Source organism: Conger conger, chromosome 3, assembly GCF_963514075.1.
Source record: "Conger conger chromosome 3, fConCon1.1, whole genome shotgun sequence".
NCBI lineage: Eukaryota > Metazoa > Chordata > Actinopteri > Anguilliformes > Congridae > Conger > Conger conger.
In genome coordinates, this window is record NC_083762.1 from 22647672 (window position 1) to 22774235 (window position 126564).

General features: G+C 41.8%; 6 protein-coding genes across 13 annotated transcripts; 3 read left to right on the forward strand and 3 right to left on the reverse strand.

Annotated features, from left to right (window-relative positions):
* Window positions 1-3105: 3105 nt before the first annotated feature.
* On the forward strand, window positions 3106-10584 carry LOC133123231 (ras-related GTP-binding protein A). Of its 2 annotated transcripts, none has more exons than XM_061233571.1 (10): window positions 3106-3251; window positions 4334-4471; window positions 5805-5904; window positions 6480-6546; window positions 7531-7753; window positions 7914-8009; window positions 8492-8614; window positions 8984-9069; window positions 9652-9773; window positions 10004-10584. In XM_061233571.1, the coding sequence occupies exons 2-10, from the start codon at window positions 4445-4447 to the stop codon at window positions 10105-10107; spliced, it is 948 nt and encodes a 315-aa protein (XP_061089555.1). In that variant the 5' UTR covers window positions 3106-3251; window positions 4334-4444; the 3' UTR covers window positions 10108-10584. The 2 variants fall into 2 exon arrangements, with proteins under 2 accessions (XP_061089555.1, XP_061089556.1); XM_061233572.1 differs by lacking the exon at window positions 3106-3251 and adding an exon at window positions 3367-3522.
* A 23360-nt stretch (window positions 10585-33944) lies between these two features.
* On the forward strand, window positions 33945-50344 carry LOC133124863 (endothelin receptor type B-like). Of its 2 annotated transcripts, XR_009708351.1 has the most exons (9): window positions 33945-34162; window positions 41442-41898; window positions 43759-43871; window positions 44534-44738; window positions 46157-46306; window positions 47700-47833; window positions 48286-48394; window positions 48886-49227; window positions 49444-50344. XR_009708351.1 is itself a non-coding variant. In XM_061236401.1 (8 exons), exons 2-8 carry the CDS (start codon window positions 41494-41496, stop codon window positions 49033-49035), a joined length of 1266 nt encoding a protein of 421 aa, XP_061092385.1. In that variant the 5' UTR covers window positions 33945-34162; window positions 41442-41493; the 3' UTR covers window positions 49036-50344. The 2 variants fall into 2 exon arrangements, 1 of the variants encoding a protein (XP_061092385.1); XM_061236401.1 differs by having other exon boundaries at window positions 48886-50344.
* Window positions 50345-51295: 951 nt separating this feature from the next.
* Window positions 51296-58353, reverse strand: polr1d (RNA polymerase I and III subunit D). The gene is made up of 5 exons (XM_061235676.1): window positions 58251-58353; window positions 57145-57242; window positions 56603-56679; window positions 52971-53053; window positions 51296-51890 (listed from the first exon to the last, which is right to left on the reverse strand). The coding sequence occupies exons 1-5, from the start codon at window positions 58335-58337 to the stop codon at window positions 51843-51845; spliced, it is 393 nt and encodes a 130-aa protein (XP_061091660.1). The 5' UTR covers window positions 58338-58353; the 3' UTR covers window positions 51296-51842.
* Window positions 58354-58736: 383 nt separating this feature from the next.
* Window positions 58737-63304, forward strand: LOC133124302 (vesicle-associated membrane protein 7-like). 3 transcript variants are annotated; one of them, XR_009708304.1, is made up of 8 exons: window positions 58737-58873; window positions 59406-59653; window positions 59987-60044; window positions 60443-60580; window positions 61248-61338; window positions 61450-61609; window positions 61725-61817; window positions 61954-62002. XR_009708304.1 is itself a non-coding variant. In XM_061235387.1 (8 exons), the coding sequence occupies exons 2-8, from the start codon at window positions 59508-59510 to the stop codon at window positions 62017-62019; spliced, it is 660 nt and encodes a 219-aa protein (XP_061091371.1). In that variant the 5' UTR covers window positions 58750-58873; window positions 59477-59507; the 3' UTR covers window positions 62020-63304. The 3 variants fall into 3 exon arrangements, 2 of the variants coding, with proteins under 2 accessions (XP_061091371.1, XP_061091369.1); XM_061235387.1 differs by having other exon boundaries at window positions 58750-58873; window positions 59477-59653; window positions 61542-61609; window positions 61954-63304; XM_061235385.1 differs by having other exon boundaries at window positions 58752-58873; window positions 61542-61609; window positions 61954-63304.
* A 4116-nt stretch (window positions 63305-67420) lies between these two features.
* On the reverse strand, window positions 67421-71641 carry LOC133124857 (cyclic nucleotide-gated cation channel-like). The gene is made up of 6 exons (XM_061236392.1): window positions 71535-71641; window positions 71344-71454; window positions 70950-71126; window positions 70398-70505; window positions 69694-69800; window positions 67421-68847 (listed from the first exon to the last, which is right to left on the reverse strand). The coding sequence occupies exons 1-6, from the start codon at window positions 71639-71641 to the stop codon at window positions 67421-67423; spliced, it is 2037 nt and encodes a 678-aa protein (XP_061092376.1).
* Window positions 71642-75989: 4348 nt separating this feature from the next.
* Window positions 75990-109525, reverse strand: LOC133123772 (plastin-3). 4 transcript variants are annotated; one of them, XM_061234300.1, is made up of 17 exons: window positions 95892-96049; window positions 92243-92350; window positions 90820-90983; window positions 87831-87960; window positions 87457-87589; window positions 86863-86944; window positions 86590-86755; window positions 85112-85254; window positions 84071-84097; window positions 83682-83777; window positions 80436-80631; window positions 79512-79590; window positions 79248-79365; window positions 78509-78642; window positions 77989-78112; window positions 77500-77621; window positions 75990-77325 (listed from the first exon to the last, which is right to left on the reverse strand). In XM_061234300.1, exons 2-17 carry the CDS (start codon window positions 92301-92303, stop codon window positions 77193-77195), a joined length of 1908 nt encoding a protein of 635 aa, XP_061090284.1. In that variant the 5' UTR covers window positions 92304-92350; window positions 95892-96049; the 3' UTR covers window positions 75990-77192. The 4 variants fall into 4 exon arrangements, with proteins under 4 accessions (XP_061090284.1, XP_061090282.1, XP_061090281.1 ...); XM_061234298.1 differs by lacking the exons at window positions 84071-84097; window positions 95892-96049 and adding an exon at window positions 109393-109525; XM_061234297.1 differs by lacking the exon at window positions 84071-84097.
* Window positions 109526-126564: the final 17039 nt, after the last annotated feature.

Below are 126564 nucleotides of genomic sequence, written 5' to 3' on the forward strand. Positions count from 1 at the left end.
TCCCCTCGTATTCATGCAGACAAGGTGGATACCCATGTTGATTATGTCTTTATTATGTTGTTTACTTCATCAAGAGAGCGATGTCTGTCCAGTGGACTACCACTCTTCACGTCAGAAAATGCGCTAAACATTACTGCCCACATTTCAGGACATCTGTTTTGTGAAACATTTGTGCGTTCTGTGTTCTATAATTGGGAGTCACATTTCAAGCGGTTCTTTAAATGTTCAATCCATGGGCCAGATGTAGCCTCACTTGCCATAATGTTGTGCACCAGCCTCCTTTTAACATGACAGATGTGGCCTCTTTATTCTGACCTGAGGACAGCACGTCGTTGCTTTTGGGGAGCAGAGTTGGATTGAGATAAAGGTAGACGTGTGTGAGCGTTGTATTAGTAAAAGACCAAAATTGTGGACCATGTGAATTGTGTAAGTACTGCTCCCATACTGTTGGGTCTCGGTATGTCGGTTTGTGAGGGTTTAAGCACAGTATGAATCTGCCTGGACGAACACTCTGCCATCAAGAAGGGCTGTGTCAGAGCCCTTAATGGGCGGAGCTCTGTGCTGTCAATCACTGATGATTGGCATGGAAACCATTGAAGGCTTTGCCGTCCTGAGCAGCCGGGGACGCTCAGAAGTGCTGTAGGATCAGTGTGCTTTCAGCTCCTTCTCCTCTCCCACCACTGTCTGTAGACTGCGGAGCCTACTACATCACCGCCTTCCTCGCTTTTTTAAGACAAATATACATTCCAAAAAACGGTGTACTTTATCAGCATTAATTATTGCTTTGTGTTTCCTTTATGTTTTTATCTTTATTGTCGTTTTATTGTTTTGTTTTTCATACTCATGTTAATGATAAACTGCCATGTATTATGTTATTACTAAATTGTAACAATCATAGATAATATATTTAATATGGCAAATAAATTATAGTCCTTATTTAGAAGCTTTGCCTGTGGTCTGAGTTGTGTTTTCAGAATTCTTTCATGCAATGTGGATGTGATGTGATGCAGGGTCTTATATCACCGGGGGCGAGAGGCATACATTACATTATTTTATTGAGTTATTTGGTTGCCACTTTTATCCAAAGTGGCTTACAGTTGATTAGACTTATCAGGAGCAATGTGGGTTTAAGGGCCTTACTCAAGGGCTCAACGTCTGTACGGATTTGATCGTGGCTGCACTGGGGATTGAATGCCAAAGCATTTTACCCAAAGACATTGCGGTGCTCTGCAAGTCACACAGGGTGCAGAGGTCTGTGTTGGACAGGAGTTTCTCCAGCAGTGCTACTGGGCAATCTCCTCGAGTCATGCAAGGAACATACGGGGGAGGAACGGGGCTGTGTAAAGTGGGGTTCAGAGGACCGGGTGCATGGAGGCTCTGAAATGGGAAAGGAGTTCAGCAACCAAGTTGCAAGAGGAACAGGATACCCTCCATATGGAACAACCGCTATGAGAGGGCAAAGGTTGCTACCACTGATCCTCAACAGGAAATTACTTGTGGGTCATCGTTTCACAGATCACGCTTAAAAAATAATTTAACTATAGGGTTGCTAAACATTCTACACCAGTTTCACCCTTAAATGTATGGTTGTCTTGTAAGGGGAGAAAGTTCTGATTCATTACAGGGTCAGCAAGGTTTGATGAAAAGACATTGCTCGTCAATACAGGACTATTGCTCCCATCATTGTGCTGCCTCTGCGCAATTCTGCCACTTCAGTGGAATGCTCCCAGAACTGTTGAGGTGAAATAGTACTGTATAGATCATGGGTTTTCCACAAACAGTGTTTAGTGTCTTTAGATAGCTCGTGTTGTGGGTAATAGTTTGGTGTCATTGGTGGTGTGGTACACTGGTTGCTGAATAAAGAAGGAATAAACCACAGGTAATGCAAGTTACCTGAGAGTCAGCGTCCAGGTTAACCAGATTTGTTGGACATGCAGAAGCAGGGCCATTGTTGTTACTGCCGGCTTGTGACTCTTTATTTGATGATTTGTTGTTTTTCCTGTAAACCCTGGGTGTATAGAGGGAAACGTGGAATGGTTTGTGGAGACTCGCTAATACGACCTCCTGTGCATCATTTGCATATAGCCATTCATATCACACCTTGTAATTCTTGTAACACATTGTCATTCTATTTCTGCAATTCACATTGTTGAATAAATTGTATTAATGTGAACCTGCATCCTCTTGACTCGCCCCACTGCACACTCAGCAGTTTAAAGTCCTAACAGACATAGACAACCTAGGATATCTGCACCCCATAGTCACTTGCCTATACACTAGTGCCGTCACGAGATACATACTAAGTGTATCATTGTAGGCTATACAGGCTACAGGCACGTCTATACAAATAGATAGTGATCATATAGAGCCAACCTATTGGTGGACATTTGCAGTTCCTTTTGTTGAACTGTTAGAACAGAGGAGCAGTTGAGCTTATCTTTTGGAGTCAGATAAACAAGAACAAAATTATATTAACCCTGTTCCAGTAGCATTAACGATTTGTTCTGGGTTTTCAGAGCTTATAATGCCTCATCCATGTCTGTATCTGTCCAACTGAAAGATGCATTTCAGCATTCAGAAATTCCACCCAAACTCTTAAAAACCATGTATGCACTGGGCTTCTGTACTGCTGTCTAATTCACCTGAAAGTGATGCATATGACCACATCATCCCACTCCGCTCCCATCCCCTCTGTGAGAGAAGATTTGCATGGCTCTACCTCCAGCATGTCAAAAAGGCTAATGTTGGAAGAAATAAAGCCTGGAGACTCCGGTAATGGCCTGTAGTAGACCCGAGGACACCCTGCCAGTGTGGGGTAGCACTTCTGGCCCTCCACATGGAACAGGAGGCTCCACAGGGCCAGTTTCAGCAGCCTGGTGCTAGCACAGGTAACCAAGCTGCAGGCATGCTGAATGGTATAAAGAATAGTTTTACCAGCTTTGCTATGTAGAATGGAAAATAACTATTAAATACTCGAATATCAATAAAGGAGGAAAGATAAGCGTCAATATTTTTTATTGAAATCTTGCATGCTCATATATTTGTATAAAAACAAATACAATGCACCACAGGATGAATCTGCGAATCTTTTCAGCATGTGATCGGATATTTCCGAAACACTGGTGGACTCTCGTGTGACGACACTAATCACGTGAAAATGAGTGTAGCGATTCCTGTTTTGGGCCTGACTTGGCTTCCTGGAATATGACTGAACACGTCAAACAATTGGATTGAACCGGACAAAAATAATAGTATGCAGCTTCTGTTTTGAGTTTTGAATATATATGTGCGTGACAGAAACTTATCATTAACGTGCTTTAAAAAAAAAAAAAAAAACTGCTTGTGTTCACGTGCTAGGATGTTTTTTTTTTGCTACTTAGCTAACGTTAGCTACATTAGCTTCTTACTTTCAACAGCTGACTTAGCTAACGCGACTGGGTTTTTAGTGATATTAGCTTAGCTGCTTGTTTGGCTAGCAAGACGTTTACAGGAAAGGCAAAGCAGGTGTCGCGGTGTAATGCGGTGAATATTGTAGCTAAATCTTTTGAATATTTTTGCTGTATAAAGTTGCGAAGTGTCCTGGTTGTCTGTCTGTTAGTATTATCGTTAGTTACTTAGCGAGTATATTCAAAACAATACCTAGCTATATAAAGTAGTGTAGCTCTAGCTAGCTATCTTTATTGTCACGAATAAAATGCCACATTTTCGTGCCTAGCGTTTATTAAAAGTTAGCTAGCCAGCTAGACTGTATCTTTCGTGGCAAAATAGCAGCGACAAAGCTGCCACGACAGTAGCTGTATAAGTTAGCTACCTAGCTACAAAATTAGTCCCGAGTCACGATCGTCTGGAGCCGAATGACAGTTTACAAATAAGTTAAGTTTACGTTAACGTTTGCTACCTATCCCGTCTGCTGCTTAAGGCTGTAGACTGCAATTCCGCAAGGAGAGTTTTTAGCTAGGTTGGCTTGGTAAAGACTAGATCTTGACAGCGTATCAAATGAACATTCCCCAACTAGAAATGCAGTGGTAAATCCGTGCAGTTGTCTCGTGTTCCACTTACCAAGGGGATCTTTACTGATTCACTGTCTTCTTTAACGTTTAAAGACATAATTATCGTACTTTTGCGTTACCATTAGCTAGTTAGGCTGATATGTGTGTTTTATTTCGAACCTCCTTACTCATGTAGGCAGTGCTCAGGCACACATTTGCAGTTATTTCTAAATGGACTGTTCTGAAATATTTTCTCCATGCGTGAACTAAATTATTATGTGAGTCTGTGGATTTGAAATCTGTTTGACTTATTGGCTTTGTAAATCTTTTTTCTTTTTTTCTAGGACGAATATTGATCATCGAGGATAGAGAGACAAGGCTATCAAGGAGCATAGGAGAGAATTGGTGCGCTCTCGGGAACGAGATAGTGTGATTTCAGTGGCTGGCAGGGGGCGATGTCGAGCACAGCCATGAAGAAAAAGGTAAGAAAAAAAATTGCATGTTTCTTGCAAGCTGTAAAATGCACATTGAGTGAACCACTAAGTAGTCCCAGTTGCTAAAATCATGATTTTATTTTCTTTTGGCAGCTGTGTGCAGTAATACACACTCAGCTCTTCGAGATTTTAGCCAGAAATGCAAGTCTATCTAGTTTCTGGCTTGAGAAATACTTTATTAGAGGGAGAGCAACAAAGCCAACAGGGCTCACTCAAAAACCAGTCAACATTGAAACGACTTTTCCTCGACAGCGACAGCTATCGGAAAAATCGTTGACACAAAAGTGAAAATGGGAGGTGAGTGGGCTGGGTTGAGGAGTAAGGGGACTTTGATTGTGAACACAGGACCATTCTATAAAATAATCTGCCTAGTATGCCTTTAAAGTACAGTAAATAAGATCAGACCCTCAAGAGAAATAATTTCGTTAATTAAAGTTACTTGAAAAAAGTACTTAAAACAGTTTAAAAAATGTTAGCAGCTCATGCAATGTTAACAATAATACAAATAACATGACTTGGGAAATGTAACTGAAACTTGTGTTGTGAATGAAAATTCCATTAGCAGTTATGTGCAGGGATTGTGAAGCATGTTCCTAAAGGCAGTTTCTGAGCGGCCCACTATAATCCGCTGGTGGACTTCGAAGAATGCCTCGTGATAACTGACGCGCTGTTCCTGTCACAGTGCTGCTATGTACACTTCCCTTCTGGTATAATTCCAGAAGGCTAGCTCATCGCTCCCGTCATCCATGTCTGCTAGGTCAATGCTCCCGTTCCGATACGTCTACTACAGGCTGAATGCTTTCAGTCAACTGGCCTGCTATTCAAGAAGACCGCATTTATGGCCGCATAAATTATCGCAATATTATAGATGTAGCCTACACATTTTTTATCTTCTCTCATCATCACCCAGCTCTAATTAAGCCTGAGGTTTGCACTCCTAATGTTTTCACTGTGAATGAAAACAATTTTGTTGTGGGCTCTCCAGCAGAGGGCGCCATTGCTTCTTGTTAAAAACAAAATTGTTATTGTGCAGTCTCACTCTGCTTGGCTGCTGTTGGCTGCAGCGGGTGCAGTGATGTCTCAACTGGTGTTGGCTTCAGCGGGTGCAGTGATGTCTGAGCCTGGTGTTAGGTGCAGTGATGTCTGTCCTGGTGTTAGCTGCAGCGAGTGCAGTGATGTCTGTCCTGGTGTTAGCTGCAGCGAGTGCAGTGATGTCTGTCCTGGTGTTAGCTGCAGCGAGTGCAGTGATGTCTGTCCTGGTGTTAGCTGCAGCGAGTGCAGTGATGTCTGTCCTGGTGTTGGTGTGTGTCTGCCATTTCAGGTGCTGCTGATGGGAAAGAGTGGATCTGGGAAGACCAGCATGAGGTCAATCATCTTCGCCAATTATATCGCCCGAGACACGCGCCGACTGGGGGCCACCAGTAAGCACAGGCCGAAATGCAAAATAAATCACTTCAACAAAATAAAAATATATCATTTGTTATTTAGTTGACGCTTTTATCCAAAGCAATCCAAGTAATCAAACATTTGAAAGGACTTGGCATGTTGCTGTAGTTTGAGCCCGGAGGATAGCACGTGAGAGTGGTACACTCTTATTTCCAATGCCATCCTCAATGGAAGATAAATTACACATAATGTAGCAGACTAACTGTACATCATATTAAAAACACACAAGAAATTAGAAGCAGTATGGGCGGAACTCAACATTAAGCAAACATACAAAAATTGACCAGACATGCAAGCAGTATGGCCAGCAAAGAAGAAGAGAGATTTCTGATGATAGTTTCTCACTGATGCATAGGCGGAACCAGCCATCTATTCCTCTTAATGGAAAAAAACAAAACATTTATCAAACACTCTGTTAGAGGAAGCTGTGGTGGACTCCTAGCGCTTACACAGAGTGTCGTGACCATTTTAAATGTGGGTGCTGTTTCTGCCCAAGAAGCCCTCTGAAACCACTAAAATGGATGTCTCCCTCCCTCTCTCTTGTTTACAGTCGATGTGGAACACTCGCATGTCCGTTTCCTGGGTAACCTGGTCTTGAACCTTTGGGACTGTGGAGGGTGAGTGTGCCGCTCTGTCACCCGGGTGCCTCTCCCCTCTCTCTCTCTCTATCCCTGCTCCCCTCCCCTCTGCTGTTCGGCTGCTGGGATTCCTGAAGCAGCCTAACCCCAGTATTGGGTTTCAGTCTTGGAGGAGTCTTTTCTGCTGTTGTCCTTGAAAAGACATTAAAGGGCTTCGGCTGGAAGCCATTGCTCATCAGTCAGACACGAGAGTCCTGATGTGCACTCAGAGGCGAGAACGCTTGTGAGGCTGCAGAAAAGGGTTGTGGACGTGGTATTGTATGGCCGCAGGGGGTTTGTATGACCATTTTTATCCAGTCTGCTGTTTGTGCCTCTCCAATAACCACGGTGCTACTGCAGTAGCGTGGAAAGATCACCGCATACGAAGGTGCAATCCTCTGGTGAGCTCCCCCGTGAGCCAGGGACACATTCTGCGCACAATGCCCCACACAGTACTACAGGATATTAATCACAAAAAACAAAAAGTTTGAATTTTTTACAGCTATATATCTGCTTCTACACTTTTATCCAGAATGATGTACAGTAGGCCTTGATTGGAAGTGCCACCCAGCGCAAACATACTATCACGCGCACTATAATACAGTGCTAAATAAAGGAGCAGTGTGACTTGCAAATGGCAAGCTGCAAGCCTTTCTATGAACGGTGTGAATGCAGATGGGAATGTAGTCTCCAAGGACAGCTGTCATTCAGTTGCAATACAGACTGCCCTAACTAGCCATGCATCATTTACCCTGTGAAAGTAGCAGCAGAAAGTAGTTTTCTTGCAAACGTCGCACATAAAAATATGTTTGCATGAAAATGTATCAAAGACTGTTTTATCAGCCAATAGCCACTTAGCATGGATTTTTAAGATTGTTCCCAGAAAGCTGCATACGTCAGGTCCCCTGAATGCTTCTATATTTAAAGACTGGTGTATAAGGACCTCAAACCCTGCTGCTTACGATGTGCTGTATCCTCCCACAGACAGGACACCTTCATGGAGAACTACTTCACCAGCCAGCGGGACAACATCTTCCGCAACGTGGAGGTGCTGATCTACGTGTTCGACGTGGAGAGCCGCGAGCTGGAGAAGGACATGCACTACTACCAGTCCTGCCTGGAGGCCATTCTGCAGAACTCCCCCGATGCCAAGGTCTTCTGCCTGGTGCACAAGATGGACCTGGTGCAGGAGGACCAGAGAGACGTGGTGAGAATGGGCTCACACACGTACACACATTCCCATTGTGAAAATAAAAAAAATGTGTGTATGCAATCACCATAGGCACTCCATAGTTCCCATATGTAGAAGTACTATACTCCAGGCTACCACTGAAGTTTGTGGGTTTCATGGTTTGAAATGTCTCCAGATCTTTAAGGAGCGTGAAGAGGACCTGAAGAGGCTCTCCCGCCCTCTCGCCTGCATCTGCTTCAGGACCTCTATATGGGACGAGACGCTGTACAAGGTGTGTGTGTGTGTGTGTGTGTGTGTGTGTGTGTGTGTGTGTTTGTGTGTGTGTGTGTGTGTGTGTGTGTGTGTGTGTGTGTGTTCTAGAATATTCAAGAATCCCTATTTTTTGGGACTCTGTTCATTGATAGTTGTTATTTAACCCATACTTGTAAAGAGGGCAGTGACAAAGCAGGCAGGGATTCTGCTTACTCTGCATTGTTGCCTGCCTGGTGTGGGTGCAGTACTAGAGAAAGATTTGTGGACATAATTGCTACTATTTAAAACATACGCATCTGAGGCAGCCATTGGCATCACTAGTAAGGGCTGCTCCACTGTGTTACATCCTGTGTTGAGAACTGGCTCTTAATGTGTTGATAATTAGCTCTTTTGTCACACTGCTGCCCTTATGAACTTGTTTCCCTGCACTTGCTGATTGCTCTAGGTAAGAGAGCCAGTTGAACGGGTGTAATGTAATAGCTGGTCCCTCTCTCTGTGCAGGCCTGGTCCAGCATTGTCTACCAGCTCATTCCCAATGTGCAGCAGCTGGAGTCCAATCTGCGCAACTTTGCCCAGATCATTGAGGCTGATGAAGTGCTGCTGTTCGAGAGAGCCACCTTCTTGGTGAGGGGGGGGGGGGGGTCAGGGAGACCAGATGGACGGATGTTCCATGACTCTGTCTTAGAAAAAAAAACAAACATCAACAAAACAGTCCAAATAACCAACTCTTCAAAGGGCTAAAGCCAACAGTGACACAGTACACTAATGCGGCAACCTTCCTGTTCTTCCAGTATGGCGGGGGGTCAGCCAACTCAGTCACAGCCTGTTTTACTGTTCTCTGGACTTCCTCCAAAGACGCTACATCATCTAATAAACTCTTGAGCAATTCTTGTAAATCTGGTGAATGCTAATTTTGTCTCAAGTATTTTCATCTTTTAACTTACTGTTGGCAAAAAACTGATGGTCCGATGATTTGTTCCTGTTGTCTCCCAGGTGATCTCTCACTACCAGTGCAGGGAGCAGCGAGACGCACACAGATTCGAGAAGATCAGCAACATCATCAAACAGTTCAAGCTGAGCTGCAGGTGAGAACAGGCTCGTGTACTGCACAATGTCCAGCTCAGTCCGTAAATATTTGGACAGTGGCACAACTTCTGGCTCTGTACTCCCAGCACATTGGATTTGAAAGGAAATAATGAACATGAGGTTAGAGTTCAGCCTGTCACCTTTCATTTGAGCTTATTTACAGACCCTTATTTACTACATCCATTACATTACATTATTACATTATTGGCATTTGGGAGACGCTCTTATCCAGAGCGACGTACAGACTAAGCAGGAGACAATCCTCCCCTGCAATGCGGGGTTAAGGGCCTTGCTCAAGGGCCCAACAGCTGTGCGGATCTTATTGTGGCTACACTGGGATTCGAACCACCGACTTTGCGACCTTGCGTGTCCCAGTCATTTACCTTAACCACTACACTACAGGCCGCCCCTACATCCATATCAGGTTATCTGTGTAGGAATTTTGGCCCTACTCAAATACATATGGTTATATAGTTCAGTGAGGGTGTATTTGTTGGCAGTGTTCAGGCACACGTTGTGTTCATTCATTTGCCCTCCCCTCTCCTCACTGGCCCACCTGACCTGTCCGTCTGAACCTGCAGTAAACTGGCCGCCTCCTTCCAGAGCATGGAGGTGCGAAACTCCAACTTCGCCGCTTTCATCGACGTCTTCACCTCCAACACCTACGTCATGGTGATCATGTCAGACCCATCCATACGTGAGTATAGCTTATGCCTTCATGTGCGAGTTTGAATCTGGGTGCGTGTTAGAAATGAATCTTGTCCATAGTAAACATGCATTCCTCTCAAATACATATGATGTGTTCATCCAAATGGAGGTGTACTTATGTGAAGTGAAGGTTTTGAAATAATGACACAGTGTGAGAGATTTTTGGGGCCCTTTCAGTAACCCCTGCCCCCCCTACTCCCTTCTCTTTTTTCCCCCTAGCCTCTGCGGCTACGCTCATCAACATCCGCAACGCCCGCAAGCACTTTGAGAAGCTGGAGCGTGTCGACGGACCCAAGCACAGCCTGCACATGCGCATGCACTAGAAGCGCTGTCCTGTCCCATCAGGCACTGGGCTCCCGCTGGTCACGCCGTCACACACGCACACAACCAATCAGCAGTGGGCGTCCAGCTGGCCCGGCCTGCAGCCTCACAGTAGAAGGAGGAGCTTTCAAAAATATGTGAAGTCGCCATTCGTCGTTGCCTCACTCTGTCGCACTGTATTCCTTTTTCTGTGTAAGGAAAACTGTCTTTTACTTCTTAGTAAACATGGGTTGGAGGTGTTGGACTGGTGTGAGAGATTTGTCAGATTTCTTGTTACATGAAATGCTGTGAAGGGCTGGGAGCATTTTATTTGGCACGACACAGTCTCCATGTACTGTGCACATAAGCACTGGACAAAATGTCTGTTTTTGTCTTGAATAAATGTATTTCATTGTGAACGCTGTAAATATACATCACTATTTGGCAGTAATTAAAAGCCATTTTATCTATGGGGAAAAAAATAAAAGTCTGTCTGGTTATGTAGTGTACGTTTATTGACAGAATCGAGAGGGGAGGGGAAAAAAACTGATAATCTCAATGCAGACACCCTCTTCTCTTTAAAGTGTCCTACTCACAACTTTTTCAGACGCAAAATGATATTTTAATATATGAAATTTGTTGCCATATTCGCATACTGCTATTTTGGCTTTTTGTCACCGGTTTCTTGTGGTGTCTCCTGAACATGAACGTTTATCAGAGAGCAGGCTGTCTTCATAGTGATAGAAAAAGAGGCTTCACTACCAGTATGGTATGGTTCCCTCAAATGTTTTCTACTGCATGCCTTAGGCCTCATTATAGTTCATCTTGGATTGTGAAATAAATCCGCAAACGAGGGGAAAAAGTGTTTGGCTGAGGTGTTATATTTTTGTACTGTTCTGCCTGACTGTGTTTCTCAAGGAATTTAAGGGCAGAAGCCTGGCTCCAATACCGGATGGATAACAACTCCGCACTGCTCTACTTTGTAGACCTTTCCAGTAGTATCTATTAGCATTGATAATGATCATTTTATTATGCATTCTGGATGGAACAGGGAAACTCCTTTGATGGAGAAGCTAGCATAGCTGATTACTTTGGCATCTGATCCTGAACATCTGTGTTTGATTCTGAGAAAAGACAGCCAATGGCTGAGACTATTTATTCTAATGCAGCAAATACGCTTATGCGGTTATATGACTTTGAGGCCATTGTCACAGGTCCCTCTCTGGGCAAGAAGGGGTGCACTGGGCTTGGACTAATCAATTACTGTGTGATGGTCAGTGTTTGGAACATTGAAGTGGTCACGCTTTGTTTCTGAGTTTTATTTTAAAGCTCTCCATACTTACTTTATAATTTTTCCCATGTAGATCACACCAGTAATTACGATTGGCACAATTTATTGGAGGTCAGGGGGGTATGTGGTGGCTCCAGCTGAAATTCTTCCCAGGACCGTTCTTTTCCAAACAAACTACTGGGTCGGCTCTGGATGATCCAAACCCTGCCGCAGTCTGGCATAGCTCCAGGTTAAAGGGCACCGGGATGGAAGTTCTTGCTTGCTCAGTTCATGAGGTGGAAGATAAAACATAGTTTCTGTTGGATTTAAAATGCCAATTTGCCTTTATCAGAACAGGATGAATGATTTTAAGACCTTACTGGCCTCCTATGCAAACAGCAATGGGACCGACCTGTTTACCACCTGGTTATATGGATCTACCCATAAATCTTGTCCTGGTTATACCTTTATTGGTGGCTTCTGGGGCTCCAATCTGCTCTGAAGAAGGCAGATATAAATTTTGGTCTTAATCTCCTTCCACCCCATGTAATTATGTTCCCTTAATAAAGACATGGGTCCACTCCCAACTACTCTGTCCTCATCTTATTCTTTCTCTCATTGTCTTTGACAGTCTTGGGGTGGTGACACTGGTTTGCTTATGTCAATCTTATCTCAAATCTCTATTCCCACTTCATCCCGTTCATCTCTTCCCACTTTTTAGTTTCATGCTGTAATTGCCACAGAACAGTGCTGTCACATATCACACATCAATGTGACTTTAATGGCTTCTTTCTGAGGCACTATGTTGATTTTTCAGATCCACATAGAGAATGACTACATCCAGAGGGTTTATCTCTGCTCTTCACTCGTTTTGTCTCACGCTGCCGGTCAGTGTTGTATTTACCTGCTGTTCATGAGGAACTGTTCCACGCCTACACTCACAGTGACCCTTTGAGCATGTTTGCAATTTTGAGTCGTCCCCCTTCCCGCGTGTCAACTCCCACTGTTTCCATCCATCTCACCCCATGCTCCTTGTCTCCTTCCATGTGCCCTCCTCACTGGTTCTGTCATTCCTCCCCTCTCGACTTCTCCCCCTACATACCAGCTCTACTCTTCACTCCACTTTTCCATCTCTCCACCCCCCCCTCCCTAGTTTCAGCTTGTGGATATACACTGCATGCCTACATTGGTTACCACTGCTGATCTACACCGTCGAGCCAAAACATTATGAACATTCACAGATGAAGCGAATAACGTTGATTATCTCATAACAACAGCGCTCTTTGACGAGGGCCGGTCGGACTATCTCTTAAACTGCGAGACTTGTGGGGTGCTGCCCATCAGCAGTGTTGAGTACCAGCGGTCTGAGGAGGGGCAATCCACGAACCGGCGACAGGGTGTTGGGTGCCCAAGGCTCATTGATGGGCGAGGGCAATGGAGGCTATCCCGTCTAGGCCAAACAGACAGAAGGGGCTACTGTGGCAAAAGTGGCAGAAACTTTTCATGATGGTTATGGGAGGAATGTGTCACAACACAGTGTATCGCTCCGAATGTGTATGGCCACGCAAACGTCAGAACTGAACCTTGGAGCACTGGTCGCCTGGTCCGACGAGTCCTGTTTTATTTTTTTATGGACGGCTGGGTATGTGTTCGCCATTTACCTGGGGAAGAGATGGCACCAGGATGCACTGTTGGAAGAAGATAAGCCAGCGGAGAGAGTGTGATGCTTTACGCAGTGTTCTGCTGGGAAACCCTGGGTCCAGGAATTCATGTGGACATCAGTTTGACGCGTGCCACCAACCTAAACACTTGTTCATGGCAATGGTATTCCCAGAGGGAATAGTTTGAGGAACATGACGAACAGTTAAAGGTTCCAAATTCCCCAGATGTCAATCTGATCAAGCATCTGTGGGATGTGCTAGAAAAATAAGTCCAATCAATGGTGGCTCCACCTCGCAACTTGCTAACTTGCTGATGTCTTGGTGTCAGATAGCACAGGGCAGAGGTCTTATAGTGTCCATGCCTCTGTGGGTTGTGGAGAACCAACAGCATATTCGTCATATGGTCATAATGTTTTGGCTCATCGGTGTATATATTTTCTTATCAGAGAAGTAGGAAAAAATGGAACTCACAGAATGATTGCAAGGGTGTCAAGGACAGAGTCTTTAGCATTGGGGACAATTTACAGAGGCTATTGACATGGGGGTCCTCTCCTATCTCAAAGCACACAATCTGGAATGTCTTCTAAGAAAGATGAAGAGCACACGGAGCGTTTGTTTAGCTTCATTTAATCACTCCCTGTGACAACGGGGAGGAGGATGAGGGCGTCTCGTGTGTGGCCTGTTGGATAGGGTCCCAGGAACCATATGTAGCTCACATACCACAGGACCTCGTAGCTAATTGTAGGGAACATCCAAGGGTCTGGTTCTGGTCCAACGCCAATATCGAAGAAGAGCCCAGAAGTACAGTGGTTCATCGACCCGGTTCAGCGGATACTTGGCGCTGTTTATCGCAGCATGAATTCCAGTGTGTTCCTCACTCTTTGTTCCAAGGAGGTCTGAACTACATGCTGTTACAGACAAGATATTGTGTAGTGTTTCTCTTTCCATTGTACACTAGCACTGTGACCTTCTAGTCCTCCTCATTACTGCCTCGTGTTTTTATGTAATTCCCACGTCATTTTCTCTCTCCTTGACCAGCAAGTGATGAGCAGCCACTTGCGTTTCCGTATACTCTAGCACTAACATATCCATAAATGAAACGTGAATTAAACGTGTCACACATGGTGAAGCTTGTATCATGGCAGCTTGTATTTGCATTATTAATGTGTTGAATTATGGTGTTGGTGAAGGGGAATTATTTTTAATTAACATTTTAAGGTATAATTGTGAAGGACACAATTCTCAAGGGAACTGTTTGTGTATTTGTTGTGTTTATTGTGGATCAAAAGCACATTAAATCCACATACACTAGTTTACACAGAAACCCTCAGTTTGCTTTAACAGTGATTTTTCTTTAAAATATTTATTTTTTAATTGAATAATATAATGGAAATGAAATTTGTTTTTCAGTTCTGGATTTGGTGCCATGCAGTGTCTGTTTGGGAATTTATGTTTCTGCACTACAACAGAGATCTGTGTTTGGTTACTTTTCTGAGGAGGAAGGGTTGGGGGAAATGAGAAACATGAGGCTGAGCTGGTTTCTCAGCATGTGGCTTTCTGCCGCTGTTAAAGAAAAGGACTTTAAACAATGTAAAAATGGATCTAATTAATGATTTGCCACTCCAATTGCTAACCAATATTTTTTTCACTACAGCAATTTTTGTATTTGTTGACAGAGGTATTGTTCAGAAGTTTTTATGTGAACTTTATATTAATTAACTCAAGTTAACTTTCCATGCATGTGTTAGTTCTGTACCCCATTTTAATAAATGCAAACACTTCTGATATTTGCAGAATGCATAAAGTGCTTTATTTGGACTCAAAAGCAGGGAAATGATAAATGAAAGTAATTACACACATTCTGAACATTTTATTATTTTCTGTGAGGTTCACTATGATAGATGGGTGAATTAGTGATTGATAATATGTTAATAAAAGGATGTTAACAGATTGTGATCAGCTGAATAAAATAACAATGCTTTTTGGCTGGGTCTGACACGAATCCATGGCAAATTTGCACTTTCTCCTAATCTGCTTCAAAAGATTTAATTAAGTATTAGTGATCTCAGCCTGCATAAGGCGCAGTTTTTGCTGATATGATCTCAAATGAGAACGTTGAGTACATGATACTGAATTTATTAGTTAGAAAAATGTGTTGTTCAATAGTAACCTTTAAAGACATGACACTATTTTGGAATTACTGGGTCCAACTGAACTATTTTATATTAACTCTTGTTATATTTTAACCTTTAGCTATTGGGACTGGAGTTAATGGCTTGGGTTAAATATGAAATATATAATCATAAATGTTTCAAAATGATGGCTAATTTTACATTTATTTAGATAACATTATGACTAGAAAATTTTCCCAAGCAGCTTCAGAACATTTACTCAGTGAGCATTTTATTAGGTATTTATTCAACTTATTTTTTTGAATTATTAAGTCTTCTGCTGCTGTAACCTATCCACTTAGAGGTTTGACACATTGTGTGTTCAGAGATGCTCTTCTGCATACCACTGTTGTAATGCGTGGTTATTTGCGTTACTGTCACCTTCCTGTCAGCTTTGACCAGTCTGGCCCTTCTCCTCTGACCTCTCATTAACTATGTATTTCTGCCTGCAGAACTGCTGCTCACTGGATGTTTTTTTGTTTCTGAGATACTCAAACCACCCTGTCTGGCACTCCATGGTCAAAAGTCACTTAGATCACATTTCATCCACATTCTGACATTCGGTCTGAAACAGCTGAACCCCTTGACCACATCTGCATGCCTTTATGCATTTAGTTTCTGCCACATGATTGGCTGATTAAATGATTTGCATTAACAAGCTGGTGTGTATACAGGTCTACCTAATAAATTGCTCACTGAGTGTGTATTCATTGAACATGAACCTTTCTCAATAAATTGAGAATTAATTAAGCTTTTTTTAATCATTTCAACTGGAACAACAAAAATAAAACAATAGTGTTCTGAAGAAATTATCTTCCTGCAATGCTGACAAGGGGAACACAAGTGATATATGCGGAAATGTGCCTTTGGGGAACAATCACTTGATAGCTTTCCGGGAACAGTTTGAGAATCGATACTTGCTGGTGGGGTTATTTCGTTCCTTGTGTAAATGCTTTGTCAGGCACAGCATGTGATCCGGGCTCATTTCACACTGTAGGTTAGAGCAGGAATGCAGGGGCCAGAGTACTAGCCCTTCCCATTGTATCTAGAGGCCCTGCGGTGAATGTGACAAACGCCTGACAGTCCCTCCATCAATAGGAAAGACAAATGTGATAGGCTTCTGAGGGCAAGCATCTAATCAGCTTCGATGCTTTGGCATAGGCCTACCGGATCCCCCGGGGGGGGGTACGAAAGAGATACAAAGGCCTGTATCCTTCCAAAAGGAAAGAGGACAGCTTTAACAATGTGCGCTATTCACACTGCTGGAGGAGGGATGCTGTGCCAGAAAATGTAGACTTCTGGCATGCTGGTAAGACAAACTGCTGGATGGACACACAGGCTTCTTCTCAGTCTTCAGTCATAAGAAAAAAGGCCTGACTTTTACAATTTACTTTTATCACTGTGGAAATGAATGTCAGATCAGACGGTGGCCTGGAATTGGTTCAAGAGATTGGGAAAGAGCGCAGGTCTACTTCTGGGAATTGGCCTGGACTGTCCAAAGAGCAACTTTTCCATATTATTCTTGCTAGTTGCATTGTCTATTCTGCCTGTGAAGCATCTTGAACACGGTCCTAGCTCTCGGGGGAGATGGAACAAAACGTCTGGAGGATTTTGTCCGATGGAGTCTGCGGCTCAATGATCAGTCATGGGGTGGAGTGTGTTCTTCCAGTGGAGCGGGCTGGTAGTAAATCTTTGCCGCATCAGCCCATCTATTACCCTACTTCAGAGTTTCACAGCAGCTGTCATGTCTCACAGAGAGCTTGGCCACCATTTTAATATCTCCCCTCACGATCCAAAAGAGATATTTATCATTATTCAAGACATGAAAAACATAAAATGATACAATATGTTTTTACAATACAATAGGTTTCTCCTATGTGAACTGTTTCATTTGTAGTGGGCTTTCTTTCGCCAATGGTATGTGCCAATCTGACCACATGTGGGGAGGCAGTGGCCAGATAAAGAGGTTTCAGGTAGGAATGTTGTAACAAGGGAAAGGAAAGGATTATTAGGAACTCAGGCAGTGTGGGGGCGGGTGTGATCTGAGAAGAATCTATTAAATTATTAATAATACAATTCAGCCACAGTATGAATGCACACATATAAGATTACTGCTCAACATTTTGGATGTGAGAATTCTGTGACTGATTTTACTGGGCATTCTCTGAAACCTACAGCAGAGGACGCCAAAGCGTCTCTAGTTTAGGCACTGCCGCACACACGCACATACACATACACACACACACACACACACACACACACGCACACATGCACACACAGACACACACACCAATGTGACACATTGGGTGGGGTTGGGGTAACTCATGACCGATTACCCAGTCTGCACCCTTGTGCTTGGGTTTTGTTTTATCAGCGTGCGAGTATTTCTGGCTCTTTGAACAGTTTGTGGTGACGCAGATCAGCCGAAGAGAGAAAGGGCCAATAGTTTTCTGACCGTCCCATGTGGAGATGCTATCCTGTGTTCATGGCTCTGCAAATCACATTAGGCATCTCACTATTTTTTAATGGAATCATAATTTACGGAAGAGGTTCTGTGTGAGTGTGTGTGTGTGTGAGAGAGAGAGAGAGAGAGAGAGAGAGAGAGAGAGAGAGAGAGAGAGAGAGAGAGAAAGAGAGAGAGAGAGAGAAAGAGAGAGAGAGAGTATGAGACAGCTATCTTTCTGCAGCTTCTGAAAAGGAGCCTTTTTCAAATAAAGAGTCTAACCTAGGCTTAGCTGTTCCTTGTTGCGAGATGAAGTTGCGAGATGAAGTTTGGTTGAAAAAAAGGTGTGTGTTTTCCTCTGCACATTTCCGGTTATTGTTCTGTAGTGTTTGGGTACCCTTCAGTACCCTTCTAATGAAACGTTTTAGTGACATCATCAAGTGTATGATCATATTGAGAGAAACCACAACAAGCTGAAGAAATCAAACAGAAAAAGGTTATTCCCTTTTACATCCTCCTTGTTAATTCACCCAGTCTATGCATTGACATGAAAGATTATCTGGCTTCAGTCTATGTTTGCACATTTTAAAAAATATCTTTAAAAGAACAAGATCAGTTTGTCAAGGAGAAATAATATACTGTCAGTCATTTTTATAAAATATCCTGATATATCCCAAAATATCCTGGTGAACCAGATATTTTTCCCTTGTGAGAACAAAAGAAGCTTTCTGTACTTCATAAATAGGAATAATTATTTGAATACCGACAATGCCATACCATAGTTAATTTGTTTTGTATATGCGGAAAACAAGTACCATCTCTGTGTCCTCCAACTAGATACTGATATTGCAAACTTCTGCTGAGAAAAGGGATTGTTTATAGAGGGTAATATGGGGGTGCAGGTGGCACTGGACCAATTCAGGAACAGGTCATTTTCAGCTCCCATGTCAGCACCAAATAATCATATTATTCCTGTACCCCACCTAGTTTATCTTACTGGAGTCAACGGAGGCCTGTTCCACAAAGCAGCTGGATAACTGCGCAGACAGGATCTGGGTATTACTCAATGCAGTCCTGGTGTCCCACAGGGCTTGGTGCTTGGCCCTCTCCTCTTCTCTCTTTACCCTAAACCAGGTAGGCATCACTCCTTGTCCTGGGTAGATTTGCCCATGATTTAATGCATATTTAATGCATCAATAGCTATCAATGGCAGTGCAGTGTCTCCATCTCGGTCCACTAAGAAACAAGATGTATCTCCAGATAGCCAGTTGGGCTTCTCTGGATATAATCATCCAGCCCATGCTCTCCTCACACAAAAGGCAGCTCACGACTAGTCCAAGCCCTTGTAATTTATTGTTTGGATTATTGAATTGCTGCAATAGCTGGCTGACCAACCAGTATGACCCCACTGGAAAACAGATTCACAGATTTTTAACAAATCTGGAACCCTGAGACTGCACATGTGAACCTTCTTTCTCTCATTGTATTTGTACCACTGACCCTCACAGATGTTCAGGGGAGAGAATCTTTCCAATTCCATATAAAATGGTGTCTGCAATAACAGGCACCTTGCTAGAAACAACAGCCCTTCATTGCCTTCTTTAGTGACTCACAGGCCTCATACTTGTATGCTCCAGGCCTCTAAAGAGAGGGAGATGCCATGTGCCCATTTCCAGGTGCAGGTTCTTCTTTGACATTGTGGTGGACCAGCGATCATGTCACTTACATCACCAATTGAGCAAGAGCAGACAAGTTATTAAAACAAGTGAGAATTGAGCCACAGGGGTCATGCTGCAGGAGCACTGAGGCGAGGATAGTCGATGTTATTGTAAACAGAGGTCCGATCCAGCAGTCTGTTTGGACAAGGGTGGGGAAAGACAGCTTCCCCATGCAAGCAGTCACCCTGCAGTGCTGCCACTCTCAGTCACATCGGCAAGAATTTGAAAAACAATAGACGAGAGATCTCAGGTTTCACCTTTACCAACATTCCTCATCCATCCACCAAACTAACATTTTATTCTGTACCCTACTCAGGAATCCCATCATATTCCTTTCAACTGAATTTTCATAGCCTGCATTTAGAAGTCAAACATCCTTGTTATTTTGATTCCCTCTGAGAAAATGTCAATTTTCAAGTGACAATTTGTAAATAGCACAGAAGTAAAATAAAGATTGATTCATATAGATATAATTGAATACTATTTATGCATCAAGGGTAAAGAGAGACTTGTGGTAAAATGCACTCTGAAGCAGATGAGGTCTCTCACACTGTGGCCTGTGTATGTCTTCAAAATTATCTCCTGTTTTTAATGGGTCAAAAGGTCCGCAATAAATTCAAGGGAGCCCTGCGTACACTCCACTCACATGCTCCTCAACCTGCCGACTGCAATGCATAGCATGGCAACTTCAGCCTTTTTGAGTGTGTAGTCCAAAACCGCTATGCCTTCAGGGCTAAGCTTGATGAGGTACTCTGAGCATAGACAGCTCTTAATAATGATTAACCAGTCATTAAGCAACTCAGTCTTCAGGCAACAAAAGCCTTTTATTTAACATCCATGCAAGAGATTTAGCCCCAAAATGATTTTGCACCGATTTTTCATATATACCGAATCCTGGATAAGTGCCACCCCACAATGACATTCTGCAATTGCAAGAAGAAATATAATAGATATAAAATATTTATACATAATCTGCGGGCAAATTTAATTAATTGAGCGGCAAGACGCAAAAACCATTTGTACGCACAGGTTTAAGTGCCTCAGTTTTGGTTGGGGAATTAGAACATACTGTTAACTTCAACCACTAGGGGCAGATGTTCAGATTTTGGAACACATAAGCCATATGTTATGTATTACATGCATTTCTCTGATCTTGTCCATTCTCATGACTTTTGAGGTCACATAAATTAACAAATACAGTGCCACCACAATCAGAGCAAACATAAACTGAAGCCAGATAATCTTTAATGTCAATGCATAAACTGTGTGAATTAACAAGGAGGATGTCAAAGGGAATAACCTTTTTCTGTTTGATTTCTCACCTTGTTGTGGTTTCTCTCAATATGATCATACACATGATGATGTCACTAAAGTGGTCAGAATATTCGGTCACCGGTCATAAAATTACTGTGAGACCAGGCTGGTAGACCATAGCTTACCTTTTCCAATGCCTTTTACAGGGTGTAGTTTGTTTCTGGGTATTTTGTATCTTGTAATTTAAATTTTGTTAGTAACTGAAGTTTTACATATCAAAATAAGTAAGTGAATGACAAACTACCAAGAAACAAAAGCTTGAACTAGCATATTGTTAAAGACAGTGAGCTTCATTATTTTTTGTTGCCTCTTCCTCTTTTGTTTCCTCTTTAGAGAAGCCTGGGTTTGTATTAAAGTTTCTGGATCCAAAAGGTCTCTGAGGCCTGTTCAGAAAGAGGCTCACATGGTTCCTGTTATGTACGGCTGTCCGTGCCTGTTTGCCTGTCCTGGAGTAAATGGTGATTCACCGCACCTGTGCCGGGAACTTTAAAAAGAGAACCACGAGACGTCGTGGGTGGCTGGTCCCCACCTTCACGCCATGCTGCCTAAATTTTTTTTTTTGTGTTTGTTTAATAAATTGCAATTCATTGGGAGCTAACTTTGTGTCTCCGTACCTTTCTTATTACTTGGCCGTTTTGGGGCATAATACTTCCATTCAGAGGCTTTAAGCAGTTGTATTAAAGACTGGCATCCAATGCCAAGCAACCCCCATGCAATTACCCAATGAGCAACTTGTGCCAGCAGACAGGCCCATATCATCAACAAGAGAGGTAATACTAATCATATTCTTATTTGCGTCAGCACAAAATATTGAGTTACCAATTATACAAAAAAAATCAATTTGAAGCAATTTTCTCCAATTTGTGGAGTCAATCCTCAACTACCATCTCATTGATAGAGGAATTGTACAATATTTTTTGAGCAGCTGGGTCACTACATAGAGAACAAGGAAAAAGACACAGTTTTTCTGCAACACTGTATACAACAAGTACCGTAGCATTGACAAATTGCATGTGCTTGAGAATTAATGCCTTTGTGTGGAATAAAGGCCCCAGCCTCAGTGCTTTCTACTGAAGCCTCGGGTGTAATGGCAGACACAGCAGTTAGAGACCTCCAATTCAAGCAGGCGCCTAATCTCTCCTGGGGGTGATAAGTGATGTTCATCCTTGGGGTTGGGGGATGTGATGCTTGGAAGTCCAGCTGAGAACCATGCAAATTTGGAGAGAATCAAGCAGAGTGAGTGATGATTAACTCCTGATGTGAGCGTGATGGCATGTGGTGCCCCCTTCATACTTTTCCCATGCCCTGGGTGATGGATGAGCCGAATCTCATGTCTTTTGGGACAATAGTAAGTAACAATGTTTCTTGTTCATGGGTCGATATTGAAATATATTGTGGTCTTCACAGGTTGTATAACAGTTAATTTGGCTTGCGGGTCATTCCGTGAAAAATCTAATCATGTGTGGGAGTTGACCACTCCAATTTTGCTCAAAAAGAACATCCAAAACATTAGCCTCATTGGATTTCTCATTCTAGAGATATTGGCTCTTAAAGAAGGAGATACCCAAAAAGTTATACATATCTTTAAAATTACACTTTTTGGTCATTTGCTGGCCAGATCCTTTGGCATTGTATACTTTTTTAAATAAATGATCTAGTTGACTTAACTTTCTTTGTGACTGTTCTTAACCAGGATATTTACTAGTATTCAGGATATTTACTAGTATTTAAAGTCTGGATACCATACACCAAGTGGCGCTGCCATCAAAGTATGTTTTTTTCTGAATTAATCTTCTCTTTGAAATGATTTAAACATACCAAGACATAGCAGTAGCAAAGCAAAATGTTGCCATCAATCCAACACAACGCTGTGTTACAAAATTGAAGGATCAAATTGAACAAAAAGAAGTGCAAATTTGGAAAGACAGAAGTCAGATTCCTGGGCCACAAGCTATCTTTTAATAAAGTGCAGCCAGACCCAGACATGCTGCCCACTGTTCAGAGCATGCAGCAACCCACCAACATGTGAGCGGTTTCTGGGGATGGTGAACCAACTGGGCAGGTTCATACCAGACTTGCCCGAGAAAATTAAGCTATTGCGTGATTTTCTCTCACAGAGAAATCTGTGGTTTTCGGGGCACCACAGTTTAAGAAATTTTCATTGCAGAAAGCAGAACTGATCTGAACTCCAAATAAGGCTGCAGCAGATGAATCATCCTTTTGTCTGGGAAGTGTAATCTTGCAAAACTGCAATGCCACATAGAAATTGGTAGCATATGTGTCCAGAGCTTTAACGCCAACATGCTCAAATAGAGAAAGAGACACCCACTCTTTTGTGGGCTAGCAAGAGACTTGGGTATCTCATTGAAACATTTCCTTCTTGACAGACCACATGCTGCTCTTGAACTTGTTGAGCACCAAAAATAACAATTCTGTGGCTACTTCATAAGCACATCAAGGAGTCAGAAGTGTCAACAAAGTGGTGGCTGTTTGTACACAGTTGGTTGTGGCAGTCAGGCAATATGCTGTCTAAAGTAAGGCTTCCACAAATGGAGCTGAACCACTACAACCAACAGATTTTCCATCATATCCTTAGCAGATGGCTGCTACATATCTGATAATTAAAAGGATCAAAAGTACCAACTCACAGTCAACAATTCCTTAAGCAATGTTGACATTGACAAGCTGTTGTCAATATCTTCCACAGCTATCATTGACCATCTTAAAGCAGTGTTTTCATGTCCCACTGATAAATACTGATACCTGATATCTTTAGCACTAACAAGACTAGGGACCTACATGAGTCCAGGACATATATCTGTCCCACCAAGCCAGTTGGGCCTTTAGTTAATGGCAATCCAGGAGTGATCAGGTAGTCCACCCTGATCTCCTTAGTTCAGAAAAATGATACTGGTGTGCTTCGGCAGAATTACTTCTGCTTACACGGACGCAGTTGAGTTGCCACAGAAGAAGAAATAGTTCTTGATTTAAATGTGCATTTTTGATGTTTGTGACTAACTGCGGCATTATATTTGGAAAGAAACGTTGCTGTTCAGTTTTTACAATGTTAATTTCCAATGGATTCATTACCAGAAACAAAAAGATCCGAAAAGGTCCATTATATCGGATGATATAATCTGTGTGTTAACAGTATGGTTATGTATCCAGAGACATTAAATCCCTGGAAACAGAGAGACAACAAGAAAGAAATTTGAACCAGATGTACAATTGGGAAAGCTGAGTTATTGTATGGTAAATGTGTGACTGTGTCATATTGAATGATGCACAAGTCGTCATCTAAGGAAATTGCTGGGGGAGGCTTGGGGTGCTTGTTCAAAAATTGTCCAAAGATATTACACAAATCAAATGGTAGGCAACAGTCTACAGGCTGTTCCGAGACTGTCTGTTCAGTACATCAACAAGCTGTCAAATGCTATCAATCAGACAATCCATGGATGATAGTGGTCATATTTCAATGGCAAGCTGTGCATTTTCCTGACACTCTCATTATAAATGATTGGATGTGCGGTTGTTACACACGGCTGAATTTCACAATTTCTCAATTTCTATTGTGATGATGTGTAAGAAAAAAATCCCTTTGGAATTGTCCAAAAATTTGCAACATTTTTCATTGTACGCATTTAGATGACGTATTGTCATAATTATCATTACCCAAACCACAGTTTTTGGGAATATCTTCTCATTTACCCAATCTCGGCTTTCAAGATGGCTGGATGGCTAGAATGGTTCATGCTTGCTGTTGAACCATTGCCAATTAGAAAAACTGCATTGGAGAAGAGTGTTTTACTGTCACAGAACAACATAGCAGACATCATTCAAGATGATCCTCATGAAGAGGAGGTACTGCCTTCTAAATTTAGAAAAATCATTTCAGTGGTGTCAAAAAAAAAAAACCTTAAATAGATTTATGACCGTGTAATCCTGGTGAGACATGAACTTGCCCAAATCATAATGAGGTAGTAGCTAAAAGCTAAAGAAACATCTGTACTATTACTTTTGCATATGGGGATTTTGTCTGTATTTGGGGGACTGATGCACCTGAACTAAGTCTAGAACTCCTTCGCTCTGCAATAAACACTTGTTACATTCTCCATACGCCACACGTCCTCCCAGAGGAAATTAATCCCACTAAACGACAGGTTCCTGGAATTCATAATTCATAGGACCACAGTGATCTGCATTTTGACTTACAGTTCATTGTTGTGACTTACAGGAGAACCGAACTGCATTCAGGCAGACCTATGCTGAATGCATAGAGATGGGGCCTATGACAAGACAAAAAAGAAAAATACCAAAACCAGAACTAGTACAAAAAGTATGATGAGTAGGTTGCAACATCTGGCTGGGTTTGACTTGAAAGTTTGGAGTTATGTTGAACCAGTAACACTTGTAGTTTACTAACTTCTATTGAGAATTCAATATGTACAGCTCTCTCTGTCAATGTATTTATACATCATGAATTCATGTTAAGAACTACATCAGTTATTGCCAATTCATGACGAAAATGTTCTAAGTCCTGTACCAACTTTGCATACAAATGTGTTGTGTGGGGTTCTTTTGACCCTCTGTAACTGCATAAAATGTAAGAAAATATACAACCATTTTCATTTTTTATCTCAGATTTTTTTATCTCAGATTCAGATGTCAACATTTTTCTTTTGCAATAATTTTGCATTTATGTAAACTCTATTTTGCCCCAAACATAAAAGTGGTCATGAACTGACATTTGAAGGAGCAAAGACCTTCCTTCCTACATTTTCTTTATTTCCCCGTCTTCACTTTTTCTCACCTCACCTCTCAAAAAGGAACGAGGAAAGGAATAAGGAGGTGACAAATAAGCAATTGGAAAAAAACCCAGGAGTCAAGTATTTTCCTCAACCTTACAATTGTGCAGCAGCCAACTTGTAATATTCCAGAATTCCAGTGTATTCAGCTATGGTTTTCAGAAGATCATATTGTGTTTACGGTTTTTATTTCCAGTATTTCCTCCAATGATCCAAAGTGTTGCCTTGAATTTTGCTTCAAAAAACCTTGATTTATAGTCCCTGCTCAGTCCCTGTTTTAGAGAATGAAATGGTTCTTGGAAAGGGCTGAGGTTTACCATGAGAGGAACATCAAGGCCTGGGCAGGGTCCCCATGTTACCATTTTCCTGGAAAAATAAATAATGGGGATATAATTCCTCATGGCCTGCATCTGTAAAAGAGCTCTTTGGTGATGTCCAGAATACAGAAGGTGTATGCATTATTTGTTATTACAAGTAGGTCCAAAATTAGGTAGTCCACCCAAAAGTAAAAACAAACTTTCCCACTTACTCTGAGTGCAATTTATCTGTCTAGATAGTTTTGTTGAGATTTGATGCATGGTCTAGGTATCCACTGCACCCTGATAGAACGGACCTCAACATTCCTCAAAGCACCAAAAGTTCTGCACTGATTCATGATTTCAACCGAAGTATGCCAACTGTTTATATTTGCATAACGTCTCAACCAAAGCACACAAGTTTTTGGGGTGCAGAAAACTGTCTGGATGTAGACAGCAACAGTTTGGTTTTGCAGATTACATAAATCATCTTATTTTCCTCTGCTCTGAATGACGTAATGTTTCAAGTTTAAATGCTCAAGAGTTCTGATGGGTTCAGCAGGAAATGTTCAATATAGCTAACATAAATAATAAATAATAAAATAAAGAAGATGTGCTCCAGGCAAAATTGGCAGTCATGCTTTTTTTTAATGAATCTCACAGTCTGGAATTAAGGGCTAACTAAGAAATGTAGGTCCTTGTAATACCTCTTCTAATGGCTGCAGCAAGCAAAGACCTGCAGATCCATACCAAAACACCAGGACTGTGCTAAAATAGCATCTGTTTTGGATTTGCATTTGACTAAGCTTGCCTGGTGTATTGGAACAAGTGAAATTATCCAAAGAGTGTAAATCCCATCTGCTCCTCCATGCAGGCTCAAATGCACCAGGCAAGATCAATACAGCTCAGAAAAGCATTTGATTCCAAAACAAATGCTATTTGAACCCAGGTCTGCCACCACTCTCCCCTGCCTCTAAACACTGGGCTCTGACCTGTCCATTTCCTCATGCTCTATCCTCAAGGTGCTGTATAGGCCTCTATTCTCTACTCACCATGGTCTGCAATTTGTCTTCATCAGCCAGGCCTATTTGACTGTGTAGGCTTCTAGAGAATGTTTGGAAATATGATATGAAAATACAATGGATTGTTCAACTATTTGATATATTGCCTTAAATAAGACATTAAATAAAAATAAAAATACTGGAGCTGTCAATACTGGATCGTATAATGTGCACTTTTTATTAAATATACAATAAGATTTGAAATTCAAAGCATGCTTCCTAAAAGTATTTTTTTCAATGCACAGACATGCCTTTTGTTCTGGTTTCTTTTGTGCAGCATTTCCCAGGAATACAAAAAGGCTCTGGTGATCTGTAGATTCATTATATCTGACCTTGGAGAGAGGGAGGTCACCAGGCAGGAAACCAAAGACCTAAACCCCCATTCTGAAAATCATGATGCAGCATATGCGTGTCTGCATATATGTGCATGTGTATGTGTACAGTATGGCATTACTCAACTTTTTCCAAGGTGTACACAGTATATTGCCACTGCTCCCCACCCCCCTCCCCCTTTGCGGGGCTTGCAAACAATATTCTTAAGTCAAATAAATTCATACTGGCATCGTAAAGTACGATGAAATGAGCCCTCTGCCTGGTTTGTCTAATAAATCAGCAGGTAACAATTTCTAGGAACACTCAAGCATTTTTATTAGTTCAGAATGCTTTCAGAATGCTTAACGCCTTTTGGCCTGGTTGATGCCATGTGCATCCTGAAAAATATGCAGCCTCCCCAAAAATAAAGAAAAATGTAAAATTGGGAAATTCAGCCTTTGGTGGCCACAGCGACAGCACAGATGGATGACTAGACTGGACCGTGCCAGGTATAATTGTCCTACTTTTATTAATAATTCTGCTTGTTTATCAGTTTGCCTCTTCTCCATTATTTGCGTCATTTACTGTACCTCTACTCTCCTTTTCCCCCTTACTTCTGATATTTCTCACATCCTCAGTTCAGAGGGTGGGAGAGGCAGGACGTGGCCGCCTATCCTGGCTTCTCTTTTATTTCTGCCCCATATTATCTCTGTAATGAAAACAAAGGACCAGTCCTGGTGGCAGTGTGCCCCTTCCAAGTGCTCCTAAACAAACAAGGGAGGGGATGTATGTAGCAGCAGATCCCCTTGCTTGACGTCAGCGCAAACTTGGTGTCCAGTTTCCCAGAGCACACCGAATCACGTGCACAGGACCTGGCCCCTGGGAACATTTCCTTAGAGAGGTCCAGACCAAGCCAACAAGTCATGGTATTTATGGTAAGTCATGGGAGGCCAACAAAGAGGAGGACCATGATACAACAGGCATATTACTGCAGGTTCTACATGCTCTAACCCACCACTGGTTGATATCTTGCAATTTTCCAATTCATCTGTGAGGCTAATGGAGAACTTGAAATGCAGGAACCTCCAGGATAAAATACAGCCATCCATTAACTACAGCAAGAGACTTGCATTCCTCCCTGCAGGTATTTGCCACCTGATTTCACTAATTATTTTACCTGCTTGGTTAAGATAATAAGCTAATTATCTAAATCAGGTAGTGTAGCGCACAGCTGAAGTAAATGCCTGCAGACACTGCAGCCCACAGTATGAGGAGTTGAGTATCGCTGCCCTTGGCACATACACTATATTTACTACATGAAATTGATTTTGTCTGTGATTAAAAGTGTCTGCCAAATGACAAGAATATGAAATATAAGTTGTAACCAAGATACCAAAAATGATATGATTTGAACCAGACATAGTATTTTTCACATCTGCAGCATCTGGAGATTGTGCCCTTTAACCCAGTAAATGTCAGTGAAACATTTTTTGTCTGCGTGGACATACTAATCCTGGGCTAAGGGCTCATCTGTGAGCATACAGAAACTGAGTTTCTGAAAAAATGCACAATTACATTTCCTTGTCAGTTCATGCTACAGGTGAATTTTACCATATATATAATCCTCATCATCCTCCCTGATCTCAGATTTATTTAGGAGCACTTTTTCAAAACTATATAACAGTATGTGGGATTACAAAGATAAGGAAGAACACATTGTTCTGCAAGAAATATTTCATGTATTGGATCTAGGTTGTAGAATTGAACTTTTATCGTCCCAAACAAGTCCTGGGCTCTCATTTCAAAAATTACTTCTGCCAAGATGGTTATCCATTGTAAACTATGCCTGGAAGTTCACAACCTGGAAACTTTAATGAAATATTTTCAGGATCTTTTATGTTCAAAACTATGGAATCAGGGTGTTTGTTGGGGGTATATAAGAAAGAAAATATATCTAAAAGGTTGCACCAAATTTTCTGTTCTAAAGCAATCACCACCATAATAACCACTGTAGCCGAACCAGGAAGGCAAACATCAAGCTGGAAGCCTGATCCTGGAGCAATCAGCTCAGAAACCCTCAAAATGGGGACCATCTGAGCCATAATGCACTGTTGGACTGCCAATAAATCAATAGCAGCCACATGTACTTCTGTTCAACGCCTATTCTAGTCTAATGATCTCTGGATATGGGAATCCATTCTGTTTTCCATGCAAAAAAGATTTAAGAAGCTTACACACTCTACCTCAACCCCCAAAGAAAAATAGTGTTAACCTTATTAGTCCTGAATTGCATAATAATATTGTAAATAATATGATACATAGAAATAGTTTTCCGCTTTTCTCTTTTCTGATATGGAAGCAATCCATTTAGCCTCTGCCCCCTTCTTTTTTCCCTCATTATTTATAACAGTGTGTTAGCAAAATTCACCAAGTTGACTCTTGACGGGGCTCACATTGTTCTCATTACTTCATACATGGACGGAACCACGGGGTCTGGTATGTGTGCAGGCTGGACATGACAGGGGCTTGCGCTTGAATTAAAGTTAATGTGAGAAAAGTTACGTTGTTACGCAATCGCCTGCCCAAAATGAATACTTTAGGGGAGACCAGGATTGGTTGGGACACGGGTTAGATGGCACACAGCTATTTCCTGGTCCTTTGAAGATCATAGACGTCAAAATGTTTGTTTTCCTGAACTGCACTCATCTATGAATTTTAATAATCTGAAAAATCACTCACTTCTCTCATTGACAAGGCATTTCTGTCTGCAGAACTGCAGCTCACTGGATTTTTAGTATTGTTTTTTGCACCATTCCTTGCAAACTGTAGCGACTAGTGTGCATGAAAGTCCAAGGAAATCAGAAGGAAATTCTGAGATATTCAAACCACATTGTCTGCCACCAACAATCATTCCACGGTCAAAGTCACTTTTTTCCCCATTCTGATGGTTGATGTGAACATTAACTGAAGCTCCTGATCCATATCTACATGACTATAAGCATTGCACTGCTGCCACACAATTGGCTGTTTAGATAATCACATGAATAAGTAGGTGTAATAAAGTAATAAAGTGCTCGGTGAGTGTACATTGCCTACATACACTTTCATTTTCAAAGTAAGGAAACCTGTTCCTCCCAAAGGCTGGTTTCCACTGAAAATATTTGTAAATAGGAAATTTGTAAATTTGTTTCATTTAAAAGTCTCAACCTTCATAATGGCTGAGGTATTGGGACTTTACATTAGTAAAAGTTAGAAAACCTACACTATAGGTTTGTAGAAAGTCCTTGTGGTTGTGAGTCAGTGGGGTATGGGTTCACAGAAGGAAATGAAATGTCTGCTTTATTGCTACTACATAGAAGCACATTTAGATGCACACATAACATACAAAAATACAGCCACAAATGTACATACACACGGACAGACACACACGCATCAACGCATGCCCACACACACACGCACACAGGCACACATAAACATTCACATATCATATACACATTTGGACTTCCTGTGTCCTGGCAGCATGAGCAAAGGTGTTTGAGGGACCCAGCAGACATCAATAAACATCCATACTGAGAGCAAGTCTGAACAGCTGTTCAGTTGCAACAACTTTCCTGTCCCTGTCTCTGCATTTGCACCGATCAAAACTCAAACCACATTCCCGCCCTCCCACACTTTCCAATACCCTGAGTGTAGTCAGCTCAGATGAAACATGTTGACTAAAGAATAAAGGCATGCAATAGGCTTCCCATCTACACTTCCGCCTGGCCCACCCACCGTTTGAGAACTGTGTCCTGGCTGTGGTTTCATTAACATGAACATTGATTGATTCAATTCAATTCAATTCCATTTTATTTGTATAGTGCCTTTTACAATACAAGGCTGTCACAAAGCATCTTTACAAAGAACCCAGGCCTGAGACCCCCTCAGAGCAAGCCTAGGGCAAGGAAAAACTCCCTGACTAACAGGAAGAAACCTTGAGCAGAACCGGGCTCAGAGGGGGGATATAGTGTTATAATTAAATTAATAAATGAAATGAGTAATTATACAAATAATAATTATGCAGATGCCAAATATAGATGATTATCCGGAAAGGCACAAGGAGGGCAGAAGTAGCAGGTTAGCTGAAGCTGGGGTCAGGTTGTGGTGCTTGAGCTACAGCTCCAGGCCAGAGCCTGGAGCAGGGAGAGGAAAGCAGAAACAAAACAATAATTAGTGGATTGGAAGTGGTAGGATCAGAAAGGAGAAGCAGGACAGCAGAAAAGGGGGGAAAGAGGTGCCTGTGTGCAATAAGGAAAACCCTGGCTGAATAACACTATGGCAGTATAACTAAGGGACAAGAGGCAAGGGACCAGCACAGACACAAGGGCGACCCTAAGGCAATCAACACCAGACCATGGCCAGATCCACTCAACAGAGAAGGTCCTTGCAATGATATAGTGTCAGCAATGACCACTTTGGCTGCAATGGTCACTAAAACTCACAGTAGAGGATGATTCTGGTTTCTCCCAAGGTTTCTTCCTATCTGTCACCTGGGAGTTTTTCCCTGCCACTGTTGCCCTAGGCTTGCTCTTGTGGGGGTTTAGGCCATAGTTTTCTGTGAAGTGTGTTGTGATTTGTTTGCGAAATGCATTATATAAATACATTTTGATTTGATTTGACTTTCTGCTATAGTGGGAGGCACAGACCATCGGGTGAAGGTGTGTAAAACCTTCTATTATTATGAAAATATGTGGGTGGAAACCAGGAAAAACCATATCTACTTAGTAATTAATTACATTACATCTATATACATTATTCTGGAACATTTCAGTCATAATGTTTATATTATTTCTGCTTCAAGAACAAGTTTGATTACATGATCTGACATCGATATATGAAATGATGATTTAAGTTTTCCACAAGACATAAAAAATGACTTTGTAAAATCTTGGCCTGCCTCACAAAGCAGTTTAGATCTCATTGCTGAAATAGTTTATAATTTGTCTATTTTTATGACAATCTGGCTCTGTATTTACTAATCAGTATGTCAATGGTCACAATTCACTCATCCTTCAATATTGTGCTTCTCTCTAAAATGAGCAGTGGATAGGCTCAACGATAAATTTGTTTTTATCGTTTGTGTCAGCTCATATGTCTTCTTTGCTTCTTGTTTGTTCTCAGTGAATTATTTGGATGGGTTTGGAAGGTTTGTGCAAAAGCAACCTAACCCTAGCTTATCTTGAGTAGTAAAATACATCAGACAGTCTTATCTGTCTGGCGCCTTTAGTGAAGACTCCTTTTAGGAAAACCTCACTGAAAAACATACAAAGTGTAGGCTAAAGGACCTGACAAAGTTCTCAAGATTATACAATTGATATCAATACATGTAAATGGATACTGTATGAAAATATAAAGTACGTTGCCATGACATGTTCGCCCAATGAATTAATCAATTAAATCAATGGATTATTCACAGCACAGCAGCAGACAAAGACATACGTTCTCTGTTGGTCTGTAGGCATGATGTAATCATCTGCGCCACGGAGAGTTTCAAATCGTGCATCTTGGCTGTTCTGAGACTACGTGAGTGCACATGTCTTTCATCACTGAAGTCTATTTGGGCAGCGCTGATGAAGTCCGTCAGTCTGTTGGCTCTTATCCAAAGATAGGTCTGGAGAATCAGCCCAGCTGTGTAATCGGGGAAGAGCTGAAACAGACAAACGGAAATATTCGTATTTGTCAGACAGTGAAAAAAGATAACTGTAAACAGTCATTATCTGTCACAATCCACCAGAAATACATTTCTACAAATGTATGTACTTTATTCGTTAAGACAGGAAATTGTACATTATGTGCACAACTTTCAGAGGTGTTTGTACCATCTAGACACAAAATAACTATGGCAAATGACAATAACCTCTTGTTAGAGAGAGAGAGAGAGAGAGAGAGTGAGAGAGACCTTTGATCAATAGGCTTTCTAAAATATTCACACACTCACACAACATTAGCTACTTCACGGAAGAAGAAGAAAGCAAAGGAGAAACCAAAACATATTCCACATCATTACAATACTTACACTAGAGCAAACATTTCAGGGGGAGTGAATATTGCTTTTGCCTTTTGCAGAAGGAATTCAACGATGCCCTCAGCTTAACAAGGTTTGCCTGTAGACAGAGAAATGCGACTCCTGTGATAAGAGGTATTTATCTTATGCAGGTAGGAGCTGTATACAAAGTTTTCATACAAAAGCAATTGAAACCGCTGCAGCAAAGAACTGTATAAAATAAAATTAATACACAACTTGTCCAGCTTTCCACCAGGAGTGTAATCATAAACTGATTCCTACAAATTAAGAAAGTAATTCCAAATGCATTATTTGAAACCAGGTAACTACTATCATGGCTTTGTATCACAGACTATTTATTTATTAATTGATTTATTTAAATTTATGTTGATTTGTGCATGTAAATGTGCACTATTATAAAAAATACATAATTCTGCAAATATATGTATGGTTATGCGGCAAGATTTAACGGCAATATGCCACAATATAATTGGCATTCAGTTGGTCGCGCAAAGTGTTGGTCGCGCATGTTTGTTTGTTTTCGTTTTGTTTGTGTATGTGTGTATTTGCCCTTTTCACTCGAGGTCTTGCGGATACTAAACCCTCTTACTTCTCTTCCGTTTCTGAACACGCGCCTCAACTTTAACCACTCGCCTGTGACGCTTATTGGTCGTCTCAACTGGGATCTCGAGGGGCAACAGAGACACCAACAGCGTCACTATAAAACTCGAGACTGTCCCCTAAGTGGATCAGAGCGCAACTGAGCGAAATGCTCTCCATCAGACTGAGCTTCACTGTGCATGAAGGGCTTAAGTGAAACCCAAACATAAACAAATGACCGCAAAATACATTTGTGAGTGTACCGGTCACATTATTTGAGGCTGGCAAAGTAGGCAAAGGGATAAGATAAACCAGAGGAATACATACCATTATTCAGGGGATAAACGAAGGAAAGATCAACAGCTAAAGATCAGAGAACCGAAGGTAAGTGACTGATTTTTCAAGCGCACTCTAAAGTCTCGTAATTTGCCGACGGAATATAAACGAGGCTCAACATAAATTAGAAATGTGGCATGTTCAGGAAAGCCATTTAAAAGTATAAGAAAACAAACTTTAAAAAAATGCACATATTTAATAAGGTATTGTAACGTTCATTTACAGTTGATCTCATGATAGAGACCATAGAAGATGCCTCACCTTAAGATAAATTATCATCGCAGATTGTGTATTTGTCAGGATTACTTTCTGCTTTTTAAACATTGTTGACCAAGATAGGCTACAAACACATTATTACAATATGAACATTTTTATAAACCAAAGATTTGATGTTGCATCCAAGCTGGGGACTAAACAAAGTATTCTAAAAATGCTCGTCCACTTTTTACTATAAGCAAATACGTTGTATTGCCAAATTGCATATGCTGACATTGCTATTTACTCTTTGTGAACTTTGTATTACATATATCAGTTCCTATTATGAAATTGCAACTTTTTATACTTTATTAATTACACTATATATTAGCATTCAGCAAATGAGATTACTAAGATTTGTCTATGATTTGTCTAGCACCCAGGAAGCACACACTCAAAATTGGGGATTAATCAAGGAATAATAATAATACTAATAATAATAATAATAATAATAATAATAATAATAATAATAATAATAAATTAATTAATTATTATTATTCCATGGCCATAGACAATATAGAGTTTATATAAGTGGTGAAGTTAATAATGTTATATTAATAATATTTCGTTATAATAATAATAATAATAATAATAATAATAATAATAATAATATATATGTTGTTAATAATAATAATAATAAGAAGAAGAAGAAGAAGAAGAAGAAGAAGAAGAAGAAGAAGAAGAAGAAGAATAATAAGAATTATAATCATAATAATTTTATATATATATATATATATATATATATATATATATATATATATATATATATATATTATTATTATTATTTTTAAACCAGTTGGGTAAAACTATCAGAGCCATTTGACTCAGAGAACACAGTAATGATAATGCAGTTTTAATGTCTGCACTGATTTTTAGTGCAGTCTGCTCTTGAACCCCGGTTTGATGCATTTCTTCTTTTGTTGCATGTTATTTGTTTTATCACAGGGCGAAATGATTCAACTTTTGGAATAGTAAGCCTTGAAGGCTAAGGATTATTTAAATTCAGCAATCTGGCAGTCATTGTCATGAGTATGCAAAATTAATCTAAAACTGAGCACATTTTGAACTGCATTAGATATTTGCTAATTACAATTATTATATATTTAAAATAAGTCACATGAAAATAAACAAAATAAACAACATAAAAATCTATTTTGTCTTTGGGTATTGCAGCTTATGGCCCAAACATAATCAGACACCCTAATCAAAGTCATTTCAAAATAATTGAAGTTGATGTATTTACTGTCAAAGCTGCATGAGAGTTCACAGAGCCATTTAGATTGTGAAACAAAAAACTGCATTTTAAAGTCTGACATATCAACATGTCTTCAGAACATCTGGTGTGTTATAGAACTACACTTTGCATAGTTTTGAAAAATAAGAAAATTGAGAAAATGTACCATTCTTCAAACTCAACAGTTTCAGAGTTTTTCATTTGGCTGGTTAGAGATTTTTGATCTTTTAAATGTGTTAGTGGTGGGCCTGAACATTACCAGGAGCAAATGGTAGTTGAAGGAACATTAAAGGAGACTTCAATTCACAATCTCTGCCCCACAGTAAAGATCCAGAGGCAGCCATTATTAATCAAACAGTTAATGTGTAAATTAGATGACAGTTGGAATGCGAAAAGCTTCAACACTGCTTTAGAAGAAAGTCAGTTGTATTAGTTACAGCGTGCAAACTTAAGCAGTTTTAGAACCATGAAATTAAGACTTTCCATCCAGAAAAGAAAAAAGGAATGAAGCATTCCACACTAAAGTATCTGAGAAATTATCAATTAGTGTGGTTTTGCTAAGTGATGAGCAGGACAAGAACCGTTCAGTGGTTTATGATGTCAGACTAGATGAAAGTTTATAACATTGTTCGCAGAACAAAGCTTGCCACACAAGCCTTGCTGTAGCAGTACTTGTAGTAGTGGCTAGACACATGCCGAGGCAACAGAAACTCTCTGTGGTATATAGAGGATTGTAAAGTTGATACCATATGCAGAGCTTGTTGAAAGCTGTGTGTGGAATTATGTTATCTGTGTCAAACCCCAATTGTCCCCTTGGGATCAGTGTTCCGCCCTCAGACCTTAGTCCGAGAAAGCAGCACTCAATGAAAGGTAGCCCCAGCAATGTTGTAAGGCAGGACAAAGCATTTTCCATGTGATATGCATGATATCAAATGGGTGTGCAAGTTCGGGCTGAATCCACATCCATGGGTGTTTACACATGAATCTATACCACAAAGGAAAGGCCCTGTCAAAAGGTCAGCTGTCCCTCTAACCACAGGTTGACCTTCAAAATGTTGCTTCATGTTTGTCAGATAGATAGATATTTTGACCTTCCCTTGTTTGCCTCAGAGATGAAAGAGCAGCACACACTATGTGGAAACCGATCACAATATTATGCTGGGAGCACTGTGAATTGGACTACATAAAAACACACAAAACATATTTATATGCATTTTTCAAGGCATAAAACTTTATATCCTGTCATCAAGTGATAAGCACTCTATACTTTAGCATATTGTATTTAGTCTAACAAAATATGCTATGAATTCATCCAAAAAAATAAATTACATAACATTCACTTTGTATTGAAATTGGATTGGATGCTTTAAAATGCTCATTCTCTTGTGACATAAACTTGAAGACCCAGGACAGAGAGCTATTTGTTAGACTCGGTATCTCATGACTTAAGAGCTCCCCTGCACTACGCATCTGACCAACAGCATAGTCTGATTGTTTAAAATGATTTTCCTCCCTGGATCACTTTGCTTTGAAGATGATAGCTTCTATCTCCACCCTCCGCTGAACTTGTCCCCAGCCAATAATATTCAGGCTGCTCAAACAATAGTGAAACAGAAGGGGAATGTGACTTTTTCCTGAGGCTATGCGAGGATTGCTGGATGAATCGATAAATGATGTCACACCTGCTCGGGCCCTGTGGGGCTGCTGCCGTTTCCCATGGTGCAGCTGAGTCCAGCACACAGGATGCCTGTGTCCTGCTCATGTCCCAGTTATTACACTCGAGTTAGGCACTGACCTCCACAGCGATAGGCCAGAGACCGAGGTCAGCGTGACAAATTAGCTGCTTTCCTGGCATGTGTCCCCAACTCTGACCCCTATTGTGCATTCATTTATCGTAAAAAGAACAGGAACAAATTAGCCATATGAGAAATTCATGTTTGATGTTCATTATTGCATTGAGGCTGTTGCACACAGGACTATTATACTGAGAGAAGAAAAAATAAAATTATTGGAGACTGAGAATAATGCCACATATCAGCTAAAGTACACTTTACCCGATGTTTGGCAGGAGGGTATTTATTTATATTTTCTATAAAGAATATTTCTATGTTGAATAAAAAAATTCCAAGCAGATATTCCCATGAAAATCACCATAGCCTACCGAACAATCCAACAGTGATCCTTTATGTGGACTATCGTACTCAAGAATGTGCTTACTTTGCAATTTCCAGTTTCATGATGACATTACAAATTTAAGCAGCACTGTGAAGGGAAAGAGTGCAGCGTGTCCAAATTGACTTTTTCCCACCGTACTTCCAAGTTACAACATAAGACTGCTGGTATTGAAGAATTTCTGGGTTTTTTTTAGTTGCACAAGGCTACATCTTCGTTGTACATCACTCTGGATAAGAGTGTCTGCTAAATGCTTTGTAATGTAATGTAATGTAATGGTGGAAGTAGCCGAGAGGTTCGGTAGATGGATAACATTTCAGTTAGTCACCTTTTCCAACGAACTACAGTCTGAAATCTCTCAGGTAGAGAGTCTATTGTAATAAATGTGTACAAGCAAAACAAGATACCTATTTACCCCTCCAATTGCACAGCCTTCCCATAGCTGATGGATAGAAGATAGCAATGAATGTACAATATGTAACGTACTGTAGCCATAAACAAGAAAAATGAAGTGAAATAATTGAAATCATGAAATAATATAACTATATAATATAATATAATATAACTAAATCTTTGACTATAATAGGCAAGGACTGTGGAATGCCATCAATCTTTTTCACAATGCTTTTTCACAAATTTTATTAAATTGTTTCCACTACTTCTACATTACAAAGTACAACAGCTGAGATGCAAAGCTTTATGTTTTAGCAGATGAGTCATTTCATTTAGAAGAAGTCTGGTCAGGTATCAGAGAGATACCGCAACAGGAAGCTAGGGATACCATCAGTCCCATTGGAAAGGGAGTAGAATCAGCACCAAGGAAGCTACAAAGAGACACATCGGCGGGAGCCTGAGCGCAGTGTCACTGGCAAGCAGCTGGCTGCTGATAGTATTGTTTTTACACACTTTTCTGATAGAAGGGACAAGACAAGGGACAGATTTACCAGCCGACAAGTTGTATTGGTCTTTGAGAAAGTTATCATCCGGTGCTATTAAATGATATGGAGGAGTCTCCATATTAATCAATGAAAATGTACCACTAATCCAGAGCGTCACCATTGCCAACCCAGATGGATGCCAAATTATGGTCAATGGATCAATCAGCAGTAGTGAAATCACCATAGCTAGTGTTTCTAGCAAATCAGCTCAAAAGAAACAGAGATAAGTCATTAATTGCAGTTATCAAGGATTCAGATGGCAAAATCATGCAGATGCAGGATGACATTAACAACACCTTTAGGGAATTTGACAGCAAATTATACATATCTGACAGTGACCCATACATATCATGTAATTTCTAAAAAATGTCAACCTTTCAAAGCTCATTCAAGAACAATCAGAAGCAATCGAAAGCCGGCTTTCAGCTATGGAATTAGAAACACTATTCTCATCATGTCCAGGACAGTAAATCCCCAGGGTGTGATGGGTAACCTATTGAATTCAATAAACGCTTTTGGAAGACTCTCTCAAAATGATAAAGGAAATAAAATCAAACTTGCATATTCCACCCCATATGAATACAGAATGTTGATATATGTATCGGTCTTATTGAAATCTAGCAAAGATCCAGTTGGTTTAAATACTGGAATTAATTGATATGACACCCTGTAAACACACCCCAATCTGTCCCTGACCACAATAAAAGACATGGAAACAAACATGTTTTCACTAGGTGTAGATTTCACTTTTTAAATTTATCAATTTAAAATTAAATCTACAACACATAAGTGCATGCAAAACGTGAAGGGAGGGGTGGGGGGACAAAAAAAAAAAAAGATTTAATTAATTAATTCTATGAAATTGTGAGATCTGTCTGATTGTCATATGCCTTATCCAAAGTATTATGATTATAAAAACATCCTTATCCTAAGCATTATGCTGAAGTTCTAGATGCCCAGCAGAGTTAGAGTTTCTACTGCAGAGAATGTGTCAGTGATCAGATCAGTGGTCAGCTATTGAATTCAAAGCAAAGAGCAAGCATGTGACCACTGATAACCATCCAAAGAGAGCCTTGGGAACTTCAGACAAACAATGTCTATCTCATGACCATCATCATGAGAGTAATCCATTAACACGCCCCGTCCTTACAGGCAGACTAGCATGTACCCGACATGGAAGAGCAAAGGAGCGATTATACAGAAAATCAGACTCTCTTCAAACTAGTAGCACGTGAGCATAATATTTGCTGTCTGTTAAAGCATAAAGACAGAACACTTTCATTCTCTTTGCAAGTAATTCCATGAATTTATGCAGTGCAGTTATACTGTATAATTTGCATTTGTGTCGCTGTAAATATGGCCAAGTGGAGTCCTACTGTATGTTAAAGCAATACTGAAAGGGCTGCAGTGAGGTTTTCATTTATTTACGAAATAATTCACCAAAATGGGCTTATTTGAGTTATCATAGTTTGTGCAGCTCAACTTGGAAAATTGCGGAAAAAACAGATTAAACTAGAAATTCTGATTGTTGGCCAAAAAAGTGCCATCTTTTCCTACACATATTTTTCAATTGGCCATATGACCTTGGCCTTCACTTCTCACCTATATAGTTGTTATGTGAGAAAGATGTAATTTAAGTTAAGCTTCAAGTCGATACTTTGTTTGTCCCTATACCTGGTATAGTTCTTGAGCAAAAACATGTTTTTGTCAGGTAGGGTGGCCATCTTGGATAAGTAGGTCACAAAACAAATAGATATTGCACAACTTAAGTAAACATATATCTCTAAACTTGCGGTGTCTGAGATTCCGCCGCCACAAAATTAATCGGCCAGAAGACAGAAAATAAAAACATTTTTTGAGAGTTTGGACTAGTGGGTGGACATGGAATCTGATGATGCATATAATTCCTGCGGGAAATCAATGTAGAAAGAAACACAGCAACTGGTATAAGCCCCTAAAAATAACTAACTAACAACAAAGTGTTAATCAATACTAAATCTAACATTCATAAATCATATACTCAATAAACTACTTTATAGACTTAGAATCTAATCTAATAGTTGGACTGTCAAGAGAGGGAAAAGATTCTGGTTTGACGTTCGGGTGCACCATTAGTGGCAACCAATGCATCCTGCAAGGCTGCTGAGATTAAGGCATTTGATGGTGTCAAAGTACAGATACAGTGTCCCCTTCTCAATGTCTTTTATTATTTGTCACACTGAATGGTTTCAGATCTTTATACAAATGGAATATTAGACAAAGGAAACCTGAGTAAACACTTTTTATTGTTATTATTGAATTTATTTCCTGAAATGAGAGGAAATCAAGAACAGGGAAAATACTTTTTCATGGCACTGCAGTTGCAAGTCTGGATAAATTGTGAGTTTTTGAAGGGGATAAAACTTGAGAAAACATTGATGCCCCTGGTTCTCCATATAAAAAACTTAAATTGGTGATGGACAGATTGAAGAGGATGCCACACGTGCTGACATTGAAATCCCACCTCTTCAAACTGCATCTTGGGCCAATTAAACCATATTCTCTCCTCTCTCAACCTCCTCCTTCCTAACTGTACTTATAGAAACAGAGACTATGCATGGCTGGATTGGTGTTTATGGAATAATATGTGGATAGATAATTAAATGTACGTGACATATGCTTGTAAGAATCGGCAAAAGCTGTGTAAAATGGTTAGTAAGACCATGTCACTGTTTTGTTTTGTCTACAGATCAGTAAGAAGTGACAGTGGGGAGATCGTCCCCTCCCTGGCTGTGTGCAGAATGAAGTCTCTGATGCTGCTGGTCCTGCTCCTTGCCACCTGTGTAGGGGCCACACGCTTTGATCGTGACACCACCCAGAGGAGCCCCCAGGATGGGCCCTTCGACGCAGTGGCCCCGGGAGGGAACGGCTCCTCCCCCGAGAACCTGCCAACCAGGCTGGCCCCACCCCGGGGCCCCTTCCCGCCCATGTGCGTCAAGCCATTCGGGATCAAGAACGCCTTCAAGTACGTCAACACGGTGGTGTCCTGCCTGATCTTCGTGGTGGGCATCATCGGAAACTCAACCCTGCTGCGCATTATCTACAAGAACAAGTGCATGAGGAACGGCCCCAACGTTCTCATAGCCAGCCTGGCCTTGGGGGACCTGCTGTACATCCTCATCGCTATCCCTATCAACGTCTTCAAGGTGAGACCGTGCTTCCAGCACAGGGCAGGAAGAAGGGACACAGCTCCAAAACATCATCCTGCCAGTCTCTATTTCACATTTAAGATCAGAAATATGTGATCTGAATATTCTTAACTGAACATTTTAATGCTGATGATGCAACTGTCTCTACTGGTAGCAATGGAGTTATACAACACAGATTTTCGAAAAAGAAATAACAATTCCAAAAAGCCTACTCTTCAAATAGTTAAGTGTATTTCAGTTTGACAAATCAAATCAAATCAAATAAAAAAAACTTGGCATAGACGTTCATGCAGTTAGACAGAAGCCGCTTTGTTAAGTTCCAGAAAATTGAAAAATCTTTGATAACAAAATGGCTTCTGTCTGGATGATGGACCTGATTGGCCATTTGGGCGGATTTCTGGCCTCTGTCACTGGCTCTTGCAGCACAGTGAACTAGAGCCTCCTGCTGATAAACAGAACGGGTGGAGGCAATCTGCCCTCCTCTCCTCTGTAGTCCTAGCAGCCGTGATAGCCTATACACTTCTGCTGCCCCATTATGGTGCTGCAATTACCGGGCAGCCTAACTGATAGCCCTATGTCTCTGAATTAATGAGCAGGCACAGCCAAGAGCACGCTTTCATTCCTTTGAGCCGGCACACTTAATCACAGGGAAAATGCTCATAACGGGTTTCATTCCAATGAATGGCCAAGACGCTGGTTAGCATCGCTTATATTCACTGAAGCTCTGCGAACACAACTAGTCTTTTAAGTGATTATTTTAATGAAAGAGCATCTGTCCAGCATCTGTCCCCCCCCCCCCCCCCCACATCCTGCTCCACACTGTCCCTCCACCGCGCCCCACTGGAGCTAACCCACTGTTGGACCAGCAGGTCACAGTGACAGACGTAAGCATCTGAATTCAATTTCATACGAGCAAATTTGACCTGGCAGGCGCTTGCATGTAACTTGAGAGCCATAAAGAGAAAAAATACAACAGGAAACAAACCATGTCTTTGACCAAATGACCAGATGTTTCTTTTATGCAGAACATGTAATTGCAGAATCCTGCAGGGTTGGACTGGTGTACGCTGTGGGCTTACAGTAAATATCTATATGTTTATATATACACTCAGTCAGCACTTTATTAGATATTTATTAGACTTATTTTTTAGACTTCTTGGTCTTCTGCTGCTTCCGCTGTGTATTTTCTTCTGCATATCACTGTTGAATGCGTGGTTATTTGCGTTAGTCACCTTCCTGTCAGCTTGGACCAGTCTGGGCCTTCTCCACTTACCTCTCTCATTAACAATGCATTTTTGCCTGCAGAACTGCTGCTCACTGGATGGTTAATGTCTTACACCTCTGCAAACTCTAGAGACTGTTGTGCATGAATATCCCAGGAGATCAAAAGTTTCTGAGATATTCAAACCACCCTGTTTGGCACAAACAATCATTCCACAGTCGAAGTCACCTAAAGAACATTCTGCCATTTGGTCTGAAAAACAGCTGAAGCTCTTGTCCATGTCTGCATGCTTTTATGTATTTAGTTGCTGTCACATGATTGGCTGATTAAATATTTGCATTAACAAGCTGGTGTATAGGTCTACCTAATAAAGTGCTCAGTGAGTGTATATTTATTTGCTTGTTTGACAGACGCTCAAATTTTCGGGACTGTGGCAAAACATTTGCAACTAATTTTTGAAATAAATATCTATTATTCAATTCTCTTAATGGATTTTTCTTAGACTCCACGTGGTTTTAGGATTCCTAGGCAAGCTGTCCATTGCCATCTCTGTGATTTTCTTGCTTAAGACCTGTTGATGTGTATTTTGTGTAGCTTTTTTTTTGTTTTGATGTTTCTTCTCCCCTGCCCTCTAGCTGCTGGCAGAGGACTGGCCGTTTGGGGTGCATGTCTGTAAACTGATGCCCTTCATCCAGAAAGCTTCAGTAGGCATCACTGTGCTGAGCCTGTGTGCCCTAAGTATCGACCGGTAATTTCTTTTTCAGTTTTTCTTTTAGGAATTCTGAAAAAATGTGAAGCATTCAGAACAACCAAAGAGTATACACACTATGAAGACATAGGAAGACAACATTCCAGTGCTTTGGCAATATACAGTATTGTACCACTGAGATCAGTTTAGGGCTGTTGCCTCACAGCGAGAAGGTCTGCGGTTCAAATCCGGGCTGGGACCTTTCTGTTTGGAGTTGTATGTTTTCCCTGTGTCCATGTGGGCTCCTTCTGAGTACTCTGGCTTCCTCCCATAGTCCTCCCTAGGCAAGACAGACTGCTTAGGCTAATTAGAGAGTCTAAATTGCCTGTATTATGCGTGACTGAATGGTGTGTGTGGCTGAATGGTGTGTGTGTCCTGCGATGGACTGGCGATCTGTTCAGGGTGCATGCCTACCTCTTGCCCAGTGCATGCTGGGATAGACCCCAGCCCCCTGCAAGGAAAATGGGTTAGTTGATGGATGGATGGATGGATGGATGGATGTGGAAATTTCATTTAATTTATATATATATATATATATATATTTCATATCAAGGCTATATACCCTTATGGCCATTTATTGCAAATGTTGCCGTACTGTAAAATGATGGGTAGGCTGGGGTGGTTAGGTGCAGTAGAGTGCTGATATGCCCCTCTGATTGCAGGTATCATGCGGTGACATCATGGAGCCGGGTGAAGGGCATGGGCATTCCTCTGTGGAAGACTGTGGAGGTGATCCTGATCTGGCTGGCCGCCGTGGTGCTGGCCGTCCCTGAGGCTCTGGCCTTTGATATGATGGAGATGCCATACCGTGGGACGAAGTTACGCATATGCTTACTGCATCCTCAGCAGAACACGCCCTTCATGAAGGTAGGGCCTAGAATCACCCTAATGCAGTTAGACATGCAGAGACTCTCACATCCACACATACTCATGCACGCACATACTTACATTCAAATAATTACAGTACATCAAAGAGCAACAAAGAGCCACTGGATTAAATGCAATAAATGTCATCAGAAACCAGATTAATTTTTTTTACATTGTGTTGTACTTCATTGGTTTTGTATCAGAGCATCGCAATTTAAGATGTGTAATGTGTAGGGTAGCAGTGTGATATAGTGGCCTAGGAAGTGAACTATAGATTCAAATGTCCACTGCTCTCCTGCCCTTACTCAAGTTGGGCAACCATGCTTCAGTGCTGCAGATTAAAGGATAGTGTATTTTCTGTGACAGAGGTGGATTACCCGGGAAGATTTGCTAACCAAACAGTATCACAGTCGCAGTGTGAAGCATATTGATCACTACAGTGATATACATACAATGGGGTCTGATAGCTGATGAATTCATATATGGTTTATACTTAAGCATACAATAGCCACTGTGGTGACTCCATCTGGGTTTGTATTAAAGTTGACATAAAGATAAAGCTAATAAGATCCATCCATTATCTGAACCCGCTTATCCTGATCAGGGTCGCAGCCTATCCCAGCATACATTGGGCGAAAGGCAGGAATACACCCTGGACAGGTCGCCAGTCTATCGCAGGGCACACACACCATTCACTCACACACTCATTCCTATGGGCAATTTAGACTCTCCAATCAGCCTAACGTGCATGTCTTTGGACTGTGGGAGGAAACCGGAGTACCCGGAGGAAACCCACGCAGACACGGGGAGAACATGCAAACTCCGCACAGAGAGGCCCCGGCCGACGGGGATTCGAACCCAGGACCTCCTTGCTGTGAGGCGGCAGTGCTACCCACTGCACCATCCGTGCTGCCAGCTAATAAGATGACACTGCAAAAATAAATAATATAAAGATAACATTTCTGAGTATTTCCCCTCTTTTGAGGCCCTCGGTGTACTGAAGAACACAGGAAACACTGAGGAACACAGGGAAATTTAAAATGATAAGTTGGATACCTGGAGTCATTCTTGTCATTCTTGGCTTCACTCATAGTGTCCATCATTGTCATCTTCAGCAAACTACATTAGACTGGATCCTGTCTCATCTAAGAGACATTACACATTTACACTGCCAAAACTTAAAAAATATGTAAAACTTAATGAGTATTTGAACCTTATATTTACACTTGAAAACTTATTTTGAATTTTCTTTTGGCTAAATAAAACAAGAAGTATGAGGTGAATGAGGTGAGATAGTCTTACTTATTTGAAGAGTTACCAAAGGGGTAAGAGCAAAAAGATTTTTTAGACTTGTTAAAACAGACATGTTTTGCAGTGTAGAAATTCCCGCAGTGATGGTGGCAGCTTTGTCGTTGCAGTTTTATCAGGACGCTAAAGACTGGTGGCTGTTCGGCTTCTACTTCTGCTTGCCATTGGCGTGCACAGGCGTCTTCTACACCCTGATGTCCTGCGAGATGCTGAGCCGCAAGAAGGGCATGCGCATCGCCCTCAATGACCACATGAAGCAGGTTCCCACTCTTGCTCCCTTATTCAGAAAGCACACGACCTTTGGGCATGTCCTTTTAAAAGGCACACATGAGGCCGGGTTCACAGACACAGATTAAGCTTAGTCCTGGACTAAATTGAGTTTGTATGGAGAATCCTGTATACTCCACTCAAAATTGAATTTAGGCTTAATCTGTGTCTGCGTAACTGGCCCACAGTGTGATTCAGAGGAAGTGCAACACTTTCTTGTGTACTGTAAAGGTGTAGCATTTTTGAAGGTTCAGGATAAAGGCAGTTTACAGAAAGAGGATCCTGGCTCATAAGAGTGGAAACTGACAAAATTCCAATGAAAAGTAGGCCCTGCTGTCAGTTTAGATTTTTTTTAAAATAAGCCATTATAACCATAATAAACACTCAAAATATTCAGGATATTTTTGTATAAAAAGAAACCGCATCCTGGATATGGAACTTTTTTTATCTGTTTGTCTTGGGTACAAGCTACTGCAAAGGTCTCATTTTTCATCCAGTATTTACAAGACATCTTTTTCATCCAGTATTTACAAGACATCATTGTCTGGATCAACTGCACGTCTTTTCATCCCCTTCCAGCCGCACTGGAGAACTGGTTTTGGCATCCAGGCAGTTCCTCATTTCACAATGGATTGCTTATGAATGGTGCACATGATGTGCGTACACACACACGCACACAACATCTTTGGAAGGCCAACCAGAACTATTTGTTCCCTGGAAGCAAATAAGGAAGCCCCTAAACAAACATCTAGAAAGTTTATATAAGAAGACAGAGGAAATGCATCCTTAGCCAGGGCAAACATTTACTCTGGATTACCATAATGGCGCAACTGGGTCTTTAATAGGTGGCTGGCCTGGAATGCATTTTTTGGTCATTGAAAAGGTTCCATGTCAGAATCTCTAAAAATTTGTCGTTCAGATTCTCCATGTCCTGAAATATAATATTCAGGCAGTGATTTACCGCTGTTCAAGATGAAGCTATAATTTGAAAAGACTTCGCCAGAAAGCCCTTTATATGATTATAATTGAAAATCTGATAAATTGTTTAGTTGGGCATATTAAGAAACTTGTGAGGGCCAGTGAATATTCAGCCAAACAGTGTCCCCTGGAGTTTTTTCAAGCAAGTTGTTTATATTCATTTGATCTAGTACTCTCTAACAGACACTGGCCAGTTCAAGCACTCTGTGTTGCTGCTGCCGCCTGCACTTGATTAAATTAAAGTTGGTCTTTTAGGATATTGAATACTTAATATCCAGACCAAGACAAGAAGAGAACATCCCAGTGCTCATGCCATGAAGTTTTGAGGTTCTTCAGCGAGAACTGAGTGGGGCACTTCAATTCATTTACTATTTACTGACCATTGTGTCCCGTTGTACCTTTCACCAGCGCAGAGAAGTGGCCAAAACTGTCTTCTGTCTGGTGGTGATCTTCGCTCTCTGTTGGCTACCCCTGCACCTCAGCCGCATCCTGAAAAAGACCATCTACAACCAGAATGACCCAAACCGATGTGAGCTCCTGAGGTAGGTACCTCCCTCTCCATCCATGTTCTCTGAGACTGTGCCTTTGTGTAGTTCAGGGAATACATTTGTTTGTTCAGTATTTTTATGGATGCATGCTGTATCTGCAACACTTATTATCTTAAAAGGCAATACAATTAAAGATGCTATTTTCTGTGACATAGTATTAAATACAGATTTGTTTTCCAGAAAAAAACATAACATGAAGTAAGGGCTCCAATTATATAACAATAACACATTGTGCAGCACTGATTATTTGTCATGGAACAGCCCAGGAAGGAATCACCCAGTGGTAGGCCTCCAACAAATCATACAAGACTTGATATGAAGCAGGCTGGACTTTAGGTGTGGAATATGCATTTGTCAATGCATTTCTCTGCTGAAAGCCCCATGCCATTGGGAGTAGAGGGCCTGGTAACAATCACCCTACTAACCCTTCTCTCTGTTCCCCAAAGTTTCCTGCTGGTGATGGATTACATTGGCATCAACATGGCCTCCCTCAACTCCTGCATCAACCCTGTGGCACTCTACTTTGTGAGTCAAAAGTTCAAGAACTGCTTCAAGGTGAGAGATGTTATCCAGCTGTCAGTGTGTCATTAAAGCACAACATGAGATAATGAGTAATGGACTTTTTTATTTGTAATCTCAAATACAGAACGACACACTTTGTTTTCATATATATATATATTTTTTTTAATTGGACAATATTATCAAAGGTCACAGACACTCAGAAATATTGGAAATCCGTTAAACCAATAAAAAAAGTATGCCAGTACTATTAAACTAGCATCCCGTAAGGAGGATATTGTCCCTCCTTGTCAGTCTTGTCAATTTAATATTACTGAATCATTAAATTTTACTGAATTGGCAGGATCCATGTTGTGAATTCTTTCCAGTAATGTTCAGAGGGAACAGTCCCAAGTAGAAGTACCAGAAGTATCATTGTCTTTTTCATCTGTGTCTTTTGCAAAAATCTGTGTATACTGTAGATCCAATAGGTAATTGAGTACAAAATTCCCTGGATTTACACTATTATTTTTGGCTGTGTTTCCTAGTCTTGTCTGTGCTGCTGGTGCCAGAGGAAATCGCGGGATCTCTCTCCAATGGACGAGAGGGGCTCCGGAGTTCGCTGGAAGGGCTACTGCCGTGAGAATGGCCTGGACTGGACCAGCTCCCGCTCGAGCCAGAAGTTCAGCTCCTCTTAAGGGCCCAGCACTTGGCGGCTGGACGGACACACGGCCAGGCCAACTCTGGCCACGTTTCGGGGCTCAGCCCTCACTCTCTGGGACTCCCTCAGTGAACACGGGGCACCCATCAAGCCAAATGGATTACAGCCCCCCTGGACTGGCCTCACTGGGGAATGAAGGAACTGCAAGTGGAGCCACCATTTACAAACGGTATAAATGTATTTACTCCCCTCAGTCAAGGCTTATACTAGCACTCCTGTGGGGAAATAGGACTTTCACAGTGTTAATTTCCTCTTCCTTACCCATTAAGTGCATATGAAACAGTGATAATGATAAACAAGCTTATGGAAAATGAGAAGTTATTTGCATGCTCACCTGTCCACCTCTTAAAGCACTCGCATAAACAAAATGATGTGTTGTTCACAGAATCACATCAAGCACAGTCCGAGTCTATAAAAATCTTCTGAAATAAGCACTTCAACTGTGACATCTTCAGTCTGGGATGAGCAGTCCTGTTCATACACTTCCTTCAGTATGGACATACCAGCCTGGGAGGTCATGGACTACACTCCCAAGGGTGCAACAATGGAAATTGTGTTTCAGGTACCATATAGTGGGGAGGGAACAGGAGCAGCTCCAGCGGACATATCACAGAGCACAGCTTCAAAGTATCCCAGCGTTATAAAGCTAGATTTGAAGGTTCCAACAGACACACTGCTCTTCTTCTGCAAATACTTCCATAAACCTTGTAATGGTACAAAAATGCTTCCTGTGCTTTTTTTCTGTACACTATCATTGTCTTCCGAGTCTTATCCCGTAAATAAATATTAAAGAATATGACAATGAGATTTATCAAGGGCTACTATAATTATGATACTCTTGTTTACTTATTCAAGAATACATTACCTTTTAATAATTTATGTCAGAAATGTGTCTAGGTATTAATTGAAGGTAGTAGATGGTAGTAGTGTCCTTGAACTTTTGGCCCCAATTGTATTTATATTTTTAGTCAAATTTGATACAACTTGATTACATTTTAAAGGTCAAATTTACATCTGTATGGTGGGAGGGTAAGCGCATGTACTGTATATGTTCATTTAAAATAATTTCATTGCCAGACACGTGTACCAAGTTTCCAATCTCCTCCAAGTCTTTGTACTGTGTAAACATTTGGAAACTGTGTGAAGTATAAAGCTTAGACATCAAATTAGGTTTTTAGTTTTTTTGTAAAAGACCAAATATGTTACATGTTTTTTCCTATTTACAAGGCTTTTTTATACAATATCTAGTTGGGCAATATGCAGCAAATAAATAGTATTTTATCACATTTCGGTCTCAGACTTTCTTTTTAGACCAATTATGCACAAATCATGTTTCACCAGTTTAAGTGCATTAAGGAAAATCAGCCAAGTGCTGCTGCAGATGGTAAACAGATCCAGCCTCTCGGTGACATGGTAACTCAATTGGATCAAGTCTACGCAAATACGCGCCATTCAACCTGGAGCGATTTGCAGTTTGACACTGGAAAAAAGCTAAATTAGTATAAAAAAACCTCCAGAGCCAAGCGGCCTGGTTAAATATAACTCATTCCTTGTGCCCGTGCTACAACCAATCTGCCTCTCACGTCAGCAGCCGAGCCTTTTTCATCCACATTTCGACTCTAACTGAAGCCTGCATGGGGACACTGCTCAAGTCACATTAGCAGAGGCAGAAGTGTGGAGCCATTTTTCTACAAAAGGTGCACTGCTGAATTGAGTCTAAAATATGACAGCATTGTACACAATGGACATGGAGAATGACACAATACAAAGTAAGGACATTCTATTTGAAAATGTATTAATTAACTAATAAAACATGATACCCAAATTACTAACATTCTGAGCAGGAATTCACTTTAATTAAACTTAGCAATGCAGCTACTGAAGAGTGCTTCCTAATTCACACACGCACGCACGCACCCACACACACACACACACACACCACCTTTCACAAAACTGCAAAGCATTCTTTCCTCACACAATTCTTTCCTGTACAATTCAATTCAAGCCAAATATCCAAGTGCTGATATGCAAATAAGCATATACATTTATTGACTTCAAAAAGCTGTGGTGATAGATGGCATGTGTGCAGTGATTAAATTCATGTTTTACAGTTAGAGCATTCACTTCATGTGTAATGTCTTTTCTTTTTTTTCTTTTTTTATGAAACAGTGAAGATGCAGTTCAGTTCTATGGAACTATTGTAAACTCACAAGATGAAAAATACAGAGGACTTAACATGAGATTTTACATTATTGTTTTATTGTAAAGCATTTCTTCAAGGACCCATACAATACCACACAAGAGTCTTGTGACTTTGGTGTGCACTTATTGTATGTTGCCTGCCAAAATAAATGTAATAAGACGACAAATTAAAACATAAGGTTCCATATAAAAATATACATTATATTAATACAGCATATTCTAGAAATAGAATATGAAGAAACAGGTCTTCATCAGACCAAGACCAGTGAAAGAGACCTATTCTTGCAGAACATTTCACAGAGCTGTTAATTCAATTTCAGCCAGGGAAAAACACCAAAACAGGTTTCTGCTTGAGGCTAAAAGAAAAATATAACTGATGGTCCTTTATAACAAAATAGCTGAAAGTGAAGCCTTTATAACTGAAAGGTTAGGACAAACTGTTCTTCCTAGATTCAAACACTTTAATTTACTATTCAAAAACAAAGGCCATGCCAGTCTTGTGTTGGCTTGATTGCCCACCTCCTCAGTCCAGACCTGCTCTTCCAGGTATCATGTGCAATTTTGTTCACAGAATCCTTGGCTTCAGTCCATGGCCGCTTCCTGCGTCTCCTTGAACTCCTTTACTCGATTCTATAGCAAATTAGTTAAATGAGTGATCAAAAAAATGTATTTTCAAAGGGACAGGATAATTATTCAACAACATGCACAGCCAAGACTTCGATCATGGGACCAAAGTGGTTTGATATGCAATTGAATGAAATTGACGAGAAGCATGTCAATGACAAATGCATACAGTTCTGTTGTTTTTGGAGAGAAAAAAAATATTGGTATGCTTGTGGAACAAAGTGCCTTTTGTTTGGGCAAAAGAAAAGCACCTTTGTATGGGCAGGCTGTCACACACAAATGAGACAGTCTACACAGGCCTGTTTGCATGGTTCATATCAGTCAGTTCCCGGACACTTTCTGTGAAGCCCACCCTCACACATGTACATGCTCCACTTCCCACATATACATATATATGAATGCACACAAAAACTCTTTAGCATATGTGTACCATACATGCGAGCTACAGAGAGGGTTAGGCAGAGACTACAACAGCTTCTGCCAAATTCTGCTGTTGCTGGTTGAAGACTAAAGCTGGTTTCACATGAAAAACGCTTGACACGGCGTCAAGCCATTCAATTCCTATGGAGGGAACATTGAAGCCTGACTTGGCAGCAACACTAAGCCTGGTGTAGCGCCAAGTCGGGCGGCATCAGGGTTTAAACTGTTTAAACTTTGACCTTGCTTGAAGCTGACCTTTCCTAGCGTGTTACATCACAGCTTTGTTTGAAGCAGGCCTAACGTTACGCTACCTAGCAACACAGACAGAGCCACCTCACGTAGGCTGCATGGCTAACTGAGTTAGCCTGATTAGTTTCTTGACGTTTTGGGCTAAACTCATTATTATTGGTGTTACTCTCACAAAGCGAGTACACAATTTAGGCTTGCAGAACCGCAGCCAACCTATTGTTGTGGCTTCTTACAGTTTAACGAACCAACAGCTTCCTGGATGGATCAACAACTGGTGGCACTCGATTCTTCTCATGTGTAGTCAAAGCCTTTTTGCTTGCCATTGAACATAGTGTTTGAGGCTGATCATGTGAAAGCAGCTTAACAAAATGAAGAAGAACTGGGTCCCAAGGAACAGGAACAGGGGGGTAAGCTCACCTCAAACGTGTTGAGGACATATTGGCACACCTCTGTCAGGTCATTCAAACCTTTCCTAAGAGGCTCCACTGCAGGCAACCTACCTGGAGAGACAGAAAACTGTGTCATTTTCACACGCATGCAGACCCGCACACATCCGTAAATACAGTCGTGCGAATGTGCCCAACGCCCATCAACATTATTACTCGCTTGAGTCCAGTTTTTCATACATGGAACCAAAACACTTATATAAAATCTTTCCACTTAAAATGTAAGCTAACAATGAACCTATATTACTTCTACTTTCCTGACAAATTTCTTTCAGTACAGTTGTAGCAGTGAGATAATAAAAACGGCATAACACATCAGTCAGAATGCCTGAGCGGCGACATAAAGTTCTTAATACAGATTTATTGAAGGTTCTACAGAAAGAGTTGAGGAAATACATTAAATTACATCAAATTACAAATGCATCAAATTCTTAACATTTTCAGACTTTCTGTGCAACACGGCAAAAAGCAGCTTTTTTTATGTCTATCAATTTTTGTTGTTGTTGATTTTGGTATACAAGTATTGTTTATTGCTGCTACATTATTTTTCTTATTAAGAAATGTATTGGCCCACTCAGAGGAAAAAGAGTAGAAATCACACAGATGTTTCCTACTTCCTAGGAATAGGATTCAGCACCAACACTGCTTGGCATGAGTTAAGGCAAGGACAACTCTTTCAATTTGTGTAGATAGTCGACACTGTTTAGGACTGAATTGCTCTTCAGTTCAAAATACCATGAGGCGCTCATCAAGGGAAACGGCCGAGGGGCTCCAGAGAGCTCCACTTAACGACAGACACGAGTTGTTTTGAAATCATCTTTGTTCTATTTTTGGCCTCACTAGAAATCCCACCACTTATTCAGTTGTAAATATGACAAATGCATTTGTAAGCAGCAGTAGGCTGCTGGAAGTGAGACAAGGATCCACTTTCACATCAAATGTTAAGCAATGTATCAGAAATAAAAAAAAAGTAAATATCATGGAATAAAGTAGCCCAAAGAGTGTTCTTATTAAACGATACAGCAAACACTGAAAAGAACCACTGACTTCCCGTCTAATTTCATTGCAAAATAATAAATATTCAAAATACATAGATTAGTGTATTGGCATAGCGACCTGTTTGGACACTCCACAGTAAAATCATGAATACTGTAAATATATGTCCCCTTTACAGAAGTCGGTAGAAATACATTGTGGCCTGAATATACAACCAAATGTTTAAAAGTGGAAGATTAATGACAGAACAGCTGATGTTCACATGACCATTTGGTATGAAAGTGTATGACTGACATTTCTGGAATTTGGTCAAAACACCCTAAACTTCAAACAGAGACTGAAAGCAACTCTATAATATCACACGAATATCACTTGACAAATAAGCCAATCGGCCACCAGGCTCAGATTTATGAGGCCGGTAATCATTCAATATTTACCATTTTCCTTCAGTTGTGTTACCAAAAATGTCAAGCGAAGGTGCTGGAAACAGCCATAACTACAAGTTATTTGAAGCAAAGTGTCTTGGCTGAGTTTCTAAGTTGATTATTCTTTTCACTTTTCACTAAAGAATTTCAGAAGGTATTTAAACTAAACAGTAAATATCTAGTGGTATGAATGGAGAATGAAATTAAATTAAAGCATACAATCACTCATTGTGTATGCCCACCTTTCAACTTCCTTTCACCCTCCAGAAGACTAAGCTTTTAACAAACATATTTTCCTTTTGGCTTTCAGCCAAATGGGTCACCACAACATGCATTTCTGTGAACCCCCTCTTACTAAACCTCTCCAGGAGTTCTCAAAATAAATCCAAGTCCAAGGGTTTCCACGGTGAATTTTCCGCCAAGATTTTCCCTTCCACACTTTCATATTTTCATATATTAAACATTGGGGGGTCAGATAATATAAACTTGAATCTGGCATACATTAACACTGTGATCATTGTAATTAAGTGCACTGCAGCATCTCTACAATGTAATTCATTTTTGTGTGGTGGTTAGAAATGGTGAGGAATATAAATCCTAAAAATCTGAGCTTCATACACTGCTTTGTTTTTGTGCTAGAGCCTTCACTTAAATGTGCATGAAATCCAATTTTTAAATGGCCATAATTCTATAAGCAAACTGGCAAATAATTTCAGATTTGGGATCTTGGGAATACTTAGCGTGCAGAATTCAAATCTGAGGTCGAAAAAACATGAATCTTTTCCATTTTCTGTCTGTGGAGGTCTTATGAGAGACCAGACTGCTCTACTTTGGATCTTCCACTTTGGATATGTTGAAGATTTACTCAAGATCATCTTTCATGAAAAAAATAGCAATGATGTATTGATAGGTTTAGTTTCTATGAAAGAAAAAACCAAAACCATACATTTGTATACCAAACAAGAAAATGGAATAGTCCAAAATAACTTAACACACTAGTGTTTCACCACTACAGACCCATGACAAAATGGCACCACAATGTACAGTATTTGCTGCCATGCACTAGTGTGTTAAATGACTGCTGTGATGCAGCCTGCTGTGGGTGTCAAGTTATGGTGTCAAACAGGATGTGGTTGTATTAATGAGAGGGTCCTCAGCCACAGGGTGGCCTTTTAATGGGGCATTGAGTTTATAGGATTTGGGAACACATATGTTCAATTGACACCCTGTGGCGCCGCTATATCAGCGACATGAGCCTACCTGTTTTCAGGCCACAGATCCCTGCATGTGGATGTTGAGGGAACGGCCCTGGTCTTCACCCAGACACTGTTACATTGACATCTGCATAAGTTACCCTCCTCTGCTAAATTGTGCCAATTACATTCAGTCCACAGACACTGCTGGCGGGGATTGTAATTACAGGGGCGAATGGCAATGAATTAACTTTCTTTTTTTTCCCCCCTCCAAGTTTAACCCATTTGTGCATTAGGGTTTAATGCCTGGTCTAAAATCTTGATGTCATGCCTTTCACATAAAGGGTTAAATGTGTAGATGTCTGTCTGGAAGAGAGAGAGATCAAAGGAGGGGGGGATTGGTGATGTCAACAAATGTGTGTTATACTTCCCCCACCCCCCCTACCTTCTCCAACCAACCAATTCAATTAGGGGCGAACGAGAGTGGACTGGGCACTATGCCCTAACACTTTGACACACTGCAACAGTGGTGCATCCAATAATCTCATTTGAGAAAACGGATTCCTTTCTTTTCAAAAACGCGGGAAAGTAGAGGGGAGAAAACATTATTTCCCCCCTAAAGGTCACATGGGACCAAAGAGACAGCAGAACAGGGAAAGAAAATCAAACAGTTTATCTCTGCCAGTACCCCATGGTCTGAATGAGCCATGGTCATTGAAACAGCACTGCTGAAACTGAATGAGCAGATCCCCTTGGAGTACTCCCCTAAAAAGGCGCAAAAGATGGCAGAAATTAAGATTTTGAGACTGAGATTTAGATTTTGACTTGGGTGTGTGTGTGTTTACTGTAGCAGGCTTCTCCCCCTCAGCTGCATGCCCAATTTTCTTTACAGTATGAATCAATTTATTAAAAGGCCCACACACACCCCCACACCAGGCACACACACACATAGAGGGATGAGGTGCGGCTTATGCAAAAATAGGGGTCACCTCTAGTCTGTATGCGGAAGTTGATCTTGCTCTCCGAAGGGTGAGTGATGCTGTAGCCACAGAATTCCACATTTGGGCTGAGGACACCAGAAAACAGCACCTTGTCATTCACACACTATTCACGGGCCTTTATCCTGATTTATCCTAATTGACACAGTCAATTCCACAGTTTGAAGCCTACAACATTTACAAAATTCTATCACATACTGCATCTAATTGAATATCCATATCAAATAAAGCAAAACATTAAAATGGCCTCACCTCTACTGAAGACAGGCTACTCAAACTTTTCCACTATTCAATTTCCTTGGTTTCACTATTACCATTACATTAAAAATGCTAATGAAGAATTAATCCAAAAAAGGGTGTTGTGGTGGGCAGTCATGATAAAACAGCATTCAGCTTACAAGCATAATTTGTTGCGGTCAAAAGAATACATTTGAAAACTGGTTTGGCAGTTATATGATGATAAATCAGTCAAGGAATATGTTGATGGTGTAGACATGATCATGTCAGTCATTCAAGGCAGTACAATGACTTACTTCTTCATAACCACATATCTCAGTGCATTCCCCAGAGTGTGGTCTTCCTCATGCAGCACAAAGGTCACACAACCTTCATCTGCACCATCCGCTTGAACCTGGAACACAAAGAAAATGTGCAATTGGTGTAAAATTTGTACGTGTAAAGCTATTTTTACTTCACTGTATACTTCATGCTCTGGCACCAAAGCCTATTTATGGAGAAAATAAATCATGGGTTTGTAAAAAACGTCACGATAGTAGTTACTACAGTATTGATAGTACCGCACGCCTGTCTGACTGACAACAAGCAGAGGAAGACATATGTAAGCTGGGAAACTTGACAAAGCCGTGAATTGTAATGCGATACACTGACCGTTTTGTGTTTTTAAACTCCCAGCTTTCTATCAATAAGAGTAGGCATCGAAAAAGGACAGATTTCACTGACCATTTATCAAGTTGTTAACACCGGTGAAACTTGTAGTTAACTACCCGTGACATCCCTGCTACAGTAGAGAAACACAATGTCTAGGAACCAGACTAGTTCAGGCCAAAACATCCAACAGTGATTTAAAAACACGGCTGCATGTCATAGTCTATGAAAGGTCGTTTTTGAAGCGTCCTCGTGCAGCGAAAGGAATCATTTCGCCATCATCTCTATCATCAATGAATTATGACTCTTCGAGATGGTAAACATTATACCTTATCAGACATAGCTAGCAACAAACATAACCGGCACTTTACTACCATCAAGCGGCAACTTCAGTACATGAAGTCAACTGAATTGACATCACGAATTGAGCCATTAGCTAATTTGCTTAAATAACTTATTTACTTGTCACTCGTAAATGCATACAAGTCTGGTGCGCGACACAAAATCTTTAAACGCTTGTTATCCAGCTAGCTAGCTAGATTAACGGTTAACGTAAATCGCAAAAGGATATCAAAGCAAAATGGAACGAGTTACACCTAGCTAGCCAGCCAGCGCAGTGACAGGATATAAGCTCGAGGTACGCCACGCGTGTTAACAGGAGATAATCAATGGCAATACGCAAACCTAGTGAGATTTCTTAAATCAACATTTTATTCGCATTATTCTAGCTAACACTTTCACACCATACGGTTACCATTTCCAACACCGCTTTCTTATCTTCTACCCCCGCCATGCTTCCAAAAGCTACACTCTGGCGACGTCTAATGACGTCACAAATCATCTACCCTACAGTCGCTTTAACGTTCATTTCAATGGAATGGTGAGCAGCCTTTCTATTTTGACAAATGTGGCTATTATATATTTTTTGGAAGGACGTATGCCTATTAAAATCCAACATTTTATTATTTTTAAGCACAAATGGTCAATTGCAGTGTACTTTATTGGAGATAGTCTTTTTTTCTTTTTAGAAAGTAAACGCTGTGTCTGTGGTAGTGTATCTGTTTTCATAGGACTCTACAATAGGTTTCGGTCTCCCGTGGAATTTGAACGATCAGACAATCTCATGAAATTATCTTTAATGATTGGATTCAAACTGGATTTATTCAGACAATGCCATGGTCAAAACGTTGAGTAGAAAGCATCAATCTCCTCCTGTAGTCTCTGAGTGCTGAACTACATATCCCACACAACAAGTGCAGAGTGTAGATGCGACAGTCAGTGGCTGGTGGTAAACATTAGTTAAAGAAGGTGACAGGGCAGCAAACATTCCAGGTTGTCTCACGCTCAAACTGGGGATTTGGATTTATATCACAGAAGGTATGCACATCTTTACGGAATATTTCAATGTTAGTTTGTAATCTTGACAGATTGCTAACGTTAACGAGTAAACTCGAGCTAGTTTCGGTTGCTGTTCGATAACAGTTCGTGTAGTAAACATGTTTTTTAGCTGATAGATTTGACTGAAGGGAAATCTATCGCTGTTACCCTCGCAGCACTTTCAAAACAAGCAATGCCGACGTAGCACGGACCTAAATATATCATTACTGGAAAGAGCGTCCCGAAGGTGCTGCGACGCTAACAGCGATTGATATAACGTCAGTTTGCTGTTTACTCATAATGCAAACAATTCTTCACGGTAAGTTGGCTAGCTGTATATGTGTATGTATTTAGTTACACGATGTAACCTATCACTAAGTTAGCCATTCTGTCTAATGAACAATAAACATAGCTCAATATTTTTGTTTGAACGTTGTAACCTATGTTATATTTGTGATTAAATATTTAGCTAAATATGTAGCTATCAAACTCATGTCTGTCAGTTTGTCTGAATATTATTTATTTGTTCTAGCAATATAAAAGCTAACCTCAGCCTCGGAGTTATGCTCTGACAAACCACCTCACGCCATTGCCCTCATTCAGTCGGTGACCAGTGGCATAATTAACTTTTGCCATGGCAATCCTGTTTGCGGTGGTGTCCCGAGGTACCACCATCCTGGCCAAACATGCCTCGTGTGGTGGTAATTTCCTGGAGGTGACGGAGCAAATCTTGGCCAAAATACCGTCAGAGAACAACAAGCTGACCTACTCCCATGGCAAGTGAGTGTCTTTTGCTTTTTCAATTTTTTTCAATGTATAGGATTGGTTGCTAAAATAAGAATTTCCATTCTTTGCTATACCAAACTACTCATTGCTTTGAATGGTTTAGTGATTTCATCATTTTGTCCTGGCTCAAACAAGGCAATGTTTGAGAGTGCCATTGTAGCGTCAAATTTTGGCTCCAGGCATTACTCTCTCTTTTTTGGACAGTAGGTAATCACAAACTTGTTGGCAACCTGGCTTTCGTATTTGTTTTTAATAAGATTGTGATATGTTGCTTGTTGTGTTTTGACTAACACTAATGCATAGCTTTACTCTCCTCCCTGTCTGCAGCTATCTATTCCACTACATCTGCTATGAGAGAATTATCTACCTGTGTATCACAGACGATGTGAGTGTCAACATGGCTTCATGGTCACGCTTAGCTACTTTCACCAGTTTTCACATTGGGCTGTTTATAAATAGCAAGTTTCAATAATTGTAAGTGCTAGATATGACGCACAATTCTCCTTGGAAATTACTGGGTTGTGCCTTTTTATAGTAAAAGTGTGCTTGAATACATATGAGCTTATTACTACATGTACACATTTCCCTTTAAAACCAATGCCAGTCTGAAGATTATGAATGCTATAAATCATGAATAGGGAACAGTCAATGAAAGACTTTGGCAGGCCTGGTTAATTGCTGACTATGGACTATCTGTCATGCTTGATTGTTCAAAGGAATATGGTGAATGTGTGTTAATAAGAGCTGGCATGGCTTCAGCACTAAGCTTGCTTTCTATCGCAGGACTTTGAGAGGTCACGGGCGTTCAGCTTCCTGAGTGAGGTAAAGAAGCGTTTTCAGACGACCTATGGGTCTCGGGCCCAGACGGCTCTGCCCTACGCCATGAACAGCGAATTCTCCAGTGCACTGGCTGCACAGATGGTGAGTGGAAACATGTGGACCCAGCCACCGGTCATCATGGGCCCACCTAACTATATCGACAATCGCTGTGATCATTATCACCACGATGAGTCGTTACAGTATTTTGCACTTAATATTTTTGTGCCTCAATTTTTTATATCAGAAGTATTCTGTAGGAGTAAGACAGTCCCGGGGACTAGAAATGGTTAAGCTCAACACTCTTTTTGTATTGGTCCTCATTGCCTTGAGCGGTCAAGCCTGAGCACAGCTGGGTGAGTCTGGTGGGGGAGATTAGCTTGGTGTTATTCCACAGGCTGAAAGTAGGCCATGATGGAGTATTCTATAACACTGTCCCGTGATACGAGCATGACACCAGTCACTGCCTCAGGGGGCAATGTACTCTGGGAAATATCTATCTCTAGCAAATCTCTGTACATGAGGTGTGAGGTCAGATTTGCTATGCGTTTTCTTCTGTAAAGTTAACACTGAGGAAATTATTGGCTATTTTTAGTTCTGCTTGTGATATCTTCTCACAATGTCGTAGTAATTTCCTGTGGCAGGTTGTCATTTACATTGGAGTTATTGAATGCAGTAGAGGTTTGTGTTCTGATCCAGACCCAGTGATGTCAAATTAAGGCTGTCTCAGATGATGTGAAATCTACCCTCCCTAACCCCCAACTCTTAACAGAAGCACCACGCGGATCCACAGGCTACGGATCGTGTGATAGAAACGCAGGTACAGGTGGATGACTTAAAGGGAATCATGGTCCGTAATATTGGTAAGTAAGAATGAATGAATAGCACACACATTTATACTTCTGTAGGTGAAGATTATCATGTTTTACTTTCTGAATGGGACATTCATTTTGACAGCTTTCTGCATGACACAGGTGGACAGGAAGATGACTGGTGTGTAGGAAGTAGGATTTGTACATCACTGTGTGGTGTTCTCACCTCTCCCATCCTGTCCCCCGAACTACAGACCTGGTGGCTCAGAGAGGGGAGAAGCTTGAGCTGCTGATTGACAAGACCGAGAACCTTGTGGACTCTGTGGGTGGTCTTTATGTTCTCTAGAGTTTTTGCAGTTTGTGTACAAACCTTTGACCTGGTGGTACGGATGCTCTCTCTTGTTCTGATCATTTAATTTTCTGGTACATTCCCACAGTCTGTAACCTTTAAAACCACCAGTCGTAATCTGGCACGTGCCATGTGCATGAAGAACCTGAAGCTGACCTTTATTCTCGCCAGTGCATCCATTGTGAGTGCTGCTCTTTTCTGTTTGATCACAGTTGAACTTGACATGAGTTTCAATCCAGTGCTGGCCTAAATTGGCATTTGAGTTCTTTGTGGAGTTGGTGCTGTGTTCCTTAACAAGAGTGTGTGGGTCTCCTCAGGTGTTGCTCTACATCGTCACTTCAGCTGCATGTGGAGGACTCAGCTGGCCCAACTGTGTGAAGTAACACAGGATCTATTACTTCTGTGAGGGGGACTATGGAGGGACGCTCCCACCTCTGCTTTCGTCAAGGACAACCAACCACTGTCAAGACTATACATATACTTGAACTGAAGCTCACCTTCTTGTCCTCACCACTCAAGATCAAAGATCACACCTGCCTTACACACTACAAGTAGCATGGAACTCATACTGTTAATAATGCTAACCAATGCTAACAAGAATATCACTCCATTTGAATATGTTACACACATATATGATGTAAGCATAGGCTTACTCACTTAGCTTCACTCTTGGAATTATTAGCTCATTTTGATTAGAATGGAGCTATTCAGAAGGTCTAGGCTTTAATCTTAATCTAAGAATCCAGTCTCGTGGTAGACCAAAGAACTTGTTGAGTGGTGTTGAAATAATCAAAAATTTTACTCACTCATTCCTGGAGGGCTCTTAGGTTTGTGTGACTATGAGAAGTGTGCATACTACTGATATATCAACAGTCTGCCATCGGCAGGGTCCCTACTTCACATGAACAGTCGTGATTTGAAGTTTGTGTTATACAAACTTTGTAAGATCAGTAGCCTGCATCTAATTCTGATTTTATCTCAAACTGCATGAATTTATTATTCCTAACCCAGACTGTCCATGCATGGTCACTTACATTTACATCTCAAGGCATACTGAGAACTTAAAAATGTAATAACTTCAGAAGAGCAAGGTTTGTTTGATTTATTTCATACATCACATTTGTCAAAGTGCCATTGACAAATACATGTTTTCTTTTTAATGCTAATTCCCAACAAGTATTTTTACTTAGCAGTTTATAAAATGTATGATGTGACGTTAAACTTATGTCACATTTATTTAACTTTTATATATGCACATTTTTTTGCTGTGCTGTTTATCAAGAGTATATATAAATGTCTTCCATGGTGCTATACTTCTAACTGCATACTGTATGTACACAAGTATAATGTAAAATTATTTTGGTAACACTTTACAATAATGTTACATGAAATGGCATAACTACAGTAGTTAATGCCAATTCATATTTTTTTATCCTATGGTTTACTAATGCATAAATATTAGTGTAACTAATACATTAGTAGTTAAATACATTTATGTTAACAATTACATTAGTTAATGCCAATTCATGTAACCTCAGTGTAAAGTGTGACCCAGATTTCTAAAGAAGAATATTATGATATCATTTATGTTCAAAATGTTCTTGTACAAGTAGCTACAGAGCTTAGTTGTATGTTGATATTCAACATAAAATAGCACTTTTGATTGCACTGCATTCCTGCATATTCATTTTCTTAAGGAGTCGGAGACGAGAGTCATGAGTCTAAATGGAGCCATTATTTTGGCTAAATACCCTTTCATGATCCCATGCAGGTCATGTGAACACTGCTGCTGGGCATAAGATTTTTTAGGCTACTTGCCAGTACATTATGGCAGTAAATGATTGGTAATGAGCTGGTGACGAAAGGGGAACCTCGTCCTGGTGCACAGCCATATTGACTACCACTTGAGCGATTGCCCTCACAGTCCTATTTGTTTCTATAATATCCATAGTGTTTCATACAGGGGGACTTTTATTATCCGTTTTTGTTACTGTTATTTTCTTGCTAATTAAAATGACTGTAAATGTGCTGGAAATACTGATAAATTATATAAATGATCATAGAGGGATGTATCCACTACACATCCACCAAATATTTATTCAAAGTAATGGCAATAACTATAATAACACATTTCAAATTATACATAAAATCTATTGAAAACAATGTCAGGATTAGATGGGCGTGGTCTGGCCCAACTTCCTCCTCAACTCCTCCAAAAATGTACCACCCACAAGTAAATTATATTGGAGAACGAAAAGCTGAAAAATAGCTAAATACAAACTCCACACAGAAAGGCCCCAGTCAGGATTGAAATCCATTTCCTTTTTGTTATGAGACAAAGGTGGTATTTACTGTGCTAATGTGGTGCTTCATAGCTCTGGCTCTACAACATTTCTTATATTACATTACAGGCATGTGGCAGACACTCTTATCTAGAGCAACATACAACAAAGTGCATAACTATATCCTGGGAAGTGTGCTGAAAGACCCGAGAGGGAAGTACAGTTCCAAGTAGAAGAACTTGGACCCTGTAGATTAATCTGATGAAACAAACTAACAGAAGTAGCAATAAAACCATCAAAATGCAACAGCTATCTACAAAACTCATTAAACTATGGGAGGAGATATGCAAAAAACTTTGGCCATTAGGTCAGGGAATTCATGATGTCATGAAGGACCCTGACCCAACAGCTCAGAGTCTGGTAATGAATTTAACTTGTTTAATCTCTGCATAGAAATAAATAAAAATCTTTAGACTGATATGTCAACATTGCAATACAATTGATTTCTGTACTGTTGCTAATGCATACCATAATGATGCCATACAATGTAGTTTCACAGATTTACTTTTACAGTCACTTTAAGGTAAAAATTGTAGAATTGCTTCCATCTTGAGAAAATAATCAGTTGTTGGTTCATGGCCTGGATTCATAAAGTGATGGAAGAACACATTTACTCATGCCCATGCTTTTAAAGTGCAGCATTAACTCGACAGCAACCTGTGTTTTGAATTAAAGTAACATACTTAAGTGATATTTATGCATTTTGCATTTGTGAAGAGCAACTTGTTGAAGAATTGGTCATTCTATTGCTATGATTCTGCTCCGTCAGCTGACTAATGATGTCACAGTTAGCTGGGATTTTGAAATCAACATCTTACAAGCCGAGGACCTGTGCCATGAAAGCAGTATTACTGTGTTCGCTAGATAACTGCACTGAGTAAAAGCCAGACACCCACAAATGTGGAATATGGACTGAAGTAAAAACAGCTGTTCCAGGCTTTAATCCACGGGTGTCAAACTCCAGTCCTGGAGGGCCGCAGTGTCTGCTGGTTTTCGGGTTGTTCTCAGAACCTGTGGTGCATTCAAGTCATTGATTGGCTAAAGAATCAACACTCCTTGTTCTGGAGGCCTTAATTGACAGCTGATTGAAAGGAAACCTCAAAAACCAGCAGATACTGCGGCCCCTTAGGGATTCAGTTTGACACCCCTGCTTTAATCTGTGCAGTTATCCAGCTAACTCGGCAATCCTGCTTTATGGAATAGGCCCCTGGTGAGAATATTCTTCATAAATAAAAAAATAAATAAACACCAGAGAAACAGCTTGTATCTTTTGTTTTGTTGCCAAAGGCTTGAGGGCTTAGTTGGATGGCATGTATTTCTATTCCCTCTTTTGTCATGGTCACGGACAGAAGAACCAATAGCAGACTCACAGATGAAGTGAAAATGGCAGGCTTTAATGCAGGTCAACAGAATAACAGGTAATGGCAAATCGGGGCAATACAGGGACATCCAGAGTTTGTAAGTCCAGCCAACGGGTCATAACCAAGTGAACTGAGGTACAGGAGATCAGGCAGGTGGGCGTCGAGGGGCAGGTGGAGATCCAGAACACAGGGAATCCAGAACACAGAGGCAGGAGTATGGTGAAGAAGAGTGCTGGAAAATGGTTTGGGGCAGAGAAGGAGGTCCAGGGTGAGCGAGGGTTTAATCCGGACCGGTATCTGGACTGAAAACAAAATGACAAGCAGGGCAAACGAACAGGCAGGGTACCAGGACAGGGAAACAATGGCTAGGACAATGGGGAACAGGCATACAAACAGGAAAACAAAAAAACAAAAAACTAGCAAAGAAACACAGACACAGGCAGGCTTAAAAGCCATGACAGACAGCTTGAAACAGTCAATTGTCAGGAAGGAAATACATATATATGGTGTGGAAAGTGGAGACATAATGGCAAAAAGGGAAAACGAGGACCGGAGCATTAACATTTTGAAAATGGGGAAACAAAGAAAAAAGGGCATGGAACATCACACAAGGGTTCCAATAAAGGTTTCAGGCACAGATAGCCAAGGTGGTTTGTGAATGTGCTCATGCTGAAATGTTTAGGGCCCTGAACAAACTGCTGCATATTCATAGTAAATATGAGGCAAACCTTGTACAGTAAAATTGCAGGGATACTTTGAATAATGCACACCATTATAGGTGATTGCCATTATTTTATTGATGATAAAACACATTTTCATTTATCTGTTCAGGGTGTACTTAATTTACCCTTCAAAAATTATATTTTTCAGGTAAGCATGGATAAGTACAATGGTCTATGGAGAGATAAGTTCTGTTCATGATAATGTATCTGGTGACACAGAATGACAGTAATCTGCTACTCTATGGTGTTTGATGTTCATCTTAAAGCGACATACTCTGTTTCCTGGAGAGACAATGACATCAAAGATGCATCTATCATTAGCTATAAGCAAATTACCACAAGGTAATTTTGCACATTCACTACATAAAGTTAGCATCTCTCTCTCTCTCTCTCTCTCTCTCTCTCTCTCTCTCTCTCTCTCTCGCTCTCTCTCATGATTATGTACAGGTACATTTACTGGACTGTACAAATTCCTATAGCAAATACAAATATATTATTCACTAGCAACATCAATTATCCTTGGAATAACAACATAACTGACATTAATTGCACATGACTTTAGTCTTGTCTCAATGGCAACAGTCACTTTAGAGTTTGACACCAATGTATATGAGTATTCAGAGCTCTTCTCCTGACCTCAGAGGATTCTCACATTACTCCCTGTTTGCTTCTTGTGAAACTGCATTGAGCTGTTCACCTTGCTTAACAGTCACTGCTGAGGATCATACTTGCCTCATTATGAAACAAGGATGAAAGAGTTTTGAGGCAGTTCAGTTCAGGATATGTAAATAAATAAATGTCTGCTTTTGTTTAGAAAGAGGTCCCGTGGCAGCTGCATCAGTCTGGAGTACAAAGGAAGCTCACTGTAGTGTTCAGGGTCACAGTGAAGGCTCTGAAGTATGATGTAGCGTAACTGGTGCTGGTCCAATTCCACATCACCACAGAAACTACAGAGGTCTGATCTAAGGGCGCACAAGCCACTTACTGTATGTCACCAGAACACTTACCATGGCCAGGGACAGATGGATATTAAGCTCTGGGCCCACATTGTTGGCACATGAACAACCCTGCCCAAAGTTTCTCCACCTTCACCAAACACCAAAGGGGCCAGCTCAAAGCAAACAGTCAGTTCCAAAGGGTTGTGCTGTAAGTTCAGGGATCCCCTCTTCCCTCCTATATAAAAGGTATACAAAAGGAGAATTTAACAAAATCCTCAAATAACAATGAGGAAGTTGATATTCAAGTTGTCAGTGAAATTAAGCCATTTTCTGTGCATGTACATACATGAAGAGAGAACTATCTGGAACATGTATGCGTGTATGAGGGTGAACAGTCATATTGTCCGGAGCACAGAAGGGCTCAGAGTACGATATTGGCCTCGCTGCGGGTTCCATCCGCATCGTTGGAGCTCTCGTTGCCATCGGCATCGGACAGGAAGCCGCTGCCGCTGTGCCGTAGCTGGCGCTCAAGCACGGTGAGCCGCTGCTTGAGTCTCTGCTGCGTGGCCGTGTACTCGCTGAGCAGCCGGGCGAAGCGCGTCTGCAGGGTGTCCAGGGAGGCCTCCAATCGCTCCACCTTCTCCTCCATCTCCTCTCCTCCCAGACCACCCCCCGCCCTGTCGTCCAGCAAGCCCTCCTTCTGCAGAATCTCCCTCCCCCGCTCCTCCAACGCCTTCTTAGCATCCGGGAACTCCATCACAGCCTCCATCAGGTCGTCCTTGGACAGGCAGAAGAGGTCGGAGTAGCCGATGCTGCGGATGTTGGCTGTGCGCCGGTTGCCCATCTTGCTGCCTTGGATGTTGAGGATGCTGATCTCGCCGAAGCAGCTGCCAGCCGTCAGGGTGGCATACTGCGTAATGCCGTCGTCCGCCACCACCGCCAGCCGGCCCTCCTTGATGATGTACATCTCCTTGCCGATGTCACCCTTGCGGCAGACATAGTCGCCGGGGCTGAAGACCTGGGGACGGAGCTTGAGCACCAGCTCCACCAGCAGGCCAGCCTCGCAGTCCTGGAAGATGCGTACCTTCTTCAGGGTCTCCAGGTGCACATTGATGGCGATCTCAGCCCGCAGCTTGTTGGGCAGGTTCTTCAGCACCTCCTGCTCATCCACGGCCTTCTTGTTGGTCCACAGGTAGTCGAACCACTTGATGACACGCGCCTCTAGCTCCTTGCTCACCTTGCGGAACTGCATGTAGTGCTTGATGGCGTCGATGCGGCCCTGGAACTCCGCCCGTGTGGCGTTCATGTTGGAGATCATGGCTCCCACGTTGCCCACGATGGTGGCGAAAATTAGCACGCCCACCAGGAAGTCAAAGACCACAAAGAGGTACTCCTCATCCCGAACCGGAGCAGGCATCTCCCCGATGGTGGTGAGGGTGAGTGTGGACCAGTAGAGGCAGTAGATGTAGCCTCGGGCCAGGGAACCAAACTCCGGGTCTGACATGTTTGGGTAGACCCAGGAGTCCGAGCCTAAGCCCAAGGACTTGGAGATGGCGAAGTAGATGCAGGCATTCCAGTGGATGATGACCAGGATGTAGAGCACCAGGTTTGAGATGCGGAAGATGTTAGGGTAACTGGTGCGCATCTCGGTGCGGTCAAAAAACTCGAACATTCGTGAGAAGCGGAGCAGGCGGTTGAAGCGCAGCTGGGGAGTATGAATGCCGGTGGCCACATAGGCCAGGTCCGTGGGCAAGATGGACACCACATCCAGTTTGAACTGCAGCGTTCGGACATAGTTGTCTCTCAGCTTGGACAGGTCTTTCACCAGCAGACCCTGCTCTAGGAAGCCTGATGAAAAGACAAGTGTAAGAGGTGGTAATAATAAACCAGACGATATTGTTTGAGGATTTGATTTCATTATGTTCAAGTATAGTTTTCAGGTCTTCATGCACATGTTTTTACAACCACTCCTTACCTCCTTTTCCAAGGTTAACTATCATGCAATGCTTCATTCATTTATTCATTCATGTATTCATATATACACTACCATTCAAAAGTTTGGGGTCATCTTGTCTTTTTTGGACTTCATATTTTATTTTCTCTCTTTGTAATCAAACAATTAATACGTGGTCAAAGCTCAGACTCAGACCTTTTATTAAAGGGTATTTTTCTTTCTACATTTTGGTTTCACCATGTAGTAATTACAGCTTTTTTATATAGTCCCCCATTTCAATGTTTGAGATAAATTAACATGAAAGAGTGTTTGATTTGCACTTCATTGTACGTCGCTCTGGATAAGAGCGTCTGCTAAATGCCTTGTAATGTAATGTAATGTAATGTTTTGCATTTGGTTGCATATCCTTTGCATGCCATGACTTCCTGATGTCTGTGACCCACCAACATCATCAGAATCTGGATATCTTAGTTTCAGGATGTCCTACAAGCAATACTAAAACTATTTGTATTTGAATGGCTCTCTATGGGAATTGGGGGGTGGGACTAGATTCAGCTGTAAATTATGCTGATACAGTATGGAACACATTTGTTGGTTAAATACTTTTACGTCATCAATTGTCCAAGGTATGAAATGAGCCTCAAACCACAATGCTGCTGTCAGATATGCAGATACTACAAGAATTGTTTTGACTGAGAGGATGAGCCCCCTTCTCTAAGGGTCTGGCAAAGACAGCTTACCAGTGCGCAGCCGGACACAGGAGTCCAGGATGTATACAGCATCGGACAGGTAGTCCAACACCAGCCAGAGGATGATGTTATGCATCTGCAGCTCATCAAAGCAGGCCCTGAATACATCAAAAATGCAACTACTGGCCTAAAATGGGCCTACAACATAGTGCACCTTCAATTTATTTACATGTGCTATCACTGCAAAAGGAGAGGCAATGTAAAACAGGCTGTGCTCAAATTCTCTCTAAATGTTCCTTTGTAATTAGTGTCCTTATTATGAATTCTGAATTTAATGAGGCAGCTGCTGTCCCAGAAGCTTCTCTTGACTCTCTCTCTTCATAGAAGCTCATACAGCGCATACCTACCCTGCTTCTCTGTTTCAAAATGGCAGTCACTTGCTCATGCAGGCAAGTTATTAAAATCACAGACACACAGGCACATACACACACACACACACACTATACAGTAGGGACCATCAAATAACACTTTTCAAGGACCAAGAACTGTTTTTCACCCTCTCTTTACCTGGGAATCAGGTGTGAAGGCAGTCTGGTCAATCAGTAGCACAAGAAAACCTGGATTGGTTTTTGTGAAAGGGCTGGATTTTGGTTGGAGAGGCAGATTTGATCCCTGCTATACAGCATATCCTTAACATTTCAGTGCAGTTTATCAATTTCAGAAACAACAAGCTTCAAAGAAGCATATTACCATACCTGACCACTAGGAGGCACCAGTTATAAAAAACAGCTGCAGCAATAATGAATAACCAGCGATAATAGATGTCATCAGCTGGTGCCATGACAAACACATCTGGCTTCTTTCTGTGGGCCCCAAGAAGACAGGATGTAAGTGTGAATTCCAAATTCTGATAATTTATTCACTCACTGGATTTTAGGTAGACATCCCATGGTGATGTTACAGAGTGCTGTTCAAAGCACCAGTCACCCACTTTTGTTTACAGCCAATATTCAAAACTTCCCAATCATTTTAAAAGATTACACCTTTGTCTAAATAATTTTAATTAATAATTAATTCATAACAATTAGAAAAAGAATGATAAATAATAAAATGCAGACGTACAGTCATCTTGCAGAGCTGATAAATTGTGACCCATCTATCGATGATTCAGTCTACAAATTGCTGATTCAAACAAATATATGGCAGTGACACGGGGATGTAACCTGACAATTATAATATCATTTGTTAATCTTTTGAAAAGGTAGCACAGTCACAGTACCAAAATGGTGCAGACAAATCAAACATACTTGGCCTGCTTGTTGCTACCAGAGCCAGTGGCCTCGCCTTGGTTGTTGCTCATGCGGCTGGGAGCAACCTGAAGCTCAGGCCCACGGAACCTCTCCAAGAAGGAGTCGGGCCGTTCTTCCTCCTCCAACAAGCTCTTATGGGCCCACTCCCGCAGAGTGATCACCATGCTCACGAACCTGAGAGAAAGAGAGAGAGAGAGCTTTTCAAAGGGAATGAAAAAAGAATATAGCTTTTGTATGTTTAAGCAAACCAGGAATGATTGTGTAATGCTAGCCCTGCATAATAAATGCAAGTCTTCCCCTGTGGCAATCTGGACAAAATAATCACTGTGCTGGATATACCAAATTCTTTTTAAAGATTTACAAATATATAGCAACAAGCACTAATGCTCACCGAGACATGGCCCCTCTTCCCCTGAAGGAATTCTGTGAGTGGAGTCCTCTTGGTTCGATTGTTGCCACCCTCTGCAGTTCCGAGCAGGTGTCATCGCACACAGATGGCACACTACAGAGATGGGCATCGATACATTACACCAGGGTACAATAAGGCTCAGCAGTATCCAAAGCCAACTAAAGCTCTTTTACCGGCTCAATGTGCTGTCTGCCCGGTCAGATTCATCCTCCATTGAAGTTTTCACTGATAGCCTTTGCGTTGAAAGGTCTGAGTTCTCTACTGCCACCTGGCCTGTCATTCTGTCTCTGCAACAGCACAAAATATTTTGTAGTTTACTGTCCAAAAATACATACAAAAAACCTGGAAAATTGAAGGTACATTAGCAACTATACATGGGGAATTCAAACATGCAACATAGTACATGTAACCTACCTAGAATATTGTTTATAAATTATGCAGGCTGCAAGGGGTTATTTTCTTTTCTTGTTTTCTTTCTTTCCTAATGTGTTTTTGAACTCTGGTTAACCCTGTCTGGTCCTGCCTGTTTTCTGTTTGGTGATTGGCTGTGCCTTTTAAGTTTGTTACTTTGTTTTATTTGATGTCTGGGTCAGCAAGTTCGTGGCAAGTTCTAGAATTTGGAGGAGGGAGAATCATTTAGAGAATTTCTAGGGGGGGGGTGTACTGTTATGGTATCACCAGGTTTACTTGCCACTGAAGAATAGCAAGCTAACAGCTTATTTCACAATCTGGTCCCTAGATTGGAGTGATAAATGTGTACATACATGAGTACATTTTGGATGTCGCTGTCTTGGTTTGCTATTCGGGCGAGAAATACATTTAATATTAGTTATTCTAATGTATTTTTTCCTCTGCTGGTTCAGATGGTGATGGTGTGATGGTGAGTCCCACTGAAAGCACAAGTGCCTTTAAATGTACTGAGACAAGCAAGTCACTTTAGTTACACAGTAATCAATAGACAAAGAGGAGAGAGATATAATCAATACTTCTCAATTGTGGAAGTTGTATGCTGCCCTGGGCATGTGGAGGGCAAGCCAGGAATGTAGGTGTAGAATTATGACCACTAGCACATTTACAGGGGAAGGTTGAAGCATTTTATCGGCCAGGAACTGCACTGGGAAGGCAATAGCATAACAAGAACCACATTATGTAAAGTATTAACAGTAAGCTATTATTTGTTTATTTATTATTGGTAGAGTATCACATATAAAATGCATCAGGTAACGAGGCACATTAAAAGGGATAGACAATAGAAAAAAGATATAATTACAGGGATATTCTCCCTCTACAGTAGGAGGTAGTTTAGTTTAAGGAAGGTAGATGCAGCATATTTTGTGTTTGCACATCATATTTGTGTCACAGCAGTTAATGTCACTGAAGGTGCATGAGTACTCTTCTGATGGTCTGTGACATTACATCCATAATGGGGTCAACAATTTTGAATTCAAGGATTAAATGATAGCAGGTGCAGCAAGAGCCAGAAAACAACACATCCTGTTTGCACCAATCACCTCAGAAAAGCCATTGTTGCCATGGAAACAACCTTGGCATCCATAGCAACAACAGGTATGGTTGCACTGATTGTCTCCCAATGCCCATTCAAGAGAGGAGAAAGGGAGTGAGTGAACAAGACAGAAAGGAGAAAAAAGAGAAAGAGAGAGAAAGAAGGAGATGTTATACTGAGCCATTAATATACCATGAACCTTGGGCAGTTCACAGACAGTCAACTAAAATGTCAGCACTAAGAGTGGCAATGTGCAAAGGAAGCACTAACTAAACAAGCTTATTTTTTATCTTTCATTCTCCATGCTGCTAGAAGACAGCAAGTGAAATGGAAGAATGATTTGTGCAGATTGCAGGAGAGCAGCAAGGAACTGACAAACTTAATGAATTGGTTTGTCATTTTCTTGGCAGCCTATACTATGAATGTGATCCTGCCTTTCAACAGAACAAGAATAACATAGAGGTTTACAATCTAATTGCAGCATCTTACCCATATAAACAGAAAGTGACAAAAAAGAGCAAAATGCATTTCACATCATTCCCTGCAATGGCTTGACATTATTACAACCTCACACATACAGTAATGTTATGAATGCAAAGAGTATTCAATATGCTATTTGCAGTCTGAGTGGCCAGAGTAGCATTGAAAAAAAAGCTGAAAAAAACCCCAAAAAATAGCTCAAGCTAGGTTTTGAAACATCTAGTAGCTGGTTGACCAGTTAGACCAGCTCCATACTCAACATGGTTTGACCGGCTCAAGCTATGTTTTGAAATGGCTGGTAGCTGGTATCTCAAGCTGGTAAATACCAGGTAACACCAGGGCTGTTATCGCATTTTGTACAGTGCAATGTCAACACATGAGACCGTCTTACTAATTGGCCTCCTTTAAGAGTACTCACCAGCTTGTCCCGCTGTCCTTTGTCGATGTGACTGAGAAGAAACTTCACTGGAAGATGAACCCAGCTACCGCTACTATATCCAAGAGCTCCAAGAACTCCCTCTGAAAAGCATCTCCAAGTCCCAGGACCCAGGCCTTGCCTTCTCCTCTGGTCTGCTCCAGCAAGTCCACTTCTCCCCAGCACGTCTGTCTCTTCAAACCTCTGTTGCTACTCTGACCCCCAGATCAGTGTTCTTCTCCCCAGAACCTGTCTCTCTCTTCAAAGCTCTGTTACTCCCCTGTACACAGATCAGCATCAGTTGATCCAAGGTCTACCTTTCTCTGATGACCACCTGGACGTTCTGAGATTCCAATGACTGAGAGAGGAACTGCGCAAGAAAAGAGGAATGACAACACGGGGGGGGGGGGGGGGGCGAGGCTTTCTAGTGCACTCCGTCGCACCTCTTTTCATCGCTGTCTCAACACTAGAGGAAAGCGAACATGAGTCTCATCAGCCGCCTCTCTCCAGTCATGCTCCCTGCCCACATAGGAAGCTGTGAAAGAGGGCAGAGGGGCAAGGCCATCCAGTGTCCTTCTCGAAAGCTGGAGCGAGACAGCCTCCTTTGTGGCACGGAGCCCATCATTATTCAGGAAGGTCCTTGTCCCTTTGAAGAGGGCTGATTGCGGTGGGGAAAAGGCGGCATCTTTCATCATCTGCATTCTCCTCACAAGGGGGACTCTTCATTAATTATGGAAGGATCATAGGGCGGCATTTGTTTCTGCATCCTAGATTTCAATGCTGAAGTAATTGATTTCATATGTGGGCGCGCACCCTTCCACCACCCCCCAGCCCCCCTCCCCCCTTCCACCACCCAGTACAACCCACCATCCTCTTCTCACTGGTGTTTTCCACAGACAAAATGAACTGAACCTCACTGATCCTTGCTCACAGAGCTTTTTGGCAAAATGCCACAGAAAGCCCATTTCTGCTGTGGAAATAGCAACAGACATTATGAATGGCGATAAATGGCACTCGCTCAGTAGAGTCTCACACCATCGACAGAACTAACCAGTCTGCCCTCGTCTGCACAGTGGAGAGGTATTACCAAGAAAAATTACGCCCTTTGGATCTTTAGGGCTTCCACTGTGAGAAGGAGTGAGAAATTAAATAATGGAGAAGAGATGAAAGGAGTGGAATGATTACTGAAGGGGTTTGAGGGCAAACAAGGACACAGGAGGTGAGAAGTGGATTCTCAGGAATTGAATTACTTTCCTGTCTTTCTTGTGCAATCAAAACTTTTGATACTGCAATAGAAAAATATTGAAAGCAAAAAATATATCTTAAAAGTTTCGAGATCATGAATTAATTGATCACAAACTATTTTGCATTGCAAACAGATATTATATTGAGAGCAAAAACCTTTGCTAACGCACTCAACAAAACTTGTTCAGTACATGTTCAGCACAATCCCGTGGGCAGGTTCTACGCAGAGATGTAGGAGGCGTGTCTATTGGCCGATCTACTTTTGAGTGACAGTTTGGCTAATTTGTTTGGCTGGGTATTGGCTAATGTGACTGCAAAGGTCAATGGCCACTTTGCCACAGGTCATAGAAGTTGTCAGATACATTTACACCTATGGCATACACAGGACTCATTATCTTATCTTTTTTGTGAGCGAAGTAGTCTTGCAAATGCATGACCTTGCAGGTGCTTTTTGTTTTTCAATCGTGTGGTTTACATTTAATTAAATTATGTGTCGTCTTTTCACCTGGCTAGCCTTTATAGTCTTCTTATAGCATCTATGTAGGCCTAAGGTTACAGCTGTGTGGTGCATGGCTGATGGCTGATTTGACGGCAGTGTCAAAATGTTTGACTGCACAATAAACTAATTTCATACTTTGGGGAAAATGAGACAGTATAAGAGAGATGGGTAGCTTGATTACTTCGAGCTTGATTACATACAATAGTTACATTTAATTCCTTCATTGTTGCCTTGTCTTTCCGGAGCTAACACACACATGACTAAGCAGTAAGTACACACAAACAGATGTCCTCTTTGATCATTTAATCACACAGCTGGTCTCTCATCCTGATTTAGCAGTGGTCTCTGATGTTTGTATGCTATTGTCACATCTCCAGACCCGATATAACCAACTGCCTCTAACTGCCACAGACAGCAGACTCCCCCCATGTCTCTCCTGCTGTCAGTGCTGTGTCGGTCAAATCAAGAGACAGACACCAAAGAAATGCTTGGAATGGTTTTATTTCAGTTTCACCAGTTGTCAGCCAGACATAGGTGTTTTTAGCCATTGAGCAGTTTTTGTCTGTTGATTACTGAACTTTGCATGGCTAAACATTTCCAGTTTTCTCCACAGCATTAGGTCCTTTGAACCAAAAGGTGACCAGTCTGTTTTCTCCATTCTTTTGCGACAGCTTCCATCTCTGAGAGAGGGCTTCTGTTCCCTGTGTTGTCATCTCCCAACCCATGGAAATAGAGCATGAAATGTTCCTGTCAGGAAAAAAGCTGTACTTCTCAGCCACCAGGGTGTGTATGAATTTACATTAAAACTAAAGGATATTCATGCATAGTTCCTCGCTTTTTCTTTACGTAAAAAGCAATCTTTTTGGGGTATACACGTACGTAAGACACATACTAAAATGCGTTCATAACAATGGAATGTTTTAAAGCTTCTACCTGGAAAGATGTTATCTTGTATTGTCTCTCATATCTTTTTTTTGGTACACTGTATATAAGGTATAAAAATAAGAAAATAAGCCTCCATCTTAATGGTACAAAAAGCCACAAAAGGAAAGCACTGCATTACAGCAATACTGTGAGTGGTGAGCAACTATCTCACTTCCAAAGCCATTCAAATTGAGATGTACAGTCCATTAAAATAAGCTAAAGCCTCAAAAAGATCCATACCACTATCTTCATCTACATATCCCCCAAGAAACCAAAAAGAAGCTGGCAAAAATATAATGTACAAGGTGTCTCATATTAGTTTCAGCCCACTGACAGAGTGTGGGTGTGTGTGTCTTTGGATGTGTGTGTGTATGAGTGTGTGTATGTGTGTGTGTCTGTCGGTGGGCACAGTCATCTTGCAGGTTTAAGATATGAATGCATTTCAGCAATGTGTACCTTCGCAGATCAACCGGTCATATTTTCCAGGGGCAAGGGAAGAATGGCCTCTCTAACCAATCAATGCCAGCCCCTCCCCATTACCACCCCCACTCCATTAAGACCTTATGAAGACTTGAGTCCTGCCAAAGCAAAACAAGATTCTCTAGTTTTAATGTCTGTTGATTTACTTTTTTTTTCTTTTAAGTAATGGCTGTCGTAATTCCTTTAACCAGAAGCCTTTTAACCAGCAAATGGCTTATGGGTGAGATGTTGGTCTGTCTGCTGGGCTGGCCTGGTGAGGCATGGCACGGCACGGCGTGGCCTCTTTATGCCCTCTTCATCCCTCGTCCCATCAGACAGGCGAAGACCGTCATCACCATTTTGGGTTTCACCTCCACCAGGTCGTCGGGCAGGGCGTAGACTCTGGCGCCAATCTTCCGGGCCATGGAGATGGCGTACCTGTAGAGGGTGGATCAAGGGTGGGATCAGCTCTCTGTGGTGTTAGAATTACACTCTTTTACACATTCACTTTGTTGTGTTAAAGCCAGAGGAGCTGAAGCGAGGCGTTCTGGGATGGAGGTTGGGATGGAGGTTCTGCCATTATGGTGGGTCGGTGTTCATGAGCGCACTTACTTGGCGTTGTCCAGCTTGTCTTCATCAGACTGGCTCGTCTTCACCAGCTCGTAGTTAACACAGCCTGGCTGGATGGCATCGATCAGATCCAGGACGGGTAGGCTGGTGCTGATCTCTTTGTCCTGTGGACCCAACAGAGAACACTGTCAGAGGATGCCTGGGACTGTGTCCCTAACCACACGACACATGTAAACTTTGTGGACAGTTGGACAAGAATTATTTTAAAATAACTTCAAGATGGACACGCAATGCCCCAATTCTCTTTGTATGTCTGTCACAATGGTTGCATTAAGAAATCGTCACTTGAAAATGTTCCTTTGTATGTTCATCAGGCATGAATCAGAGGTGACTGCATGCTATGTGAACTATAATTAGCAGAATTTAAAATAAAAAAAATGAAACATTGGCACCTTTGATCTTTGATCTTTTATGCGGTCAAAATTCAATGTAAAAAAGGGAGAAATGTTCAGTTGAGAAATGTCCACTGACCTTGAAGCTTGATATTTTGGATTGCTTGCCTGCCACAGCCAAAACCTTATTGACCCAATTGACAATGACATCATCATTGGCTTTCTCTCCATCCCCGAGGTCCTCTAGCACGTTCAGGGTGTACCTGGGGGAAGGTAAACTCCAGGTCAATCACCGAAAAAAAACACAGCCACAGTTTTATAGTCACACTTTTGATTTTATGAAACCAGCAGATATTTTAATGCTCTGGTTAAAAGAAAATTGCACATTCATTTCTCAAAACTGTCCTACAATAAATCTGAAATGACAATAGCATGCAAGGCACAGGTCAGAGACGCATCTTTCATCGAGACAGATAATCACACCCTCCACTTTGTTATTGCACATTTCAGCCTCCCCCCTTCATAGTTACTCTCACTCTGAATTCACAGTCTGGTTCTGAGCAGCTGCTAATGACATTATTCATAACCCTCTTGTGCATGTAAATGATGGCAGTTGTGTTGCGCCACGCGCCTCCTCCTCCTCCTCCTCCTCCTCCTACCTCCTCATGAGCTGCCACACCAGTGCCAGCGTCAGGGTGGCGTTGCCATCGTTCAGGTCCTGCCCTCCGATGCCGACCAGGGAGAACTTGGCCTCGGTCTTCCCCAGCTCCACGGCGTAATTACAGTTCTCCAGCTGCGCAGACAGAGGGAAAGGGTTCGGGAAAACTGCACAGCTGAGGCAAACGTGAGGTCAGTCTTGCAAAGAAAGCGACTGCTGCCTCACCTCAGGGCAGACCTGGGTCAAATACGCAATTGTTTGGAGTAAAATATTTTCTGTGCTCAATCGACTTGCCTGGAACAATTGAGTCAAATGAAAGGACCAGGGGTTTGCACTTTTTGTATTTCATTTCATAGCAGGTTACAATACACCAGACACGTTCAGTAAAGCATAGAAAAGTATTTGAATCCAAAACTATAATGTATTTGGCCAGCTCTGCCAAGTGCTGCTAAAGCAGGAATGGACCACTTTAATTACTCTACCTGTCAGTCATTACAGCTAATGAAATTCTGGTAAGTGGTAGTAGTTACTTGTCAGCTACACTATAATATGAGCAAGTTGACATTGGTTTGTGTAATGTTGTTTATTTTTCCTATATTAAAATGAATATTTGTAAGAAATATGGCACTTTTTGTTAAGCTAGAAGTATGCAATTTACTTAATCTGACCATTTTGTACAAGAATGGGTGTTAGAAAAGAAACAGATTATTTAAGCTGTGAGGTGGACCTTTGATATGTACCTTTTTCATATTAGCCCCAAGTTTGGAGTAGGGTGGTCTGTTGACTTTGTTGTTCCAGTCGACTGGAACCTTGATCTTCTCATACAGTTGCAGGATGACAAGTGCATCTTGCAGGTCACTACAGAAAGAAAATGCAGATAAATGATACACACAAACAAACAGAAACAAAAACCCACACATACACAAACCTGCACAGGCACACAAACAAACAAACCCGAGACAAAGACACACACTCTACACAGGTAACCAGGTGGGGCACCTTACCCATATAGATGGTTGACATGGGGGTTGACCCCAAGGGAGTTCATCCAGTTACGGAAGGTCCTCTCTTCTCGTGTCTCACCTGAGGACAGAGAAAAATGCATCATGAAACTATCCACTGACAGAGCCACTTGTTATCCAGGATTAAGAATGTAAGTGTACATATAATGCTCATTTTCTGAAGACTATGACTCCTGTACAATAAGAGCGTGGAATAGTAACTAGAACAGGCCATTCAGAAGATATTTAGTCAATTTCAGCTCAAATTGAGCCATTAGTCTATATTTAATCTACCACATCACATCTACAGCTCATCCTCATACTGTAGTTATGTAAAGCACAACCACCAGGGGGAGCTCCAACCCTAAACTAATGCATGAAGGGATTGCCTTTTTTTTTACCCAGCTCTTCCTACTATGACATTAACATTTTCCACAGGAGTTCAGACAGGGATGTGAATCTGAGTAAACTGCATTTCAGTTGTTAGTCTACACTCTGTGACAGTGAGGACTATTTAAGGGTTAACAGACCAATACTGAACTACATCCCACTTTGTTTGTCCACTTTGTTCTTTTATTCTCCCCCCCCCCCCCCCCCAAGCAAAATACATCCTAGACTGCTTCAGAATCTGATCATATTAAACTCAATTGAAATAAGACCTGGCATCATGTAGCTTTCTCTACACAGCATGAAAAAGGTTTCCATGATGGCCTGAAAGCTAAAGCTAACCTGTTCAAGGGAAGCTCATTTACAACTTACAACTTTCAGGCATGGCTGATGTACAATATGTTAGCTTTTACCATATCTAAATATGCCTTTGAACAACTATAATTGTCATCATAGTAATGAGCAGACCATTGAGTACCACCAACTCCCTCCGCACCCATGTACCCTGTTAAACTCTCCTCCCCTAAGGCTGACACCTACCTTCCAGTCGGCCCCAGTCGATGTCCTGGTTTTCTGGCTTGGTCAGGGAGGGGTACTTATTGAAGAGGTTAGCCACGAAGGCCAGGTTAAGTTTTGGGTTGCCGCTGACAACATCGGCAGGTGTGACAAACTGCCGGCAGCCCAGAGCGTCTGCCTGCTGCAGCATGTACTCGGCCCTCTTCAGGTCATCCTTCTCCTGAATGACACACACACACACACACACACACACACACAAAGCACAGGGTCAGAACCTGAGGTCACATGACAGGACTGTTCTACTCAAAAGGCAGAGCTGCACTCTGTGATGTCACTTCCTCAGTCAGTAGTCACAGCGATGATGGGATTCCAGCATAGCACATTTACTAATTTGCTTATGCCATAATCAGTTACCTTATAAATCCCATAGCTAAATTATACCTCAGAGGAAATTCTGAGACTGTGGCCTCACAGATAACCATGGAAAAACTGAATTTTGTACATGGTAGGTAAACAGGACCAGTGGTGTGAATGTTTCTAGTTGAAATGTTAGCGTGACTGGTCCAATAAAAGCTGTGGGTGTGTAATTACCAGAATGGCATTGAGATGGTTACTGTGTAACTGTGGCTTATGGCACAGCCCATCCTACTTGGGCACTGAGGAATTCAGGAAAGTAGGAATAAATGTGAGTGTGTGCTTCTGTGCATGGCAAATGCTCAGTGACCCACAGAGGAAAACACACACACAGCAGTAGGGTTCCCCCATCAATAGGCCCTTCATCCACTGTGTCAGAGGTGTGACTCCCTCCTTCTTTCTGCCTCTCTTCCACCCTCGGTTTCTCTCTCAGTAAATAGCTGATTTTGCTGGTCACCACACAAGCTAACGCTGACCCCAGAGTAAACAAGGCCAGATGCCATTGTTTCCCCACTCAATCAGACCATTCTCCTGCATAAATCACAGCACTGACTGATATGTAAAACCCAGGAAGCTGGAACACACAGCAGTGTTGCTTTCAGTGTTACTGACAGTTAAGACACCGATGTCTGAATGGTCAAAGCTTAAAATACAATACTCTTTTCACACAGAAGCCATTAGGAAATTTAGGCCATTAATGTCATAAATACTCTCTGAGGCATGACTGTAGAGATGTTCCTTCTACTTACTTATTCACTTGGACAACAAATTAACTCAAGGTGACGCACAGGAGCACCCTCTGCATTTTACATGATCCAATTATATAGATATATTAAAAACAACTTGCCAAATTGGTACAATGTCCCACCCGGGACTTCAATCCACAGCCATTGCAAGCAATGTTCCTACCCCACTACTGCTCTTTGATTTAAAGTACAAAATATTAAGACCTGATGGCTTTCTACTCCCACAGAACAAAAGCAGAAAGAAGATGGCTTTCAGTGGCCATAAAGAATTAGAGGTATGGTACGGCCTCCCTATTTAACCCTGAGGTTTATATTCACATTGCAGGGTAGCACTGTTACCATTTTACAATCATCTCAGTCACCTGAGGACTGCACTCACATGACACATTTTATTACATTTACAGTATTTCTAACTGAAAATAATTTTGAAGTACATTTATGTACAATATACTGAGGATCAAGCCACATACTGACACCATTATCCATTCTGTGCTAATCCACAAAGTTATTCTTATTTCTTAAAGAAATAACATAAAGAATGGAGTACCTTTAAACAGGGCCTTTTAAATAGACTGACACACTAAGGCAATAGCCAAAACAAACAAAATGTTTAAAGCAATCTTCTTCCTCAGGCAGACCAATTTTGGTTTATGCGTTACTTCAAGTGCTGCCAAACTTAAACCATTTATTTTTATTGACTGCCTTTGAGCATGACAGTATATTTCCTTGCTTCCAAAGCTGTGTTAAATATTTAGCATTTAATGTGAAATGTGAAGATATTAACTCCACAGAGGTCCATTTGTCATTTTTATTATGAATTAAACATACTTCAGCAGTCATTTCTTTTCAATTCATGACGGTGGACTAACATTTTAGGTAGGTAGGAAGTACCTAAATATTATTTTATAATAAATTGATCATTATTTACAATGAGAAGATTCAATTAATAAATTGCAAAAGTTGTAGATTAGCGGTGCTTATGGTCAGGTCTCAAGGAGATACAAGCCAAAAAAATCAGTGAAGCAAGAAATCTCTTTTCAGAAAACTCTCTCTCAATATATAGGAATGGTTCTGAACTGGGAGAGACCGAGGCTTATGGGGGAGGGCAAGGAATCTGGAAAAGCTAAACGGGGCCACCACGGTGGGCTCCACATGCTATATCTTCACCGTTCGACATGATCCTAATTAGAGTGGGCACAAAGCACTAAATCTTCACCACCTCCCTGATCCCCACCAGAGCAGGCTCAATGCATTAAACAGTGGCCCCCGCCCCTGTCCTTGATCTAGAACAAGGCAGGCGCAGGGTAGTAAATCTTCTTGCCTCTCCAGGTCGGGCACAGGCGAGGTCGACACGTGTGTCTGTGTCGCATCTGCCGCAGAGAGCCCAGTGCTCCCTGAAAACAAAGAAAGCCGTATCTCTGAGCCAAGCCTTTTCAGCGAACACACACAGCCTCTCCCCTCGCCTGACTCATCTCCTGCTGCATTCTGATTGGCTGCCTGATTACAGATGCACAGCATGCATGCAGCATCCTCAATGTGTCATACTCTCGGTCCGCAGATAAGTTCTGCACGCTCAGGAGACGCAAGCGGGTCGAAGAAATGAGTCTAGGAGGCATCCTCAGTGAATACCACACAGCCATTTGTCTGTAGCGGGGAGCTGGTGGAGCTCTGCCATTCGACAGAACTTGACAGGAAGTTTTAACGCTCACAAATGCGAACAATATGCCAGCGATAACCTTACCAAAAAAGGCAGTCACATGCCAGAACAAGGGCTTCAAAGAGGAACTGGAAACTTCTGAAGATGTGTATTTTTAACTGGACCAGTTTTAACCATGTCTTTGTTCCTGTGCTTGGAATAGGCACAGCAGTATAGGGGCTATTGAGCCTGTAATTCAGGTGGTTGCAGGTTTAACTCTCCAGTGGGGCAATATCACTGTAGCACCACATCACTGAGTGTACATGATCTATTCAAATGTCTTCAGTAATACCATGCTGTATACATAGCTAAAAACATAAGCTCTGAATAAGGACAGCTGCTAATAGAATAATGTACTGCATTGGGACCCCACCCCGGAGCGAGCTGCAAAGCACTCTGGGAGCTGACACGTACCCCGAAACCTGACATGTCGATGTCGATGCGATCCTCGCCCTCTTTGAGCCCTTTGGGGGAGATCTGGTTCAGCAGGTGGAAGTAGGCTCTGGAGTCCTGGGGGGGGGAGAGACAACAAGAACTTTCACTCTACCGCTTTACCACTCAATTTTAGGACACAGTGTGAGACATAAAAATGGTCACGTGGGGGATGACAACATCACACGGGGACAAGTGCAATGTATACTGGGAAGGCATGCTCTGTCCCTGACACGAGGAAGGAAAATAATGGAAGCGGGAACGGAGGTCAACTTTGACAAGGAGACGGATGGAAAAAGAACACCCATAAAAAAATGAGACCTTCATGCCAAAAAACAGATGATCTATTGGAAAGGCTTTGTGGTGAGTACCTTCACTGAATTTGAGAAGTCTGTTAGCTGGATCACAGAGAGAGAAAATGATCAGTCAGATTACCAAAGTGCAAAAAATACTGTCAATGGGTTTTACAGATTCCTTTGGAGATTCATTATGGGAAGGTCACAATATTATGCCTGTTGTTTAAACCCAATATAATATCAGCAGTGAGTCAGAATGTACAGATTGATGGTGTGCATCCTGGTTGTTGTGGAAGATCTGTAGTTCTTTCCTGGAACAATGTGTGATTCAAGTTCAAATCAACTCACTGGGTCTGATTACTTTAAAAAAGGAGGCTCTAGTGGAGGTCAATGGTCCTTACATGGAATACATGGAATAGTTAAAACCATATTTAAATTTTATATTAAAAAACATGAAATGATAATAGGGAATTATCCATGGAAATCTGCATTTATATTAAGTCTGAATGTGAAGGCCAGCCAAAAGTTACTCCAGCCAAAAGAAAGAAAAGAATGAAATACACATTATTATTGTCAATTTGCCATTATTGTGAAACTTCCCCTCCAAAGGTAAAAGGAAAAGAGGTCCTCAGATTGTTTACTCTTTCTGTAATCTTGTCACGGCTCCAGACTTCCTCAGGAGCCACTTTCATTAAACTTTCACTGCTTCTACACCATTAGCAGATTCAAACAGCAGGACTGAGGAGCGGGCGGGGATATAAATAGCACAGCGCAAGCGGGTCGATACGCGAGAGACAGACCTGAAAGAGGAGGTGTAAATCAATAGCCTGAGAGCTGGAGAAGGTTTCTGAGACATGAAGTCAAAGCACTGCTGGAGTCCCATGCACTGGGCATGCAAGAAGGTTCTATGTTACTGCCCACAGTTGTTAGAAATGTCACGGGCCTGGTAACTGTTCTACATTTCCACAATTGACTTTTTAAAAGGGGTAGGACAGTGCCATGCCACAGGCTCATGGTGCAGTCTATTCAGGTGCTCATACAGTCCCCCCTCTGTTATACAGAGTGAGACTGGTCTTCTGAAAGACCAAAGGCACGGGGACATGTGGATGGGCCCACCTTGATGTCGGAGCTGAAATTGTTGATCTTTGTCCAGCCGGCGTTCTCCAGGTGGAAGTTGGCCCATCGCAGGAGCAGCTCCTCAGGGGAGAGCTTCATCAGGTCCTCCAGGGTCTCGCCCTCTCTCAGCAGGGCCGCCAGAGCTGAGGGAACAGAGAGCACCACACCACCATCAGCCCACCTGTCCTCTAAACTCCACCGACCATGTAGCTGTGAATCTTGTGACGCCCCATTTCTGGTTCTGGTGTATTGACACCTAACTGGACACAACACCATCACATGATTGAGATAATTGGTGATTTTGATCCAGTTTTCATCTGACAAGTTAGCAGTTTGAGTACCTAACATTAGTAATTGAAAGCAAATATCTTGACCAAGTTTGTAAGTGTATCCACCTAGCTACCAGTTGTTATCTACAGTACCTACTGCAATTCACTGTTAGCTCGCTATATAGGTAGCCTTCCTCGCTACAGCTACCTTGCTAGTGCTAAACAATTCAGTTAACCAATGTAACTGAAACTATATGCATGCAGGTGCAGAAACTAACTTTCAAAGTACACAATGACGTGATAGCGTTGTATCCAATCGTTGTATGTCAATACATCACAATGACACCGTAAATGGAAATAGGGCATTACAAGATTTGCAGCTACATTGGCTCTGCGTGCCTCAATGTCCCACCCACCACTGCTCAGCGCGTTTAGAGTTCCACTGTAAGGTTTAGTGAGGATGGCTTAAGTTAAAACATGCCTGCCTCAGCATCACACATTTTATTTATAAGAGTATTTAAGTTAAAGGTTGAAAAGTGTTGCACCCATCTCTTAAGGTTGGTCATTCAATCACAAAGGTGGGGAGCAGGAATCCGGATGTGTAACATTCCTCTGACCACTCTGGATCTGACCAAAGGATGCCTGCTCACTGGGGGCCATAATGCAGGGAATGCAAGTAACAAAGGAATAAATCCCTGTTGAAACTGCATGAATCACAGCCTTAACCAAGTGGATCCACGCCAAGGAGGTCTAAATATCGTTTACACACACATTAATCAAATTCTTCGCTCAGATTTCATAAACAGTTACTGAGGCTGTTCTGTTCCAAAGCAAGCAGAGGCTGAACAAAAAAAAATTTCACCGAACATACCGGAATTCCTCCAAAGCTCATCAGCTTGTGACGGCAGGCATTCCACACAAATACCGAGATCACTAGACAAAAATGCAAGGACTCTGCTTATCTCTGGAGTTAAATAACATAAACAATCACTGTTGACTTGAGCAAAATCAGGAGGTTCTACATGAGGTCATTAACCAATGAGCTGGTTATCCATAGATCAATCATGGGTACAGCAGATTTTCATATGAACACTGCACCCATCAATGACTACCATCTGTGGCCCTGAGATTAGCATATCCTTCCATTAGATGATATAGCACATATTAGACCTCATCGAAGAGGCAGTTAAAGTGACGGTATCTGGATACCTTCGTTCCGGCTCAGCTCGATGTCGGCAAACAGGCCGATCTTGATGATCTGCCACAGCAGCCCCAGCACCAGGTGGGGCTTCCCTTCCCTCAGGTCCTGCGCCCCAATGTTGACCACGTGGCAGCCGATGGCGGAGGCCGAGTTGAGGGCCAGGTTCAGGTTCTCCTGCGGGGGCGAAACGGCAGTTAGATAAAAATCATTAACCGTTAGAACTGTCCATTAAGTCTAAGTAACCCAAAGGACTTCCAGCTTCCCAGCCTGCCAGGACCCACCTGAATGGTGAACGGCGTCAGCTTCTTCTTGTTAATGGTCCTCTCATCAATTGTGTCTGGCACCGACAGGTTGATCATTTTACTGGAGTGTGTAAAAAGGGGGGAAAAAACACTGCATGAAAGCTTATCATGAGAAGTAAATGAGATGATCTCATAGAATGTTTCATTACACTATGTTACGTAGATTAATTTCATAGCATGAGGTCTAGGATGGAGCATCTCACTTAGAGTGTACAACTTTAGTACAACAATTCAACCTCCTCAACCTAAAAGTGGGCAAGAGGGCTGTATCGGGTTCTGGATTTCATGCTTTTTATTTCGTGCTTCAATTATAGTTCACCCATATACACGGTCAATCATTTCGCTCAATTAATTGATAGCCCTATGAATGAGCCTCATGAACTAAACGTATTAACTGTTACCAACATGGTGTATAGGGCCACTTAATTTAATAACTTAATTGAGCCAGTATGATTAGTGTAAACAAAAATCTGTAAACAGCCAATGGAATTGCCCACTCCTGCGGTAACTATGGGGTCATATTGGCACACAGAGCAACGCAGGCGGCCCTGAGCCAGGGACAGAGGGTCTCACCACAGCACAATGCCGTCACCCACAGCCTTGAAGAGGGTGTCGTTGTTGGGGTCCATGGGCAGCACATGCTGACAATCCTGATCCTGTTCCAGTGCCGTGTTTATCCAGTTCACAAACGCAAACCTCTCCTCCTCTGGAGTTGGGGGAAGAAAAGATAAAAAGTGATGCCACTAGACTCCAGACCCTGTGTACACTCTCCTCAGCCTTAATTTCAGGCCAGTGAAAGCCGAAGCCTTAGGTCTTCTCGTGAGGGGTTTCACGGTTCCATAGGCAGATATGTATAACACTTTCAAGTCAACGTGGATAAACAACATGCTATGACTAGTCTGAAAATGTTTTGTGTGACTTGGTGGATCTGTTGCCCCATGTCTCACCTGAGAATGAGTGCTGGGTTCCCTCACTGGACTGCTCAGAGGTGCCTCCAATGGCCAGAATACCCTCCTTCTTGTTGATGGCCTTCCTGAAAGTCTTAGCCACTTGACTGCTCTTCAGCTCCTGGAAGATCTGCAGGAAAGGATCAGGAGTCAGAGGTCACAGAGAGGTTAAGATCTTAGACACCCAGACTGCTCTACTTCAGCCTTTAAAATGAGCGAGCGAGCATGAGAGAGAGAGAAAGGGAGAAAAGAGATGAAGAAAGGGGGAGGGAGAAAGTGAGATGGAAAGAGAGAGGGAGAAAGAGAGACGATTGGTATTCCCGTTTAAGCCACAGTGCTTGGACATGCCAGAATGATGGCTCTCAGTCCAGGCCCGCATCAAAACAATATTGACATGAAAACAGCACATCACACAGCTGAAAACAAACAGCGCTGTTGACTAAACAGTGCAGTGAGTGTGTCTCCCAGGAGGGGGCAGCGCTGGGTGGGGGAGGAGCAGGAGGGCGGGGTGGAGCAGCAGAGCACATCTAATGGGAGACAGGGGAACTGGCACTGAGCTTGCTCTCAGATTGCAGGTATTCCCCGCACATGCCTGCTCGGTCCTACAGACCGCAGAGAGCCAAAGGAACCAAAAGAGGAACACATCCGGCTCTGTGAGGACAACAGCCTTTTCACTTATAAAAATGAACTTTACTGAACAGATTAAAAGCAGAAGTTACACTGAATTAGGTTCTGCATTTTACCCAGAAAACAAACATTGTTAGGGGTAATTTGATCAGGTGTCCTGGGTGGGGAACCTGACATGTAAAGGGAAGGTTAGTCCCCAATGGGGCAACACTATACCCACAAGCCAGGCTCAATGAAAGAGAAGACATTTCCCAGCACACGTACTGAGAATCTATCATGAAAACCTAAGGGGAATGTATACCTCATTACACTAAATGATCACTTTTTGTATCAGATCATGATTGTACACATTTCTCCGCAAATCAAAGAATACAAGTTTTTTTTGGAGTGATTGTTTTTGCCTGCTACACTATTTGCCATTACCTGGTTCAGTAAATAGCTATACTGTACACAGACTACATTTGTTCTGCTGCATGGCCTTTACGGTTAAAGAAACCTTTGTCTGCCACTGCAGGCTGATTTGTGTGTGTGTGTTTGTGTGTGTGTTTATGCGTTCGTGTGTGTACCTTCAGTTCCACTTCACTTTGCGGCCACACAAGGAATAGCAGCTCTGCAGTCCACGCAGTCTGAGATTACATCCAAAACCTTCCACTTCCTCTCAGAGAGGAAACTGATTTTTAAACATCTCTTTGATCTAACAAAGGGCCTCTGTTACAGATTACATTGTTTGTCACATTGGAACAGGGCAGGACAAACAGAATAAATGAACCCTCACAGGACTCTGTCCTGTTCAAAATAAATCAGCCAATAAATGACATAAGAATACTGTATGAAATGCCTATTTGCCACAGTCATGTGTGAACACAGGTATATATTTCAGCATGTTTGCCATGTTCCTGACACAACCGGACCATTTATCACTGCTATACTCTAGTAAGAGACCTCCAATAACAGTTTTTATCTCACCCAATAGAAATTCAATTCAAGGTCACCGTGACACCAACTGCAGTTTCGCAAAAAGTCTTAACCAAGGCGACTTACAAAATGAAGAATCCTTTCTTAACTTTGGCATTCAGAAGTAAACCAATCCCACCTAAAGATCATCTGAAGCATATTTGGGAGAAGAGCAATCAGTTTCAGCTGGCCTAAAACTGCCCCATCACCGCTAGAAATGTATCAGTAATAACCAAGATATAAAACTGCTTATACGGCAAATCTGGTTAAGAACAGTGATTAAATAACCATATACCATTACTCTCCACTTACATACTCTATTGAAGTACCCCACCTGCATTATTAAAACTCAGGTTCCATTACCATTGATTTTTTAAATTATTTGAATCAAGACTCGGAACCTTTATCAGAACAGCAGGAGCAGGAGCAGGCTTTAAAATCTTTGATAATTTTTTTGATTATAAAACAAAAACTCAAATAGCTGGGGAAAAAAATAATTTAGTGTGAGATGAGTTGAACCCGAAAAACACACCCCATAGCTGTAAAATGGCATTCAACAGCCTGTGCACATAGGCCCATTGTCCAGCCTGACCCACATTACTCTCTTCTTCACCTTAAATCTGAGGGCACTGGTGCAGTAGCACTCAGCGTGGAATCAAGTGCTACACACATAGCAGCAGGGCTCAGGCAAGCTGGGATGTGTTCACATCTCCCTCCGTGGGGCATTATTAGGCAGATAGACAGTTTACACAAAGTGTCCACGCGCTTCCTGCCACTATTCACGATTCGGTTGCGAGCCAGTGAGACGTCATGCCCCGTCAGGGCTTGCAATGGCTGGCACATGTCCTCTCGTGCCGTCTCATATTCAGCTGTGCAATGTTTAGAGACAACTGCTGCAAATCCACCCAGCCTACTCTCAGCTGATGGAATGAAAAGTGGTTTAAAAAAAGGAAGATTTTTTTTGCTTTGAATAACATGAGTGGGAGTTCTAAAAAAAAGTGATGGCCAGAAATAGAGAAGAGCATTTCATAGAGGACTATTGTAAAGTTGAGAAACTGTACACTGAGCCAAGTCTGAAGTCAGAAATGAATGAGGGTTTTCATTCGTCTGCCAGACACTGCCACATCACATTTCTCTCCCGGATGAAAATTCCTCAGTTCCTCCTCTTCCTTTATTCATGAAACTCAACACAGTTCAGCAGTATGTCATGCAAATCTCATTTCCTTGTGTGTGGGTGTGTGTTTGTGTGTGCCTGCACGTATTCCTGCATGCAAGCATATGGTAAAACCATCATCTATCCTTTTAACTTCCCCATTGATTAAGCTAAATGTATGCCACCTTTCATAATAAAAGCGGAGTGTACAGTGCAAGAGTGTGCTCAGTGTTTCTCAGACAGGGACTGACTCACAGACACAAACTCCTCAAAGCTGATCCTGTTGTCTTTGTCGCGATCTCCCTCCTTCATGAGTTTCTGGACGATCTCGCGGACTTTGTACCCCGGAAGGGGCAGGTTGGCTTCCTTGAACAGGTCCTGGAGCTCACAGTCACTAATGAAGCCATTGCTGTTCAGGTCTGGGGAAGGAAAAACACCACGATATCAGCGGCATAAGGAAGAAGGATCATGGGTAGAGCGCCGAATCCAAACCAGATAATAAAACAAATAAATGTTGCACTCAAGCTAGGATCGAACGATGAAACTCAGGGCAAGTGTATGGGTGGACACTCCAATATTAACATATGCTGCGCAGATGCCATTCCAAAAACTGAATTTAATATTGTTTAATATTGTGCCTATGCAAAATACAGTCCTATCATCAAGGTTTCCGATGCTGGCGTGATGTCATGTTTAGCAACAGAAGGCCATTTCCATCCTCATCTTCAGAGCTTACACACCATTCAAATGAACGCTCCCATCAAAAAGAATCCACAGGAAGTAGAGCTCAGTGCTCTAAGCCACACAGATGAGATGAGCATGTTTGCTTAGCCGAAGGCACCTGATAAAAAATATTTAATTAAGCTATGGAACCAGCCATCTTATCAAGCCTGGGAGCTCACAGCCAAGTGAGGATCAGTGATAACCGTAGCAGCCCTAACCACAAACTTGTCTGGTAGCCACATTTAACAAACATTAGACACAGATTGTTTCTCTCTGTTCACTTCATCAGCGTCTGGAGGAAGCTGGAGTAACTTGATACTGAAATGCAAAGTTACCACTTCTACTGTATTACTACACTTTAATCTCAGTGGTTAAGCCTTAAACACAACGGAAGAGTTTCACATGCGGGCTGCTCCTCTGGGCGGTCTTTTCCCAACATGTTTAATAAGGGGCGAATGTCTATGGCTGTGAGGCAGATGTCGGTAGACAGGCTGCTGATTGTCAGCTCTCCTGACGAGGTTCTGAGTGACAGTATACATGGGTGTGGTCTAGCCTGGCTGCACTGAGCCGGTCTCATTTCCATATAATAATAATACTGGCCAGCAACACTGGCTCTGTTCATAAAAACTCAAAACAATATTGGACACAACTGGTACAGTGATGTAATATCTGTAATGTCTACACAAAATTAACCCCCATAAAAGCAGACCTCATTTTTGACACACAAACTAAAGAGGTTGCATGAAAACAACCTCTTTGAATTTGAATTTTGGGGTGAAGATATAAATGAGATCTGGGTCATTAAAAAAAAAAAAAAAACAGTCTCAGGTGAATCTTTGAAGACACCTGAGAAGGATATAGCTTAGCCTGGTGAACATCAGTCTTTTTTTAATGTGTTTTTTTTGTTTTTTTGTAATGCATGCGCCTCCTTCTCGGAACGGGTGGAAACACTCACCCACTTTATCAAAGGCCTCACGCAGCTCCTCCAGCTCATCTTTCGAGATCTTTCCTGCCATCTCCTTGGAGACAACCTGCAGCTGCTAGTCCGAGAGTGTCAGTGATCCTGAGGAGAGGGAGAGGAGCAGGTAGAGTTAGCAATAAGTGCAGGGGCTGCACACGCTCAGTAAACAGCAACAGAGCAGTAAAACAGGGCAGACTGACTGACTAAAAACGCGACACGGAAATGTTTTCTTCATAGTTCTTCCCCAGAGCTCAACACTAGCTTCCTACTGTATATGAATGGTCCTGCGACCTGTTCCATTGCTTGTCTCTACACTAGCCAGGCCATTCGTTGCCACTCCGCACTTGCTTCACTTGTTTAAATGATGAGAGACTGGCATGCCCACAATTCAGTAGAATACATTTGCTTTCTGATGCAAAAAACAGCATCCTACATACAACACATGCAAAGCTCTCTTGAGCAGGTCTGGAACCTGCACTTCTCAATACAGTATGCTCTTTCTGGATGGACAGAAATGGCCTGACTGCCCAACACCTTAATGTTCTTTTCAGTGCTGTCAGTGGCAAGCTAGTTGTCAGTGGCAAAGCAAAGCCTGTGCTCACTATGCATCACCCACATCTATTACACACATCTGTAAATCACATCTCTCACCCACATCTATCAAGCACTTCTGTCACCCATAGGTGTCACCACAGCATCCATTACATACATCTATACAGTATGTACAGTAGTATATTAACCATTTCTATCAGGCACATCTGTAAAGTACGTCTATCATGAACACTTCTAAAGCACATCTCTCACCCATCCCTTGTGCATACCAATAATGTAGGCCTACGGTAGGCTATATCATGCATGAATATCACTCATGTATCCTATATTACCCATACAGGTCTTTTCCCCCCAACATATATACCCAACTACATAATATCAGTGACTGCACTCACCAGTTCCTCTGACAAATACACATGATTCATCACAATAATCAATCTGGACATCTTATTTTAAACTACAGGACCATTTTGAGCAATTACAGTGAATCTCTCACACCCTATATTCGCTATTTGCGGCTTTCAACTTGACGTTGAAGAAGGAAACGGTCTGTGTTCCTGAGGCTTAGAAAGACAAAACACTGTGGTAATTGCTGTAATTATGCCTATTCTAGCCACACAAGGTAGTGTTTTGGAAATCCGCACAGCAGGGCAGGCACTCTCTCCCCAGCTTCAGAGTTGGCGCAGATGACGCCAAACCAAAACAGACTCCTGGACTCTGGACATATCAGTGCTGCTGGTCTGCCCCAGAGCAGGCTGGGTAATGACCACTGCTTGAACTGACCACAGCATTTGCATTTTTTCTGTTTGTTTGTTTTAACATCAAGCTCTGTAACTCCTTACTGTAAAGTCAGACTGAGAGGGTGCTCACTCGCTAAACACAAACACACAATGTCCAGAAGAAGCTGAGCATGTGGACAACATTTAAGCTAAATATCGATGGACTCATCAATAAGAGTTGCATGTTTTTTCACACACTGAAATTTCTTAACCAGCACCATATTTTGTAATTGTATCATTCAAAGCCAAAAAAATTATTCCAAAACCCAATAATGTCGCAATAATTCTGTGCCAGTAAAGTTATTCTTTAGAATTACATTTTGGGCACACAAGGTTTTTTGGCAGCATATTAGTTTCACTAGTAACAAAGTGTCAAAAAAGGGTGTTCAACATGTACTGGAATCCATCTACAGTGAAGCAGTCTAAAATACACAAAAGCGAAGATCCCGTAGGTGCCGATAAACTAAAACAGCTGCTTAGTCATGCCGTCCAAAGTTGGCCGTCTCTCAGCTTGTGCGTTAAGTTCAGCACGTTCAGTCCTCAGTCCTGGGACCCATATGGGGCCTGTACTCGATTCCCAGACTTTCTGAGCTGTGGAAATACTCCTGCGGATCAAACCACCCCTCTGTTGCACAACTCCTGCATTCCCTTCCCCGTCAATGAACGAAAGACAGCAGGACATATCTGCACAGGCTTCAGCCTGTTGCACCACCAGTAAACAGGTCCCGGCAGGCACAGTGGGAACGTGTGTACCCCCATGGGTAGTATGAGACTAGCCTGGTTTGTATCACACGGAACAAACATGGTGCTTAAAGAGCCTAGGGAAAGGGGCTCATAAAGCAGGCAGTTGTGGGATTGATTTCCAGATGGGGCTAGTGCCACAGAAGTCATGAACAAGGCAGCTACTTCAAAACATACCTTACTATTGTCAATCGCAGTCATATGGCCTGTAGCTAATGTATGCTGTGCAAGTTGCCCTGGATAAGGGACACCGCTAATAAAATTAATTGACATACATACCGTATGTAACAACCAAAGATTGAGGCTTGAATTGGGTAAAGATAGAATAGCCCCCTTAAATTTTTAAGGCTGGGTTTTTATGAGCATACTGTTGCATAACAAATGAACAGTTCCTCCCATCTTTTCCTTCAACTGCGAGTTGCCTGTGTCAGACAGGAGACAAGGACACAGATTCACCATTTAACATATAACAGTAGACATTTCATTCACAAACAGAGCATCGGTGAATGGTTAAAGAAATAATTAAATTCTCTTGTCATTTCAGATTTCCTTCAGATCCGCACACAAATGCATTCGCCACCACAAACTTATTTTACATATGAATCATCTACTTTATATACCCTGAAGCAACTGAGGTTAAGTACCCAGCTTACCCCACCCTGCTTTACCTTCACACTAACTAGGCCTAACACTCATGTTAGCATCTTTGGCAAAGCATCTCTTGACAGCAGCTTAGCTCAAAATGTGGTGTTCAGGGGAGAGCTCACACAGCAAGGCAAGCAGTTTCCCACTTCTTCAGCCTTCATGAAAACACAATGATAAACAATCCTGACTTTTGGTCTCACCCCTTCGCTTGCCACACCTCAGCATTTCATTCAGGCTAAAGTGTACAGGACGTACAGGCACAAGCCCCGAGCAACCGTGAGAACGGGGTCGAGCCGGCTCAGGGAGGCTGCCACGCCTTACGCGGGGCCCAGAATCCACTCATCTTTTCTCCTGTCCCCTGCACCCAGTGCACTGCTCAGCTACATATACACAAACCATACATGTACCTTACCTCAACCCCCATTAGCGAGGACAGCAAGATAAAGAACAAGACACAAGAATAAGATGAAAGCCAACGGTCCAGGGAGGAGTCATGCTCCCCTTTACCTTAACCCAGGCCCCGCTCTGCTCAATAAAACAATCCAGCTCAACAGAACTAAGGGACAAAAATTTCCCTCTTTAACTCAAGTCAAATCAACAATGAAAACACACGGCAAAGAAACAGAAAAAACTGAAATCCTTAGATCCCAGGGAGGGCTGAGCAGAAACGGACGAGGCGCAGAGTCCACCCCGGCCGGTGTGTTCCGAAGCGGGGGAGATAAAGAGAGCAGCAGTTTCCACGCGCACAACAGGCACTGATACTCCAGCGCCCCAGCCTTCCTGACCCCTCACATCCCTGAGCCTGCAGACCCTGGGCTGGATTCAGCAGCAGCAGGGCGCGCGCTAAAACGCTAAATTCGCCGCGTCCTGCCTGAGCCGGTCGGGACGGCGCAGCCCGGCGGCAGTTCTGACGGAGCGGGACACACCTGTGAGAGCTCCCTCAGCGATGGCGAGCGGCAGTCAGAGAGCGGCGAGTGGCGAGTGTGCTCCCTCCACACCCTGCAGAGCTGATCTGGAACTCCTGCATTCCTGTCTGGCTCTCAAAGACTCGGGGCGGCAAGTCGCAACACTTCCTGCTCCATTGTGTGTGTGTATGCGCGCGCGTGTGTGTGTGTATTTCACCTTCACTATTCTCACATAGTTTGAACAATGTGCGCACACACACACACACACAAAGAGGAGGGGAGAGAGGAAGAGAGAAAGACTCTCTGTGTCCTCAGCAATCCTGTTTCAAATGACTACAGCAGATACATGATGGCATTTGCTGTAAACCCAGAAATTACAATAGCTTGCAGCAGAAGATCCATAAACTGTCCATAAACTCTGAAAGCAGACAAATGTACATGGGTCTGGAAATCAGGTTAAACAGGCACTCTGTGGTTTTCTTAATGGCCTTATTTTCCCCCAAAAAAAACACTTTTTGTATGTTATTTCAACATCGTTGGCTAATATCACATTAACGCCTGAGAGCTTTACCAGGCTGATCACTTTCACTTCTGCAGGAAATTAATGGCATGCACCTTTGGCTCTGACAATTTTGCATGGCATCGTAATTATTTTTTATGTAAACTGAGGTGGTATGCAGACAGAACAATTCTCAGATTACAACATGATTAGCAAATCCTCTTGCTGCACACACAATACAACTAGTCACTTATCTTTGAGTGGGGGGGATATCTAAACTCCATTATCCATCATCTCCCTTCACAGCCAAGTCACATCTCATTTAAGGTGTCGTGTTCCCTGACAGTTTCACCCTGCAATTCATCAGGGTTGCTACCAAACCCTCTCCACGCCCACAGGCAGAGACCGGACACAAGGATCGCCCCCTCCCAAAAGGGCGGCACCACCACTCAGAGCATTCTGGGAGCTCCCCCTGAGAAAGCATGAGGAGTTTTAAAATAAGGCTAAAATAACTCATTTAAAATTATATGAATGACCAGAGCGGGCAGAAACAGACAGATTTCCCTGCCAGGAAACCTCTGCCCCGAACACCCCCGAAGGCGGTTTCACTGGCTGGGTTTGCGGGGTACGTGCTAGTGGGTGTGGGGGTCTGGCGCGAGTGAGGGGCTGCTGCCGGGCTTTGGCCGCCGACGGGTGGCTCCTGTCTGGGGTTTGAGGGAGGGACGCGAGGCAGTGGTTCACCAAGTTATTTTCACCAATGGTGAAACTCCTTAATTCGCTGACTAACTGAAGGACTCGGCCTAGGTGTCGCCGTATCTGATGCTGAAAGTTGGGCCTCCTGTTTTGCAAGCATTTAAAGCAGTATTGCATTGACGTGTGATGTTGCATGTGGACCCATGTGTTTAAGGAACTCACAGGCCACATTTTAAGCAACACTGCCCAACCTCTACCGAAACCAAACCTTCAACTCAGTCCAACTGAGGTTTATGAGGTAAAAAGGGGAAGGGCAGGAACCCATGCAAGAAAGATGTCATGAGAAAGATGTAGGCCTACAGGCAATGGGGTGCGATGGCTTATGAAATCCACACCTACAAACAATGAAGAAATGACATTTCAACACAAGCAAAGCTTACACTGGGGTGTCTATGATTAATCTCGGGTCCTACCTTTGTGTAGATCACAGATGTCAAAGGTGTCCAGTCCTGGAGGACCAGTTTTCAGAGTGTTCTCGGCACCAGTGGGTTTTTTAAGTCATTGATTAGCCAGAGAATCTACACCCCCTTCTCAAGGCTTTAATTGGCGAGTGATTGAAAGGAAACCACAGAAACCTACACATGGTGGCCCTCTGAAAATTTAGTTTTTGACACCCCAGCTATAGATGGATGTGGCAGATATATTTTTTCTAAAATAGATTAAGGTATTGTGCAATTGCTGCATTTCCAATATATTGTTAACCATTCTACCATATTTACTCTATATTTGTCTGAAAAATGCAAGCGTCCACTGAAATCACACAGATTGACTATCTTTAAACTGCAACTTGAGACATTCACACACAATTGGGGATGTCAGTGGAGGTAAGCCGCTAAGCCTGATCGCTTCAGGGTATAGTCACCGGCTGGGTAATATTCAGAGAAAGCCCATCCAGCGCTCCACAGTCAGTCTTTTAAAACACTGCTTGTGCTAGGAGGCAGTCCTGGGTGGCTGGACCTTTTAATGCAGGCACTGCTGGGTCCAATATGAGCTGTCATTACCCGACTATAACTGGGAGTTCACAGGGTGGGCGTAAAGTGGCCCGGATGCCCGCAGCTTCTGCTTCATAAGTGCCCCCTAGTTGTTAACAAAACTTTAAGAGAAGTCTCAACTTCCTTAGGGAAGCACAGAGCTGTGGAGTGAGACAGGATGTCAACACTAAAAAGTATTCTGTTAGACTAATCCCCCAAGCAGTAAAACATTACAGCAGTTACTAATTACTCAAGAAATCACAACAATAGTAAATTCCCAAGAGCAATTTCTCCACAATGTTTACCAAAAACCAATCGGAATTGGTTGATTCACCACTTGCTCAAAAATGCTGAAGGAGACGGCCTTTGAGATTTTCACATTCCTTTCAGCTCATGTTACAACACTACACAACCAAGCTCCTCAGAAAACCTGTCCTAACTTGATATCTGATTCAGATGGCTGTCGAAACCTGTACTTTTTTGGGGGGCGGGGTTGGTGGACAGACCCCTGCCGGACAGAGTGGAAAGCTGGGATCAGCTGGAATTTGCTGCCCTGCTGTGCCTACAGAGCCCACACGAAGGTCAGCGGAGAGGCCAGTCTTCATCACACTGGCGGTTCCCGGATCAAACAGAGCGCAGTCGAGTCTTACTCTCTGGCAGTTGAGAGTAGTGTGGACCTCGAGGCTTGGCTGCTCTTGCGTGCGCTCCATTATGATCACGGGCAGTGGAACTTGCGATTTCCTCATCGCTTTCCACCTTATCTACGACACGCCTCTTGCTCCACAGCTCGTTTCTGCGGTACCAGGGGATGCTGCAATACCGCCATCTTCACGGTCTGGCTGGAAACGATGGGAGTAAATCATTTTTTCCCCTTTCTGTGAACATTTAACATTTAAAAGCATGAAAAGAAAAACACCAGACATTTTCCTTGGGAAATGCTGGCCTAAAAAATGCCTTTTACACTGCACAAAACAGCAACTGCTCAGAACATTTTTAGCTTTGTCTACAGCTCTTTTCTTCCAAGGCCTGCTTTAAAACTACAACACCACAGAGAGGTGGCCTGAGGCTACAATACCTATTTAATGCTCGGCATTGGTATGTCACACCCAACGACGCTGCTCCAGTACAATTTTTGCCACTAGAACAACAATAGCAAAAGAGCGTGATCTCACCCATGACAAAGACTAAAGACTGGTGTGAAAATGGCACAAGATTCTGCAAAATAAATGTAGGCCACCCTTGTTCAGCTCAATAGCTGTATCAAAAATAGCTAAATCACAGATCTGGCAAACAGGTGCCAAGCATTACACACCTCTCCCATGACTAATAATTATACCATCAACAGGTAGAGGATCAAACCCTTCAATTCACAGCCTAGTACGAGTCTTTACAGAATCAAGGTGTGGCTGTCACAGTGCAGCAGTCTCTAAAGTGGACTCACTAGTAGCTCCGGTGTTAAGCCCACACCAACACACTTTAAAGAACATTCGTAACAAGAGGGCGCCTTCTGTTTCAGACAATGTTATTTGTTTTTCATACAGCAACAATGAAAATGATTTTGCAGTCTGCATAATTCAAAATTCATTCCATTCATCCATTTATTCATCCCACAAGCTTCACTCCACCCCTAAACCATACCACAGCTGTAACCCTCAGAGTAATTACACACATGTGCATTGAGACAGAATGTACCTGGCTTCTGTTTCCACACCATTTATGGAATTTCTAACTTACTGAAATTGAGACCAACGCTTAAGAGATCAAATACAACATCAGAAAAGCACAGGGGCCTTTTTAAAACGCTTTTAAAAATCTTTTGATCTCTGTCCCATTCTCTCTCAGTAAATACAGTATTCGGCCACAACCTTTGAATGAAATGTTTCGGTGCTCTCAGATACCATTCCTCTGTCCCTGTTCTTTAAAGCATTTGCTGAAATTACCCTGCTGAGTATGGAGTATGTCATTTGAGTTCTCTAACGGGGAACAAAATAACATCAGAGAGTAAACAAATTAATTTTGAGGTCAACCACCATACCCAGTCACAGATAATGCACTGAGATTATCAGACATACATAAAAGGGAAATGTTAGATTTATAGAAAAGAAAATTAAATAACTGCACAATATTAGATCCCCCAATCCCATGAAGAGAAGCCTTACATTTACATTCACATTTTTGTCATTTGGCAGACGCTTTTAATCCAAAGCGACTTACAAGTGCATAGGTTCTACCATAAGTCAGAGCATCACATCCAGAAACTAGCAAAATACACAGGAAATGCTGTTCTAAACATAGTTGTCATCAGAAGTGCTTTGTTTTTTTATTTTTTTATTTTTTTTTGGGGGGGGGGTTAGACAAGGATAGGGATATCAGAAAGGAGGGGCAGGGGAAATCAGGAGGGAGGACTGAGGTAGAGTTTGAAAAGGTGGGTTTTGAGTCTGCGTCAAAATAGGGGGAGGGATTCTGCTGTTCTGACAGTGGTAGGCAAGTCATTCCACCACTGAGGAACCAGAACGGAAAACAGGCGTGAACGTGCAGCTCGACCGCCAGGGGCACGTAGAGAGGGAACCGTAAGGCGACCAGAGCTGGCAGACCGGAGTGGTCTAGCTGGGGAGTAGGGAGTGATCAGGGATTGTATGTAAGGTGGGGCAGTCCCCATAGCAGCCTGAAATGCCAACACTAGGGCCTTGAAACGGATGCGTGCGGCAATAGGAAGCCAGTGGAGGCCAATGAGAAGCCTTAAACTTTGAATTAGAAGAAACAGAAGTATATGCACAGACACAATGCACAAAAGCTTTTGTCATTCCCCTTTCTTTATTCAGTAAGTCTAAACAGCACCACAGCAAAATCACTGACATGATAGGGACAAAACCCAAACACTGACTAAATATCACTCTTAAACACAAGGGGAGCATGTGGGCAACTTCGTGCAGCACATGGGTACATTAGCGTAGACGCTTCTGGTAAACAAACATGAATTGATTTGTTTAGCTAACAAAAGGGCCGAGACAGTTTCATACCTGAGCAGTTTCTGAATGTAGCTTTTCTCTCTTCTCTTCTTTAGTTAAGAAAAAGACTTGGTGACATTGTCTGGAAGGACCAAAAAGTAGTCTTTTGCTTAAGTCTCTCTGAATTTGACTATTTGAGCACTAAACAAATGTTGTTGTTTTTTTACCCCAGCCTTACCCCATTAAAATCATGTCTACATGTGTCCTTATACACTCCTTGCCTACTGCAGTCAACATATGGCTCATGCACAACTTGTGCCAACATTTCAAGCTTAGGGACAAGAGCACCTTTCACTGTGGCGAGAGGAGGAGATATCTCTCTTTGCTGCCGGACAAACATCTCCTTCTCCCGGATACAGCAACATTGTCCCTGCCTTGACTCCATGGTTACGCCGGCGGATAGCCTACGGTGTTGCCTGTGTGTATACACAGCCCTGCTCATGAGTGCCTTCTAGCCCTACCTGCATGTCACCACGAGGATAACACTGACTGTTAAACACAAGATGATAGCAACAAATGAAGCTAATACATTTTTGAGCCAATACTCACTTCCTTGCAGTAGGTAGCCTGGGAGTCAATTACGGTATGTCAGCAAGATATTTCTATAAAGCTAATACATTCACTTCATGTGTATGCCATTTTGTTTAAAGGCTTAATGCCTTCACAGACAGCATGTGTTTATAAACTGTTTCATGTCAGTTTTGCCAGAATGAAAAACCAGAAAAAGCCAAAAATAAGACCCTTTTAGTACACTTCGGAAAACCAGTTTTTATATGACTGATGCTCTGTGATATAAATGTGCCAAAGGCAACAATTTCCTGCTAAGTTAAATTTAGACCAGCTTCCTGTTGTTTAAAAAGAGACTGCTGTGCTCCAGCTCATACTGAATTTTGGGGGGATGCACTCAGTATAACTGCCATTGTTCTTTGTTCGCATTTATGAAACTTACAAAAATAGTGCCGATTAATTTGGGATTTACTGAGAAATATTAATTAATATTAATTTAGCGAGAACAAGAACTGACAATAAAATGTAAATAGCCAGTATTCAAGTGGAAAAGTCTTTGATAAGGCTGCCTCACTTAACACCAACACACATTTTACTGATAAAACATAGCTACAATTCAGAGACGTAAGCCCTTACAGTCATAATAGCAAATATAAATATTCACACAATTCAAGTAAAACGAAAAAAACAAAAAAGGCACGACAAAGTGAACTTTGGCTCAACTTTCCAACAGCAGTCTGGGAGTCTGATGCTAGCAATTCAGTAGCTAGGCTAATGGCTTGGTTAAGGTTTAAGTACAAGTTTCTGATTCATTAACAAAATTTCACAAAAACCTATTTGTATATCTGAGCAAATTTTTCACTTGTTAAAGCTCCATTGTCTACTCCATCAAGGGAAGAAAAAAACTAGCATGACTGAGCTGATGCTAGGAATTGCACACAGGCTTTATGCCTGCTGAAGTCAGATCGTGATCCATACAATTTGGGTGCATTTTATTTTTATTAATTTGTAGAAAGATTTTGAATGCTAATTCTACTACTTTGCACATACTGACGTACATCGCTTGAATGGTGATTTGACTCTCAAATTAGGATGTGATGCAATCCATTTTCATTTCGATAAACTCTTTTTTCCTCTTCCCGGCAAAATTCCCCATGGTTTTTGTGTGTGCTCATGTTTTACTTAAGATTAAACTAAACCCCTTTGAGGACATTTTTTGCAAGTATCTTGTAACTGAACTCCAACTCCAACTTCTTCCCTAAACTCCAACTGGTTCCATTCTGTTCACGGAACAAAACCTCCCACCACAAATATGCCAAATCCACAGCATGACACACAGTACTGTCTTTCATACAGGGAAGGGGGCAGACTTAATTTAATAATCAGTCACAAGTCTGAGAGTCTTTGTTTTTGTAATGTAGCCCTGCAGAGTCAGGTCAATGACACTGACGACTAACTAACAGTCTTCAGCTGAGAATGCCACAGCTGTCTGAAACATACAGCATTTATATGGCACATCTATACTGCACTAATTGCAGTTGTAACAGTTTGCGTAAGTTACTTAATTCAGTCAATAAAAAACTTGTAAAAGCCTGGGCTTCCCTGGAGTAAAATCCAGCTATGAGCAGCTTGAAATGACCAGCTACCAGCTGTTTCAAAACCTAGCTTTAGCAGTTTTTTCAGCAGGGCTTACTTCCTTTCTCTTTCTTGCTGTCATTTCAGTTTGTTTCAGTTGTTTTTTTCTTTAATTTTCTAAAACTGCAGGAGCTGCAAAACCAGCCCGCTGTGTTCTGTCTGCCAAACCCGACCCTGCTGGGAGGGCATCTGTCAGGCGTCTCGCTCAGCACAGTTAGCATATAGCACTATGGAGAGTGAGGGACCAGGAGCCTCAAAGATGTGCTCCAACACAAACAGTGCAAGGAAACACAGCCACTGGAAGGAAAAAATATAATAATTCAAGTCCTCCTTTCACGAGACATGCTCTTTAATAACGGGAGCTTATAAGGAGCTGGGAGTAGTCCCAACCAAGTCATGCTCAACTCATTCCAGTAAACCGACGACTCAATCTGTCTTTATGCAGTACGACAGTGTCTTTTGTCTGCACGAAGGTCACATTGTTTTGGGGATTTCTTTTTAATGAACACATTGTGGAATTTGACTTTCCCAGGCTTGATAATGGACGATCCTCTATTTGACAATGTAATAGATGGGAACAGTAAACAAAGCCGTGTCAGTGCTCAAACACGAATTCTGCTTTCTGCTGATATCGCAGGCTCACAGAGTCACTTAAAACACACCTTCTATCTTACAGTGTGTGGTACAGGTTAGGTTTTTTAATTAGGATAATGAATATGATAGATGATAGCTTCCAATATACTGTGTTTGGGGCAGCCTGTTGCGTAGTGGTTAAGGTAACTGACTGGGAGACGCAAGGTCGGTTGTTCTAATCCCGGTGTAGCTACAATAAGATCTGCACAGCCGTTGGGCCCTTGAGTAAGGCCCTTAACCCTGCATTGCTCCAGGGGAGGACTGTCTCCTGCTTAGTCTAATGAACTGTACGTCGCTCTGGATAAGAGCATCTGCCAAATGCCAATAATGTAAATGTAATGTAATGTATAGCAAGGAAGGTTTGGAGCAGCCAGGAGCAGATGAGAATTACTTGCAATATTTTCAGAGCTAACAGGAGGTGCTGAGAGGATTGTAATGTGGAATAAAGATGATTCTATCTGGAACATGGCTGCCATCAAGCAAGCAGCAGGAAAGACTTCAGCGGTCACCTCTGGTTTTCCTTCCTCACAGCGACCAACTCAGAGCAAACATGCTGCCTATTCACAGTAAAAAAAAAAAACTCAGGCACTCTGTGCTGAGAGGTATACATTTTCATGGAATTTAAGGAGGTACACCTACAACATACTCTCAGCCAAACAGGGAGAAACACAGATGACATGCAATCCACACCAAACACATGCTGAGAGTAAACAGGTATAATGCCACAGACAGTGATTTCATGGCAAAGCATGTGTATGTTGACTTAAGATTAGGCAAAGCTTAATTTCTATGTACCAAGAGTGCTTTAGAATGGTACTTGCAATCATTCCTCTTATTCTTTAATACAAGTGCTTCAACGATCCTTAGAATATGAGTACAACAGTGGACAATTGCAGAGGACAATTGCAGTCAGAACCACATCATTATAATGTCTGTATCTGTCTGTACCAGGAAAGTCAGCAAACAATAATTAAATGAGGTAGCTGAGCCTTCACACTCAGGATAAACCAGATACCCTAACGATACTCTGTCATCTCTTATTCCGTTCCTTCACTCTGGAACCGCCACTCGAGATATCATCAGTATTTCCTTTAGTCTGAACTGGGGAACTGCCTCAGTTATGTTTAAACACTGTGTGGACTGCATGGACCACTGAGAAACAACCAAACCCTCACTGGCACTAAAATGCCCCTGTGCACAAAGTCAGACACAAGGCCCTCCTGGCCCAGGTCCCAGTACAGGCACTGAAATGACCACATGCTCCTGTCCCAGATCACTGACATCATCTCAAAGAAATCTGCTGATAACTACCTGCCACACATAAAGTGAAAGAACACAGCAGTTCTACAACTGGACTGCCACATTACGAGCCATTTTTTTTTATGATCAAGAAACAAAATCAAATTTTAACTGAATCAAAAACACCCCAAAATTAACTCAAATCTAAATTACAATGAATAAATGTAGTCGAAAAATAAATGTAGTAGAGCGAAAATACTTTATCATGGCATTTTATCATGGCAAAAGGCCCCTTCAAAGAAAGTATTTAGAGGTTAATTTAATTTCCTGCATGGGTAACCACACATCAAGGCCAGACCTACAGACTGTGTGTGCGTCAGAGGTCCTTTTACGAGTAAAGAACAACGAGACAAACGCAGGCGGATGTAAATGGAGGACGTAGAGACGGCTGCAGCGGAGAACCTTAGCGGTCAGCCGTGAAGCGCACGGTGCTTAGCATGCGCGCGGTGCGACACTGCAAGCAGCGGAAGGCCCCACCCCTCCAGCCATCCAATCAATCACTGTGAAAGCCCTGCAGTCAGAGACGCGTGCGGGAGGAGAGCGAGGCTCCGGCCACGCCCGCATGCCTCGCTGCAGCATGTGAAGGGACAGGGAGGTCTTCCAGGCACCGTCGGCTTAGCAGCAGCAGGGATGCCGCGCCCAAAGAGCCTGACTCTACACACCTGTCAGCGTTGGTGCAATGCCAGACGCTGGAGCGATTTTTCAAAACCGCACCAGGAATTTGTGCCCTACGTTCCTTAGTTTCAGTCAGCAAAGTCAGAGGGAAAGTCAAAGAGACGCCATTCCTTTTAAGGCTTGATTTCCACCATGACTACGATTGCCAAAGTAAAAACCCAGCAAAGTCATTCCTGTCTGACCACAGCTCAAAACCCGAAGCCAAAGTATTTCTGTTTTTAGGGAACATGTGGCTCTGCCCCACATGCTGTATAAGCCAAATGTGCTACACCACCTTCAGCAGCCATATAGAGCTCCTCTAGACAGCTGCCATCTTCCTCTGAAATCAGTGGAAAAACAGGCTAAGTACATTAGACTTCATTTCCTCCAGCTGACAGGCATCACACAGACAATCAGGTCTGGGACATTACTGGGACGAAGAGCCATCTTGCCATAGAACAAGATGTGACAGGGCGGACACGTCCTTTCTAGAATCCCCCCAAGGTAGCCAAGGTAAATTTGCTGTTGGACTGTCGTCAGCCTTCTGTAGTGACCTTTGATAGCTTCCAGTGCAGGCACAGGTAGACGCCGTATTTATGACGAACTTGATTACTCTTAAGCTTTTACTTCGCTGAACTTCGCATAATGCACAAAAACAAAATGTAGGTTAGCCTGCATAAGTTACATCAATCCTTTCACTCAGGTAATGTGGCCTATACAGACGCTTCGCAATTTACTGTGTTATAATGCATCTCGCCTTCTTCTCCACATAAGAAGCTTCTATGGAGTAGCCTACATGACACAGTGCCCAAATTTCAAATTCTTGGTTAAATGAGATTTATAAATATTGCCATGTGCAGGTAAGAGTGTAGTATGCAATGTCTCAACATGTAAATGCCTCTACAGAAGCAATGTCAGGCATGTGGATGGCTTGCTTTTCTACATGTTGGTGAAAGCAACTGGCGGCCGGCCAGTGCCAGCTGATTTGCAGTCATCAGCTGCTGATGTCTGAGTTCTTCCCTAAACCCACATCTTTGTACCAAATGATTCACTATCACTGGGCAGACTGACTTCATAAATTTTGCCAAGGCAATGCTGCACAGAGGACACACAGGAAGCAAGGCAATCAGTATGCATGCCATTCATGTATCTTTCGGTTGTCCTGTTGGGTGCACAGCAGCTGTAAATCATAATCAGGTTGCCAGATCTACACAAAGTTCAGTAAAAAAGCCTGAAAAACCAGCAAGGGTTTTACCCCTGAGTACCCAACCCATCTACATAAAGGAGGATGGGCGTGAGCTGCATGGACAGTGATGGGCGAGAAGGGGAGATGGAAATCTGTTATCGTAAGATAGTGTGGTCTGTGGGAAGTTTACCCAGATAAACAGGTTAGGCGAGCACATGCATTATAATAACACTTTCACTTGAGTTTTCAGTTCTCACACATTCAAAAACAGAGGCCGCAGGCAGTCTTCACACAAAATAATGCAAGTGAACAGCGTGAATAAGCTGAAAAACTGAGGATACAGTCAATCAATCCTGGGATTGGTTCCAGCTGGGCTCAATTTTCTGTGCATGTGATATTTGTAAAAACACATACTATTTGTCAAGATCCACTACTTCAACCAATTCAAGGCACCAGACCATAAAGCTAAATGTACTAGGCTATATCACTGTCCTAGACTCTAATTCTAATCAGTAGAATGATCCATCATTATCCATTATGCAAAGCATTTCATATTTCTCACAAATATCTTTTATATGAAATTAATGGACAAACACGTTTCCTTTGATCTTTATAACATGGAAAACACACCTCTGGCTATGTATTCATTTTAGAAATAACTTACAGTAGCTATGTACGTCTACGGTTGAACTCTGACTGTAATATGCGACCACGATTCTCTCAACAACGAGCGCCTACTCCTCCAGCCACTTCCTGAGCAAGCAATGCGTCAGCTCCTTCGGGAAATGAAACCGAAATAGCAGGAAACCTTAAGACCACATAATTGCGTACAATGGCCAGGATGACTGTTATATTGTGTGGCTGATGACAACCTGTGGGCTTTCAGAAGAAAAATAAATAGTAGTCGAGAGATGCAGACGTGATGTTTGTGTGTGGCCGATAAAAAAAAGCCTCGTTCTGACGAATAATATAATGATAATAGTCTGGTATGGTGATTGATAGGGCATGAGCAATATAGTCAAGCTCTCTTGAGAGTATCATATCAAAATTCAAGAAGAAAATGAAAAAGGCTGCATCTTTAAAAGGAGTTATGACATGTGGCACTTACTAACATAAAGTAACAGTATAAACCATTCAGATTATAGTAGGAATCATTGGCCTTCAAATTGCGGTTAGTCTACCGAGTGTGATTGGAGTAATTAAAGAGGAACGCCCCGTAGGCTATAGCGACCTGTTCAACGGAACACGTCACAAGCAATGCTTTTATAAGCGGGATGCTCATAAAATGTTAAATGAAATGGAGCAATACAATGGGAATTTTGCAGATGTTTGCGTGTTAACTTCACTCTCCTATCAAAGCCCGTTCACATAAAGCATGATATCAGGTCGGACTAATATTCAATTGGCTTTACTTTAAAAGCACGCGTGCCACCAAGAATTTAAGTGTAGCCTACGCTGCCTCTTTTTCGCAGAGAAAGCTACGCGCTCAGGAACACGTCTGTGCAGCAGTGCAATATGACAGCCTCGCAAGATTAAAACTCAGACTAGCCTATATCATATGTTCATATTATTAGCTAACGTTTCTTACATTCTCCCGAAAGTCCCGAAAGGTTTGTGTGATGATGCCGCTGCACTGCATCAGGCTAAATTGTATTGGGCTTCCCCTCTTTGCTAAGCAAGCGAAGTTGCTGAGTAGTAGATATATCCTCTGAGGTGGAGGATGGACAGCGCATTATTCACACACTCGCAGAGAATGACAGTGCATGGGGGAGCTCAGCGGCACTCCCTCATTTAAATCCGTAAACCCTGTGCTTCTTATGTACCTTGGAAACTGCGGCGTCATGGGTGCCACAACATTTATAAAAATGCATTTTGATTTCAGATTAAGTTCGCTACATTCAATAGTACAAATGCACAAATGGGATATTAAAGGCTAACTTACATACCACTGTAGCTAGCAAATCAACCTGTTTGAGAAAGAACGAGCTAACTCCTTTATGTTGAACTATTAAGATTCGCTATCACGTCACCAAAAAAAAGTTATTGGGACTGACAACTCTGCACAAACTTAATTTACGTAAAAACATGGTTCATCCACTCCCTCACCCTTGTGAAAAAATAAAGACAGGACTTTTTCACATTACATTCCTACCATAGCCAATTTAGTAAAATCAGACTCGCGATGAACGCAGATTACGTGTAAATTAGCAACGCAGTAAACAAAGAATCGTAACTTGGTGCTCGGCAGCCGGGGAATTCTCAAGTTGGCCGTTGCAAGATAAAGGTTCTAAAATGCATCTTCACACCATATGGTTTACACAAATACTGCGTTCTACCTAGTTAACTCTTGTGTAAATGATAAAAACGTGCAACTTACTTTTTCAGCCCCTTTTTTGCCAAATCCAGTTAATGTACAGCTCGTTTCTCATCAGCTATTTCCTTGCTCCTCCTGCATAGCCTACACACGATTAAAAAATTGGAATGTTGAACTACGCCCACTCCGACTCTAACTGGTCAAAGCCCCACAAAGGTACTCATACTGCCAGAATATGATTGGACAACGCGCTGTCGACTCATCGGGAATGTGTGCTTTTGGGAAAACAGTCAGAAATGGAGCTTCCTCTTCGAACAGCAGCGCTTTTACACATAGTTCCAGAAAATAAATAATACCCTACAAATACACGTTTCGTTATTATTCTTTGGATTTGGTTTGGCCAACATGATAAACTTATTATATTTTAATATGTGGAATTGAGATTTTATAAATGTTTGAACCCGTTTTGGATTATCTGTAACAAAATGAGTTGAAAATTCACCTCTGCTTGTACAAAACCAGGGCAAACAAGGTCAGTCGTGCCAGACTAAAATATGGAGTAGGCCTACCTCTAAACTTATTCTCGTGGACTTTCTGAGATTTACCAAAATTACATGAACTGAATGCCCCAATAACAGCCATTCATGCCATTGTGTTCAAAACACGTCTCATTGCACAATAACAAAAAAATATACATATATATGTTTTGGCCAGTTGGAAACAGTAAGCCTGAAATACTATTTTTAAGAATCCAGAAAGTGAATTCAATTAAATTGTCTAATATAAATTTTTAGCTCAAACATAGTAGTGAGAAAGATCTAAGGGAAGCATTCCTAGATAGGTAAGGAACAGAAAGGTAACAGTAAGGTAAAGGGATGTTGGCCAGATTTAAAACATTTATTGAAGAGGACTATCAAGCGAAGCCAAGACAAACACTTTGTGTGCACTTCAAGAGAAATGCACATTTCAGTTTTTGGGACTCATGAGCGCCACACAAGAGTGAACAGATGTTCTAGTGTTCCACCAATGAAGATATTTCAACAAATAGAAATCAGCCAAAAATAAAAGCTACTGCCAGCAAATTAGTGGATTGAGTCAGCATGCCGGGGAATGACAGGATGGGGAAAAACTGTGGAAAAGGGAATGTCCTGCTGAGACCGCGGCCGTCGGCTTGCTTGGAAAAACATACAGCTGTGATGTGACTTGAAGGCACTAAACTTCCTAAGGCGTGTTCAGTAGCCTATGATGCTGAGTCTTTGATGGATACTGCGAAATGTTCCAGTGTGAGCATTACCTCAGAATTCCTCAATTCTCCAGAGACTACACATGCTAGTCTCCTACCCCCTTTCACTCGCACTCGAAAGGAAACAATGTAAAGCCTTGCTAAATTACATACGTGTCTTAAAAAAAATTACTGAATAAACACCATGGCAATGTTAACTAGTGCAGTAAATGACAGAGTATAAGAAATGATAAAAAGTAACAACAAACTGGTCAATAAAAATACTAAGAATGACAATTTTAATAAACAAATGCTTTTTTCTCAGCAGCTCAAGTGAAAGGATTATTCTAGCCAAGCCAGTTTATCTGGGTAAACTTCCCAGAGACCACACAATCTAACGATTATATTTTTTGGTTTGTGGCACAATGTTGTTGCTGGCCGTGGTCAGCAACCACATTAATTAATTAATTAATTTGTTTATTTAACAGGGACAAATGCATACAACATTGCTTTATATATAAAATACCAAGTAGATGCCATGCATACAGTTTTCTAGCCATGGATAATTTGCAACCCCTGTCCCAGGCGTTTTACAGTTACAGAAGCATTTAACTTAAAATAATACAAAAACATTAAAAGCAGTACGGATAAAAGACTAAAATAGGGACAAACACTAAACTAAGTGCAAAGACAAAAAATAAAAATGTTAATAATACATAAAATCAATTCACAGACTTGCTTCTGTTCCAGCCATTGTTTTGCATTGTTTTGTTTGTGTTAAAAACCTTGAGCTCTGTCAATTTTTTAATTTCATACCAAGCAGTGATGCATTCTGTCCCAGATAAAGTTGTTCATTTATTTGAATTATGGTATGGATAATGAAATTTAACTTAAGTATTTTGCATTTATATACACTCACCAAACACTTCATTAGAAGCATTTTTAGTTCATTACACTTACTTATTCATGCATTGTCTAATCAGCCAATTGTGTGGCATCAGTGCAAAGCATACAATCATGTAGATATGGGTCAGGAGCTTCAGTTAATGTTCACAACAACCATCAGAATGGGGAAAAATATGATCTAAGTGACTTTGACTGTGGAATGATTGTTAGTGGCAGAAAAAACAGCAGTGAACAGCAGTTCTGCAGACAGAAACACCTTTTTAATGAGAAATGTCAGAGGAGAATGGCCAGACTGGTCAAAGCTAACAGGAAGGTGACAGTAATGCAAATAACCACACTTTACAATAGTGGTATGCAGAAGAGCTTGAGACAGTGCATCATAACTATAAGAGGATAGGCTACAGCAGTAGAAGTCCATAAGTCCAATAAATACCTAATAAAGTGCTTACTGTGTGTATGTTTCCATAGCTTTTTAACTTTGCCTTCTTTAGCTGCCATTATCACACAGCATCTTGCAAACAAATACCTTACAAAGACCTCTAAAATATGCATCTTCCAGGGACTGAGAGACACACTACGGACAGGTCTGAAGATAACCTGAGAGCAGGATCATTGAGATAAAGATCACATAATTGTGTGGCCTTTTGGGGCTGGGTAATTGCTGCTAGCAAACAAAGGACTTGGGTTTCTTTAAGAAACTGCATTCTTGAGTCAGGGGCATAGATACAGGTTTGAGATAATGGTGTAGACACACACTGCCTGGGGACTGTATATTACAGAACGAAAGGGGCTGAGCAATGGTCATTGGGACAAAACTGTTGGAAACTGGATCCATCCTGGACAAAGATCACCTGAGACATCCTTTCCACTGAAGAATATGTTCTAACTGGTGTAGGATTAGCTCAGACAGCTAAACCTTTTGGTATCAGTATGTGTATATGTGATGCACAACATCATCCATCCATCCATTATCCTAACCCGCTTATCCGTAACAGGGTCGCAGGGGGGCTGGAGCCTATCCCAGCATACATTGGGCGAAAGGCAGGAATACACCCTGGACAGGTCGCCAGTCCATCGCAACACACCATTCACTCAAACACTCATACCTACGGGGCAATTTAGACTCTCCAATCAGCCTAACCTGCATGTCTTTGGACTGTGGGAGGAAACCGGAGTACCCAGAGGAAACCCACGCAGACACGGGGAGAACATGCAAACTCCGCACAGAGAGGTCCCGGCCGATGGGGATTCAAACCCAGGACCTCCTTGCTGTGAGGCGGCAGTGCTACCCACTGCACCATCCATGCCGCCCATGCACAACATCATCTGGTACAGAATTTTGATTGTGAAAGTTCAGTAACAATTGCAGTTAGCAGCATGCTTTATCTACAGAGGGTGCGGTGACTTTGCGGTTCTGCTGGTTGGCGATGGAGTGAGAAGAAGCAGGGGCCTGGGGCTTGTGCCTGGGAGGCTAGCACACGCCTATGTGTAATCTACCAAATTAAGGAATAGATGGGCCAAAATGGATGAAAATGGTTTGTTAGTACAGGAGGGAACATGCAAGGAGGCTGACTGCTAGCAGTTGATGAGGAACAGAAAGAGAGGCCTAGTTGGCTTCGTAATGTGCTATTTGTGAAAATGTTTCTTCAGTAGCTCAGTCTCTCCAAACCCGCAGCTTTCATTGGGGGGATGTGCGATGACGCAATGTTTTCTTGCAGTCATTACGTGCTCCTGTCAACACACAGGCTTGCTATAATGGCCGTGGTATTTCCTTCCTTAAAATCGGAGGAAATTCCAGTGTGGCCGACAGCAGAAGGTCTGGAGAAGGAGGCAGGGAGGAAGAGGGGAATGAAGGCCTCTCTCATACCCTGCCCCTCCCTTCAATGATATCCCTCTGTTTAAACAGGATCCTTTTCCTATCATGTCCTCAAGTCAGAGAATTGATCCACAATATAATGCCTGCATGACTTCATTATGATTTATTTTATTGAGACTGCACAAGTGTGTTTCCAGAAATCAGGAGACAATTATATTTCTTTCCCACACAATTCTCCAATTCACATCATTAAAACTAATTTGATCATGGGGAAGAGGGTGGGACAACTGTATGCCAGCTAAATTAGAGGTGAGCATTCACTTTTATTTAATTTAGCATTAAACATTAAATTCCTGCATGATCTGGCAGTTCTCTGTGTCACTGAGACAGGTTTATCATCTCATTTGGTTTCGACTGGATGATGAATTCTGTCTCATCCTGGGGCTTTGTCGTCACAGTAACTCTTGATAAAAATGAACAAAACTGTTTAAAGATGTGGGTGATATTAAAAAGGCAATGCTGAACATATTTTCTGGTTGCATACAATGGCAACAATGTACAGTATGTTAAATACAACCACAGATACCTGTCATTGTTTGATGTGTGGACATTGATCAAATATAAAGATTCAGAACATGATTCAGTCCTCCAAAAAGCAAATAACAGTATTAAGTCTATTTAAGCATCAGAGCTCCTAGTGCTATTGTTGTATCTTCAAAAAGCAAAGAACTAAGTCCTGTGAATCCAAGTCAAAATAACTGCAAACATCTGATGACCACCCCCACTATAATCAGAAGTTCACCGAAGAGAACCCAGCTGTCTGCCGGTGGCTAACATTTGTTAAAATAATTATTCCAAGCCAGCGTTCTTTCAGGACCGCTATGCAATAAAGTTAGAATAGCTTCCTTTATTCTTGTCAAGAACATATCCAGCATGAAAATCACAACAGGGTTGCTGGTACAATGAAAGCTTAACATATTCCAATTATAGTGCTTATTGCAACGCTTATGACTCCACTATGAACCTTTCAACCATAGTTTGTGAGGTTATTTTTTAGGTTGCTGAAAATGTTCTTTGGGATTTGCAGAAGCATTTTTGTTATATTGCAAGGTTGTTACATTAATGCAAAGTCTATTAGGCATTTTGCCAAATACTGAAAACGGAGCTGGATTAAAATATAAATCTTGGATTTAACAGACATAATCCAACCCCTACTTTGGAGTAAGTCCATTGATCACTTCTTTCTTTGGCAATTGCCATATCACAGAGCAAATTAGTGGGAATAATAGCAAGGTTATGAGGATTAATTCAGAGCCTTTAAGTCTGAGTCACAAACAGTTGTGCTTGAGTACATTTAGGAGCATGATCCCGACTAGCGGTTAGTGATTCACCAAATCCGCTAAAACATTGGCACTACTGGGTAGATGTCCCTACTTTTAAAGCCTGGGGGACTTGTCATGAGGGTATAGCTGTTAACTTCAGGAAGAGACAGATTCCGGTTGTATACTGAGCTAACATATTTGAAGGTAATGTAATGTAATGAAGGTGGACTACCTATTAAAATGCAAACAAACAAATAAAGAAATAAATATTAGGTCTGTGTTTCCCAAGACAATGTTGTCATTTGCATTTATGTGTTGCCATGTGACATGTACGTTATTCCTACCTCACTGTCAATGCTGTTAATGCTGCTTCTGAAGTCAGACTAGAGTTGACCTTTGGTCTGTGCCTTGTGCCTCTTCCTCTGAGGATGCTGAAGTCTAAAGCTGCACTTGATGCAACAGCATTACAGTAATAATCAGTATTACTCACTGTTGTTTGACATCCAGTTTCAAAATGGCAAAAAAGCAGCTTTCATTACAAATAAATTGAAAACAGTAGATACAGATTTATCTTTCCATGTCTACTTTTATTTTTAGTGGGAAGAGGGAGGGGCAGGCTGAAAAAACCCAGTGCATTACTTATTAGTTTAGCAGATGCTCTAAATCCAGTGTGGCTTGTGTAGCCCTTAGAGATAAACATTTTGTGCTGTAGACAAAACAGGTCCCTTCCTCAGGAGGTCGATCTTGAAAAATAAGGCACAGCTATAACTTTCAGCTACCTGAGGGGTGGGAAAGTGCAGTTCACCCGGTTCTGCTCCAACTCGCTGTGAATTCCATTAGAGCATGTTGCTTCACAGCTATGATGATTTCACCACACTCCATGACTATTTGGGAACTTCAGGAGGGAGGGAGAGGGAGGGAGAGAAAAAGAGAGAGAGAAAGGGAGAGGAAAGGATGGAAATTGGTCTGTTCTGTGAGACAATGAGGGACATAAATTACTAAACATCTCATAAAAAATAAATGCTTGATGTACAATAGGTAACTCACACACAGTAACCATCTCTCACACAATGCTTAATTTGAGGATAATATGAAACAATGAGAGCGTGTACAACATGAGTGACCATGCATGTTTAATGCATGCTTTATCTGATTTACACATTATGCAGCCATCCACCTGAGGTGCCTCATAGTGTTCCTAGTCAATTTTGCCATTACATGTTGTCAGGAGTATCAATTATTCAGCAATACCAAATGAAAGCATTGTACGAGACTCACTTGAACAAATGGTTATTTGCATGCAATCGTGGCACGCTGATCTAGTCTTTTTTGTTGTTGTTTGTTCATGGGCAGAGTTAAGACCCTGTATGATCATGTTAATGACATATCCATGCTACTGGTCACACAAAAGAGCAGACAGCTTTGTCTTCACCCAGAGGCCCTGCCTTTCTGTGAGATGCTGCTGTTCAGTGATTGGTTTCAAGGCAATATAAATGTTTTAATGGCTCAATACTTCTGTGGGTGGGACCATAGTATAGCAAGGCCAAGGGACCTGGCCACATTGTCCCAGATGCATAGTCCAAAGAAGATGTTTTGCAGTAGGAATGCATTCCAGAACTGGAGCTCTGATTGAGGCCTATAGAGGATATATAAAGTGCAAGCAATAATAAATATAATCCATTGTGTCCTTGAGTGAGCAGTTCAGATTGCAGACTGCGGCTGTGCGGATCTCATTGTGGCTACACCGGGATTAGAACCACCGACGTTGTGTGTCCCAGTCATTTACCTTAACCACTACACTACAGGCCGCCCCATTCTTTCTCCAAATACAGTACTGCTGGACTATCACTTGACGTGCTCTGAGTAAACAGCTTTGTTTTAAATGGAACTTTGGGTTGGGTCATTTTAAACATTATAGCAGCACTTCATTCAACAATGACCTCATAAATTGATTATAGAACACGATTTTATGTATGATGATTATTATTATTGTTATAATAATAACAATAACAATAACAATAATAATAATAATAATAATAATAATAATAATAATAATAATAATAATAGTAATAATAATTATTATTATTATTATTATTATTATTATTCTTATTATTATTAATTATTGGCACCCTTGATGAATATAATTCAATTGAATAAAAGAAATAAAATAAATAAAAATAAATAACAAAAAAAATTCCACAAAAAATAGGTACCACAATTTTCCACCCCTGGATTAATGAATGCCCCTGGCAAAGATGACAGCAATAAGTCTTTTCCTATAATTTGAGAACACATTTGGAGGGATTTCTGACCATTTCTCCATGTAGAACTTTTCAGAATCATTCATATCGTTGGGATACCCCCCTCTTCAGTTCAGACCACAGATTCTTCATGGGATTCAAGTCTGGCGACTGAGATGGCCATTGCAGAACATTGTTGTTGTTTTTACAAAACCATCTTATTGTCCTGCTGTACAGTCTACCCACAACCAAGTCTCAGCTTCTTAGCAGAGACAATCAGATTTTCTGCCAATATTTCCCAGCACTTTGTTGAATTAATTGTGCCATTGATCTTAAATAGTGCACCTGGACCACTGCCAGCAAAACATCTCCAAAACATTAATGATCCCCTGCCAAATTTGACAGTAAGTATGTGGTGCTTCTCCTTGTCTGCATTAAATTTTGCTACCAAACATGTTGACGGTGTGTATGGACAAAACATTAAATTTTGGTCTCATCTGACCATAGCACTCTCTTCCAGTCATTATTCCAATAAGGTTTGGCAAACTCAAGATGCTTGGTTTTGTTTATTGTACTCAGTAAGGGCTGTCTTTGTGACACCATTCCAAAGAGTTTTCTGGTATGGATGTGCCATTTTCTGTTTTCTTTTTTTAGACTTGGTGACCCCAAGTCACAACCAATCTCTGCAATTCTTAAACTGCGATCATTGAGTCACTTATAGCCTTACCTTCTGTGGGGATAATAGATGATATGCACCTGCCTCCTCTTTCTGGTTAGTTTGCAGCCATTCCATATATTTTACACCTTTTTATTACTGCCCTTAGAGTGCCAAGTGGTGTGTTTAACCATTTGTAAACTGTGCTCGTCTCCACAGTGCGTGGCTGGGACCAGGAGATCACTCTTGGAATGGCAGGTTTTTGGTGGAATTGTTGTTTAATTTATTTTGTCCTTCAGTTCAGTGGACAAAAGTGAGTAGCCAGAAGTGGCCAGCGCCGATTGGTGAGCTGATAAGCTGTCGCTCGGGTTTATTTTCTTTCGCCTGTTTTATTTTAATATATTGTGCAAGTTTCTTATTTTTGCCTGGAACCAAAATAAGGGTGAATACTTTTTATTTTTTATTTTGTGTTGGTGTGGGCTCTCTCATTGTGTCACTGGTGTGACACCGTTTATGTATTTTTTTGTACCTGTTACCCTAATTGGAATGGTCAATTACCATCTGTGTCTTCTGAATTGACAGTTCTTCTTCCCATGCTGATGGCAAGCTTTTACCTCATTTTTTATACTATACAGAAACAGGAAGTGAGGGAATCACAGTTCATTTAGACTGAGATTAAGTTAAAGTAAAAGTGTATTGCTAATTTCACTTTGTTTGCTTTAATCTACAATAATTGTTAGGGGTGGCAATTGTTTTGGCACCTGTGGTTTTCAGAAAAAATTAGATACAAAATAAAAAGAGAGTACATTTATTGAAATACATTTGCTGTATGTTTGAATATATTGATTATTATCCATAATGATTATTATATGGAGCCTTTTTTCTACATTTTTATTATAACAATTCTAGAGCCCACTGTAATTGCTCAGATCACCATGAATGCAACATGAAAATAAAATGTTTCCTTAGCACAGCTCTGGTCTTTGCACTGCTCTGGGCAGGGAAGTGCTGCTTATTTGGAATTAGCTACATTCAGCCTCTTTGCTCCTTGCCTCTGCATGTTTAACAGCACAGATGTGCAGATGCAGGGCTTCTCTGGAGACCACATACATATCTCAAATCTCTTCATTCCATTCAAAGATAATGCATTCTTTCCTTTACAAGTTGTGAATCTTTATTGTCATAATAAAGTCTCTACTCCAACTGTTGTTTTACATAGAAGTTACATTCCAGAGCCAACTGATACTCTGTAAACTGTTATGGTTGTACAATTCAGGGAATGTGTTTGTACTGTGAAACAGAAAATGATTCTGGCCATATTGCTAACAAAATACACAAAACAAGTGGGCAAACATGGTCACTCAACCTTTCACTAAAATCCGTGCAATGTAAATTCTCCCCACAATGTAAATTCCCCTCAATGTCAACACTATTTGCCTTTGGTTTTTAGAATTTATTTTGTTTTGGCCCAGACAAATGAGGAATAAATTCCTTGTTTGTTCAGTAAATGGTCTTGAAAATACTTACAAACTTCCAGTTGAAGGACGGCATTGTGTAGGCTATAACTCAACACAAAGAATGTAACCATACAATTGTCTGGTATGTTTTCATAAAATAAATGTAAATATGTGCAACCCTAATGAAACACTGAAACATCGTGATGACAGGGTATTATGTGATTGTGTGAGGCATAGGTCATTCAGTGTGGGCCATGACACCCTAAAAGGTCACATGATGGCCTGAACGGGCAGCTGTGTGTGTAAGAAAGGATGTCTGCTGAAAACAAATATGCAGTGCCCGCAATGCTAGTGTTTGCCTGCAGTAGACTGCTGGCTATAGAACATCTGCAGGACATGTGCTCAGCAATACAAGCCCCCCCACCCCCCGCAACCCCCCCCCCCCCCCTCCCCCCCCCACCGCTCCCTGCACACAGCTCATATCCTGTGTGCTTGACCTAGAAAATTGCCATAAACGATAAGTCATTAAAATATATATATTTAAATTCCTTGTTAGATTTTGTGTGTCACAATGTTTGCTGTGAGTACCTCATAACAGACAAAAGAAAAATTATAATATGTTTATTTGAACTATGAGAGCTGCAAAGATTATTGTACTCATACATCTGGTGAGGATCTTTCCACAGAGTTTATATAGTTTTCATTGCGTTTTCCCTTTTAATATCAAAAGATATCCTTCTTTTCTGTGTGGATCTTTAATGTGTTATGTACTCTTAAACAGGGGACATTGTATTTATTCCTTGTGTGCAATCTTGTTGGAATTTCCAAGCTCCTTTGAATCTAATGAAACCCATCTGAGAGGATTCAAGCAAACATTGGAATTTAGTCCAGGAGGCACCTACAGTCCAGAATTGCGGTATATTCCCACTTTAGATACAATGAGCCATGACTGTAGTCTCCCCACTATTGGAAGAAACAGAGGCAATAGCCCTTTCTTCTACTATTGGCTGCTAGACACCTCTGCTGGTTTCCTCAGACTTCTCTTGGGAACAGCAAGCACATTCATTAATTTCCTTTACTGTAGTAATGTGAGGGGTATAATGACCAGTGATTGCTTAAGCTCCATCTCCCTCCTGACATATCCATCTTAATTTAAGCATTCAGTTACAAACAAAACACAGAACTATTTATCGGTGCAAACCATGACCCACACCCAGAATCTATTTTGTGAGATATTTCCTGAGGCCCCAGAAATTCCTAAATCCGTCGGATTTCTCCTGCGATGATTCCACAAAATTTAAGCCAAGGATATGCCAATTTGTCTCACAAGTATTTTGCAAGTTTGATGGACAACTGGTTACATTTTGTAGTCTTTCAGTCTTTAATGAACTGTTTTTACTGAAAAAGCAAACAAATTCCAGAAAGTGGTAACATGGCATATTTCCAGCTAATGCATTTCAATGATGAATTTCATGGTCCACAGCCACAAGCAACTATCCATGCCATTTTTTGAAGTTTCCTATTCCATACAGCTGGACCTTAACATGCTCAGATTAAAAAAAAATTGTAGCTAGTCGCTGCCACAAATTCCACCAGTGTGTGTAAAATAAACTGACTTGAAACATGACGGCTCCTAAATTCCCAACTTGGTCATATTTGTCTTATAGTTATCTAACTACAAGCAAACCCGTGCACTGTGTGTACTATGTGTACTGTGTGTACTGTGCACATTGTGTGTACTATGTGGGTGCTGACCACTCAGCTGAAAACTGCCTTATTTTCACCTGCCAGAGGGTGAGAAAGTGAGAAAACCATGACACTCCTCAGATAGCAGGGTAGACCTGACTGACAGCTTTAGAACACTTGTAGTCTTTCAAATGACATGCTTCACATAACTCAACCGTACACACTATCCTGGGGCTATGCAATAAAATAGTAAATAGTAAATAGTAAATAATTTATTGTAAATTAAATAAAACTTTCAAGCTTCTGCATTTCGTCTCACAGCAAGGAGGTCCTGGGTTCGAATCTGAGTTTGCATGTTCTCCCCGTGTCTGCGTGGGTTTCCTCCGGGTACTCCGGTTTCCTCCCACAGTCCAAAGACATGCAGGTTAGACTGATTGGAGAGTCTAAATTGCCCGTAGGTATGAGTGTGCGATTGAATGGTGTGTGTGCCCAGCGATGGACTGGCAACCTGTCCAGGGTGTATTCCTGCCTTTCGCCTAATGTATGCTGGGATAGGCTCCAGCCCCCTGCGACCCTGTTCAGGATAAGCGTGTTAGGATAATGAATGAATGAATGAAGCTTCTGCATTTGAGATATTCAGAGTAATCTGATTTGGAAATGCAAACCAAATAATCATCGTCAAAGGAACATGAATACCCTTAACACTGGTACAGTAAATGTTTTCGTCAAAGATGATGGACAGTAGTTTACTGGTCAGGGAAACTGGGGTTGTAGCAGAAAAGGTTGTGGATTTCATTCCCAGGTTCCAGCTGAGATGCTGCCATTTGACCCTTGAGTGAGGAACTACACCTGAATTTCATCAGTAAATATGCAGCAGTATGGATCAAATGTAAAAATTTTAAAAATTTAAAAGTCATGTAAATTGCTCTGGATGATAGTTTACAGAATGTGAAATGCTGAAATATAACGGATGGTTGAATGGCATAAGAGAACACCCCCCCCACCCCCCACCCCAACCAAAAAAAAAAAAAAAAAGGTAGATTGCATTATATACACTTACTTTATTAGTAATACTGGGTAGGGCCTCCCTTTGCTCTCAAAACAGCCTCAATTCTTCCTGCCATGGATTCCACAAGATAAGATTCGGTTCTATGTTGACATGATTGAATCACTGGCTGACAGAAGTGGAACTTGACGTGGTTTTCTGCCATTTGGTCTTCAAGGTTTGACATGTACATTCTCAGATGCTTTTCTGCTCACCACAATTGTACAGAGTGGCTATTTGAATTACCATACCCTTTCCGTCAGCTTGAACCAGTCTCACCATTCTCCGTTGACCTCTCTCAACAAGGTGTTTCCTTCTGCAGAACTGCCGCTCACCTGGATGCCTTTTGTTTTTTGAACCACCAGAGTGAACTCTAAAGACTGTTGTGTGTGAAAATCCCAGTAGATCAGCAGTTACAGAAATATTCAAGTCTGGCACCAACAATCATGCCATGGTCTGATGGTTGCTGTGAACATTAACTGAAGCTTCTGACCTGTATCTCCATAATTTTATGCATTGCACTGCTGCCACATGATTGGCTGATTAGATCATTGCATGAATAAGCAGCTGAACAAATAAAGTTCACCTGAAAACAAATGAAGAATAAAGTACTCAGTGAGTGTATGTATGTGTGTGTGGAGGGGCTGTATGGGGGCTGGAGATTCCGGTGCTGGCAGAGGGTCTGTATGGTGCAAATACGGCAAAAATGCGTCGCCAAAAATATTCTAACCACACAGCATATTTCGTCTTGATCCGCAATGTTATGTTATTTTCTGTGTAGTATGTGATGCTGTACGGAACAGACTGAAAGGATTGGAATTATGAAGGCAACCACCATATCCAGTCTCTGGGCAGTAACGTGTGGTCCCTCCATAGACATGAATCAGGCATTAGAGGCCTTAGTGCTGAACAAGATGCAGAGGCAGAGCTCTACACCCCTAGCCTTCACTGTCCTTTAACATTTGTTACCCATTTCAAAATAATGTTCAGCATTCAGCTCCTAGATTGTTCAGAGATTCCAGGGAAACCATTATGGAGGGATAACACTGGTCCAGTATAAGGTCCATGTGTAGAGAAACTGTTATAGAAATTGCTCCTTAAGACCTAAATGATCAGGCTCCTAGGCAGATCTAAGGGCTAATGGAACTAAGTGCTTCCAGGCAGGACTGGCTTTTATATCAACATGATGGGCCAGTGTGGGCACAATCTGAATCTTAAAGCCATGACCACATGCACCACCAAAACCCCAGTGAGATATGCAAAGGCCAAAGGCTCTGCAGGCAAGGTTACAGTAAATGGTACTGCACAATTACATTTTGCTACTAGTGGGAAATGGCAAGAAAAACGTAGCGAGTATTTGCATGTGTGTGTGTTTGTCTGTGTGTGTGTGTGTGTGTGTGTGTGTGCAGAATTGTTCTAGAGTAAATGAAATGGAGCATGTTTACTTTTCCTTGATGTGTCTCACTTCCATCATTGACACTCACAGGAAGTATTGCTCATGTTGTGGGTTCGAAGGGTTGGCATTTCCGCCCCACCATGTGTATATTTGAGTGTGTGTGTGTGTGCAGGTTTAAAGACGTGGTGAGCAGCATCAGGGCTGATGGTGAGGTCACCTGACTGCCCACTCAGCAGCCACTGCTTCGCAGCTGCAGCCCACACAAAGGATGGTATTTGCAGCTATCAGCGTTGGCACTCTCCGCAAACACACATCAGCTGTTTCAGGTCCGCATCCTTCACTCCTCAGGCTGGCAGGCTAAGCCATGTCTCTGCAGGGAGTCACCAGCATGCCAATCAGAGAACCATTACAGGCACACTATGCAGGATCTTTTAACCTTGCTGTGGTCAATCAAACGTGTTTGCTGTGTTTACAATCAAAGACGTCTCCTCCTCCATCCACAACCTCGCCCACTCACCTCCGTTTTACTGCTTTTATCTTCATATCTCTGTTTCCCTTAGCTGTCACCAACAAGGAAAAGCAATTCCAAGGTTGACTATGGTTTTTGAATGAGCGCCGTCATCTTGTTGTTTTGCTTTGTTGCCCTGCTGAAAAAAACAGCTCAAGCTAGGTTGACCGGTTCAGACCATCTCCCAGCTTGACATGGTTTAGCTGGTTGACCAGTTCAGAGCAGCTCCCAACTTGACCAAGTTTTGAACTAGACCAGCATTATGACCAGCTTGGCCATCCTGGTTGATTAGCTCATACCCAGCTACACCAGTTTATGACACCCACCGTTCTGCACACAGAAAAGAACACCAAGCCCAGAAACGCCCTAGACACATTTTATAATACAAAATGCAGGTACAGGAGCTCAAAGGTGGCAAAAGTGCTCAAAGACAGAGATTGTCAGTGCATGACAGTTCTGCCTTAGCGTGATTATTTTAACATTTTCAAGCTAATAATTCTGCATAGTATGAACTTCTGTCAAGGGCAAAAATACATAACCCTTCAGTGCCCTCAGAGAGCATTGTTTCATTTCTGGGCTACATTGAACATTATGTTTCCTTGTATGCATTCCTCAGAAAGACACAATGAGATCCTTTTTCAGAGGATACTAAACATGCAATCAGGCTGCTGCCGTGGCTTCAGTAATAAGCATTGGTCAAAATCATGGCTACCATTTATAGGCATGTTCTGCCCAGCATAGTTCTGTTGCAACAATGCGTTGGCACTTTTCACTGCCACAAACACAAGGCTAATCTTGGCATTATTGTCAGTACTATCTTGCCTCGGAAGGGCATGACGTCATACAGGAAAATGTGGTCGGGAACACTGAGAAAATCCGAGGCAGCCAAAACCGGTCACGGCATGGGACAGAACTGAAGAGCCGCCACGTTCAGAATTACAAACTCTCACAAAGACGCTGGTTCAGTTCTGGATTTGGGTCAAAACCAACCATCCAGCTCCTAACCGCGGAGGTTCCCAGAGCTATGTGTGGACTTGACTTTCTTCTGAATTTGCGATGGCAAGTCTGCTCCATTCACATAATGTTAGTCTTACAGGGGGCGTTGATTTTGTATAATCATTATACAACATATATTTTGCAGTTTGGGGAGAGTTATGGTGTGCAGCTAATCTAAGGTAAATTTGTTTAGCAATAGATTAATGGTGAGCTCTTTTCCCTCAAAGCCTTTGCAGTAAATCCTTGCTTGCAATGTCAAAATGTGAAGCTCAGTGGAACAAACTCCTGCGCCCATCTTCAGTGCTTATGGCCATACTTGCTAGGATCTAACCCAGTCAAACATGAAAGGATTACAGGAGACTCTAATGTACCAGGAAGCCCCTGTACAAACGGCCCTTGTAACAGCACAGCTCAGAACGGAAAGGGGGCAGCCCTGTCCTGTTTTTGACTCTTTGTCTGAGCCGCCCCTCCCTTTTTGCCCCGGGGTTACATGGTCTTACATTGTGCAGTTTACCTGAGGATCCATCTTTGAGAGCAGAAAGCACACTATCGTCCATTATAACCCACACCTCCAGGTTTCAGAAGGTCCCTGCCCTTTTTCTAGTATAATCTACACTTTTGGGCCTGATGGCGGCACCCAGAGGGTGGCACACCACACCCCATCCGTTGGAACAATGCAGTAATTCTGGGAAACACCCGTGTCTAGGACCACGCTCACCGCCACTGGGAGCAGTAAGCCTGCATTGCCTTATATGGTATTACAAGCAGCTTTTGGTGTGATTGGCCTGTTCCAGAGTGACACCCGAGCCCGGCCCGCAGATTTGCAGTGGCAAATAAAACAAGCAGCACCTGTCCAGACATGCAAACACCGTGAGCTGGAGGTGCCCCCTCCCCACCACATGCGAGCGAGCCAGGGAACAAAAACAAAAAAGAAAACATCCTTCCTCCATGCGCTCTCATGTTAACCCTTTGTAGTCCTATAAACACGTGTTGAGAGAAATATAATTCGAATTACACCCATATTTTTCACTGCATTGCTCTCTAAAGGTAGAGGCCATATTCTTTTAATATTGCTTATAATCAGGGAACATTAATATTGTAGCTTAAGATTATCCATTAGTATAGTCAGAAATGTACAGGAGCTCCCAAACTGCTTACCTTAACAACAGTTACTGCAGCAGGGCTCTGCCCATGGTTTGAATTTACCATCTACAGATTGCAACTTCAACTCCCAGAAATCAGTAGCAGTGCTTATATCCTGTTATACTTTCCTACAACACACAGAAGCAAATGTTATGAATGCTGATGCTAGTATGGTTTGATTGTTATAATTCAAAGATATAAAAATAGTTGTATTCCTGCTCTATAGAAATAGTAATGACAGTAGTTTCTGAACAGTGCTGCCATCTCGTGACTCTTTCACATGAAGCTTTCTAGGTGAAAGGTAATTTCTGCAAAATCACAACATTTTGATATGGATTGTGTAAAATTCACCATGTTGTTTTAATGCTACCAAACTGTTCTGTAGTTGATGCTGCACATATAGATAATTGCATTTACAGTCAGGTCCATAAATATTGGGACATCAACACAATTCTCATCTTTTTGGCTCTATACACCACCACAATGGATTTGAAATGAAACAAACAAGATATGCTTTAACTGCAGACTTTCAGCTTTAATTTGAGGGTATTTACATCCAATACCCTTTACATCCATTGGTCCCTTAAAAAGTGGGAGGCACATATAGAAACTGTTGTAATCCCTACACCATTCACCTGATTTGGATGTAAATACCCTCAAATTAAAGCTGAAAGTCTGCAGTTAAAGCACATCTTGTTCGTTTCATTTCAAATCCATTGTGGTGGTGTATAGAGCCAAAAAGATGAGAATTGTGTCGATGTCCCAATATTTATGGACCTGACTGTATATAGTGCTTTTCTAGACACTCAAAGTGCTTACAGTGATGACAGGGAAACTTGCCTC

Excerpts from the sequence above, each read along its gene's own strand:
- LOC133123772 (XM_061234300.1), bottom strand. The coding sequence starts at position 92,303 with ATGGCAGGAAAGATCTCGAAAGATGAGCTGGAGGAGCTGCGTGAGGCC. Across the intron at positions 79,591-80,435 it reads CGACTGGGGCCGACTGGAAG|GTGAGACACGAGAAGAGAGG; the intron begins GTAGGTGTCAGC and ends CTCTGTCCTCAG. Across the intron at positions 78,113-78,508 it reads GTGTGGCAGCTCATGAGGAG|GTACACCCTGAACGTGCTAG; the intron begins GTAGGAGGAGGA and ends ACCTTCCCCCAG.
- LOC133124302 (XM_061235387.1), top strand. The coding sequence starts at position 59,508 with ATGGCAATCCTGTTTGCGGTGGTGTCCCGAGGTACCACCATCCTGGCC. Across the intron at positions 60,045-60,442 it reads ACCTGTGTATCACAGACGAT|GACTTTGAGAGGTCACGGGC; the intron begins GTGAGTGTCAAC and ends TTTCTATCGCAG. Across the intron at positions 61,339-61,541 it reads AATCATGGTCCGTAATATTG|ACCTGGTGGCTCAGAGAGGG; the intron begins GTAAGTAAGAAT and ends CCCGAACTACAG.
- LOC133123231 (XM_061233571.1), top strand. The coding sequence starts at position 4,445 with ATGTCGAGCACAGCCATGAAGAAAAAG. Across the intron at positions 4,472-5,804 it reads GCACAGCCATGAAGAAAAAG|GTGCTGCTGATGGGAAAGAG; the intron begins GTAAGAAAAAAA and ends CTGCCATTTCAG. Across the intron at positions 8,615-8,983 it reads TCGAGAGAGCCACCTTCTTG|GTGATCTCTCACTACCAGTG; the intron begins GTGAGGGGGGGG and ends GTTGTCTCCCAG.
- polr1d (XM_061235676.1), bottom strand. The coding sequence starts at position 58,337 with ATGATTTGTGACGTCATTAGACGTCGCCAGAGTGTAGCTTTTGGAAGC. Across the intron at positions 57,243-58,250 it reads AGAAAGCGGTGTTGGAAATG|GTTCAAGCGGATGGTGCAGA; the intron begins GTAACCGTATGG and ends TTTGTGTTCCAG. Across the intron at positions 51,891-52,970 it reads ATGTCCTCAACACGTTTGAG|AATCGAGTAAAGGAGTTCAA; the intron begins GTGAGCTTACCC and ends AATTTGCTATAG.
- LOC133124857 (XM_061236392.1), bottom strand. The coding sequence starts at position 71,641 with ATGACAGGCCAGGTGGCAGTAGAGAACTCAGACCTTTCAACGCAAAGG. Across the intron at positions 71,127-71,343 it reads GGAAGAGGGGCCATGTCTCG|GTTCGTGAGCATGGTGATCA; the intron begins GTGAGCATTAGT and ends TCTTTCTCTCAG. Across the intron at positions 68,848-69,693 it reads CTGTGTCCGGCTGCGCACTG|GCTTCCTAGAGCAGGGTCTG; the intron begins GTAAGCTGTCTT and ends TCTTTTCATCAG.
- LOC133124863 (XM_061236401.1), top strand. The coding sequence starts at position 41,494 with ATGAAGTCTCTGATGCTGCTGGTCCTGCTCCTTGCCACCTGTGTAGGG. Across the intron at positions 47,834-48,285 it reads AACCGATGTGAGCTCCTGAG|TTTCCTGCTGGTGATGGATT; the intron begins GTAGGTACCTCC and ends TGTTCCCCAAAG. Across the intron at positions 48,395-48,885 it reads AGTTCAAGAACTGCTTCAAG|TCTTGTCTGTGCTGCTGGTG; the intron begins GTGAGAGATGTT and ends TGTGTTTCCTAG.